The 116,236-nt window shown below is 51.1% G+C and overlaps 7 protein-coding genes, 1 long non-coding RNA gene and 1 pseudogene across 18 annotated transcripts; 6 read left to right on the forward strand and 3 right to left on the reverse strand.

The window, feature by feature from the left end:
- Positions 1-592: 592 nt before the first annotated feature.
- SLC44A2 (solute carrier family 44 member 2) lies at positions 593-27,046 on the reverse strand. Of its 4 annotated transcripts, none has more exons than XM_028134751.2 (23): positions 26,938-27,046; positions 13,264-13,312; positions 10,637-10,710; positions 10,425-10,509; positions 9,751-9,835; positions 9,456-9,566; positions 9,324-9,384; positions 9,111-9,234; positions 8,911-8,994; positions 8,705-8,817; positions 6,957-7,088; positions 6,761-6,860; positions 6,591-6,683; positions 6,330-6,417; positions 5,508-5,770; positions 5,328-5,422; positions 4,748-4,851; positions 4,571-4,644; positions 4,412-4,482; positions 4,168-4,256; positions 2,670-2,754; positions 2,144-2,261; positions 1,773-1,881 (listed from the first exon to the last, which is right to left on the reverse strand). In XM_028134751.2, exons 1-23 carry the CDS (start codon positions 26,966-26,968, stop codon positions 1,860-1,862), a joined length of 2,151 nt encoding a protein of 716 aa, XP_027990552.2. In that variant the 5' UTR covers positions 26,969-27,046; the 3' UTR covers positions 1,773-1,859. The 4 variants fall into 4 exon arrangements, with proteins under 4 accessions (XP_008156276.2, XP_027990552.2, XP_027990551.2 ...); XM_028134750.2 differs by lacking the exon at positions 26,938-27,046 and adding an exon at positions 13,807-13,955; XM_008158054.3 differs by lacking the exons at positions 2,144-2,261; positions 26,938-27,046 and adding an exon at positions 13,807-13,951 and having other exon boundaries at positions 593-1,881.
- Positions 27,047-34,310: 7,264 nt separating this feature from the next.
- LOC114228492 (probable mitochondrial glutathione transporter SLC25A39) lies at positions 34,311-35,453 on the forward strand (annotated as a pseudogene).
- A 764-nt stretch (positions 35,454-36,217) lies between these two features.
- On the forward strand, positions 36,218-47,134 carry AP1M2 (adaptor related protein complex 1 subunit mu 2). Of its 3 annotated transcripts, XM_054716871.1 has the most exons (13): positions 36,269-36,316; positions 36,751-36,859; positions 37,837-37,993; positions 38,221-38,288; positions 39,633-39,763; positions 39,873-40,020; positions 40,119-40,245; positions 41,096-41,244; positions 41,324-41,395; positions 44,495-44,653; positions 45,455-45,580; positions 46,307-46,382; positions 46,749-47,134. In XM_054716871.1, exons 3-13 carry the CDS (start codon positions 37,873-37,875, stop codon positions 46,769-46,771), a joined length of 1,200 nt encoding a protein of 399 aa, XP_054572846.1. In that variant the 5' UTR covers positions 36,269-36,316; positions 36,751-36,859; positions 37,837-37,872; the 3' UTR covers positions 46,772-47,134. The 3 variants fall into 3 exon arrangements, with proteins under 3 accessions (XP_027990476.1, XP_008156278.1, XP_054572846.1); XM_028134675.2 differs by lacking the exon at positions 36,751-36,859 and having other exon boundaries at positions 36,218-36,316; XM_008158056.3 differs by lacking the exon at positions 36,751-36,859 and having other exon boundaries at positions 36,219-36,316; positions 41,102-41,244.
- A 1,306-nt stretch (positions 47,135-48,440) lies between these two features.
- Positions 48,441-51,008, forward strand: CDKN2D (cyclin dependent kinase inhibitor 2D). 2 transcript variants are annotated; one of them, XM_028134777.2, is made up of 3 exons: positions 48,441-48,557; positions 48,815-48,967; positions 50,057-51,008. In XM_028134777.2, exons 2-3 carry the CDS (start codon positions 48,827-48,829, stop codon positions 50,414-50,416), a joined length of 501 nt encoding a protein of 166 aa, XP_027990578.1. In that variant the 5' UTR covers positions 48,441-48,557; positions 48,815-48,826; the 3' UTR covers positions 50,417-51,008. The 2 variants fall into 2 exon arrangements, with proteins under 2 accessions (XP_027990578.1, XP_008156279.1); XM_008158057.3 differs by lacking the exon at positions 48,441-48,557 and having other exon boundaries at positions 48,564-48,967.
- A 466-nt stretch (positions 51,009-51,474) lies between these two features.
- KRI1 (KRI1 homolog) lies at positions 51,475-64,113 on the forward strand. Its single transcript, XM_054717437.1, has 20 exons — positions 51,475-51,568; positions 51,679-51,749; positions 52,378-52,483; positions 52,843-52,948; positions 53,202-53,256; positions 53,353-53,402; positions 53,692-53,788; positions 53,883-53,960; positions 54,256-54,389; positions 54,696-54,822; positions 54,908-55,003; positions 55,093-55,263; positions 56,261-56,336; positions 56,438-56,526; positions 56,609-56,735; positions 56,821-56,951; positions 59,085-59,149; positions 59,259-59,357; positions 59,994-60,347; positions 64,046-64,113. Exons 1-19 carry the CDS (start codon positions 51,475-51,477, stop codon positions 60,331-60,333), a joined length of 2,112 nt encoding a protein of 703 aa, XP_054573412.1. The 3' UTR covers positions 60,334-60,347; positions 64,046-64,113.
- Positions 60,689-67,110, reverse strand: ATG4D (autophagy related 4D cysteine peptidase). 3 transcript variants are annotated; one of them, XM_008158058.3, is made up of 10 exons: positions 66,707-67,110; positions 66,103-66,186; positions 65,850-66,023; positions 65,290-65,566; positions 65,152-65,216; positions 63,052-63,182; positions 62,105-62,183; positions 61,953-62,029; positions 61,749-61,868; positions 60,689-61,253 (listed from the first exon to the last, which is right to left on the reverse strand). In XM_008158058.3, the coding sequence occupies exons 1-10, from the start codon at positions 66,936-66,938 to the stop codon at positions 61,080-61,082; spliced, it is 1,413 nt and encodes a 470-aa protein (XP_008156280.2). In that variant the 5' UTR covers positions 66,939-67,110; the 3' UTR covers positions 60,689-61,079. The 3 variants fall into 3 exon arrangements, with proteins under 3 accessions (XP_008156280.2, XP_054573413.1, XP_054573414.1); XM_054717438.1 differs by lacking the exon at positions 61,749-61,868; XM_054717439.1 differs by lacking the exon at positions 62,105-62,183 and having other exon boundaries at positions 61,164-61,253.
- Positions 67,111-87,663: 20,553 nt separating this feature from the next.
- Positions 87,664-90,557, forward strand: S1PR5 (sphingosine-1-phosphate receptor 5). Its single transcript, XM_054717443.1, has one exon. The coding sequence runs from the start codon at positions 87,775-87,777 to the stop codon at positions 88,948-88,950; it is 1,176 nt and encodes a 391-aa protein (XP_054573418.1). The 5' UTR covers positions 87,664-87,774; the 3' UTR covers positions 88,951-90,557.
- Positions 90,558-92,583: 2,026 nt separating this feature from the next.
- KEAP1 (kelch like ECH associated protein 1) lies at positions 92,584-100,838 on the forward strand. Of its 3 annotated transcripts, none has more exons than XM_054717441.1 (6): positions 92,584-92,777; positions 94,805-95,490; positions 97,344-98,029; positions 99,277-99,482; positions 99,763-99,939; positions 100,096-100,838. In XM_054717441.1, the coding sequence occupies exons 2-6, from the start codon at positions 94,852-94,854 to the stop codon at positions 100,260-100,262; spliced, it is 1,875 nt and encodes a 624-aa protein (XP_054573416.1). In that variant the 5' UTR covers positions 92,584-92,777; positions 94,805-94,851; the 3' UTR covers positions 100,263-100,838. The 3 variants fall into 3 exon arrangements, with proteins under 3 accessions (XP_054573416.1, XP_054573415.1, XP_054573417.1); XM_054717440.1 differs by lacking the exon at positions 92,584-92,777 and adding an exon at positions 93,077-93,156; XM_054717442.1 differs by lacking the exon at positions 92,584-92,777 and adding an exon at positions 93,165-93,442.
- Positions 100,839-101,190: 352 nt separating this feature from the next.
- On the reverse strand, positions 101,191-111,562 carry LOC129149412 (uncharacterized). Its single transcript, XR_008556306.1, has 3 exons — positions 110,244-111,562; positions 102,406-102,513; positions 101,191-101,323 (listed from the first exon to the last, which is right to left on the reverse strand). It is a non-coding gene; the product is annotated as an uncharacterized LOC129149412 (long non-coding RNA).
- Positions 111,563-116,236: the final 4,674 nt, after the last annotated feature.

The raw sequence follows: 116,236 nt of genomic DNA on the forward strand, positions 1-116,236 counted from the left end.
TATTAATGGGAGAGCAATAGAAGCAAGGTGTGGTATGCGGATAGGAAGTACTAAAAAAAAAAAAAATAGGTGGCTATTTAAGAAAAAATTTCAGGCAAGGGCATATGGGAGTAAGAAAGGCAGTTAACATGGTGGGGCACTTGGCTTAGAGGTGGTTGTGACAGCTGGCAGCAGGGGGCAGCAGCGAGCTTCCAGGCAGCCTTGCAGGGTGCAGCTTTCCAGAGCCAAATGAGCTAATCTGTGGCACCTGAGGTGCCTGGGCCAGGGGACAAAGCAGGCCTCAGGACACGTCCAGGCCATGTGACCGAAGCGGGGGAGGCGGGAAGTGGATAGCAGGGCGGGGGCGGGAGGTGAATAGCCGGTGGCCGCCTTGTGGAGTCTAGGCACCCGAACCTAATAAGGGACATTTGTTCAGGAGAAACCTGAGCTGCCTCCTCGGTGGAATTCAGGCGGAGCCGGGGGCCAGCAGCCAGGGCTTCCTGGCTCCCTTTCCCTGGATAGAGTCACCCCAGCTCAGAGAATTCCAGGGCTATAAAAGCTGGGGTTCTTCTTACCAGCCTCCCGCTGCCCCCACAAACACGCCAGGCTTGGGTCTGTTACAATAGGCACTTTATTAGTGGTTGGAATGCAGTTACACGCAGGGGTGTGTGGACAGAACAGGGAGGGAGGACTGGCAACAGGCGCAGGACCTGGAGACCCCAGGCGGGAATCTCTCCCTCTCGGGGACCCTGGGACTGTGCTGATGAACAAAGACATGAAGTCGGGGGCCTTAGGATATGGCGGAGAGAAAACCAGGAGACCAGGTCCTGAGTTCAACCAATTTGGCAAAAGGATCCTCAAGATGAGGTGACTGGGCAGGGAGGTCGGGTGTGCACGCAGCATTTGCCCTGCACCCCTTCCCCTGAAATTGTCCCTCGGGTGGATTCCGTTTCTTTTCTCTCTTACAAAGAGAGCTGTGTCAATCACTGGCAGAGGGAGGGAAGAAACTCAGCCCAGCTTCGCCAGCCAGCCAGCCGGTTTCCATCAGGCAGCTATTAGGGGTCTCCTCCCTCCTGCTCAAAGCAGCCTCCCAGAATAGTCTCACTCCCTCATCTCCCATCAACAACCAGGGTGCCCTGCTGCCCCCATGCCAGGAGACACCCCCCTGGGCACGAGTACCACACCCCACTGCAGCCATATCAGATAACAGAAGGCACTCCTCAGTGGCCCCATTTCAGCTGTTGAGACAGAAAAAAACTAATAGACCCTTTAATGCATAGCCAGGTTAAAAAAAAATAGTAAAGAAACACATGAGGCAGCCTGCGTGCCGATTGTTCAGCTCTGGAGAAGGGGCTCAGTCCTGGCTTCAGCAGATCCGTGTGAACGAGGGCCTTCAGGAGCTGGAGCTAACTGTGGCCGTGGCTCCCGCGGACACACACACCATCCCACCGTAAGAGGGAACAGGAAGCTGGACGCAGCCCACAGAGGTTGGGCCCCATCGCAGGCCAGACGCATCAAGAGCCCTCACGGGACTCCTTCCCATCCCGGCCAGTGAGGGCTGGAGTGACTCGTTGCACAGTCTTGGGGGGGGGGCCGTCATGAAAAGCCCGACTGCCCCTTGGCATAGGGAGGAGATGCCACAAATCTTCCGGGTCCCCGGAAACTGGTGGTAACTGGATGATGGCGGGGTGGCAGTGACAGGACTTCCGGTCAGCCCAAGGGGCTGGGGGTTCTGACCCAGCTGCCTAGCACCCAGCGTGAGACCTTGCAGGGAGGTGGGGGGAAGGTGGGGCCTTTAAGATTCTGCCAGCTTCTTGTTGGTCTTGTTCAAAAGCTTCTTGAGATTGGAAGACATGAAGTAAGGCCTCTCGGCCGAGCCATCATTCCTCTCGAGGTCCTCCACTGCAGAGAGAGACCCCAGAGCAGGTGGCATGAGGGGAGCTCACAGGCAGGGGCCTCTGGGGACAGGGCGGCGGGCAGGGGCCACAGATGCCTCAGAGGGTTAGGAAGCAAGACACACGGGGACCGGAGAGGGGCAGCTACGGTGGGCTCAGGAATGGGACACACACGTTCCCCACGCCCAGGCAAGGAAGCCCCGCATGCACCCCCGGTCTACAGGGCGGAAGCAAGGAGGCTGGCCTCCCTCCTTCTCTACTCCTCCTACTCCTCGACTTCTGCCTGCTTCCCCTCCTCCGCACTCCCCTTCAACAGGATGTCTCTCAGCTCAGGCGACATGAAGTAGGGTCGCTCCTGAGAGCCGTCATTCCTTTCCAGGTCCTCACCTGGGCTCCCCCCAGGAACCGGCAGGGGAAAATGGGGTGGTCAGGAAGGGGAGGGGAAAAGGGAGGCAGGGAAGAACAGGGAAGCCAGCAGGCATGGAAGAGAGGAAGAGAAAAGAGAAAACAAAAACAGACAGATTGAGAGACCAGAGTTAGTGGCAGCCACAGATTCCCCCCAAACAAAGCTGAAAACTCGGAAGCCAAGGGCCCAGGGCAGGGCGTTCCAGCTGCAGCAGCTCTGTGCGCAGGGAGGAAGCTGAGAGGGCATGCCAGGGCCCCAGTGAGGGACAGCCAGTCCCTGGGAAGCTGGGGGCATGTGGCAGGTGAATGTGTAGCCCCACGGGAAGAGGTTCTGCCCAGAGGGAGAAGGGAGTCAGGGCCCAGCAGGAGTCGGGCTGAGGGGTCACTCACAGAAGCAGAGGAACAATGTGTCCACACACATGCCGTAGACGCTGAAGAAGCCGTGGGCGATCAGGTAGGAGCCAATGATCACAGTCTGGGTGAGGGGACAGGAGCTGTTTCCATCCCAACTCCTGCCCAGGGCAACTCCCACCCACCCTGTCCCTTCCAGGCAGGGATCACGTCATTCCTATGCTGTAAGCCCGCCTTAGAATAAAAATAACCTAACCCCACAACCCTGTGGGCAGAGCCCTGTCATCCACAGGACATTATTTGCTCTCTCTGACCCCAGGGCCTTTGCACATGCTATTGCCCTGACTTAGTCTAGTTTATTATGCTTCCGCATTATTCTGCTTTAAGCTCAAACATCAAGTCCTCAGGTAACACCTCCTCCAAGGAGTTGCCTCTGACATCTAGACCTTGTTTTATGCTCTCCTAGTACTGAGTACCCCTCCTCTGAGATCTTCATCTAGCTGCAATTTTATGCATGTTTAGGGCAGTACAGGTTTAATGCCCACATCTCCACTAGACTGTGCCTGACCTGATTACTGCCACATCCCCAGCAATTTGGTGACTCACAAGGCCTTGGTAGGTACCTGATAAACATTTATTGACTGACATGAGTGGACCATAGAGAGATTAAATAACTTGCCCAAAGTTACACATCTTAGAACTAGCAAAGAGGACTAAAATAAAAACCTAGGTCATCGGGCTCCAAGGCCTGCACTTAGATTTTCTGATGACCTAACCCCTCCAGCACCTGTTACCTCCCTGCCCTTATCTCCTTCCACCTCCTCCCCTCTTCACTTCCTCCACACCAGTTACACTGGTTTCCTCACTGCTCTGGTATGGTCCCACCTTAGAGGCTCTGTCCTTGTTCCCTATGCCTGGTTGTTACCTGCGTGTCCTTCAGATTTTATTTACTTATTTATTATTTTAAATATATTTTTATTGACTTCTGAGAGGAAGGGAGAGATAGAAACATCAATGATGAGAATCATTGATTGGCCAACTCCTGCACGCCCCCTACTGGGGACTGAGCTTGCAACCCAGGCATGTGCCCTTGAAGACAATCGAACCTGGGACCCTTCAGTCCGCAAGCCAATGCTCTATCCACTGAGCCAAACCAGCTAGGCCTGTCCTTCAGATTTTAGATCTGACATCACTTCCACAGTGAAACTGCCTGGACTCCCAGACCTGAAAAAAGCTTCCACCACAGGCTCCAAAAGTTCCCTAGAATTCTGCCCTGGGGCATGTACCAGTCTGCAATCTCATATCCACCCATATCATGATTGATTTACTGATTAATGTCTATTTGCCTCTAATCTGCAGTTCTCTAGAGAGACGCCCTTCCTCCCTCTGTGGCTGGTCCAAGGCAGGTGCTTAAAGTTTGTAGGAATAACCAATCCCCTACGTCTGACCCCCACCCTATCTGTCCAGTCAAAGGCGGCCAGGTGAGCCCCAACTCCTCCTTCTCCCCCGACACCCACCCATCCCCAAAGTTCCATACCAGTATGGGGACCCAGTAATAATTGAGGGGCGGTGCTGTGTCTTGTATGATCCTAATACGGTGGGTGAAGAAGAAGAAAGCCAGGATCCCTGGACAGAGGGAGAAAACCAAGATAGTTGAGGGTTTTGGCTAAGGGAAGTAGCCTCCTGCCCAGAGAAGACCCAACCCACCACAGAAGAAGACATGGGGACCCCACAGCTCAAGAGGCTCCCACAGCCAGACAGGCTGGGTGAGCAGCACTCACCCACACTACCCACAATCAGAAGTTTGCCCAACAGGAAGAGGAAGTCAGTAACTTTGTCCAGGACAGCCACTCTGCAAGGGAGAGTGAGGAGCAGGCGTGAATGTGGGCTCAGGGACCTGGGGTGGAGGGAGGTGGTGAGAAGATGGTGTTTTCTCTGACCTGATGATGTTTCTCATCAGCAGGAAGAAGGCGTTCTTGGCTGAGGTGCAGAAGTTGGTACCATAGATGGCGATCTGGAGGGAGGAAGAAGGGAAGGATCAGGGCCCCTGGTGGGAATGAGGGCCCCTCCCTTCCAGGAGAAGCTGGTGGGTTGGTTATGGGTCCCAGGCCACTGACCATGATGTAGGCATTCCTATTGAGGAATCTGATGAACTTCTCCAGGCACCAGAAGCAGCATTTGAGACAGGTCATGAGGAACTTGGCAAACTTGTTGTCGGCAGCTGGGAGAAAATGGAGGGATGTGAAGGTGAGGAAACACCACCACCATCACCCCCCTGCATCCCCCCGCCCCCGACACACACCTCCTCATCACACACCCCTGCACAGTGCAGGACTCCCCGAGCCCACCTTCTCAAAGAGACAAGGAGTCCCCATCCAGGACCCTTGGAGGGCATGCCCCCAATGAGGGACCCAATCTTGAAGCTTTTCAGCCCAGCCTCCAAGACAGGAGCCAATCACAACCCATACCACTGCTCTGGCCCCGCCTCCCACAGACACCAATCCTTGTAGGCTTCCATGGTACCACCCATCCCCTCCATGGCAGGAACCAATCACCCAAGTCTTTCAGCGCTACCTGCCCATAGTCAGAAACCAATCACTATCCCAACAAGCCTTGCCCTCAAGCAAGAACCAATTCGATCTCCCTCAGTTCTGCCTCCTCAGTCTAAGGCCAGAGCCCACAGCATTTGGGCCTCACCTTTCAGGCGCTGATCCAAGTACTCCAGCATCACTCGGATGATCTGCACGATGGCCAGAATGAGGGCACCAAAGGCCAGGGAGCCCGTGTGGTACCTGCAGGCCAAGGGCATGGTCAGCGGCTGGGCCAGGCCTCCTCCGCCCCATCGCACCCCCACCCCCAGCCCATCGGGGGTCCCACCTGAGTGCCCGGCTGAAGGAGGAGAAGAGCGGGAAGGCAGGCAGGTCATCTGGCTTGTGCAGGGCCCAGTAGTAGGAGGCAAAGGCCCCAGCTAGCGTGACCTGGCCCAGAGCCAGCACGAAGTTGGCCAGCCAGAAGAACATGAAGGCATTAAAGATCTGTAGGCCCAGCAGGGCCTGGTGGTAAGCTGACTCACCACCATAGAAGGCGAACTGGCAGTGGGCTCCAGGGCATAGGCGGGACTCGTTGGAGGAGGGGAAGGTCTGTGGGAGAGACACAGAGCCCAGTCACAACATAGGGACCCAGGGTTCAGAGTGGGCTCTGGGCATCAGGTCTGGGTCAGCTATACCATAGGGTGGGGACAGGAGTCATGGGGATCAGAGTTAAGGGGTTGGGGGTTCAGGCCTGGGACTTGTAAAAGGGGTTCTAGAAGCAAGACTAGGGATCATGTAACAAACTCAATGGGTGTCAGTGAGGTAGCAGAGGCTATTTGGGGGCTCAGGGTGGGGTCATGTGTCAGTGGAGTGGCCACATGGACAGGACAGGAGTGGCAGAGGTCAGCATAAGGATCGCTGGGGTCAGGATAGGGGCTTGTGGAAGGCAAGGAAGGAGCTCTAGAAGCAAGAACTGGCCATCCCTGGGTTAAGAGAGGGGTACGGGAGCCGCCAAGTTGGATCTCTTCCCCTCCATACCCCCATATCCAGCACAGGGCAGACGGCAGGCACCAATTGTTTGTTGAATGGTCCCAAAGTTGGGATGAGAGGTTTCAGATCCTCCATGGGCTGCTGGGGAAATAGCCGCCCCCCACCTCTGGATACCCACCTCAGGGTTGCAGGTTTTCCTATTAACTGGGCAGGTGTCGATATCGCTGAAGATTTTATAAATAGCTTCGTTGGAAGTGGACAGGAAGCTGGGAGCTCATTAAGGAACCTAAGGTCTGAGATTAGGAACCCCAGGGGCTTGTGAGAAAGGCTCCCTTCCCCCACCAAGCTTTGGGCCTGCCCCCAAGCTGCAGGTCACTTCCCGGCAGGTTTGGTCTCTAGCCATCCCCGGGATCAGGAATCGGGGTCTGACAGCGGATACACGGCAGTGCTGGCCCAGTAGGCGATGCAAAGGCACAGCAGGAAGAAGGTGACCAGTGGGTACAGCAGGGAGCACATCACATATCCCACAGCCCTGGAGGGGAGCAGAGACATGGGCATGAGGGACCGAGCAGCCCCGGGACCACCCAAGCCTGACACCCTCACACGCACCTGCTGGCTTCCTTGATGAGCGCAATGGCGATGAGAATTCTCTTCCGCAGAAAGATGAGCAGCAAGATGATGATAACCTCAAGTATGCTCAGAATGATCACTGTAGGGGGCAGAGGGCGGCCAAGTCTGCCAGCTGCCTAGGCTCCCACTCCCTCCCGTGCCTAACTGGGGGCTGGAGTGGGGGGTTGGGACTCACTGAAAGCCATCCAGGTCTGCCTCAAGTGCAGGTACACGCGGAGATCTGTCTGAAAGCCGAGATCCACCAGGGAGATGTCGGAGCCGGCTTCACCACGCAGTCGGGCGTACTCCATGTAGCAGTGAAATATACCTGCGCAGAGGAATCGCCATGCTGCAGCACACCGACTGCTCCACCAACGGAGCAAAGCAGGTACCACCACCCCAGTTTGACAGAAGCAACCATGGAGGCGGAGAGGGGCTGCCAGTGCTTGCTCCTGTCTGAGCTCTTGCACTAGCTCTTCCCGCTTCTGATAGCTTCTCTCCCAACAGGTCCTTCATATCCGCCTGTGCTGGAATGTCACCTTCTCATGAGACCTTCCAGAAACCTTTCCCCTTTTTAGAATCTTACCCTCTCACACTCCAACTTCGTATCCCCCTTCTCTGCTTTGATATCCTAGACTCGTCTAGAGGGTTTTCTGTGTGTTTTTCTTCTTGTCCACCTGCTCCATACCTCCGGGAATATAAGCTCCCCAGGAGCAAAGATTTGTCCTGTTTTATTCAATGCTATAATCCCAGCACCTAGAAAACTGCCTAGGCTACGATAGACACTCAGGACATGTTTAATGAATGAATGAATGAATGAATGAGTGAGTGAATAGGTGTCAGGATGCTGTATGCCTGAGGCTTTCCTGATTCCCTTGCAACTCTGTAACAATGATTCATGGGTAGTAAGGGAGGACATGGGTGTTAACGTCCAATGGGGTAGCATTAGGAATTTTCAGCATTCCTCTTAGCTCTTTGTAGAAGAAAATTGTAAAATACAGATAAAGTAAAAAAAATATATATATGTCTAGTTGCCTAAAATTCCAGCATCCAGATAGAAACTACTATTAACATGAATATTTTAATATCTGTGTCCTCAGATTGGGTTGCATACAAGGCCATCTTTCCAAATGGAAAGTTTAAATGAATAATCAGGCCCTGCCCAGTGTGGCTATTTTATAAATAGCTTCGTTGGAAGTGGACAGGAAGCTGGGAGCTCATTAAGGAACCTAAGGTCTGAGATTAGGAACCCCAGGGGCTTGTGAGAAAGGCTCCCTTCCCCCACCAAGCTTTGGGCCTGCCCCCAAGCTGCAGGTCACTTCCCGGCAAGTTTGTCGTCCCATACGCCAAAGAGTTACCAGTTGATTCCTGGTCAGGGCACATATCGTTTGTGGGTTCAGTCCCAGAACGTAAGGGAGGCAACCAATCCATGTTTCTCTCTCTCTCTCTAAAGTCAATAAAAACTTTTTTTTTTAAAGCCTCTATAAAAAAAGAATAATCAGAATATAAAGCACTGTGTTTTGAGCTTGGCCTGCTGGTTCCTTAGGTCTCAGCTCCTTCCATCTCCTCCACATACTACCTTCTTCTCATTAAGCCTCCTAAGTAGTAAATATTAATTATCCCCATTTTATAGAAGAAGAAATTGAGGCACAGGGAGGTTGAGTCACTTGCCCGAGGTCACAGAGTGAGGAGTTGGCAAAACCGGCATTTGAACCCCCAACTTTCTGGTGCCAGAGCATGTATCATTAGCCACTGTCCTAAGTAGTCTACTTGTAGCCTTATGGTGTCATAAGATACAGATCCCGGCCCCAGTTTGGAAGACTATGATTTAGCCCATGGGTGCAGGACAAGGTAGAGGACATCTGATGGCTTAGAAGATGCTTAATGGGCCAGTGCCAGGTCAAAGGGCATGAGCATTTTGCGGACTATGAGGGGGAGACGCACCGTAGCCCAGTACGAGAATCACCATGACGATCATCACCCAGACCATAATGCCAGCCAGGAAGCGGAGCAGCACGATGAACAGGAGGCTCATCACCATGGCGATGACCAGGCCTCTGAGGGATGAAATGGGGGCATGAGTGGTCCCCACCCTCTCATCAGCTTCAGGCTGCCCAGCCCAGGAAAGGCCACCGTTCCTCCCATCTTACATGACAATCCAGTACCAGGAGACAGTGTAATCTTCAAATATCCGCATGGCCAGCTGCCGAGCCTCCAGGACCCCATTGGCCTTCCTGGGGTAAGGCATACGAGGGTGGTGTCAGACCCCTCCCTGATTGGCCCAGCCCCATGGGATGCTCTGTCCCACCCAGGAAAGCGCAACGCCAGTGTGGTGGGCTGCAGTCCTCACTTGGCGCCCTCAATCAGCTCAGTGATGTTTTTCCGAAGGCCGTCCCCATCCTCATAGGTCGTCGCGTTGCCCACCATGAGGACCCCCTTATGGGCGTGGATGGCTGGGAAGCATCGTTGGGCCACTACATGGAGCAGGGGATGGGACAGCAGTCAAGCTGAGCCCCTGACACCTCCCCACACCCCACCAGAGCTCACAGGACCCCGGACTCACACGGTGTGCTAGGAGTGAGGACAGGGGGGCAGTCACCATCCCGAAGCACCTCAGCCACACCCTGTGGAGAGAGGGGACAGTTAATCCCCCAGACCAGCACCCTCCACCTGGCCCTGCCCGGGGTCCCCTTACCTTGTTGTTCTGGAAGCCAGGCACGCAGAACTGCTTGTAGTACTCGAAGTCCGGGGAACTGCGAGCATTCAGATAGGTGAGGTATCGGTTGGGGCACTTCTCCACGCAGATCTTGGGGGAGCAGGAGGCAGGGTTGGGTGGGGTCAGACACCTGATCCCCACTCAGAATAGAAGTTCCACCTCCCATTCACCAGGGAAACAGAAAAAGCTGGGAGAGAAGTCACCACTACAGGAGAAAAAGGACCTGGTGTTGGAAATGGGGGACAGAGAAGGGGATGGGGAGGGGACAAGTTACCTGGGGGGTGGGACACTGGAATTCCAGCAGGACGAGGGGGCTGGCACACTTCACAATGTTGAAATAAAACAGGTAGGGTTTGTTCCTGGGGTTGGGAAAGGGAGATGGAAACTGTCAAGACTTCTCAACCACCCTATATACTGGTAAAATGTCTTAATGAAAGCAACAACAACAACAATAACTGCAGCAGCAGCAACTTCATGTCAAGTACTTTCTAAGCCCTGAACACATATAGGCTCATCTAACCATCACAACGGCCTTATTAGAGTGGGACTGTTAGAATCCCCAGTTTGGAGATGAGGAAAATAAGGTTCAGAGAGGTTGAGACACGTGCCCTAGGTCACACAGCCAGGGAGTGACAGAACGCTCACTTTTACAGGTGAAGCTCTTTTACCTCAGCTGTCATGACCGACCTCAGATCCCATAACGTCTCCTCTCTGTCTCTCCCCTAAAACGTGGGCCTCCAGAGGACAAGACTCTTAATGTCTCATTTAATGCTGTGTCCTCAAGGCCTAGTACAGTGGCTGGGGACGGTGGGAGTTTTATAAATGTTTGTTGACTGGACTAATGGATGGCTGCAAGTAGGAGAAGCCTAGAACCTTCTCCCCAGAGCTCATGAAGCCCTCCTGCCCACTCCTCCCCAGACCCACCAGGCAATAAGGAGCTAGACTTACGCATTTTTTGTGCCCTTTTGCCCGCAGAACTCGCCGCGGCTATCAGTGGGGTAGATCACCTTTCGAGGGTCTCCATGGGTCCAAGCTGCGGAGGAATCCAGAGACACTGAGGAACTGCCTGCCCCTCCTCAGCATCAGTCCCACTCCTGACCCAGAGGCGGTGGCTTCCCTCTCACCCCGGAACCCTGAGTCCCGTTCCCTCCTCCACTCACCTATGATCCCTACAGCCACGTAGCCCACGATGGCCAGGAGGAGGAACACACAGCAAATGATGTCTGTGCAGCCCCTGGGAGCAAGAGGCAGTGTCAGGGTGGGAGCCTCGGTGCCCTGAGGATCATAGACCCACGGTACCCGGTACACACACTCACACCCATGTGTGATTCGGACACATGTTCCTGACCTATGCAGATGCTATACCAAAGGGCACGTACACTTCAAATTTTAATACGTAATGGTACACTGTCCGCAAAGCAGGTTGCAGCAATGTGCAGCTCTCCTTCGATTGAGAGTGTCCATTTTCTCACATCGTTACCAGCATTACATGTTAATGGTTTTTTCTAATTTAAATTATTTTTATAAGGTTAAATATTATAGTAAAAAAATAGATGAGCCCTGGCCAGGTAGTTCAGTTGGTTAGAATGTCGTCCCTATATGCCAAGGGTGTGGGTTCGACCCCTGGTCAGGGCACATACGGAATCAACCAATGAATACATAAATAAGTGGAACAATAAATTGATGTTTTTCTCTCTCTCTCTCTCCAAAATCAATAAATAAAAATTAAAAAAATATATGAACATGGTAAAAATTAAAACCACAAAATAGGGATGTATACAATAAAGAAATAAGTCTCCCCCCGACAAACACACATACCCCTCCCTGCCCATAAGTAACCTGTTAGTCCTTTGGATTATTTATTAAGTATTAATGTTAAAAAATTTTTTTCCTTAAGTGTGATGATACACCTCCTGTTCTGTGTCTTGCTATTTTTGCTTAATATATTGAGGGATCCATATCCTCACTTAGGACTCTTGTACATTTTGTTGTTGTTGTTATGTTAATCCTCACCAAGGATATTTTTTCCATTGATCTTTTTTTTTTTTTTTTTTACTATTCCTCACTTTGACTCACTGGGAAATGCCCACTATATCTTCAAAACCAAGGCCAGTTAGCTTTACCACCTCAGGCATGGATGTCCATCACCCCCCATCCTTCCTGCATACACACCTTATTCATACCTTTATTATTGCATACTCCACAACGTCAATTATTGCGGTTAGTACCTTGCCTGGCAGAATCAATATGAATTCAAATTGAATTTATGAATTAACAAATAAATAAAGCATTATGAAGACCATTACATTATTTAAACCAGGAGACCAGGAGACTGAGGTGGCTGGAATACCTTAACGATTTAGGCAGCAATCCAAAAATCAAAGCCTATGAGTGCCTCACGTTTACAAAATCAAAACGCAAAGGTTGTAAGCCATAGCCCATCCATAATTTTCTTAGTTGGTTTCCACCTTCTCTATAAACCTATCTTCCTGAGCTCCCTCAGTGGAACATGCCTAACCACCTCCGATTTGGTGCAGCCTGATTTGAATTTGTTTTTGCTAAAATAAACTCTTAAAATGTTTAATATGCCTCAGCTCCTCTATTAACAAGACAGTGAACAGAGTCTTCTTGTATCTACTCTTTTGAATAGATTCCTGTTTGCTTGGGGATCACAGGGCGGTTGCTGGAATATAAAAACCTAAGTGGAGACATGGAAAAACAGCGACGATGTCATAATTAGTAGAAGGCACTTTGGTGTCTAAAACACCGTCAGACAAATACTAAAAATCCCAGCTGTTTAGATCATGAGATCAGATCAATGAAGGGAAAAAAATGTTCTTGGTGATTGTTATGCTCAGATTTTCCAAGATAGTTCCGAAGACCTCAGAAAAAGTGATTTTCAGATGGAAACCTAAAGGAATTACCAGATGAGAAGTGGTAGAGACGGTGTGGGTCCCTGCATAGGAGGGTGAATGTGGGTGTCCACTGATCTTTCATAGAGAGTGGAAGGGAGAGAGGGGGAAGATAGAGTCAGAGGGAAAGAGAGAGAGAGAGAGAGAGAGAGAGAGAGAGAGAGAGAGAGAGAGAGAGAGAGAGAGAGAAATGTTGATGTGAAATCAAACCTGTGTTGCAAGGGCCGATGCTCTAACCACGGAGCACACTAAACAAGGCGGGACTCCTTCATTCTAACAGCTGTGTAATATTAACCTAAGGACCCACTGTAACTTAGCTAACTAGTTGCAAAGGATGGACATTCAGATGGTTAGAGTTTGCCATTTTTTAAAAGACAGCTATTTCATACATGTTGGTCCATGTGTGCAAGGTTTATTAAAACTTTTTTTCCCTAGAATTTTAATCTTTGGAACAAAAACATGCACACTTAAAATGTTCCCGTTTCCTTATTCCCTTGAAAAAACTGCAACAATTACTTTCAATGCGGAACATGTGTGTTAATCTACTTAATCTTTGCAAATCTGTGATAGGAAATTCTATTTGGTTATTGTTTTAGATTCCTTTACTTTCCATTGAGTTTGAAACATTTTTCCATAACTTCATCGTCTACAGTATTTCTTGTTCCACTCTTTTGCCTGAGTTTCTTTTTTTAAAAAATTCATTTGTAAGGACTCTTTATATTCAGGAAATTAATCCTTTCATCGTCAAGTTGGAAAACATTTATCACCAGTTTGTTGGAGAACAGATCGGGGAGTGTGAAGAAACAGGGGTGGGACAGTATTAGCAGACGCCCCCTTCCCCTCCACCCCCCACCCCCGGAACCCAGAGCCCTTACCGATTGTAAATGGGTCCTTTGAAGCTGGGGTCATACTTCTGTGGAGTTCCTGAAAATCAGCAAGGTAGAGCTGGGTGGGCCGAGAAGGCGCTGGGAGACCACCCTCCCTCCGACGCTCCCAGGGCATCTTGGGTCCCAGGAATACATCTCAGAGACCCTGCGGATCTCCCGCCTCGCCCCGCCTCCGGGGAGGACATACCCAAGCCCCCGCAGAGCAGCCAGCGCGGGGGGAGGACTGGTTATTGGATTTACCAGCCGGAGGCCACCCCCTGGGGAGGGGGCTGGAATGGGGGCCACCAGGGCGCTAGGTGGAGAGGGGAGGGTCCCCGGGGGAACCCCACAGGAGTACTGGGGAGAGGGCTTCAAGGACGGGCCCTTCGGGTGAGGGGATTTGGAGGGAACTCTGAGAGGCTCTCCGGGGAAGACGGGGGTGAGGGGTGCTGGCAGGTGACTGCGGGGGAGCGGGGGGCGCTCCCGGCAGAGATCGGCATTCCCTCGCCCCCTCCCAGTGGCCAGCCCGGGTGCAGGACGGGGGCTGCCTACCGTGCTTCCCGTAGTAATGCTGCCGGTCGCCCCCCATCCCTGCGGCGCCCGCCCGTCCCCGCGCCCCCTCGGCCCTGGGGTCTGGCCCGTTGGGTGTCCCGAGGGAGGGACGGTCGGACAGACTGGCGGCGGCTCCTCCCAGCAAGGAGCCGGGCGGGGCGGCCCAAACCAGTCTGACCGGCCCCAGCGGAGCGGCTGCCAGGGGACTGACCCGGGGAGGGCGGGGGAGGCGGGGCGGGGCGGCAGCTGCTCCCGCCACTCACCAGCCGCCGGATTTAGCCCTCCCCGCCCCGGCCCCGCCCCCATCCGGAGAACCCCTGGGCCCACCCCCACCCCCACCCCCACCCCACCCCTTCCCCAGGCCACACCGCCTAACACACCTCTCAACCCCAAAAGGGCACCCAATATGCCCCCATTCTCTAGGTATGGAAACTGAGGCACAAGGAGGGCGACCCGCCACAAAACCGGCCGATGGCTGGCCCCAAACACCCAATTGTTAAGTATTTGAGCTGAAAATTCTCAAACCAAGGGGGCGTATTTTATTTTGAGCTGCATTTAAAAAAAATTAAATGGCAACAGTTAAAACGTTGGGAGAGTCCATATAAAAATCCACATGGCCAATTTCTTGAAAACTGGCGAATTGGGGCCCGCAGCCCCCATGCCACATTCCTGCCTGGCACCGCCCCCAGATGGTCCCTGTATGGCTCCCAAAGCTACACACTTGAGCCATCATCCCTGCACACTCTCACAACTGTGAATCCAGGAGCCACTGTTTTGTGGAACAGGGATTTATTGAGCCCCCACGGGAGCAGGCTCTGGGCTGGACACCAGTTTCGGTGTGTCTTGTGGAGCCAACATCCTACTGGGTGGCCCTGGATTAAAATATCCCGCCCCCCCCCCCCCCCACCCACACACACACACAGAGCCAGAGAACACTTAGGCCAGCGCCTTGCCTTCCCTGAGCCTCGGTTTCCTCAACTGTGAAATGGGACTAAAGCAAAAAACCAAAACTAGTCAAAGACCAGGCATGGGATGCCAGGAGGTATACAGTTGGCCTGGGGTTTACAGTTGGAATGGATGTACTGTACTGTCAGGGGAGGGGTGTACGACCAATGTGGGGACGGGGATACTGCAAGGGGCACAGTCAGGGTGGCATTTACCGTCAGTGTGGAATCATACAGCTGACATGGAGGGAGACTGTTGCTACAGGGGTGTTTAATCAGTGTGGGGTATACAGTAAGGGTGGAGGGATACAGCTAGTGGGAGGTATACAATCGGCAGAGGGTGCAAAGTCAGCTGGCTGTCCTCCCCACACCAACCACCCACCCCCATGTAAACCGTATACTCCCTCAATGCCACTGCATCTCCCAACCGTCATTGGGGCCAGTTGCATACGTTACAGCATCGTTAACTATATACAGCTGGCATGGGGGTACAGTCGGCAGGAATACATATTCAGTGTGGGGCATACAGTTAACATGGGGTTATACAGTGTGGTCACATACAGTTGGTGCTCATTAATTACAGCTGCTGCTTCAGAGCCCCACCCCCGCCTGCCCCACTCTGATCACTAACTCAGCCTTCCTAGAGAAAGGCCGCCTCCTCCGAGTGGCCCACAGCTGCGGAGGCCCTACCTGACCCCTGGCCCACAGGCTTCAGCAAACAGGCGAGGCTCACGGCTACAAGCCGTGCCCTTGGATGACCAGGTCTCCTAAAGAAATCCTGTGGTTCCTGACGTCCCTGCCAGCTAGTCCCACCCCCACGCAGTCTGAGTGGTGCCCAGGCCGCAGCGTCTTCTCTTCCCAGATACACCAGGTCTCTTGGGGTCACTCCTGTAAATGCAGGACTTGAACCAACTCCATCCTGATGATTCCCAAATGTCCATCCCTGGGAAGGCCTGGCCCCCAAGCCGCACTCCCCTGAGACACCTATCTCCCAGTGCCCCACATGGGGTTCTCATGGGCACCGCACACTCAGCACCGCCACATCCGATCCCCTCCCGATCGGCCCCCAGCCCACCTGGACTCAGAAATGGCAGCTCTCTTCCAGAGCACCCAGTCCAGAAACCTGGGATGTCTCTCTGCTTAACATCAGCTCGACCTTCAGAATCTACCCAGTATCCAAACATGTCTCACCCACTCCTTGGCCCGAACCCTTGTCACATGGGGGTCATCTTTTGCCTGGACCAGGGTAGGTGTCTCCACCCGGGTCTCCCAGCTCCCACACTTACCCCCCACTGTGTTCCTCCCAACGCAGCCAGCGGAGTCTGTAAACACCTGAGTCAGGGCACATCCTTTCTCTGCCCAGAACCCTCCATGGCTCCCACCTCATTCAGAAGAGAAGCCCAACTATAGCCCACAAGGCCCTGTCCCCCCGCATTGCCCTCACCTCCTCCCTCTCTCCCTTTTGCTCATTCCATTCTCGCCTCATTGGCCTTCTGGTTACACCGAAAACTCGCCAGGCCTGGTCTCAACTCAGGACCTTTGCACTTGTTCCCTCCACCTAGCAAGCTCTTCCCTGAGTCCATGTGGCTCCACCTCCTTCAGCCTCTGCTCAAACAGCACCTCCTCTGAGCTTTCTCTGACCATCCTCTCTAAAACAGCACCCTTTCCCCTCCATTAAAATCACCTTATTTTGTTTTGTTTCTTACCACCACCTGACAGGTCACACATTTATGCATTGGTTGTTTGTTGTCTGCCCCCATGCCCCAAGGGTTTGTATTTGTTTGTCTGTGGTGGTGTCCCCGGTGCCCAGCATAGTGCCTGGCATAGAACAGACACTGAAGAAGTGTTTGCTGAGTGAATAACCGCAATCTGTAATCCGTGTATATACAGTTGACCCCTGAACATTGGGTTTGAACCGTGCAGATCCACTTACATGTGGATATTTTAAAGTAAATATGTACAGTACTGTAAATGTATTTTCTCTTCTTATGATTTTCTTTTTTTTAAAAAAGATTTTTAAATTGATTTTTAGAGAGAAAGGGGGAGAGAGAGAAACATCAATGTGAGAAACATCAATCTGCTGCCTCCTGCACACCCCATACCGGGGATCGAGCCTGCAACCTTTTAGTGCATGGGATGATGCCCAACCCACTGAGCCACACAGGCCCAGGCTCTTTTTTCCTAAAAACGTTTCTTTTCTCTACCTTACTTTATTGTAAGAATACACTATATAATACATATACAAAATATGTGTTAATCAACTGCTTGTTACCGGTAAAGCTTCTGGATCAATAGCAGGCTATTAGTAGTTAAGTTTTGGGGGAGTCAGAAGTTATAGATTTTCCACTGTGTGGGGTGTCAGTACCCCTAACACCCATGTTGTTCAAGGGTCAAATGTATACTTAAGACTGAAAATGAGCCGAAACCGGTTTGTCTCAGTGGATAGAGCGTCAGCCTGCGGACTGAAAGGTCCCAGGTTCGATTCCGATCAAGGGCATGTACCTTGGTTGCGGGCACATCCCCAGTAGGGGGTGTGCAGGAGGCAGCTGATCGATGTTTCTCTCTCATCAATGTTTCTAACTCTCTATCCCTCTCTCTTCCTCTCTGTAATAAAATCAATAAAATATTTTTAAAAAAAAAAGACTGAAAATGTAGCTTAGAGTTTTCCAGGTGTACATATTTAAAAAATTAATTTGAGCCCTAACTGGTTTGACTCAGTGGATAGAGCATCGGCCTTCGGACTCAAGGGTCCCAGGTTTGATTCCGGTGAAGGGCATGTACCTTGGTTGCGAGCACATCCCCAATGGGGTGTGTGCAGGAGGCAGCTGATGGATGTTTCCTTTCATCAATGTTTCTAACTCTCTATCCCTCTCCCTTCCTCTGTATAAAAAAATCAATAAAATATATTAAAAAAAATAATAAAAAAATAATTTAATTTGAGCACTGGCCAGTGTGGCTCAGTTGGTTGGAGCATCATCTCTACACCAAAGGGCGGTGGGTTTGATTCCTAGTTGATCCCTGGTCGGGGTGAGTGTGGGAGACAACTGATCCGATGTTTCTCAGCTCTCTCTCCCTCTCTCTCTTCCCCTCTTCCTTCCTCTCTGGAATCAATTTAAAATGTTTTAAAAATTAATTTGTGAATTTTATACATAAAAGAATTTAATACATGACGAATGTGGAATATCCAGTTGGCAGAGAAGGGATAAATCAGTGACTGGCTTGACTGCCTTTGGAAGAAAATAAAGTTAACTCCACTGCTATACATAGCAAAACAATTCCACATGGATTAGTCATGCAAATACATAAAAACTCAAAATGATTACAAGTATGAAGGGAAAACACCGGAGCATATTTCTACCATCTGAGAGGAGGTGAGACTGGTAAGCACGGTGGAGGAGAGAGAAAGAAGCACCACAAGTTCCTTGTGTCCGTTAAATGGCAGCCGGGCTGGCAGAGTGGGAGCAGCCACTCAACAGCTGGAGCTAACAACGGAGGGCCTTTCAGACACTGGCTCTGCCCTTCACCGTACTGGAGGTCCTATCGCCCACCCGTGTGACAGCAGAGGAAACCAAGGCTCAGGGAGGGGAAGCAGCGAGTGGTGCGCCCCTACACCAGGTGTGATGGGCGAGTGGGAGCCACTGAGGGTGTCTGGGCAGAAGCATAACCAGGCCAGGCCGGGGAAGACACTCAGGGAAGACTCAGACAGCTCTCAGGGCTGCCAGTGACCTTGCTGTGTAAACTTGAGTTATCCCTCTGTAAGATGGAACTGAAGATGCAGAGCGGGGCACCTGGCCGAGGCCTGGCTCAGGGCCTGGCCTGGTGGCCACTCAGGAAATACAAAAGGGAACATGGGTACTGTCACCTCATGGATTCCACTAGCGCTTACTAATATTAGTGGCTGGGGAAGGAAGGAAGGAAAGGCGAGGCAAATACTGATGGCTTCCGATAATGAACCTGATCCAAACCCTACAGGATGGGAACTTGCTGAATCTTTGCAACAATGTTGTAAGGACATAATAAGAAAAGTACGAATGTCCCAGTGCCTCCATTTACTGACCTATTTGCCATGTGCCAGGTACTCTTCTAAAACATTACACAGTTGACCTCAGTTCATCCTGATAGCAACTTTGTGAGGTTGATTCTATCATTATAACCCCCATTTGACAGATGCAAAACTGAGGCCCAGAGAGAAATATTGTTCAGGTGGCCACAAAGATGGTGAGCAACAGAGCCAGGCCAAGCTCCTAAGTTAGTGTCTGTATGAGTTTCCTTTGGCTCCTGTAACAAATCACCACCAACTCTGTGGCTTAAAACAACACAAATTTATTCTAATCCTAGAGGTCAGATGTCCAAAGTGCATCTCACTGGGCTACAATCAGGATGTTGGCAGGACTGCATTCCTTCTGTAGACTCTCTTTCTCTGCCTGTTCCAGCGTCTAGAAGCCACCCCCTTTCCTTGGCTTGTGGCCTCTTCCTCTTATCATTACCTTGCAACATTGTTGCAAAGATTCAGCAAGTTCCCATCTTCAAAGCCAGCACTCCCTCCCATCAAGGACATACCTGTTTCTATTGTCACTGTCTCCTCTGACTCCTCCCAACCTCTTTATAAGAACCATTGTCCCTGGCCTACCTGGATAATTCAGGATACATGTCCTATCTCAAAATCCTTAATTTATTTTATTTAGTTATTTCCATTAATCCTCACCTGAGGATATGTTTCCCATTGCTTTTTAGAGAGAGAAAAAAGGAAGGACAGAGGAGAGAGAGAGAACCATCGATATGAGAAAGACCCATCGATTGGTTGCCTCCTACATGAGTCCAACCAGGGCCCGGGCCCTGGAGAAGCCTGCAACGAGGTATGTGCCCTTGACCAGAATGGAACCGGGGACCCTTCAGTCCGCAGGCCGGCACTCTATCCACTGAGCCACGCCGGCCAGGGCTCAAAATCCTTAATTTAATCCCTCTGCAAGTTCCCTTTTGCCACTGACAGTAATGTAGACACAGGTTCCAGGAATTAGGATGTGGACGTCTTTGGGGGGGACCATTATTCTGCCTGTCACAGGGTCTTTGATAAAATGTCACCAGTGGGACAGACCCACCCACTGCTTGTTTTCATATAAACCAGAGCCGCAGAGGGTCTTCACATTTTTAAATGGCTGAAAAACATCAAGAGAGGAGGACTATTCTGTCATGTGACAATTATGTGAAATTCAAATGTCAGTGGCCATCAATCAAGTTTCCAGGGCACACAGCCACGCTCATTTCCTTCGTCTGGCCGCTTTCACGCTGCACCGGCCGACCGGAGCGGCCGCGGCAGGCTGTGTGCGTGGCCCGGGAAGCTGGAAACTTTTCTTCTCTCAGCTTTTACAGAATGTGCCACTGCCTGGTCTCCAGGCCATGAAGCAACATGCTGAGCCCGGGTCTGTGCCAGCGTGTTTCACGGGCTCTCCTTGTAACAACTGGGAGCGGTGAGGCATGCCAAGTACTCCCCAGCGACACAGGCCAGGAAACCGACACGTTCTTTTCCTCTCCCGGCTGCCGTTTTCCTGTCTGGAGAGTGAGACTAACACCCGCATTGGCTTCACAGGACTTGATACTCAACAAGCACTCAGTCCAGGTCTGGGTACAAAGCTGCAGCAGACACTACCCAGGGACGTGCTCCCATTTGACAGAGGGGGCCAACTGGGGCCCCTGGCTTAGCCCGCACAGCTGGCGAGTGATGGAGCTGTCAACAAACCCAGGCCCCTCTGGCTCCAACCCAGGCCTGCTCTTTGGCAGATACTGGGAGAGACAGGAGCTAAATATGTGACAATGGCAGGGGGGAAGGCGTGGGAAAGCTGAGCCATTAGGCCAGGCTAGGGGAGGGAGTGGGGTGTGGGGACAGCCCTGGAGTCCTGGCTTTGCTGGGCACCATGGTCAGCCCACCCCGAGCAGTGGGCGTGGGAGATAAGAGAACCAACACAGGCTGCCTGGTTACGATGCTGGTGCCAGGACATCAAGTGCCACCCAGCCGCCTCGGCTGCCGTATACTGGCCAAGTCCCCAAGCCCGCAGAGGCCCAAAGCCGCACCCATGCAGCCAGTCTGGCTCACCCCACCTTCCCGGGAGTCTGTGCCTGATGAGAGCCTTTGACAAAAGGTTTGGGGACAGCATGTGGGAGGGAAAGCTGGAAGCGGTTCTATTCGTCATAAAGCTAAGAACAAATACAGAGTGCCTACGGTGTGCCAGGCGTTTACTTCTAGAAACGCAGGTCAGCCTCACAAGACTCTGAGGGCAGATGGTACGATATAGAAACTGAGTCACAGAAATGTTCAATTCCTTGCCCGGAATTACACAGCCGGCAGTAGCTGGGACTTGCACTCAGCTCCTGACACCATATTCTTAAACTCTATGATAAATGAATAACTCTAACTGAGCATTTGCCATGGAGCAACCTCTGGGCTAAATGCTATACTCCCATCAGTTCACGGAACCCTGGAGACAGAGGGAGCTGATAATGCTGTTAACCCCATTTCATGAATAGAGAAACTGAGGCTCAGGTATATGAAAGGTATAGATACAAAAGGTCCATGGATACGAAAGGTAAAGATGGTACAGAACTAGGAAGAATGGAACTGGGACTGGAACAGAGCCAAGGCTTGGCTCCGGGACCTGGCTGAGAGTCAGAACTCTGTGGTTAGCTTTTTCTGTAGATGTGTTTATTTAGCACCTTGGTACTAGGTGATTTAAGTATTCAACTAGTCTTATTGCCTCTGTTCCAGTCTCCTGGTTTCTGCCATTGCAGTCTCTAGGGGCCATGGCATGTCTGTGAACACCTGAGTCAGACCAGGCTCCTCCTTGGCTTAGAACTCTCAATGGCTCCCATCTCCCAGAACAAAATTCCAAACCCTGCTGCGTCCATCCCCTTCCTGCCCTCACCTCCTCCCATTCTACCCCTTGATCCCTGCACTCCAGCCACACAGGCCTCCTCACTGATCCTCAGACACAGCAGACAATCCCACCCCAGGGCCTTTGCACAGGCAGTGAGTGCCCTCTGCCTGAAACATACTACACTGCTCCCTCCCACATTCCTCTGGTCACCTCAGGCTGGCTTTCTCTGATCCTTCCATTTAAAATTTTAAACTTTGCCTCGAGGCCCTATATATCACTCCCACTCCCTCTTTCCTGCTTAATTTTTCTCCAGGGCCCTTCTCTGGCATTCTAAGAATTTTCCTCATTCATCTAATTTCTTGTCTGGTTTCCTTTCTAGAATGTCAGCTCCAGAAGTGCAGCACTTGCTGCGCCTCAAGCATCTAGAACAGAACCTGGCACACGGTACCTGCACGATAAATGTTTGCTGAGGGAAGTTATGAATGAACTTTAGATTATGCAACCTGTATGCTAATCAAGATAAAAACTTATACCAGAACAAGACTTCAGACCAAGAGAAATCACTCTCCCTGTCACCCCAGGCCATGACCCCTCACTTCCTCTCCCTGGGAGCAGTTCTTCTCACTGATTTCCCTTTCTTCCTTCCAGACACTGATTACAGTTCACATACACAAGCAGATTTCTAGTTATTTAGCCCTGTTTTGTCACCCATCCTATATAATAAAAGCCTAATATGCTAAGTGTCCAGTCGTCCATTCAACCAATCAAAGCATAATATGCTAATGATATGCTAAAGCCACTCAACCACTCGCTATGACGTGCACTAACCACCAGGGGGCAGACACTCTGACTGGTAGGTTAGCTTGCTGCTGGGGTCCAGCCGATCCGGGACTGAGCAAGATGGGCCGGACACACCCTGGAGCCTCCCGAGGTCCCTCCCTGGCTGGCCAACCTCCTGTATCCCTCCCCAGCCCCAATCATGCACCGGTGGGGTCCCTCGACCTGGCCTGCACCCTCTCGCAATCCGGGACCCCTCGGGGGATATCGGAGAGCCGCTTTTGGCCGATCCCGCAGGCCAGGCCGAGGGACCTCACTGGTGCACGAATTCATGCACCAGGCCTCTAGTCAATAATAAAAGCATAATATGCTAATTAGACCGGACGTCCTTCCAGACAACCTTCTGGGGCTGTGAGGGAAGCCCGGGTCCGGGTGCCAGAGGGAAGCCAGTGCCAGCAGCCGGGGGAAGGAAGGCCTACTCTTGCACGAATCTCGTGCATCGAGCCTCTAGTACTAACATAATCAGACAATGTTCCCCATCAGAGAAGTTAAACCTACTTCATCTTTTTACAAGGCAACATAGTATCCTACTCTGGGAACAGTACAATTTTTCATTAAACCAGCCTGAGGAACTATAAAAAGATACAAATGCCACAGAGAGGGGGGATTAGTAGACTAAACTCTGGAGACTTCTAGGCTAAGTTACCTCTGGATGAGGACGGCTGGCTGAGCGTTTCTGAAGGGCTCTTTCAGGCGGAAGGCTAAAATCTGCTGTGCGGTTGAGGGCTAAATTTTAATTTCCAGCCCCCACAGAGAATATGTTAATTTTGTTTATTTAAGAGTTTTTACATCTGTTTAAAAATAACCCTCCCTTTGAGGGTTGATGAGGCAAGGACATAAGAGCACTTTCTGGGGTGATGGGAAAGGCTTTACCAGAGGGCTGCAAATTTTTTCTGTGGAGGGCCAGATATTCAAGATTTTAACTTTTGTAGTTCACATATCACTTCTGTTGTACAGTCTTTTTATTTTTCATACACTTAAAACAGTTAAGATAGTAAATTTTGTGTTATGGGTTGTTTTATTTAACCACAAAAAAATAACATATAATAATAATGATAAGCCCTCCTTGGGCATGAGAGGCTTCTGGGGTTCTGGTAATATTTTCCCCGAACTGGGTGCTGGTTACTTGGGTGTGAAAACTCCAGGAGCCTCATCAATATAGGATCTGAACCCTTTTATGTATGAATTTTCTGTTTCAATAAAAAGTTCAGCCCTGTCTGGTGTGGCTCAGTTAGCTGGGTGTCTTCCCGTGTCCTGAAAGGTTGCTGGTTCGATTTCGGGTCAGGGCACATGCCCAAGTTGCAGGCTCGATCCCCAGTAAGGGGTGTGCAGGAGGCAGCCAATCAACGATTCTCTCCCATTGATATTTCTCTCTCTCTCTCTCCCTCTCTCTGAAATCAATAAAAACATATTTTTAAAAAAATGATTGAGGAAGCTTTCCAGGCACTGACGTGAGAGATCATCTCCAACATATATTAAGAAAAAAACAACAACAAAAAGGAAAGAACAAAAAGCAACATGTAAAACAAACAACTTTCATTCAACCAATATTTGTTCAGCATCTACTAAGTGCCAGGCACTGTCCATACCCCTTCAAACCAAACAGACATGCATTCCTGCCTCATACAGCTGGAACTCAGACCATGAAATAAAGAATATGCATATTTTTACATGTTCTAAGGTCTAGACTCCATTTGGAAGACAACATAAGCTGCTGTGACACTAATGCACTCTCAGCCGGTGGTATGGGGATGGGAGAGGAAACGAGGAGACTTCTCATAATAAAGCTATAAAGTCTTTAGTATCATTTGTATTTTGAAGCACGTGACTCTTTTTGTTCTCTTTTGTAAAAAGTTGCCATTAAGTAAAGACCCTCTCCCAACAGTGTTTCGTTTTGTTTCCAGATCGGGTGCTAGGACCCCACTGCTGGTTGCGTTGGACTGGAGGAAATTGGGCCATGGAATCTGTTTGTTCTTGTTCTTTTTTTAACAAGCACCATTCCTTTTTTCCACCCCCACCCCATCAGGTTCTAGAATCTTATTCCATGCTGCTCATGCCAAGGGTGGGCCGGTAAGGATGGCTGTGCCCATTGCCAACATCCGTGGAGGCCCGGGAGTCATTTCCTTCTTGGAGCCACTGCCTTCCTCTAGACATCTGTCTGCTGAGGAGGGAACTACCTGCCCTGTCAGGGCAGCCCAAGTTCATGTCCTGACAGAGTGGGCTGCTTCTCTCTCAGCTCACGGGAAATCCATGTCCCCAGTATCACCAGCCCCAGAGGTATCCTGAGGGCATGGAGCTTGCTGGGAACTGGGCAAAATGGTTTCCACCACGCCCAGCCCTACAGAGGAGGACAGTTTCAGAGAGGTCACCAACTTGCTCAGGGCCACACAGCTTGTGTTAGAGTCCGGATTTGAGCCTTTGTCTGTCTGATGTCACCCTCTAAATTCACAGAAAGCACTGGGGCACAAGGGCAGGATACTAGTGTGTGAGCCACTCTTGTACACTGTTCCCAAAGGAGAGGTCCCCATTGTCTGGCAGGGTCTTCACAGGGCAGCCGGAGGGCCCCACGTTTTTGGTTCTGATGGGAAAAGACTTTTCACAAGCTAAGTGAGACCCTTCCCCACTTGGAGGACTCAAGCCAAGTGGCCCCCCCTGGAGGAGGTGAGACATGCAAGATCCAGCTGACGCCTCCACCGCTGAGCCTCACAGAGAGAAATAATGAAGCAACTGTGCGGCTTGTTTACTGTTCACTCTGCCCGAAACACACTTCTTCCCATTTTTCCCACAGCCACTGGCTCAGGCTCCAGCCCTTGGTCACCGAAAATAAACCCAGATGATGTCCCCTACATACACTGGATCCTGTTCTTCGCTTCACAGCACTTACAACAACCTAGAATTACATCTCCATTCCCTTGTCCACTCCCTGCGGTGAAGGATTCTGCTTTGTTCACTGTTGTTATGTACTCAGTGTCCAGACCCCACCTTATAAGATGCTCAATAAATATTTGTAGATAGAATGGGCTCCCAGTGCCCAGCATAAGGTCTGCTGGGCACAGAGGTCTCTTGTCTCGGTTGTGAGCCTGGCAGGGCTGGGAGGGTTTGCTCAGGCCCGTCCAGGGCTAGCTCCCTTTGGGCAGATTCAAGGCTCGGTGAATAACATCACTGTCCACTCTGTCCCCCATCCCTACTCCAGTCTGGCCTCATGGAGCCCAAAGAGTTCTCAAGTGCTGCCCACAGGCAGGCAGGGCCAGGCCTGGAGCCCAGACTAAAATTTGAAGATCAGAGATAGCTGGCCACACCCCAGGGATGCACAGCACGGGCAGCTGCAGGATCTGGGGCTTGAGCCAAAACCAAGAACAAGGGAGACCCTTAAGAGACTGACAAGTTCAAGCAAGGAGGGGAGGGGCTGGGTGGTAGCCAGACCCCGCTGTCTCCCTCTTGAGTGGGCTGGGCAGGGAGGGTCCCAGCCTCCCCCAAATGTGTCTCTGCAGCCTCCTGAGGCCATAGTCCCTAAGGGGTGGGAGTGAGACTTGGGGGGGGGGGGAAGGCACAGCTCAGTAGATTTGTTTTTCATTTTTGTGTGGTTTCCGGCCCCTTCCCCAAGCCCATTCAGCCTGACAGTTTCCAGGAAGTTCCTGTCACACTAGGAGGGGTGGCAGGGCCTCTCTGCCCCAAGGCAGTGCCTTGTGGGGCGTGTGACCAGATCGGCCCTAGGGACCCAAAATGGAGAAGAGAAAGGAGAAACTGAGGAGCATTGCCCCCAGTCCCCGTCGTGGGAACCAGAGGAAGAGAAGCACAGTAGGGCGTGGATGGGGAGGGGCCTCATCTTGGCTCCATTCCCTGGGCCCTGAGGTGCAGGCCGCCTTCTGAGGTTCCGGGGAGGGGGCACCCCCAGCCCTTTGCACAGGGTAGAGAAAGTTAGCCAATTGTTTCCGGCTTCCTACCTGCCCCCTCACCGGAGGCGCCCTGGTTTCCGCCCTTCCCAGGCGGCGGGCGAGACACGACGGGCTCCCACCCTTGCATTCGGTCTGCCGAGCCTTGCCTCAGTTTCCCCATCGAGCCAAAAGCCCGTGCCGGCGACTTCCAGAGAGATGTGGGCAGGAGTAAGAAGTGGACAAAGGGGACTGGAAGAGGAGGGGGGTTTGGGGAGGTTGGGGCCCTGTGCCTTTTCGAAGCCCGGGTCGCCGCGCCTCCCCTCCCCCGCCAGGCATCTGAGCCACCCAGATAACGGGACCTCCCCGGGCGGAGCATGCGCGTGCGTCCCGGCCCATCGGCCGGAGGGAGAGCAAGGGTTCCCCGGAGGGTACGCAGGGCGACGGGGCGGGAAGAGGGGGAGTGGGCACGGCGCGGAGAGGGATGCAGGCCCTGCGGGCAGGATGAGGCCGCCGCTGCAGCGCGGGTGTTTAAGGTCTCAGACGTCCCCCTCCTCCAAGGGCCTCCCAACTCGGCAAAGGCGGCCACGGGTCAGAGGCGGCTCCTACCGTAGGCTCCGTCCTTCCTCTCGTCCTCCATGGCCACGGCGGGCAGGGAGGGGAGTCCGAGCCAGCGCGACCCCAGCCCGAGCGGGCGGGAGGCTCTGCGGGCTGCAGCGCCCCGCCCCGGCTCGGGCTCCGCCCAGCCCGCCTGGCCGCTCCGCGAGCCTTCTCCAATGGGAGCCCGGCGCGGGCGGAGGCAGGGGCAGGGCCAGGGGCGGGGCCGGCTCGGGAAGGGGTCGTACCTCAACCTTTGTTTCTTTTCTGGACTCCCGTGAGACCTTCTTGGTGTGTTTCCTGCAAAAGGAGCAGTCATTCATCCATCCATCCATCCATCCATCCATCCATCCACCCACCCACCCATTCATTCGTCAAATAGATATTGAGCGCTTGCTGACTGTGTGCCAGTGTTCAGACAAAATGATGCCATTTTTCATTATTCAGATTGGCAAGAATTTGAGTTTGGTAACATCAAGCCGGGTGAACAGATGCTGTAGAAAGGTTAAATCCAAACCGGGTTCACCCCGTGCGATTCCTCTCTGCCATGGCAGGCGTGTGTGCATGGGGAGTCCGTGCCAAACAAAGGGTGTTACGGAAAGGCTCGGAGTGGGCCGGGTTCACGCACCTGTGACAGGAGGCCGTAATGTATCAAAAGAACTTTTATTCCAGGCACCTGGGTGCAGGTGGGCTGAGTCCGAAAAAGGAATCTGCGGTGACTGAAGGGGGAGGCAGACGTTTAGACGATCAGAGAGAGCTGGCCACACCCCAGGGATGCACAGCATGGGCAGCTGCAGGATCTGGGCTCTACTGGCTGCAAACAGTGCTGCTGACGTAAGGGTCGGTCCGTCCTTGGTGCCTCCCATGCCAGATGCCTAGTGGTTATCTAGGCTCTGCCGTGTTCAAGGCTGCAAGCTTTCTACAAGATATCTGCTAAGCACAGTAAGTCTTCTCTGCCCCGTTTTATTATCTTTAACCCTTTCAGTTACCTGCAACTTTGATAGTTAGTGTTAAAAAAAAAAAAACAGGGGAGCCCTGACCGGTTTGGCTCAGTGGATAGAGCGTCGGTCTGCGGACTGAAAGGTCCCAGGTTCAATTCGGGTCAAGGGCATGTACCTTGGTTGCCAGCACATCCCCAGTAGGAGGTGTGCAGGAGGCAGCTGACCGGTGTTTCTCTCTCATCGATGTTTCTAACTCTCTATCCCTCTCCCTTCGTCTCGTAAAAAATCAATAAAATATATTTTAAAAAATAAAAATAAATAAATAACATAGATGGTGCCAGGTGGGTACTGGAAATATTGAGAACACTTTGTAAAGCACATGATTGTCTAACCATATGCTGCATACCTGAAACTAATGCAAAATAATATTGAATGTAAACTGTAATTAAAAATAAAAAATTATTTAAAAATAAAAGATTTACTAAATTAAAAAAAAAGAATTCAGGGAAATTCAAGTTAAAAACAATGAAGTATCATTACACTTTCACCAAAACAGCTAAAACTAAAAAGACTGACAGTAGCAAGTGTTGGTGAGCAAATGGGACTCTCCTCCGCTGCTGGTGGGAATGTAAAATGACACAGCCACTTGGAAAAAAGGTCTGGCAGTTTCTTTCTTTTAAAAAACAAACAAACATATTTCTTTATTGATTTCAGAGAGGAAGGGAGAAGGAGAGAGAGATAGAAACATCAATGATGAGAGAGAATCATTGATTGGCTGCCTCCTGCACACCCCCTTCTGGGGATCAAGCCCACAACCCAGGCATGTGTCCTTGGCTGGAATCGAACCTGGGACCCTTCAGTCCGAAGGCTGATGCTCTATCCACTGAGCCAAGCTGGCTAGGGCTGGCAATTTCTTACCCACCATATGACCCAGCCATTGTACTCCTAGGTATTTACCCAAGAAAAATAAAACTGATTGAAAAAGAAAAAACCCCCACAAAGACATATAGACAAATGTTCATAGCCGCTTTATTCATAATGGCTGAAAACTGAACACAACCTACATGTCTATGAATGGATGAGTGGTCCAACAAACGATGGTCCATCCATATAAGGTGATACTCCTTGGCCATAAAAAGAAATGAACTATTGGTAAGTGCAACAGCATGAATAAATATATTCTTAAAAACATTATGCCAGTGCCGAAACCGGTTTGGCTCAGTGGATAGAGCGTCAGCCTTCGGACTCAAGGGTCCCAGGTTCGATTCCGGTCAAGGGCATGTACCTTGGTTGCGGGCACATCCCCAGTAGGGGGTGTGCAAGAGGCAGCTGATCGATGTTTCTCTCTCATCAATGTTTCTAACTCTCTATCCCTCTCTCTTCCTCTCTGTAAAAAATCAATAAAATATATATTTTTTAAAAAAAACAAAACAAAAAAAAACATTATGCCGGCCCTGGCTGGGTAGCTCAGTAGATTAGAGCATCCTCCCAATATGCCAAGGTTGTGGGCCGGCCAGGGCACATACAAGAATCAACCAATGAATGCATAATAGATGTAAGAACAAATTGATGTTTCTCTTTCTCTCTCTTCCTTCCTCTCTCTAAAAACTAATAATAGTAATTTAAAAAATATATATATTTTTTTATTTCAGAAAGGAAGGGAGAGAGAGAGAGAGAAACATCAACGATGAGAGGGAATCCTTGATCAGCTGCCTACGGCACGTCCGGGAGATTGAGCCTGCAACCTGGGCATGTGCCCTTGACTGGAATCGAACCCAGAACCCTTCAGTCTGCAAGCTGGCTCTATCCACTGAGCCAAACCATCTAGGTCAAGCATGTCAAACTCAAAGGCTAACACGGGCCAAATAGACAAGGTTTAAGTTTCTGCGGGCCGCAAAAAAACCAAAAGCTTCAATTTTCATAGAAACGTAGGTGTTTTTTGATAGAGACATGCTGAATACAAAGGGCTGAAATAAATGAGCAATCATTAACATAAAATAATAGAACATTTTAATAAAAATTAATATTTTTTCTTGAACATTAACTTACCAGACACTGAATAACTGCACAAATTAATAAGTGCAACACAAATAAACCTATTTTTTTTGTTCTCAGAAAGCAAAATATTTCCTATTGCGCACACCAAACAAGTCAGTACAAAACTAATGATGTGGCAATCGGCTGCTAAAATATTCGCTGCTAGTATTAGTGGAGAGAAATGGTGCACCTGCATGTAAGGCGCGTAAGGGAAATGAATGCAACACGATTATAGTGATCAGTCATTAGTGAACGGTGTAGTTCGTTATTATGTATAATAGGATATTGTAAAAATTAAGCTACGAAATTTTTATTAAAACATTTCTTACATACCGCTATATTGGCTGGGCCACAAAAATATTCAGTGGGCCGCAAGTGTGACATGCTTGATCTAGGGCTAATAGTAATTTTTTTAAAAAGCATTATACCAAGTGAAAAATGCCAGACACTTTTGTATGAAGTTCTAGAGCAGGCATAGCTAATCAACCTATGATAAAAGAACTTGGATCAGGGGTTGCCTTTACAGGCGGAAGTGACTGCTGGGGCCATAGTGTGACTTGTGGGGGACTGGAAACAGTACTGTGGTTACACAGGTGGGTTCAGTTTGCAACAGTTACTTGATATACATTACATTTTTTAAAATGGAATTTTAAAATGTAGTTTAAGAAAGAAAGAGGTGGCCCTGCAGGTTGTAACAAGAGTGAGGGTTTATAGGCGCTTACTCAGCATCAGGTGAGGAAATAAGTGCTTTATGTTAAATCTTTATAACCGTTTTCTTGTTGGGGAGAGTGACACAGAGAGGTTAAGTAACTTACTAAGTGCTTTGCATTAAATCCTTGCAACCATTTGTCAGTTGGGGAAAGTGACACAGCCACTTGGAAAAAAGGTCTATTTAGAAGATTAACACAAAGGGGTCAATTAACTCACAGTCAGTTAGTTAGTGAGCCTGGGGCTGTACAAGAATTTGAACTCATAAGCCTGACTTCAAAACCCACACATGTTCCACACGCTTTAGCCACAGCCCTGACAGTGTAGCCCAACTCAGCTTTTAGGTCCTACTGGTGAGTAAAAATAGCAAGTTGTGTTCAGTGTTTAGTCATTTATGGTATGAGGGAGGGAGGGGGAGAGAGACAGAGAGAGAAAGAGACAGAGACAGAGAGACAGAGAGAGAGAGAGAGAGAGAGAGAGAGAGAGAGAGATAACATTACACACAAAGGTATACATACATATGTATGTCAGCATGAAACTAAACAGAAAAAGATCTGAACACTTCCGTGGTTGTTATAGGACCAGGATGGAGTGGAGCTGGCAAAGGGGACGCGTTTTCCTGATCTATGTTCTCTCTCTCTCTCTCTCTCTCTCTCTCTCTCTCTCTCTCTCTCTCTCTCTCAATAGGAGGAAGTATTTATATGTTTCTTAGGTAATTAAAACTCTATTTCAAAAAATAGATTCAAACAAACTAGTCACAAAAGGACAAATACTGTATGATCCCCCTTATAGGAGGTCCCTAGAGGAGTCATATTCATAGAGACAGAAAGAAGAATGGTGGGTGCCAGGGGCTGGGGGAAGGAGAATTGGGGAGTTTAATGGGGACAGAGTTTCAGTTTGGGAAAATGAAGAAGTTTTGGGGACGGATGTTGGTGATGGTTACACAACATTGTAAATGTACTTAATGCCACTGAAGCGTACACTTAAAATAAATAAAATGGTAAATTTTAGGTTATGTATATTTTACCATAATAAAAATTTTAAAAATAGATTAAAAAAAAAATATGGTACAACACAGCGGTGATGGGAAAGCCCATAGGACGCATAGGACCTAGACATGGGTTGGCAGGTCAGAGAGGGCTTCCTGAAGAGGAGACCTGAAAGCTGAATGAGAACGGGGTGGAGAAAGCAAAAAGGCACAGGCATGCACTGAGTAGAGAGGAAAGAGAGAAAGAGAAAGAGAAAGAGAGAGAGAGGAACCGAAACTAGGGAAGTCAGTGTGTCTGGGGCAATGGGTTCAAGAGGTGCATCGTGGGAGAGGTCAGCAGGGATCTGCTGTGCCAGGCAGGGCAGCTCAGGGCAATGGGGAGCCATGGGGGATGTGAGAGTGGGGGAGGGCAGTAGGAGCTGTGAGTTTTAGAGAGATCCCTTTAGTGCTGTGGAGAAGAGGTTGAAGAGGGATCTGCTGTGCCAGGCAGGGTCCCTCAGGGGAAGCTGGGGAGGCTGAGGCCCCTAGGAGGAACTGGGGCAAGGCCACAGGTCGTGGGGACAGGGGAAGTTGCAGCTGAGGCGGGGCAGCTGTTCACACAGAGATGCTCTGTTCTCTGACCCACTGCAGCTTCGGGGCTCATGAATTTTTCAGCCAAACAGGACTTGAGTTTCAGATTCCAGGATGCCTGGCCCAGGCTTTTGGGTTCTATTTACTGCCTGCAAACATCCCTTCTCCTGGGGCCCCTGATGAGGTTCAGTGATGCCTGGGCTGGGGTGAGGAACTGGCAGCTCCCAAGCCCCCCTAAATCACCTTCTGAGCAGAGGGCTGGTAAGATCTTGGAGATTACCCTTATTTGAGAAGGTAGCAGCATAAAACCTTGGGGTTCGCAGGACCAGAATTCCAGCTCGGCCACGGCTAGCAGGTGACTTTTTACATATATATTTTTATTGATTTCAGAGAGGAAGGAAGAGGGAGGGAGAGGGATAGAAATATCAATGATGAGAGAGAATCATTGATCGGCTGCCTCTGGCATGCCCCACACTGGGGATGGCCCACAACTCTGGCATGTGCCTCTTGGTTCATAGGTCGAGGCTCAACCACTGAGCCATACCAGCCAGACTGGCAGGTGACTTTGTAGAGTCACTAACTCTCTGAGCTTCAGTTTTTTCTACCTGTCAAATGGAGATAATAGACTTCCTTAATTCAAAACATTGTTTCCTGGAGGGTTCCTGCATGGGAGACGGTTAGGGCAGCACCTGAGTAGAGGGAGCAGCCTATAGGCAGGAGCTATTGTTAGTAATAGTAATACTTGTATCCCACAATGCAGCAGAGCAGTTGGGTGAAAGCCGGGACTAGGCTTGTTGAGACTCAGATTCCAATTTTGACTCAACTGTCTCCAGGCTGTGTGACCTTGAACCAGTGGCTTCTCCCTTGACCTCTGCTTCTTCCAATGTAAGAAGACAAGAAGGTCTTCCCCTCAGGTCCTGAATTATCAGAAAAAACATCGTTGGGAAGACTGGAATCAAACAGAGCAAGAAGAAGAAGAAGAAGAAGAAGAAAGAAGAAGAAGAAGAAGAAGAAGAGCAGGAGGAAGAGGAGGAGGAGGAGGAAGAGTTGGGTGTTAGCCCATTTGGCTCAATGGATAGTGTCGGACTACAGACTGAAGCGGCCCAGGTTCGATTCCAGTCAAGGACACATACCTTGGTTGCAGGCTTGATCCCCAACCTTGGTTGGGGTGCGGGCAGAAGGCAACCAATCAATGTTTCTCTCTCCCATCAATGTTTTTCTCTCTCTATCTCTCCCTCTCCCTTCCACTCTCTCTAAAAATCAATGGAAAAATATCCTCAGGCATGTGCCCCTGACCGGAATCGAACCTGGGATCCTTCAGTCCACAGGCCTTATGCTCTATCCACTGAGCCAAACCGGCTAGGGCTTAAAAAAAAAAATATATATATTTATTAAAAATATATTTTTTATTGATTTTTTACAGAGAGGAAGGGAGAGGGAAAGAGTTAGAAACATCGATCAGCTGCCTCTTGCACACCCCCTACTGGGGATATGCCCGCAACCAAGGTACGTGCCCTTGACTGGAATCGAACCTGGGACCCTTCAGTCCGCAGGTCGAGGCTCTATCCACTGAGCCAAACCGGTTAGGACTTTAAAAATATTTTTATTGATTTCAGAGAGGAAGGGAGAGGGAGAGAGAGAGAGAAACATCAATAAGAATCATTGATTAGCTGCCTCTTGCACGCCGCCCCATACTGGGGATCGAGCCTGCAACTTGAGCATGTGCCCTTGACCAGAATAGAACCAGGGACCCTTCAATCGTCAGGCCAACACTCTATTCACTGAGCCAAACCAGCTAGGACTATAAATATTTTCTGAATGGATCAAGCTGTGTGCTCAATGGTTGAGCTTCGGCCTCTGAAAGGCAGTCGATCTATGGTTCTCTCTCATCATTGATGTTTCTATCTCTCTCTCCCTCTCCCTTCCTCTCTGAAATTAATAAAAAATATTAAACATATTTTTGAATGAATAAGAGTAACATTAGGAATAATAATAAAAGCAGCTACATTTGACTTACTCAGAGTGCAACCCACAGTTCCTGTTACTGAGTGAAAAAATTTACTAGTGAGTAAATATTTGAGTGAAAGAATAATTCATAGGTGAGGCGAACGCACGCGGACCCCATCCTAAAGCCAGCATTGATGGCTGATCAGGACACTGGGGGCACCAGTCCCCTCCAACAAATGGTGGCCACAGGTGCCGGGGCCGTGGTCACCTCCATTTTCATGACTCCCCTGGATGTGGTGAAGGTCCGCCTGCAGTCTCAACGCCCCTCAGTGACCAGTGAGCTGATGCCTCCCTCCAGACTCTGGAGCCTCTTACGCCAAATTGCCCTCCTCCCTCCAACCCACAGGGAAGTGCCTCCTGTACGGCAGTGGTGTCCTGGAACCCCTGTACCTGTGCCCAAACGGTGCCCGCTGTGCCACCTGGTTTCAGGACCCCACTCGCTTCACCTGGTGATGACTGTGCCAGCAACTGCCGTCTACTTCACGGCCTATGACCAAGTCAAGGCCTTCCCGTGTGGTCGAGCCCTGACCTCTGACTTCTATGCACCCACGGTGGCTGGTGCACTGGCCCGCTTGGGCACCCTGAATGTGATAAGCCCCCTAGAGCTGGTACGGACTAAGCTGCAGGCTCAGCCTGAGGCATACCGGGAGTTGGGTGCCTGTGTCCGAACCTCCACAGCTCAGGGCGCTGGCGCTCACTGTGGCTGGGCTGGGGCCCCACTGCTCTTCGGGATGTGCCCTCTTCAGCCCTGTACTGGTTCACTATGAGCTGGTAAAGAGCTGGCTGAGTGGGCGCAGGCCAAAGGACCAGACTTCGGTGGGCATCCGCTTTGTGGCTGGCAGCATCTCAGGGACGGTGGCTGCCACCCTGACTCTACCCTTTGATGTGGTGAAGGCTCAACGCCAGGTTGTGCTGAGAGCAGTGGAGGCTGTGAGAGTGTCACCCGTGCACGTGCACGCTGACTCCACGTGGCTGCTGCTACGGAGGGGGAGGAGGGGAAGGGGGAGGAGGAGGAGGAGGAGGAGGAGGAGGAGGAGGGAGGAGGAGGAGGGGGAGGAGGAGAAGGAGGAGGAGGAGGAGGGGGAGGAGGAGGAGGATGAAGAGGAGGAGGGGAGGAGGAGGAGGGGGAGGAGGAGGATCCAGGCTGAGTTGGCACCAGGGGCCTCTTTGCAGGCTGATCACTGAGGCCGCCCCCTCCTGTGCCATCATGATCAGCACAGGAGTTGGGCAAAAGCTTCTTTCAGAGGCTCAACCTGAAACAGCCTCTGAGCCAGTGAGAGGAGCGAGGGGATGAGGGCCCCATCCCTTCCATGGATGGTGTGGGGCAGGAGGAGACGGAGCCAAGTGCCTTGTCCTCAGGGGAGGGGCCTCATTTTTCTTCCCTCTCAGCTCGGCCCCAAGGGTGCCAGCCCATCCGTTGGGCCTGCCCAGGCCCCCACGAGACAGCTTTCTTTCTGCTGGTCCTCATCCAAAGCCCCAAGGATCATCACTTTTCCACCCAACCCAAGTTCAAGACCAAGTCTGTTACCTCTCTCCTTCCCCTGCCTCTGCCCATTTTCCTGTGTTTGTTGTAGCTAGGCCTGCCCCCAAGGCCTACAGAACCCTGGACCTGGACAGTCTGAACCCACTGCTGTTAATTCATTGAGTGTAAAGATGAAAAAAAAATTCATAAATATTTATTGTATAAACGAGGAAAAGAACTAATGATTTGGACAAATATTACTGAGCACCCCGTGCTGGGCCCTGGAAATACAAACATGAACAGGACCAAGTCCCTGCTGTATTGGGTCTGACAGCGTGTGGGAGAGACCGGATGGACGGACGGACGTACGGATGGTTGTCCTGGGTCTCCACCCGTCCGCACTCCTGGGTGCGATGGGAAAGTGAGGCGGGGGTAGCAGTCCCGTCCGGAGTCCTGCCCCTTTCGTTCCCCGCAGTGACTTCCTGTCCGCTGACAGCTCCGCTCACCTGGCGGCCTCCCCTTTAAGACGCGCTCACCTGAGCGCTCACCTGCGCCGGCGCTTCCGCAGGAAGAAGGAAGCGGCGCCGCCGTCGTCTCCCGCCCTCCCTCCCGGCTCCCGGTCCGCCGGCCGCCACCATGTCCGCCTCGGCTGTCTTCATCCTCGACGTCAAGGGCAAGGTGAGCTGGGCGTGGGGTGGGGACGGACAGGTGAGGTGGCGCCCCCTTCTCGCTAGCAGCGAGGGCCCAGGTATCCCTGAGGACGTGGGGGCACCCCCCCCCCCCCCCCCCCGAGTCCGAGTCCGGGGTCCGGTCCCACTGCCTACCAGCCGCGTGCCTGGAGCTGGGGCTTCGCCTCTCCGAGCCTTGGTCTCACTGCCCCTAAACATGGGAATAACAGGGGTCTCCACCCCAAAACAAGGAATACAACCCGAAGCCGGAGGTAAACCACTTAGCACAGCAGCCCCACTGCAAACATGAGGTCATCGATCAATTGAATTGTTATTTCTGTCACCACCCACATCCACAGTATGAATATTTGGGGACCCCAATCCCCCTTTGGGGCTGCGTTGTCCCTTTCTGGAGCCCCCGCTTATTGTCTTGTCATTCAACAGCAATAATAAGAGTGATGGGGGAAATAATACTTCTGATAATAATAGTGGGAGCTAAGGCGTCTGAGGACCTGCTCCCAGTTCTAAACACTGGACGAAACAACCTTGCCGAGTAGGTACTGTTATTATTGATTGCTTACTACCTGCCAGTCAGAGCTAAGAGAGATATCTGGGCATAATCATTTTTATTTTTCTCTTTTAGATATAATCTTTCCTTTTTTCTTTTACTTCTGGGCATGATCTTTCTTTTCTTCCTTCCTTCTCTCCTTCTATAATCTTCCTTTTCTCTTCTTTCTATAATCCATCCTTCCTTCCATCTTTCCCTCCTTACCTTTCGTCATCCCTACCTTGCCGATTTGGTGCATAGGAAGCCCTGGGCAAGAGCAGGATTTCTGGAACCACGGTACTTGGTCCAATTCCTGATTTCCCACTTATTATGAGCACGGTTCCTACCTCAGTTTCCCCATCTGTAAAATGGAGGTGACAGTGACCCTACCTCACAGGGTTGTGGTGAGAACTAAATCAAGCAAACATCCACTCTTTTTTTTTTTTTTTTTTTCTGAGAGTGTATCTGTTAAAGCTGGGGACAATGAAATAAGGAAGGATTTAGGATAGAAGAAGCAACAGGAGAGAGAGCCTGCTTTGGCACTTCATAGGAAAGAAATGAGCCTGGGCAGGGCTGCCGTTGGCTCACTGAAAAGTCAGAGGAAAGAGGGCCTTGGTGACAGGTCCTGGGAGGAACTGCAGCTGCCGCCCATGGCTCCCCCGGTTTCGAGTCTCGTGGGGGCCCTTAGCGTTTGGGAGATGCACACTTACGAGTGAAGAAAGGGGTGGGTGTGCTCCTGGGAGGGAGCGGGCCACACATCCAGTCTTTAGTAGAGCTATGACCTGGACCTTAGTGAGGGGTCTGGACATGTTAGCTGTTATTATCACGTGCCCATTTTACAAAGGAGGAAACTGAGGTGCAGGGAGGTGCTCAGGCCCCTGGGCCAGGAAGTAGGGCCCAAACCAGGCACTCTGGGTAGAGTGCCCGTGGGTGGAGGGTCCCTGGATCCCAGTGATAACTGGGCCTTCTCTGCCCGCCCTTAGCCCCTGATCAGTCGAAACTACAAGGGCGACGTGGCCATGAGCGAGATAGAGCACTTCATGCCTCTGCTCATGCAGCGGGAGGAAGAGGGCGCTCTGGCCCCGCTGCTGAGCCACGGCCGGGTCCACTTCCTGTGGATCAAACACAGCAACCTCTACTGTATCCAGCCACAGGTGGGGTCCCTGGGGGCTGGGGTGGTGGCAGCTCAGGCCCAGAGAGGGTAGGCTGAGGATAGGAGTTGCACAGCGCATCAGTGGGGCTTGGGCTGGGGTTGTGTGGGTGGGCAGAAATGGGGTGCTAGTGGGGAACAGGGTGGGGGTTCAGGGTCTGTGCTCCATTTGAGCCCTTCCAAAATGGCACCTTTTCCTTAACCTTGCTGCCCGCAGTGGTGGCCACCACGCTGAAGAACGCCAATGCCTCGCTCGTGTACTCCTTCCTCTACAAGACAGTGGAGGTAGGTTGTGGCCTCCCATTGGCCAACTGGTCTGTTTGTCCACCTGTCTTGCCCATCTCTTTCATGATCCATTTTTCTAAGAAGCTCTGCCTGACCTCCCTTAACAAAGTCCCATCACTTTGTGTTCTCACTGGCTGCTCTGGGATCACCTCTCCCTATGGGCAAGGGACCCAGGGGTCTTCGAGAGAGTGTAACTGCTCAAATCTGAGCCAGAGTGAACTGGTTTCCAACCCTAGCTTTCCCTGCTTCCTGGCTGTATGACCTTGAGCAAGTCTCTTCTCTCTGTGCCTCTAAACGGGGTTACAGCAAGTCCTACCTCGGGGTTGTACAAATTAATAAAATTCATACCTCTAAAGTGCCTAAGACAGTGCTCAGTATACACTAAGTGCTCAATAAAGGCTTGGTATTATTGTTAGCATTATCACAAATGTTATAAAATCAGGTAATTTCTTGAGCTCTTACTATTTGCCATTCTCAATGACTGAGAAAGTGCTCAGTCATTACTATTCAACAAACAAGAAATATTCATGGATTTGTCTCCTCTCTGCCAGGCAAAGGGAAAACACCTATGCATTAGACAGGTCTCTGTCTTGAGGAGTTAAAGGGCTTAAAGGAGATGAAATCTGGTTGAGATGCTAATCTCACCATAGCATCATGATACTCATGGGAGTGGCTTCATTGAGGAGGTGACATTTGGGCTGAGGTCTGAATGACAAGCAGCCCTCTGTGAGATGAGCTGAAGGAAGAGTGTTTCAAGCAGAGGGAATAGCATATGCAAAGGCCCTGGGGTAGGAATAGAAAGGCCAGTGAGGTTGGAGCAGAATGAGGAGTGGAGAATAGTTCAAATGTTGATGACTAACAGGTTCTCTTCTGTGGTTATGCCTACTAATTCCCAGGGGCTTTTAACTTGGGGACTCCAGACTTCCAAGGCCTATGAACAGAATACAGAAAGTCCCATGTATTTTATGTATTTACAAACATTCTGAAATGGGCCCATGAACATCAGATATGCAGGGATCCATGGTCTAAGAAAAAACAAACAAACAGAACCAGTTCTAATTCTTCCTGGACTTTCTCACCTCTGGGTTCCTACTTTCCTTGAGTTTTCCACATTATTGTACCCAACATGTTGGATTATATTGGTTCTGTTACCAGTCCATTTCCCCAACTGGACTTTTCCCTGAGGGCAGGGGCCCTGTGGGCTTTGTCCATCATTAATGTCCCAGCACTGGTATAAAGTAGGCACTCAATAATTGCTTGTTGGATGGCTGGCTGGATCAATGGGGACCCAGCCTATGGCTCCACCAGCTCCACCTCTGTGGGTGTCTGTTCCTGCACCCCCAGGTATTCTCCGAATACTTCAAGGAGCTGGAGGAGGAGAGCATCAGGGACAACTTTGTCATTGTCTACGAGCTGCTGGACGAGCTCATGGACTTTGGCTTCCCCCAGACCACTGACAGCAAGATTCTGCAGGAGTGAGTGTGCTGTGGGAGCAGCCACAGGGCAGGTCATGGTGGAACGAGGTTGAGGAGGGCCAGGAAGTGTTCATGCTCCCCCTGTTCATGCTCCCTGCCGTCCTGCCAGGTACATCACACAGCAGGGCAACAAGCTGGAGACAGGCAAGTCACGGGTGCCACCCACTGTCACCAATGCTGTGTCCTGGCGCTCCGAGGGCATCAAGTACAAGAAGAATGAGGTCTTCATCGACGTCATTGAGTCTGTCAACCTGCTGGTGAGCCCCCGCGACTCCACCCCTCCCCTGCCACGGTCTGGGGACAGGAGAGGGGACCCTCCGCCTGCTGACCCTCATGCCCATGTGTGCATCCCCAGGTCAATGCCAATGGCAGTGTCCTGCTGAGCGAGATCGTGGGCACCATCAAGCTCAAGGTGTTTCTGTCGGGAATGCCAGAGCTGCGACTCGGCCTCAACGATCGCGTGCTCTTTGAGCTCACTGGCCGTAGGTGTCTGGAGTAGGGGGTTCATGGAAGAGATGGAGACCCCTCTGCATCTGGGGCCCCAGAGAATTGCAGTTTTGAAATAAACACTCGAGCACCCTCTGCTGGTCATGGCCAACACTACAGTTGCTGGTTCTTGGAGCAAACGCTGCTTTATTAAGTGCTAGGTGCAAGGACAGGGCAGTGAAGAAAAAGACAAATCGTGGCCCTCACAGAGCTGACATTCTAGACCAGGGGTCCTCAAACTTTTTAAACAGGGGGCCAGTTCACTGTCCCTCAGACCGTTGGAGGGCCGGACTATAGTTTAAAAAAAAACAAACTATGAACAAATTCCTATGCACACTGCACATATCTTATTTTGAAGTAAAAAAACAAAACGGCAAAAACACCCGCATGTGGCCCACGGGCTGTAGTTTGAGGACGCCTGTTCTAGAGTATACGAGGAGACAGACTAGCATTGTATTTAAAAGCCTGACAGTGAGAATCAGATTACCTGGATTCAGATCCTAGCTCTGCCCCTGGGCAGCTGGGTGACTGGGCAAGTTACTCATCCACTCTGGGCCTCAGTTTCCTCATCTGTAAAATGGGGGTGATGATAGCAATGGGCTATTAAGTTAAGGGTAGGAGACAGACTAGCATTGTATTTAAAAGCCTGACAGTGAGAATCAGATTCCCTGGATTCAGATCCTAGCTCTGCCCCTGGGCAGCTGGGTGACTGGGCAAGTTACTCATCCACTCTGGGCCTCAGTTTCCTCATCTGTAAAATGGGGGTGATGATAGCAGTGGGCTATTAAGTTAAGGGTAGGGACCCTGCCCCAGCCCCCAGGGTCATCTTGCATGCTTGGCTCTGAGTTTCAGGAAACAAGAACAAGTCTGTGGAACTGGAGGATGTGAAATTTCACCAGTGTGTGCGACTCTCCCGTTTTGACAATGACCGCACCATTTCCTTTATCCCACCTGATGGTGACTTCGAGCTCATGTCCTACCGCCTCAGCACCCAGGTGAGGCAGGGTCAAGCCCCATGGCAGGGGAGGAGAGTGACCCCAGAACCTCCCAGAGCTCCCCTTCCTTTGTCTGCAGGTCAAGCCGCTGATCTGGATTGAGTCTGTCATTGAGAAGTTCTCCCACAGCCGGGTCGAGATCATGGTCAAGGTGGGTTGGAGGAACAGTACTCACAGTGCTTGATCTGCCCCTCCCACCTCCTCACCAATCTAACTTCCTTCCCCACCTCCCTGCTGGTTCATTTCCTTCCAGCCACACTGGGCCCCTGGCTGGTTCCCAAACCTTCCAGGCTCAGGTCCCCCAACCCCTGCAGGGCCTTTGCACTGGCTGTTCCCTTTCCCTGGATCACTCCCCCCCCCCACCCTGCCCCGCTCACCCAGTTATACCCATGACTCCTTATCTCATCTCCTTAATCTCTTAAATTGGAGATAGTCTAGATCAGGGGTCCTCAAACTTTTTAAACAGGGAACCAGTTCACTGTCCCTCAGACTGTTGGAGGGCCGGACTATAGTTTAAAAAAAACTATGAACAAATTCCTATGCACACTGCACATATCTTATTTTGAAGTAAAAAAACAAAACGGCAAAAACACCCGCATGTGGCCCGCGGGCCGTGGTTTGAGGACGCCTAGTCTAGATGCTTAAATGTCATCTCAAACAGGCCTTCCCTGATGTACCTATTGAGAATTATACCCGCCCCCAGCATTTCCCACCTCCCTTCTTTGCTCTATTTTTTTTCTTCTATTACCTATCACCATCTATGATCTGTCTTACTTACATATTTACTTTTTTAATATATATGTATACATAGATAGATAGATAGATAGATAGTATATTTATGTGATTTAAAGAATAATGAACTACCCAGCTTATTTAAATGTAATTGACCTTGCTGGCATGGTTGAGTGGTTGAGTTTCGACCTATGAACCAGGAGGTCATGGTTTGACTCCCGGTTGGGGCTCGATACCCGGTGTGGGGTGTGTGGGAAGCAGCCTAATGGTGCTCTCTCATCGTTGATGTTTCTCTCTCTCTCTCTCTCCCTTCTCCTCTGAAATCAATAAGAATATATTTCAACAACAAAAAAAAGGTATTTGACCAGAGCCTCTGAATCCTCACATTTCCGTCCCCCAATTCCTGCTCTCCCTTTGCCCAGAGGTAATGACAATCTTTGAATTTTATGTAAATGATTTATTTGCTTTTCTTCATAATTTTGCCCCCCACATGTGTAGCCACAAATATTTCATTCCTGCCAGCTTCTGACCCTCATATTAGTGGACTAGGGCTGTATGATTTTATGTATAACTTACTTTGTTCATGTAACATCGATTTAAAATATATATATATTTCTATTGATTTCAGAGAGAGAGAGAAACATCAATGATGAGAGAGAATCATTGATCGGCTGCCTCCCACACACCCCCCTACTGGGGACTGAGCCCACAACCTGGGCATGTGCCCTTGACCGGAATTGAACCTGGGACCCTTCAGTCCGCAGGCTGACGCTCCATCCACTGAGCCAAACCGGCTAGGGCTGTAACATCTATTTTAAAATGAATTCCGGGTGTCATAGTTTGTGCATCCATTTCTATAGCTGTAGAATATTCCACCGTGGGAATCTATATGTCTCCATTCTCTCACATGGGTTGTTTTCAGCTCTTGGCTATTCCAGTTCCCATTGCCGTAAGCAGCTTTGTGCATGTGTCCCAGTGCCACAAGCAGGAACTTCTTCAGAGCTTATAGTAGAGCCCTCTTTCACCGATGGGGAAACTGAGGTCCCATCTAGGATGGGAGCTCCCCTCACGTTGAACTTGGGTCCACCTGACTCAGGAGTCTGTGTTCTTAGATTTGCCTTTGATCCCTGGCCTTGGAGTCTCAGGGGAGCTGGGTTGCACAGTGGATGGTCATCAGGGATGGTCTTGATGCTCTTCAATGTCCCCATCTCTGCAGGAAAGGGAAAGGGGCTGTTAAAGCTAGTGCCTTTCAGAAAAAAATCCCCCCTCACCATTTACCTCCAAGCCCTCTGCCCCAGATCCCACTTCTCAAATATTCTTCCCCAAATGAATAAATAATAGTAGTAATCATAACGCTAGCTACCACACATGGGACACTTAGAAACCTTATGTTGAAAGCTTGTCCTGAGGCCGCCGGGAGAGGGTGATGGCTCGGGCTGGCCTCGGCTCGGAGCGTCCTGATAGGAGAGCTGAGGCTCCGGGGGCTTGGCTGGCGGTTCCTGAGGGAGGTCGTTCCTTGTTTTGTTGGTTCTGGGGTCGGTTTGCCCCCGGGAGGAGGGGTGTGTGCGGAGCACCGTATCCTGAATATAGTGTATTTTTTCTACATTGGAATTCTCTGGTGTATATTTATGTAAAAACACATTCACTTTTTGGAAATAAAGATTTTCATGTCTTGTAAAAAAAAAAAAGAAAGAAAGAAAGCTTGTCCTGTGTCACACAGCTCTAGATATACATATAGTGTTGTAACTTCATTCATTTTGAATCCCCACTATGCCTATGTGACTTGGGCAAAATGCTCTTTCTCTCTGTACCTCAGTCTCTCTTTTTTTTTTTAATATATATTTTTATTGATTTCAGAGAGGGAGAGAGAGAGAGAAAGAAACATCAATGATGAGAAGAATCATTGATCAGCTGCCTCCTGCTCGCCCTCTACTAGGGATCAAGCCCGCAACCCGGGCATATGCCTTTGACCAGAATCGAACCCAGGGCCCTTCAGTCCGCAGGCCAACGCTCTATCCACTCAGCCAAACCACAGTGGCCCTTAAGCAGTTAGAGTGGGTCCTCAAGCAGGACCTCAGTCTCTTACAAATGGACTTTAGGAATGGATCCTACTTTACAGAATCAGTGAGGGGATTAAGTGCTTGGCACAGGGCCCGGCACATGGCAGGGGCTCAGTAAATGCCACCTTCAAATGAAAACCTCTCTCTGATGGGCTCATGGCAGTCATTTTGGACCTGGCAAAGGCGTGTGACATTTTCCATATGGAAGGCACTAAGGGTAGGGCCTGTGGAGTCTCTCATCATGGGTGTGGACCCTGGCTCTGCCACTTGTTAGCTGTGTGTCTCCAGGCAAATGCCTCTGTGCCTCAGTTTTCCTCATCTGCAAATTGGGCAGGACAGTGGTTTTCACTTCAGGGTTGTGGAGGCTCTCGATGAGATGGCACATGGAAGGGCTTGGTGAATAGTTGCAGAATCCATGAGCAAATTCTTCCTGCTGCACTCTCTCTCCTCCCCAACAGGCCAAGGGACAGTTTAAGAAGCAGTCGGTGGCCAACGGTGTGGAGATATCTGTGCCGGTACCTAGTGATGCCGACTCCCCGCGCTTCAAGACCAGCGTGGGCAGTGCCAAGTATGTGCCTGAGAAGAACATCGTGATTTGGAGTATTAAGTCTTTCCCGGTGAGCACTGGAGAAGGGGGGGGGGGGGCTCTGCAAGGACCCACTCCAACTGCTTGAGGGCCAGGTGGATAACCAGTCAGAGGCCCACATCTGCCTGCACATGGTTGTCATTGCGGGGGTGGAGGGGGATGGGGATGGGGTAATAAAGCTGGACATCAGGCTGGCATGGTGGTAAAGCTTCCCTACCAGGTCTGGAGGCAACCAGCCTTGGGTTCAGATTCCCACTCCACTCTTTTTTTTATTTTTTATTAATATATGTTTTTATTGATTTCAGAGAGGAAAGGTGAGGGAGAGAGAGAAATAGAAACACCAGTGATGAGAGAATCATTGATTGGCTGCTTCCTGCATGCCCCCTCCTGGGAATTGAGCCTAAAACCCAGACATGTGCCTTGACCGGAATCAAACCGTGACCTCCTGATTCATAGGTCGACGCTCAACCACTGAGCCACACAGATGGGGCTCCCATCCCGCTCTTGCCTCTCGGAGCTGCATGGCCTTGGGAAGCCCCGTTCCCCACATGGAGCCTCAGTTTGCCCATCTGGAATAGGCAGGATGTTGTTACCCACATCCTTGGGCCCATGGAGGATTTGGTCTGTCCCTGGAATCGGGGGGGTTCATCAGGGCCTGAAAAGTGGGAGATGGCCCCCACCCCTCTTCCAGCCAGGCTGTGCAATCAGAAGCTTAGGCTGTGAGTCTCAGTCAGGAGCCTTTCCTGTCTGAGAAATGGGCCAAGAGCTGACTGCTCCAGGTGCTGTTGTGAGGGTGGTCTGTGGTGTATCTGATGCCCCCGTGTGCCTTTAGGGGGGCAAGGAGTACCTGATGCGTGCCCACTTTGGCCTCCCCAGTGTGGAGAAGGAGGAGGAGGAGGGCCGGCCCCCCATTGGGGTCAAGTTTGAGATCCCCTATTTCACCGTCTCCGGGATTCAGGTAAGGGAAGTGGGCAGGGTGGCTCTTCTCTTTGACCTCATTAGGTTTCCCTACTGAGTCACCTCTCCTCTGTAGTCAACCATGTCTTTCCCCCAGATCCGTGGCCGGCAAACTGCGGCTCGCGAGCCACATGCGGCTCTTTGGCCCCTTGAGTGTGGCTCTTCCACAAAATACCACGGCCTAGGCGAGTCTATTTTGAAGAAGTGGCGTTAGAAGAAGTTTAAGTTTAAAAAGTTTGGCTCTCAAAAGAAATTTCAATCGTTGTACTGTTGATATTTGGCTCTGTTGACTAATGAGTTTGCCGACCACTGCCCCAGATCATTGTTGCCTCTTCTGCCCTCAGCCTGGGTCTCCTCTCCCTCTCCCTCTCCCTCTCCCACTCCCTCTCACTTTGTTCTGTGCCACCTTACTCCCCACTGACTTGTAACTTCCATCCCTCTCGTACTCACAAGCTGTTCACCATCCCCTTGGCCTGTGGCACCTCATCTCCCCCAAACTGTGTTGTGTCTATTTCCTTACACTGTGTCATCTCTTTCTGGACCTCTCTCCTGGACCACCTTCCTTTCCCCCAGTCCCACTGTCCATGCCACATCGTTGCCCCAAGCCATGTCACTTAATTACTCCCAGCCCGTGCCCTTATTTCCCCAGGTTGTGTCACAGATATTCCCCTGGTCCCAGCAAGCTCTCTCCCCTCAATCTGGGCCACCTCCTCTCTTTTCCTTTCAGGTCCGATACATGAAGATCATCGAGAAAAGTGGTTACCAGGCTCTGCCCTGGGTCCGCTACATCACCCAGAGTGGTGGTAAGGCAGCCAGGCTCCCTGGGACAGTGGGGTCAAAGAGATGATGGGGACGGTCTTGGAGTTTTGATACATTCTCACTCTCACTCTGGGGGCTCCAGAACTCAACAGGCCTACCCTGTCTTTGTCACCATGCCAACTTGGGCCTTGGTTTACCCATCTTTAAAATGGGGTCAGTTGTCAGTTCCATCTGCTGCCAGGAAACAGGCTAGTTACTGTGGGTTCATTCCCTGTGTTTGGTTCATCCTCAGCCTTGTAACTTCCTGGCAGGGTTGATCATGAACACTGGGGCCGGGGAAGGATTGGGGAGACTGTCCCTCTATGCCATTTGCCCGTTCTGAGATGTCCCTGCTCATTGTTTTCTTACAGATTATCAACTTCGTACCAGCTAGAAAGGAGACGAGGTAGGGCCTGGAACATGGGCCTCCCTCTCCCTCGGTTCTGATTCCGGACTTTAGAGGGAGGGAAGGAAGGTGGGGAAGGTGTGAGCAGGCCTCTGTTGGCTTAGCAGTTTCTTGCTTCCTGCTCCCAGCACCTGGCCCCCTCCCAGTCTTGTCCTCTACCCATAGATTGGGAGGGATGGCCTCCCAGCTTCCCTCTTCCACTTCCACTTCCACTTTTACATGAAGAAAGAGCGGAGGAGCTTGAAAGCCCATTCTGGAGTGCCTTCATGCAGTGACCTGCCTTAGGGGGTGTGGGTGCCCCTCCTTCTTCACAGCTGCTCATTTGAGGGTGGCATTAAAAAGATCAACTTAGCTGCTGTGTATGTGCTTCTTGGCTGCGGACTGGGGATGCCAGGGACGTCCTTGAATTGCTGGGATGGGAGTGGTAGCACATATCCATTCTGCAGCCCTGGTCACAGCTCCTCTGGGTCAGTCCAGCTGCCTCTACCTCCATCCCCTGACTGGGGACTTTCCTCCCCGCCCCCCCCCACAGTCAGTTCCCCTCACAGCCGCCAGAGGGCGCTGTTAACTTCTAAGTCAGATCCTGGCTCCTCTGCTCAGAACCCTCGCATGCTTCCCTTCTCGATCTGTGCTACCCAACCCGCCACCTCCATTCTCTCACCTCCTCCCCCTCTATACCTGGCTCTTCCTGGACGCACCAGGCGCACTCCCACCTCAGGGCCTTTGCATTTGTAGTGCCCTTGACCTGGCATGCTTTTCCTTGATATCCACACACGGCTCCTTACCATAACTTCAGGTCTCAAGTCAATGTCACTACTTCAGGGTGACCTCTCTGTTTCAACAGCCTTCCTTTCCCAATAGACTATTACTTATCCCGTTTTATCAACTCCCTTAGCGTTTACCACTCAGAAAATATTTAATTATTGTTCCCTCCTGCCCTGAACTGTAGCTCGCTCTCCAGTTGGGCGCCTACTACACAGTAGGTGTTCAGTAAAAATTCCCTCCCCCCCCCCCCCCGTAAATGTTTGAATCAAGGTCTCTGCCAGGTTCAACCACGTGGCAGCTGCGGCGTGAACGTTCCTTCTCGTCCCTTGCACTTGCTGTGCTCGGGGTGGCTCAATCTGAGCCAGAACGAGATTTCCTCCTCCTTCATCCTCATTTCCCCGTTTTATTTTCTTCACGGTGCTTAACTCTTATCTTAAATTATTTAGGTGCTTGAATATGCAATGGGAAAGGTTCCTGCACAAGGTGGGTGGATGAATGAAACAAAACGCTCCGTTCCCTGTTAAGGACGAATAAATGCTTATCGCCTAGCATTTATGGTGGAACCCTGGACTAGGCGGCCCCGACGGAGGCGCCGAGTTCCTGGAGCAGCCCGCGTTACCCTACCCCTGAACTTTCTCCCCCTGGTCAGTTAAACCGGCTCCGGCTCCCGCGCGCCAGGCGCATTTGAAAAACCGAAAACCCCGCCATTGCCGGCGGTCCGCCAATCGCCGCGGCTCGGCCAATCAGGAGCTGCACCGCCCACGCCAGCGCTCAAACCCTCCCCGGCAACGCGTAGTTATTGGCTGCACTGGGCGTGTGGGCGGGGCGTCGCAGGGTCGGGCGCCGGGCGGCGCGGCTGGGCTACTGTGTAGCGAGTTCATAAGAAAACAAATCGGCCGCGTTCGGGGGCGGAGCTGGGGCGCGCCGACTCGGTGCCGGACGGACAGCTCCGCAGCCGCGTCGGCGGCGTCTGCTCAGAAGAGACTCCGCCCGTAGAGGAGGAGGGAGGGTGAGTGGGGCGGAGACCGGGCCCCCTATGGGCCGTGGAGGGTTGGGCCTGCTTCCCAGCCCCTCGCGACCTGTCGGCTGACAGAGGGGAGGAGCCGGCCGGGGGTGGGGGCGGTGGGGGTCGCGTCGGAGCCCCCGACTGGCGAGCCAGGCCGGGAGCCTTGCGCAGGCTGGGAGCTCCGCGGGAGGGCTGTTCGGGCCGGCGCCGGTGGTTTCCCCCGCCCTGACCGTGCCGGGGTGGGGCGGGGGGCTTCTCAGGCCAGTGTCGACATGCTGCTGGAGGAGGTCCGCGCCGGCGACCGGCTGAGCGGGGCCGCGGCCCGAGGCGACGTGCAGGAGGTGCGCCGCCTTCTGCACCGCGAGCTGGTGCACCCCGACGCCCTGAACCGCTTCGGCAAGACGGCGCTGCAGGTGAGGCCGGTCTGTCTGGCGGCAAGGCCGGGGCCGCAGAGCCGGGAGAGAACTGGGACCCAGACCCTCTCCTAAAGCCTCCTGGCCCCGGTGGTGGCCGACTGGGATCCGGTCCTCCATTGGTGGGCTGACGTTACCCCCTGATGTCCCCTTTCGTAGGTGGGCGGTGGATGGGGCTAGGATGGGGGAAGGGAAGGAAGGCTTTCCATCTCTGGAGGATTCCTTGTTCTTTGGGGGCTGGGGACTCAGTTTTCCTGGGGAGGTTATTTTTCCGTGAGTGAGGATTCAGCTTCTTTGGATACCGCTTTCACGGGATCGGCCCTTGTTTCTGTGGGATTCTATGGGGAGATCCGATCACTGGAAGGAGGGATTCAGGTCTCCACCGCGTTCTTATTGTCTATGGGGTTCTCAGAGATATCCAGTTCCTTGTGTGTGGGGGTGATCTCCGTTCTTTTTTTTTTTTTTCCCTCTTAGGTTCTTGGTATATCATGGGGAGTCCTACGGGGGGGGGGGACAGTTACAGATTGCTTAGTAGTCCCTATTCCCTGGGAGTCATTTTAGAGAGGAACGTCATTTCTTGAGTGATTCAGGTGTTCTAGGGGAGCATTCTGATTATATGGGAGGGGCTATTCATTGGAGGATGGGTTTCAGATTCCCTGGGCATCTCCTTTCGCTTGAGGGGGCTGTCAAGTTTTGGGGGGGGGGGCGGCAGTTTTCATTTTATGAGACCAATTTCCTGGAGGGAGGTTTATATTTCCTGGTGATTTCCACGTCTGAGGGGTGGTCCTCTGGTTCCTTGTGGAGGGTCTTATGTTCTTTGAAAGTTTGCACGAGAGCTATTCCTGGGGTGGGTGTTTTTCCTTAGTTTCTTGCGGGGGGGGGGGGTCCCTGTTCCTAGGAGACCTTGTTCTCTGAGGTCTCAAACAGTTAGCTGCCTGGGGGTTTGCGTTCCCTGGGCCTTTTCCATCCTCCAGAGGACTTCTTCTCTGGTGTCCCCTATTTCTGAATGACCCCTCTCTCCAAGTGATGCCTTTTCCTGGAACCCCTCTTTTGAGACCCCCCCCCCTCCTGAACTCTGCCCCTGCACAGGTCATGATGTTTGGCAGCCCCGCCATCGCCCTGGAGCTGTTGAAACAAGGCGCCAGCCCCAATGTCCAGGACGCCTCTGGCACCACTCCGGCCCACGATGCAGCCCGCACTGGATTCCTCGACACGCTGAAGGTTTTGGTAGAGCACGGTGCTGATGTCAACGCACCCGATAACACAGGGGCGCTCCCCATCCACCTGGCTGTGCGAGAGGGCCACACCGCTGTGGTCCGTTTCCTAGCTGCCGAGTCTGATCTCCATCACAGGGATACCAGGGGGCTCACTCCTCTGGAGCTGGCGCAAGGGAGAGGGGCTCAGGATCTCATGGACATACTGCAGGGTCACATGCTGGCACCACTGTGACCCAGGACCACCCGCTGCAGCCACAGGACCCAGCTGGGTTCTCTCTCAGAAAAGGAGGAAAGAAACACTTTCTCTTTCTGCTCCTCCAGTCCCACTGCCAAAGGCGGGGGAGCACCAGTTTGTGGCTTGTTGGTATGATTTCTGGAGTGTGTGTGCTTAAGGGACATTTCTCATTTGTTTTTCCCTTTTGTGTGTTTGGTGAGGAGGGCTCCTGTAGGCAACAGCCACCTAAACGGTTCAGTTCCCTCCACTCCCCAGCCTGCTGGGGCTACAGAGAGTCCCAAGGGCAGAGCGTTTAAAGCCTCAGCCCCAGAGTGAGGTCACGGCTTCCAGGGCTCCTGGAACCTGGCGACTTTGGCTGACTGTACCCAGAGAGAGATCTCAAGTGTGCACTCTGCTTTTGAGCATGGGGGGAGGGGGGAGTTCCAAGTGAATACAAGGGTGAGATGAGTTCATTCATATTTTGTTGGAAACTTGTTTTCCTGTCTCTTGTACAGCTTTAAAAAAAGATTCTATTTATTAAGCTTTATGGACAAAAGTTGTGTGATAATTTAATGTTTTTACCCATTAAATTAATTCTTGTGCACGATCACAGTGGTGGTAGCTTCTGATTTTTTAATCTGCGATGGATAGTCACGCGTCCAGGATGTTCGTGGGGGTGGGCACGGGGGTCGCGGGTCCTGGATGCTCCGGGGGAGTGGAGAGAGTGGCAATTCCCAGGGCGCCAGGGGTGAGAGAGCTGGGTGGGGCGGCGGTTTGCGCTGTCGGAACGGAAGCGAGGCAGGAAACCGCGAGTGGAGAAAGGGCCCCCAGATGTCAGCTGGGTGCGGGTAGCCCCCGGGGTGGGGTGGGCGGTGGCTGCAGCCTTCCCCGCAGAGGCGTGGCCGTGGGTGGGGACTGAGGTCACGCGGCGTAAGAGATTCCGGAAAAGCCGGAGGCGGGGTGAGGGCGCGGCCCTCGAAGCCCCGCCTCCTGTAAAGTTCGCGTCGGGCGGGGCCGACAGCAGCCCCGCCTCCCGGGCGCCGGCGTGCGCGTGCGCAGTGGGACGCGCAGCCGCCATGCCGGAGCCGCGCGGGTCGTCTCCTCTGCGGGTGAACGCGGCGTTCGCTGCGCGGTACAGCCGCTACCGGGAACGTGAGGAGCTGCAGCGGCGTGAGTGCTGGGCGCATGCTCGCGGGGCGCGGGCGCTGCGGGGCCACCGGGAAGTGGTGGTTGAGCGGGTCCCCCCGGGCTGATCGGGGGGGCTCCCGTCTGTCCCGCAGTGAAAGATCGCTACCGGGACCGAGACGGCGAGGACTCCAGCTCCGACTCTGACTCGAGCGACGAGCGCGTGGTGAGCTTCCTCACCCGGCCCGGGAGTGCGGGCGGCATTCAAGCCCCCACCACATCCTGGTCCCGAAACTCCATAGCGCCGTACCGGGTCCAACCCCCACCCCGATTCCACGAGGGACAGACAGCGTCCGCCCCATCCCCAGGGCGGGGCCCAATCCCCTCCATTCCCCTCCCTGCTATGGGTCCACCTGCCCATCCTGATGTGTTTGGTGTGACCACTCTGCCACATGGGGCACCAGCTTCTCCCCACATCAGCCACATCTCACCTCACTGTGCAGCCAGTCCCCACTGCTGGGCCATGAGTCCTCTCTGCTTCCTGCCCCAGGTCAATCCCGTGTCCCCAGGAAGCACGGTTCCTTTGCCTGATACCCTCCTCTGCTCAGATCCTGTACTTATGTGTGGACCTCCCTCCCTTCTCTCCCTGTTTGACACCCCCCCACACACCACACCTGCCTTTCCTCAGCGGGATCCCCTTTCCTTACGTGTAATGTATGCCCATTCCACCTAATGGATGCTCATCCCTCCACCCTATTTCCCACACCCTCGCAGCCCACCTGCCCTCTTACTACCCTCCATTGCTCTCACCACCTTCCTTCTGAAATCTGTCCCCAATCCTTTTCCTGCCCTAGGAATTTGACCCCCAGCAGGAGCGAGACTTTTACAGGACACTCTCCTTGTTGAAGAAGAAGGATCCCCGGATTTATCAGGAAGATGCCACCTTCTACCAGAGAACAGGTCTGGGGCTGCTCTTCTCCAAGGTTCCTCTTGGCCTTATCGTCTGTTGTGACTATTTAATGAATCATTTTATGTCAGAAGTGCTTAGCAGAGTATCTTAGATTATTACCTGTTGACGTTAATAACAACCGAGTGCTTTGTACTCTTCAGAGCGGGAGTTACTCACTGAGTGATCACCGGCAGATACTGCCAGGTGGTAGCCAGTATGATAACTGTTGTACAGCTGGGAACTGGTGGCTTGGGGATTTGAGGCCTTTATCTGACCCTGACCTTGGCCCAGCCCAGTGGCATTCTCTGTCTGGGGAAGGAAGGGAGTTGTGGTTGTGGAAAATGGCAGGTGTCTTCCGATGACTCCGCAGCAACATCCTCGGAAAGCGAGGAGGAGCTGGCAGCTGAGAAGCAGAAGAAGATGCGGCCCATGTACCTGAAGGACTATGAGAGGAAGGTTATCTTGGAGAAAGAAGGGTGAGGACAAGGCTGGACACATACCATCCTCTGCCCTGCCTTCCAGAGCAGGTGGATGCATGGGGGTCTCAGGGGCAGGGGTGGGAAGAAGCCAGTGACTCACCAGAATTGAAGGAATGCCAGAGAGCCTGCTCCTCTGTGATGGCCTGCACCCCTGTCAGCTCCCCAACCTGCTTCTCATAACTGCCCCCCACCACTGGGACAGGCAGACCATGGGGAGTCTATTTTGAAGCCCCAATCCTTTCTTGCACAGCAAATATGTTGACGAGGAGAATTCAGACGGGGAGACCTCCAATCAGAGACTCCAGGTGGGTGGGGTGGAGACCGGGTTGGGGCTGAAGGGTCCGGGGCTGGGCCTGAGGGGTCCGGGGCTGGGCCTGAGGCCCACCACTCCCTCCCTTTAGCAGGTCTCGTCGAAAAGTTACGTGGAAGAACAGGAACAGCTCAAGGAAAGGTGAGCTGGGTCAGCAAGTGGCCAAATGGATAGGAGTTGAGGCTCTGGGTGTAGATAGATCTGGGCTCCAATCCAGCTCTGTCACTAATGGCTGTGTGCCCTTAGGCACATACTTGCTCTCTCCATGCCTCAGTTTCCTGAAGTTAAATGGGGTTGATAATGCTCTCTATGTCTCAGCACCACGCTGAGCTTGTTAGGAAGAACTCGGGGCTTAGTGAACAGGGTTCATCTTGGGGCAGGGTTCGGGGCTAGCCTGGCTGTTCTGAGACTTGCTCTCTCGGGTGGGCAGCTTCCGAGCATTCGTGGAGGACAGTGAAGATGAGGATAGCGCCGGGGAAGGTGGCTCCGGGTTGCTGCAGAAACGAGCTAAAACCAAGGAGGAGAAGGTGGGTGCTGGGGCCCGCGCTGGACCAAGGCTGGTGGCAGGGAGGAGGTGCTGGGTGGGGCTCCAGCAGACCCTCAGTGCCAGCCTTCCCCCAGGCCCAGGAAGATGCTGACTACATTGAATGGCTGAAGGGGCAGAGGGAGATTCAGAACCCTGAGGCCCTGAGGGAACTGGTGAGTTTCCACGCAGTCACTGAAGGACTACACTGCTTGTCCCGCCGTCATCCAACCTTTTTCTAGAAAGTTACCCTCGAAGGGGTAGCTAAGAGCATATACTCTGAAAATGGGTGTGCCCCTCTCTGGGCCTCAGTTTCTATATCTATGAAATGGGAATAATACCCGCCCCCCAAACCTATTTCATAGGCTGGCTGTGAAGTTTCAGTTACTTGAATCCATTTGATGCCCATATGTGCCCTCCTTCCCTGCCTCTGAGTGTCTAACCTGGGTCCTGTCACCCCTTCACTCCTAGACTCACCTCAAGGAATATTGGAATAACCCAGAGCTGGACGAAGGGGAGCAGTTCCTACGGGATTATATCCTCAACAAACGTTATGAGGAAGAGGGAGATGAGGAGGAAGAGGAGGAGGAGGAAGAGGAGGAAGGGTGAGCAGCCATGTTCTCACCAGGGGCCTAGAGCCAATGCTGGCTGAAAAGCAAAGGGCACTGGTGTTCACTTTTGCACACATATCGTAGCAGTTAGTCATCCGAGGAAGAGCCATGGAGTGTGGGCTCTGGAGCCAGGTGCTCAAATCCTGACCCTGCTAGACTTCTGTGCCTTGGTTTCCCCATCTGTACAGTTGGGGTAACAGTGGCACCTTACTGTAGGGTTCTTGGGACAATTGAATGTGTTAATAGGGCTGGTACACAGGGGCTTGGCTGACCCCAGCCTCCCTCTATCTTGTCCCTCAGGGTCCCAGGCCCCCCGGTCCAGCTCTCCATAGATGACTCCTCTGATGAGGGGGAGCTATTTCTAAAGAAGCAGGAGGACTTCGAGCACAAGTACAATTTCCGCTTTGAGGAGCCCGACTCAGCCGTGGTGGGTAGCTGGAGCTAGGGCTTGGGAGGAGCTGGCTCTCACTGGGCTCAGGCCTGGAGAGCCCAGAATTATCCCTGGCCCACAGGTCAAGACCTACCCTCGGAGCATTGCGTCCTCTGTGCGCCGCAAGGACGAGCGAAGGAAGGAGAAAAGGGAGGAGATTAGGGAGCGAAAGAGGAGGGTGAGTGTGAGGGGGCGGTGGGTTCAGGAGAGCCCTTAGCTGTGGGGAGAGCCCACACTCTCCCTCTCCCTCTTGCCTGCCGCCCACAGGAGAAAGCGAAAAAGCAGGAAGAACTCAAGCAGCTGAAGAACCTGAAGAGGAAGGAGATTCTGGCCAAGCTGGAGAAGCTACGGCAGGTCACGGGCAATGAGACGGTGGGCTTTGAGGAACAGGACCTGGAGGATGACTTTGACCCCACCCGGCATGACCAGCTCATGCAGGTATGGCCCCCACCCAGGCCCGGCCATGCAGCCAGTGCTCAGGAGCATGGCTCTGGAATCAGTTGTTTCGTGGTTGTGTGGCCTCAGAGAAGTGATTTGAGCTCACTGAGCCTTTGTCCTCGTCTGTAAAGTGGGTCTTACCATAGCATCTACCTCAGAGCTGTTGAAGGATAGCTTGAGAGGAATACACATAAACGTTTAGTTGGTAAGTGCTCAAGGAACAGTGGGTTGCTGTGTTTCTTTTAAACTCATTTGTTGTGCCATTACTGTTTATTGTTGTATTTGTGGGAATATAACATCAGGCATAGAAACAGGTGATGAAGGCTGTGTGAGGAGCAGTGGGGACCACAGGAGCCTCAGAGAAGCCCCTGACCAAGCCTGGGGAGTGAGGGAAGGGGACTGAGGGTATGTAGGTAGGCCGGGTGAAAACCAGAATGGGGTGAGGGGGTGCGATATAGTTGGAGTTTAACCTTCCCTTCCTGGAAGCTTCTCAGTCCTGAGCTTCAGTTTCTCCATAGAATGGGGATACTGTCTGTCTCCTGGTGTTTGTGCAAATGTGAGGTGTAGCCAATATTGGGGATATAATAGACACTCAATAAATGACATGTTTAACAATATCTGCCTTTGCCAGGCCCTGAATTGGGCACTGGGGTTTCAGCCCTCTTGGAGCCCAGGGTCAGCCTTCTTAGAGCTGATGGAGTGGTGAGAACCAGTCTAACATTCGCTGTATGCCAAGCACTAGGCAGCGTAGAGGTCCTGCCCTCTCAGCGCCCTCAGTCTAATGGCAGGCATTTAACTGTATGGTTACAACCTGTAGGGTCTGAGTGGTGATGGGGACCTGCAGGGGCAGCTGGGGTCTGAGAGTCCTTTGACCAGCTTTCTCAGGCCCACTCAGGAGCTGGGTCCCAAAGGGTGCGAGGAGCCATGTAAGGTGCAGGGGTAAAGCTGTCTGGGAAGGATGGGGCCCTGCTGATCCTCCCGGCCCCTGGCTCTGCAGAAATGCTTCGGGGACGAGTACTACGGCACAATGGAGGAGGAGAAGCCACAATTTGAGGAAGAGGAAGGGTTCGAAGGTGAGGTCACTGGGTGGGGGTGGGAGTGCAGAGCCTAAAGCCTGAGGTCCCAGTCCTGAGCCCTCTGGGCTCATCCCTGTCTGTCTGTCCTCTGGAGCCAGATCACTGGAACTGGGACACATGGACTGGGCTGGAGCAGGGTGGAGATTGGAGCCAGCAGGAGCTGCACTGCGAGGACCCAGACTTCAATGTAGGTGCCATGGGGAGGGGGTGGGCTGCCTTGGAAAGTCCCGAGGGCTGCGAGGGCTGGCCTGACCTGCACGTCTTGGCAGATGGATGCGGACTACGACCCCAGCCAGCCGCAGAAGAAGCAGCGTGAGGCCCCCTTAACCGGCAAGAAAAAGCGCAAGTCACACTTTGCTGCAGCTGTGGGGCAGGAAAAACCTGTGTTCAACCCCAGTGAGGCTCCGGTGGGCATTCCGTGGGCGAGCAGGGGCTCCGCAGGGCCAGCACACCACAGCAGCCCAGATCTCTACCCACACAGGGGACAAGACGTTTGAGGAGTACCTGGACGAGTATTACCGGTTGGACTATGAGGACATCATCGATGACCTACCCTGTCGCTTCAAGTACCGCACTGTGGTGCCCTGTGACTTCGGGCTCAGCACAGAAGAGGTAGGGCCCCAGGCGGGTGCGGGACACTGGGAGGCACCCGGGAGGCAAGAGGGAGCACGGAGCCAGTGGTTGCTGCCACAGGACCTGTTTCCTCCTGTCAAAAATGATAGGACTACCCTGGCCAGGTAGCTCAGTTGGTTAGAGCAGTGGTCGGCAAACCGCGGCTCGAGAGCCACATGCCTCAATCAGATTGAGGACGTTTTTAGCAAAGGCCAGCTTAGGAGTACCCTAATTAAGTTACTAACAATGTACCTACCTATATAGTTTAAGTTTAAAAAATTTGGCTCTCAAAAGAAATTTCAGTCTTTGTACTGTTGATATTTGGCTCTGTTGACTAATGAGTTTGCCGACCACTGGGTTAGAGCATTGTCGATACACCAAGGTTGTGGGTTCAATCCCTGGTCAGGGCACATACAAGAATCAACCAATGACTGCATGAATAAATGGAACAACAAGTAGATGTAGATGTTTCTCTCTCTCTCTCAATTCCATAAGTTAAAAAAAGACAGGAATAATAGTGCTAATGACAGGACTGAAATTTCCTACCTCAAAGGGTTCCCATGAGATGGGGAAGGGCTTCAAACAGCCCCTTATAAACATTACAGTTGACCCTTAAACAACTGCTGGCCCCTGTGCAGTCAAAAATATGCATATAATTTTTGATTCCCCCAAAACTCCACTATAGTTGGCTCTTCATAGCTGCGGGTTTCACAGCTATGGATTCAGCCTTTGCAGATGCAGGCTGACTATATTAAGAGCCTGTTGTTGACTGGGAGCCTTACTGATTCCATGAATAGTTGATTAACTTATATTTGTATATTATACACATTATGTACTGTATTCTTACAATAAAGTAAACTGGGGGGGAAATGTAAAAAAAATTATAAAATATTTATTGACAAAAAACCTGCATATAAATGGACCCATCCAGTTCAAACCCGTGTTGTTCAGGGGTCAACTGTACCTTTGATTCTGTTACTATTATATGTGCATCAGGGTGGCCTTTAAGACTAGATGGGCTCTGGAACCAGATGCCCTGGATTCAAATCCTGCCTTTGCCACTCATCAGCTGTGTGACCTTGGACTTGGGCTCTGTACTTCAGTTTCCCATCTATAAAACAGGCCTAATGACAGCCCCTACCTTGTTTTTTTAAATATTTATTTCAGTGAGGAAGGGAGAGCGAGACAGAAACATTACTTATGAGAGAATCATTGATCGGCTGCTTCCTGCATGCCCCCTACTGGGGATGGAGCCTGCAACTCAGGGTTGTGCCCTGAATGGAATTGAACCTTGACCTCCTGGTTTATAGGTCGATGCTCAACTGCTGAGCCACACTGGCCATGTGTGGCTCTTTAGATGGCACTTGTCCCTTAGCTATCCATAATGGCTGTCAGTGCTTGACTATTCATCGTTAGTAAAAATAGCTGATGTTGCCCAGCTGGGATGGCTCAGTGATTGAGCATGGACCTATGAACCAGGAGGTCATGGTTCAATTCCAGGTCAGGGCACAGGCCCTGGTTTCAGGCTGGATCCCCAGTAGGGGGCATGCAGGAGGCAGCCAATCAATAATTATGTCTCATCATTGATGTTTCTCTCTCCCCCTCACCCTTCCTCTTTGAAATCAATTTAAAAAAATACATTTTTAAAAAGCTGATGTTTATTGAGCTTATACCATCTGCATTTACTCAATCTTCTCAACAACATTCTAATAGGTTCTGAGGGGATGCCTACCTCATAAATGAGGACTCTGAAGCCTGGAGGCAGGAGCCTCGAGGTTGAGAACCTGGGCCTTATTTATAATTAGCAAATCTAGTGATTGGCATAGAGACCCCTGCCCTGAGACTGCTGGGACCATGGTGCATGGGTGAGGGCTACAGGGCCCTGGCATCTGAAATCAGCCACTTCCCTGGCTGTATGACTTGGCAAGGAACCCCTTTCTGAACCGGTTTCCCTATCTGTTGTCCTCTGCAAAAAACATGATTAGCCTCCACAGACATGTTCTGTCTCACCATCATGACATCCTTGCTGGGTGGTACTAGCATTATCCCGATTTGACTGATGAGGTGACTGAGGCTTAGAGTCAGAGCCCGCCCAGGGCTCACGCAGCAGGACCCCTCTCCTTTCCTGTGCAGATCCTCGCTGCTGACGACAAGGAGCTGAATCGGTGGTGCTCCCTGAAGAAGACCTGCATGTATAGGTGACGGGTGGGGCTGGGCCAGGTGTTTGGGAGGAGGGGCAGACAGGCAGGCAGGCATGGACATCTCCCTGAGCACCCAATGACAGGCGTGTCTGCTGGGCACCCAAAGGTCGGAGCAGGAGGAGCTGCAGGACAAGAAGGCGTACAGCCAGAAGGCCCAGAACTCATGGAAAAAGAGGCAGATCTTCAAGTCGCTCTGCCCAGAGGAGTGAGTGTTGCTTGCCTGGGGAGGGTGGGGTGCCAGGCCAGGGTTTGAGTCTCGCTCTGTCAGCCATTTGTTGCATGATTTTGGGACTGGGCCCTCTCCCTCTCTGAGACCTGGGTTCAAATCCTGGCTGGGCTACAGCTATATGACCTTGGTTAAGTCATTTTCCCTCTCAGAGCCTATTTTCCTCATTTATAAAATGGGGATAAAGATGGTTCATTTCTTATTTTCTTTTTGAGGATTAAGTGAATTCATGTGAAGTGCTTAAAACATAAGTAGTGCCGATAAGTTTTAGCTATTGTTATCATCATGTTATTTCTTGTTCTATAAAGCAGGGAGCAGGGGTGACAGGAATTCCGAGAGTTGATTTAAAGATGAAATGAGTTAATTTATGTGAATAGCTTAGTGTAAGCCCAGGCTCAAATACAAGAATTATTAGCAACACAGTCCAGCTTCAGGAGTCAGTAGAAAAACCCAGTTTTGGTGTCAGACCCCAGTGTGAATTCCAGGCAGGCGCTTGAATTGCTGTGTTGCCATCTATCTGAGCCTCTCCTTTCCTCATCTGTAAAATGGGGGATGTGCACTGGGAAGGGGTCTAATTGTGCTGGCCTGGGCTGAGCCCTGACTTTCTTCCCCCAGGAAAGAGACACCCACGGAAGCCACAGGGAAGCCACAGAGAGACAAAGCCGGCCCACAGGGGCAGCTGCTGGCATCTGATGGGGCCTGCAGGAAGCAGCCCCAGCCTGAGAGCCCCCTAGCACAGAAAGAGGCCCCCCCTGTGTCACCCACTGAGAAGCCAGCCCTCCAGAGGCGGAGGAGGGGCAAGAAGGCTCGACTCCTGGGCCCCACAGTGACACTTGGAGGACAGGAGTTCAGCCGCCAGAGACTGCAGGCCTTCGGCCTCAATCCAAAAAGGCTGCACTTCCGCCTGCTGGCCCGGAAAAGGAGGAAGCAGCAGGGGCTCAAGAGCTGCCCCTGAGCTCGATGGAGAAGGCAAGGGCCCTCAGATTCTCTCCCTTCAATCAGGCCCCTGAATGCATCCCCTCTTGTGACTATATAGACCCACATGTCTCCCTGTGGGCAAAAGGTGCTTCCTGAACTCAACTCCCATCCCTCCAGGCAGTGACCCAGGACAGTGAGGGACTCAGTGATTAACATGTGCCCCAATGCAGACAATGGAAGGCAGCCCTGGGATTTCACTATATGCTGGGAGAGAAGTCCCATCTTATATATGTGGAAGCTGAGTCTACTTAACAAACTCCCCAGGAGACGTGGACACATCTTGATATACACCCTGGTCCCATCTCTCAAATGTTCTGGCCATGAACTTGAGGTCAAGTCAGATGGCTTTATTGGCCCCCAGCAGCCAGTTCCCACACCGCCACCAGCCCTTAGGATAGACGCTTTGAGGCCAGTGAGGGCACAAGCAGTCCAGTGCAAACTACAGTACTTGAGTCAGGCCCTGAGTGAGTGCCTGGGAGCCCACCTGCCATCCCTCCCTCCTTGCCTTGTGAGGAGGGCCCAAATGGCAGGAGGCAGGCCTTTGGGCTCTGTCCCTGGCTTAACGGCCCCAGCCTGGAGGTTTCCTGGGCTGGTCTCAGCTGCGCTTAAGGGGGTGAGAAGTGGGAAGTACCATCACCACCAGAGGTCAAGCTCCCACATCCAGTGTGACATAAATAAAAAAATAAATAGTGTTTGTCCTATCTTCTCCCCCATCCCATCCCTTTATAAAAACACAAAGTCCTCAGAGCTGGGGCGCTTAGCCTTGAGGAGCCGCCCAGTGCGAGGGAGCTGCAGAGTTGGCTGGGAGCAGAGGTTGTCTAGACTGTGGTCCTGAGCATGGCCCTCGGCCAAGGTGAACATGGGGTACCGCTGTGTGGCCGAAGAGGAGCTGAGGACCTGGTGGGAGGAGGGAGAAAGCAGCTCAGTACCAAAAGCAGTAGCCAGTTACCCCACAGGCATAGTTATTCTAACAGGTATATTTAAAAGGTGCTTCCTGAACTCAACTCCCATCCCTCCAGGCAGTGACCCAGGCCAGTCAATCAGCACCTTCTACTCCCCAGGACAGTGAGGGACTCAGTGATTAGCATGTGCCCCAATGCAGACAATGGAAGGCAGCCCTGGGATTTCACTATATGCTGGGAGAGTAGGGTTCCCTTTCCACGAACTGGAAGGTAGGTGCCCAGAGTCCTCCAAGGCAGCAAAGCCCCTAACTTCATATTATGCCCCCTTTTGGGTCTATTCAAAGCTGTGCTTTTGTAACGTGTGGGCAGGATGATAATCTTGACAACACAGCCTGGAAGCATCCTCCCCAGGTCTGCTGGCCTCAAGGCCTCTGTCCCTTCTCCCCTCCAGCCCTGACTTCCCAAACCCTCCACCACCACTCTTGCTCACCCTGGTCAGCTCTGAGCATAGTGTCTCAAACTCCTTCCTGTTTCCAGCATAGAACCCCACAGTACAGCTGGGGTCCATCTTGGTGAAGGCCATCTTGCGGGGTGAGGTGCAATGGAAGGACTGAGGCAGACAAGGGGAGCTCAGGGGGGGAGGGCCCAACTTCCTCCACATACCCACAACCCCACCCTGGGGGTACCAGCTCACCTCCAGGGGGAAGTCAGCCTGGCTGACATCCACGGTGGGCTGGCAGTAGTGGGGGTCCAGGTAGAGCAGGGAGTCATCTGCAGGGGAGGAGGAGTAAGTGGGGGTGGGAAGGGGAAGGTGAGGTAGGACGGAATGTGATGGAGCAGGCCTACCCTGGTAGCCGATGAAATATAGCGAGTGCCGCGGCTTGCCCCCCATAATGCCCAGGCACAGCTCTGAACGCAGGAGCTCCTACAGGGAGAAGAGGGGGCGAAGGTGAGAACTCGGGGCAGATGCTGTCAGACAGTCCCTCAACAAATACTTAGCAAACACCCAATGTGTGCAAACCTAGGCGTGTGCTGGGCCCTGGGGAGCAGCAGTGACTAAGGTACTATCTACGGAGCTGACATATGTTAGACAAATAAGGAACAAGATGAGTGAGTTATGTGTTGGAAAGTGATTACACTGGGAAAAGAATAAAGGAGGTAAGGGAGCCTTGAAATTATAAATAGAGGCGTCAAGAAAGGCCTCACTGGGAGGTGATGTTTCAGCATCTTGGGAAACAGCAAGTGCAAAGGCCCTGAGGCAGGTGTGTTCTGAGAACAGTAAGGAGGAACATGTGGGTGCTGCGGAGTGAGTGAGGACAGTGGGAGCAGATGAGGTGAAGGAAGGGACAGGGTCCCGTGGGCTGTGGGGAGATCTCTGGCCTTTACTCTGAGTGTAAACACACCAGGGTCTTTCCAGCCTTGCTGTTCCCTTTGCCTGGGACTCTCCTCCTCTGGCTCCTCATGTGCCCTGGCAAGAGAGGGGCTTTCCTCGGTTGTGCAGCCACCCCATCTGCCCTTCACTAGTTTTCCTTCCTTTACAGTCCGAGTTGTAATTGCCAGGCTGTCTGTCTACTTGGTTCCAGATTCACTGCCTGTCATTAGAATGTTCACCCCCAAAAGGCACAAATTTTTGCCTGTTTACTTCTGAATCCTCAGCAGCTGGGAGAGTGCTTGGTACATAACAGGTGCCCTGTGACTTGGGTAAACAGATGAAGGAAGCACGTATACCTAACCCAGACTGGAAGAACCCAGAGGGCTTCTGGGGGAGACGTGGTGAATCTGGCCGAACCCACCTTCACGCAGGGCACATACACGGGGTTGAGAGTCTCGCCACCCAGCCGCACAGGCACCAGGATGACCACAGACTTCCACTCAGCTGTGCAGTCCGGCCTGGCCACCAGGCGGGCCACATCTGCTTTGTACACTGGAAGGACAGGGCAGCAGGTCATCTTGCTAACCTGCAAGCTTCAGAGTGTGACCCTCCAACCCCAGGGGTCCAATCTCATCCAAGCAACCCCTTGGGGGGTGACACTCCCATTGTCAGTGGAGAAGGAAGTATTTCCAGAACCCCCAAACTCCCTTAGACAATTCCAGGGCCCCCATTTTACAGAGAGCAACCAGGACCCTAAGAGTTGGATGAAGAACGAACTGCCAGGAGGAGGTGGAGCCTTCCCCAAAGCCTGGAGCCTATCCCCAATCCCAGGCCCGACTGGTCCTCACTGACTCGGTTTCTGGGTTTGCCAATACGGAAATGGGAGCACAGAGCAGTCCTCAACCAATGTCCCTGTGGTCCCTCCTCCTCAAGTCTCATCTGCAGCTGTCCATTCTCCCCCTCCTTCCTTGCTGGTACCCAGAGAAGTGGATTCAACCCTTTCTGGAGACACAGTTGCTATGACCTGAATGCTTGAGTCCCCCCAAAATTTGTATGTAGAAATCCTAATCCCAAGGTGATAGCATAAGGGGATAGAGCCTTTGAGAGGTGATTAGGTCATTGAGGCTGGACCCCTCAAGAATGGGATAAGTGCTCTTATAAAAGAGGTACCCCCCCAATTTTCAAAAACAATGTATATGGACAGATGTTAACTAGCTTTAGTGTGGTAATCATTTCACAATGTTCAGGGTAGGACAAAAGTAGGTATACAGTAATGAGTATATGAAACAGAGTTTACTCTTATACTATTATTAATTGTATTATTTTTCATACGAACAACTGTAAACTTTTGCTCCACCCTGTATACAAATATCAAATCATGATATTATATACCTGAAACTAATATATTGTTATAGGTCAGTTATACGTGAATGGAAAAACGCAACAAAAATGAGACCCCAGAGAGCTTGCTTGCCCAATCTGACATGTGAGGACACAGCAAAGCAAGCCAGGGAATGGGCTCCCACCAGACACCAAATCTTCCTGCATCTTGATCTTGGACTTTCCAGCCTGAGAATTATGAAAAATAAATTCCTGTCGTTTATAAGCCACCTACCTGGTCTGTGCTATTCTTGTTTTAGCAACCTAAACAGATTAAGACAATAGCTCTCTGTAAAAATCGAACCTTGTCCCAAACCCCTACAATTTTGCATAAAAACTTAGTTTTTGTAGATTCCCTGATACCCACCCTTTTATTTTTTAATATATTTTTATTGATATCAGAGAGGAAGAGAGGGGGGGAGAGAGATAGAAACATCAATGATGAAAGGGAATCATTGATCGGCTGCCTCATGCACGCCCCCTATTGGGGATTGAACCCACAACCCGGACCTGTGCCCTTGACCAGAATCAGACCCGGGATCTTTCAGTCTGTAGGCTGACGCTCTATCCACTGAGCCAAACCGGCCAGGGCTCACTTAATTCTTTTTTTTTTTTTTAAATACACTTTATTGATTTTTTACAGAGAGGAATAGAGAGTTAGAAACATGGATCAGCTGCCTCCTGCACAACCCCCACTGGGGATGTGCCCACAACCAAGGCACATGCCCTTGACGGGAATCGAACCTGGGACCCCTCAGTCTGCAGGCCGACGCTCTATCCACTAAGCCAAACCGGCCAGGGCTCACTTAATTCTTCTAACAACACTACAAGGCAGAGAAGACCAGACTTTTGTACATGTTAGAGCTGTTTACAGAGTAAGAGTTAACTGGATCTCAGAGAAGTAAGTCCTTATGTCCTTTATTCTATCCTTGGGGAGAAGCCCCTGAAGCTTGCTCTCCTGGATCTAGAGGCAGTAGAAGGACCCTGAGCATCTCTCCCTGAGTAGGCCTTGAATCCTTTCCAAGGGTCCCTCTGACCCAGAACTTGTTTCAGCCTCTGAGAAAGGTGGGTCCTAAGAGGCAGCTGAAGTAGTGACTGGCTCAGGATGAGAACCCCATGACCTTGGTTAGCAGCCCCTTACCTGTGCAATCCTGAGACACGTACACCACCAGGCGGGTGACCTCTGAGCAGCTCTCCACAGCTTTCCTGGGGGCCAGAAGAAAGGCTTGAGTTCCTTGGGATACCCAGTGGCTCCCATGTCCCCTGCCGTGGTCCTCACCTGAGTATATGTGCCACAAGGGATGGCCCATACCAGTCACCTGCCTTCTTGCCCCAGCTCTGTCCGAGCTCCACCAGCCGGTGTAGGCCAAAGGGGGCCTGGGGGTGGTCGGCGAACCAGGACACAATCTGCCGATGCCGGCGTTCCTGCTCCAGCTCAGGGGCGCCCTGGGCCCAGCGTGGGGGCTTCCAGTGGGCAAGCCCATGGTGCCGGTTGGGAGAGGCCAACCCTGAGGGCTCAGGGGGGCTCAGGCCTGCACCCTCCGCCCATGTCCAGTCTGGTGGGATGGAGTCATTAGTCAACCAATGCCAGTGTGTGGGGGTCACAGTTCCCACTCATGCTTCACACCCGGTTCTACCCCTCCTGAGACCTGAGACCCCACCTTTAGCAATTCTCACAATCCTGAAACATAAACAACTCTAACTCCCCCGGGCAAAACTTACTTTCTACATCAGGTAATTCTGACGTGACTTTAAACTTTATTTACAAACAATTCTAACACTGCTGACTTATGTGGTTGGCTCATACTCCTGGTGTGCCCTTCCCCCTCTGCCTCTCACCTCTGGGCAGGAAATGCAGCAGGAGGCCCTGTGCCAGCATCATCTGCCCACTTCGCAACATGCAGCCCCAGCCACAGTCCGAAGTCAGACAGCCCCCAGCAAAGGGCGGGAAGTCCCGGCGGTAGGTGAGCCACAGGCGGGACCCGAAGTCCCGTTGGAAACGCTGGATGTCACCTATAAGAGCAGGTTTGTCAGCGGCAACACAGACATCTCCGGGGGCTCCCCCAACTCTGGCCTGGGGCCCCCAGCTCACCCTCACTCTCAAAGCAGTAGCGGCGGCCACAGAGGTGGACGCTGGAGATCTTGCTGAAGCTGGTCCGGCTTTTGACTGTCCAACCTGTGGAGACGTGGAGCAGCGAGATGACGGATGCTAACACAGCAGTTATGGCAGCACCGGCGCTCCCATCTGAAATGCGGACCATCCTCCTGCCCATCTCAGGGGGGGGCCTGGGGAAGCCGCGCCCTACTCCCCCCAGATGGAAGTGGGGCCGCGCGGAACAGCCACACCAGAGTTTGCCATCCATTCAGGGTGAATGAGGGCAGTTCTGATGATCGTACCCACTTTACAGAAGGGAAAGGCGGACACAAGGAAGTAAAACAGCTTGCTCCAGGTCACACGGGGAAGGACAGGATTTGAAATCGCTTTCCCCGTAGGACCTGCCGCAGGTCCGCCCGGGGCGGGGCAGGGCGGGGCCCACAGGTGCCTCACGGGAGAGCGAATGGCGGAAACTCGGATGCAGGGCCAGGTCTGGTGCCTGGAGGCCCCACTGCCCCCCGCCCCCCGCCTTCCACGCCCCCCACCTGGCCAAACCCGCGGCCCTCGCCCCCGGGCCCCCGCCCGGGCCCGCCCTCCTCACCGTACTTGACGTTGTTCCAGGCGGTCAGGAACTTCGCCTTAAACTTGTCCACTTCGCCCGGCTCCCCGGGGGCGGCTCCGGACGGGCCCAGCGCGGGGCCGCCGGCTCCGGGGGGCGCCAGGCCGTTGGGGTCCGGGCCTCGGGGCGCCCGCGCCCGGCGGGCCTCGGGGCGGCGCGCGTCCTCCGGGCTCCCGCGGCGGTACTGCGCGGCGGCCGGCGACACGGGGTGCATGGGCGCGCCGGGGTCGGCCGCCCGCCGGGCGGGGCCGCGCCAGGGCCAGGGCCCGGGTCCGGGCCGCGGCTGGGACGCGAGCGCCCGGAAGGCTCTAGTCCGCCCCCGACGCGGCGGCCCGGTCCCCGGGCCCGGAGCGGGGCGCTGTCCCCGCCGCCGCCGCCATCTTAGCGGCGCTGCCCGAGGACGAGGCGGCGGGCGTGCCCTTCCGACGCCCCGCCCCCGCCCCGCCCCCCGCCTCGCTCCGGTTCCGTCCCGGTGGCCCCCGCGGCCCCCGCCCCTCGCCTTATCGCAGCGCCCAGGCGCGCCGAGCCCTGCGGGCCCTTATCGGAGGCCCCGGAGAGGGAAGCGCCACCCCGCCCGCCCCGCCTCCGTGGCGCAGGGGACCCTCCGCCCGCCGGGGGCCCGGGCGCGGGTCCCACCTGCCCGAGACTCCCGGGGACCCGGGCGCCCCTCCGGGCCTGGGCCGGGGGCAGACCTGTGTGTGACGTCCCTCCCCTCCCCACCCCACCTCACCCCACCGCTCACTGGCCCCTAGCCACGCCTCTGTGTGCCTCAGTTTCCCCATAAGCAAAAGGGGGCTCAAAGACACGTCACAACAGAAACGAATATTCATAATAATTTTGCTGAGGGAAAGAAGCCAGACAAAAAAGAAGAGAATATTCTCTGGTCCCTTTTATATCAAACTCTAGAAAGTGCAACCTCCTAATACCATTAGTGGTTGCCTGGGGGTGGGTGGGGAGAGGCGAGAGGGAGGAATCTATAAAGGGCGAGAGGATACTTTTTAGGGTCCGGGAAGTGTTGACTCTCTGGATTGTGGTGCCGGTTTCCAGGATGTGAAAACTCATCCGAGTGTGCACTTTAAACTGTGGTTTGCTGTATGCCAATTATACTTTAATAAAGCTGTAAAAAGTTTTCAATGCATCTAACTCAGAGGAATGTTAGAAAGAGGGGCTGAGTTCATCCGTGTTAAGCTCTTAATGTGGCATCGAAGGTGCAGTTAGGGCTCAGCGCAGGCCAGCCTCAACCTGAAGGGCGAGATGACAGTGTGATGACCTGTGACCCTCAGAGGGTGGCCAGCCCAGAGGCACTGTCCTCAGCCGCTTAAGAAAGGCAGAGAGGATTAGGGTGAGGGTGTGGGATGCAAAGGAGAAGACACAAAAGGAAAGTCACGTCCCTGACTTTCCCTCTGCTCTCCCTTCAGGCACACCTGCCTCCTTCTCAAACTCACCACAGGACCTTTGCACCTGCTGTTTTCTCTCTTCCCTGAGGTATCTGCATGACTCCTCCTGAACCTCCTTTAGGACTTCATCCCACTGTCATCCCTGAAGGGTGACCGCCCTCAGAACTCCTCCCCATGCCCACCCCTGGGCTCCATTGTCCCTTCCCTGCTATATTTGTTCACAGAGCAGTTACAACCTTGATTAAGTCAGCTCAGGCTGCTGTCACAAATACCACAGACTGGGTGGCTTGAAAAACAGACATTTATTTCTCACAATTCTGGAAGGTAGAAGTTCAAGATCAGGGTGCCGGTAGAGCTGGGATGTTGGTGAGGGCCTCTTCCTGGTTATGTCCTCACAGGGCCTCTCCTTGGAGAGAGAGCGAGACTGAGACAGGGAGTTTCTTCCTGTTTTTATAAGGGCATTATTCCCACCATGGGGACTCCACCCTCATGACCTCACCTAACCCTAACCACCTCCAAATACTATCGCATTGGGGTTTAGGGCTTCAACATATGAATTTGGGGGCACAAACATTCACACCATAGCACTGATTTTATTTATTTATTTATTTATTTATTTATTTATTTAATAGTTTATTGATTTTTAGAGAGAGAGGATGTGAGAACACATTATTGATCGGCTGCCCCCCGTACCTCCCCACACCAAGGATGGGCCTGAAATCTGGGCATGTGCCCTGACTGGGGAATTGAACCGACAACACTTTCATGCACAGGAAGATGCCCAAGCAACTGAGCCACACTTGCCAGGGCCATAGCACCGATTTTATATATACAAAGTGGAGCAAAAGTAGGTTTACAGCTGTTCAGTTCATATGGAAAATAATACAATAATGAATAAGTAATAATACAAGAAGAAACTGTTTCTCATACTCACAACTGTAAACTTACTTTTCCCCACTGTGTATATATGTTTTACATATATAATTTCTATGTTTATTACTTCTGTTTCCAACACAGCTTGAGGGTGGGGGTGTCTGTCCATCCTGGTCACTGCTGGGTCCTCAACACATAGCCGGTGGCCTGGCCCACAATAGGTGCTCGGCAAACAACACGGTAGGTGCCACAAGAAAGCTGTGAAATGGAAAGAGAACTTGTTGCCTCACAGGGGATAGATGGGTGGTGGGGGCCACAAACCCTCTTCTGTTTGATCTGGTGTCTGACCTCCACCATGGCCACAGCTGGTTCCCCTGGAGAAGGGGGTGTTCTACTGTGGGGCCCTGGATTCCTCGACCTTCCCCCCTCCTCCATGAGCACAGCCACAACATCAGCTCTCCACCTGGGTCTCCGTCCCCAGCCCGAGGTCCAGCCACCACCTGTGTTGCCCCTGGAATGTCCTCTAGGTCCTGAATTGATCCTGTATTTCCCCACCACTGGCTTTTCCTCCCCAGCCCTTGCCCGCCCCCAGCCTCCACTGCCTTTCTTAGCAGGGTCTGTCTTACCACCTCCTATCCTGTGTCCCAGTTGTCCTCGTATCCCCAAAAGCAACATAATAGTCCTGGCCATCTGCAGAGATGCTGCAGCCAGCTATCTCAGACAAGTGACCTCCCGTCTCTATGCTTCGATTTCCTCATCTGCCAAATGGGGTATGAGGACAACTAGTGCCTAATTCCTAGGGTTTGGGGGCGGGGGGATGAATATGCAAAACACTTAGAACACTGCTTGGCTCACAACCATCGCTACATTCATTGCTATTGTCTGTCTATCTATCTATCTATCTATCTATCTATCTATCTATCTATTGATTTCAGAGAGGAAGAGAGATGGAAACATCAATGATGAGAAAGAATCATTGATCGCTGCCTCCTGCATGTGCCTACTGGGGATCAAGCCCACAACCTGGTAGACCAGGAATCGAACCCTGACCTCCTGGTTCATAGGTCAACGCTCAACCATGAGCCACCCCAGCTGGGCTGCTATTGTTTTCATTCTTATTCCCACCACTGCCCTCCCAGGTCAAGCCCCCATCACCGGTGTTCCCTGGTTCCTGGCCTCCTGGCTGCCACCTCTGACCCCTCAAATCCATACAGCAGCAGGAAGAACACATCTATTTATAAAATTATTGTTTTCTTTTTGAAATGATACTAAACTTCATTTTATTTACTTTAGGCCAGCGGGGAGCAGGCCTAAGCCGTCAGTCAGACATATCCCGAGGGCTCCTGGACTGTGAGAGGGTGCAGGCTGGGCTGAGGGACCCCCCGAGTGCATGTATTTTGTGCACCGGGCCTCTAGTTGATATATAAGGTTAGTTTTATGTGTACAACATAATAACTCGGTATTTGTATATATTGCAAAGTGACCATCACAATAAGTCTGGTTGACATCTGTTAACGAAAGACAAAATATTTGTTCTAAATATAAAATTATTTTAAAAAAACAGAAATTAAAAAATTATATATAAAATTATTTTTATGAACAATTTTCACCACACACACACACACACACACACACACACACACAAAAATCTAGAGCAGCTCTGTCCACTAGAAACATAGCATGATATATAATTTTCAATATTCTAGTATCTATGTTAAAAAAGTACAAACAATCCAAATAAAAAACGGGCAGAAGATCTGAACAGTCATTTCTCCAAAGAAGACAAAGAAGATGGCCAATAGGTACATGAAAAGGTGCTCAACATCACTGATCATCAGGAAAATACAAATCACAACCACAGCGAGATAGCAACTCACACCTGTCAGAATGGCTATCATCAAAAAGACAAGAAGTAACAAGTGTTATCACTTAGCATAAAGCCCTCAAGTTCCATCTATGTTGTCACAAATGGCAAGATTTCCTTCTTTTTTATGGCTGAATAATATTGCATTATGTATAATGGAATATATATATATATATTTCTCACCTGAGGATATGTTTTTTTTATTGATTTTAGGGAGATAGGAAGGGGAGGAGGGAGAGAGAGAAACATCAACGGTTGCCTCTAGTATGTGCCCCAAGCCGGTATTGAACTCTCAATCTTTTGGTGTCGGGATGACACTCCAACTAATTGAACCACCAGCCAGAGCTGGAATTTATATTTCTTTCTTTTCTTTTCTTTTTTTTTTTAATTTATATTTCTTTACCAATTCATCCACCGATGAACACTTAGGTTGTTTCCGTATCTTGGCTATTGTAAATAATGCTGCTGTGATTATGGTGGTGCAGATATCTTTTTGAGATAGTGTTTTTATTTTCTTTAAATATATTCCCAGAAGTGGAACTGCTGGATCATACGGTAGTTCTATTTTTATTTTTTTGAGGAAGCTCCATAATGTTTTCCATAGTGGCTGTACCAATTTACATTCCCACCAACAGTGCACAAGGGTTCCCTTTTGTCTCCATCCTCACCAACCCTCATTGTTTCCTGCTCTTTTGACAATAGCCATTCTGACAGGTGTGAGTTGATATCTATCTCATTGTGGTTTTGATTTGCATTTCCCTGATAATTAGTGATGTTCAGCTCTTTTTTAATGTACTTGTTGGCCTTCTGTACATCTTGTTTGGAAAAATGTCTATTCAGATCCTCCAAAAAGACATATTGAAGTCCTAACCTCAGGTACCTGTGGCTGTGACCTTATTTGGAAACTAGAGGCCTGGTGCACGACATTCGTGCACTGCGGGGGGAGGTGTCCCTCAGCCAAGCCTGCGCGCTTTCACAGTCTGGGCGTCCTTGAGGGATGTCCCACTGATGGCTTAGGCCTGCTCCCAGCTGCTGCTCCCCACATCCTTAGTGCTGCTGCGGAGGTGGGAGAGGCTCCCGCCACTGCTGCTGCACTCACCAGCCGTCAGCCTGGCTTCTGGCTGAGCAGCGTTCCCCCTGTGGGAGTGCACTGACCCCCAGGGGGCAGCTCCTGCATTGAGTGTCTGCCTCCTGGTGGTCACTGCTCGTCATAGCGACTGGTTGTTCCACTGTTCAGTTGATTTGCATATTACCCTTTTACTATATAGGATAGGGTCTTTGTCAATGTAATTAGTTAGGATGAGGTCATGTTGGGTTAGGGTGGGCCCTGAATCCAAGATGACTGGGTGCCCTTATAAGAAGGGAAGACAGCCCTAGTTGGTTTGGCTCAGTGGATAGAGTGTCAGCCTGCAGATTGAAGGGTCCTGGGTTTGATTCCACTCAAGGGCACATGCCTGGGTTTTCGAGCTCGATCCCCAGTGGGGGGCATGCGGGAGGCAGCCGATCAGTGATTCTCTCTCATTGATGTTTCTAACTCTCTCATTGATGTTTCTAACTCTCTCTCCCTTCCTCTCTCTGAAGTCAACAACAACAACAACAGATAAGAAGGGAAGACAGAGAGATATGCTCACAGGAGAAGGTCCTGTGGCCCTGGAGGCAGAGACTGGGGTTATGTAGCTGCGGGTAAACCAGAGATGCCAGTAGCCACCAGAAGCTAGGAAGAGGCAGGGAGGGGTTCTCCCCTCTCCTCTGGAGCCTTCCGAAAGAGCATGGCCCCAATGACACCCTGACTTTGGAATCCAGCTTCCAAACTGTGCTTCCACTTCTGTTTTAAGCCACTCGGTTGGTGGTGATTTACTACAGCAGCCCCAGGAAAGCCATGCCGCCTGTTGAGCCCGCCTCTCGTCCCCCATCACCTGCTCGAGGCGCCCATCCTGACCTCCAGCTTGGGCCAGGCCGCCTTTATGTGCTCTCAGGCTTCCCTTGACCATAAGTGTAATAACGCCCAACCATTGCTTGTCAACCCCTGTGTCCCCTGTGAGAGTGAAAGCCGCACAAAGATGAATGACAACTGTCCTATGGCCATTATTCTTTCAAGAACATCCATCATCCCTTGCAGCGTGCCCACGGCAAGGTTCAGCAATGCCAATGAGAGAAAACAAGCTGCACCTGCTCTCCAGTGCCTCTTGTGTGGAAACACGCAAGACGCTGCAATAACTGCTTGTTGAATGACTAAATGAATGATTACAGAACAGCTGTCCTCAGAGCCTCCTCCCAGCTGTTTCTGAGTCTCACAGCTGACTCTCTAGGGCTCCAGACTAACTTCCTTGAGGCTTGCCTTACTGGCTTTATCTGTCTTAAGTCATTTAACCCTCAGCCCAACCCTATAGGGTAGGTACAAACAAGATCTCATTTTACAGATGAGAAAATAGAAGCTCAGATATAGAGCTCATGCAGTAGGGGAGCTACTATTTTTCCCTTGTGGTAATCTTCATCGTCACCATGCATTTACAACTCAGAAAGCAACTCAATAAAAACACGGGCCAAAGATTTGAACAGGCTTTTCACAAAAGAAGATAACTGGATGCCAAGGAGCACATGAAAAGATTCTCAACATCATTAGCCATAAGGGAAATTCAAAATAGCATGGTAATCTCCAGGCCCATCGGAACAGCTAGAATGAAGACTGACCTTCCCAAGGATACAGAGGAACTAGAACATTTGAAGTCCATGCAGTTTGTCGTATGTTGTGATAAAATGTGGCGAGCCGGCACGGCCATGGCACACTCAGCCCCAGGGCGCCGTATGTGCCGCGCCAGCTCAGCCAGGTTCGGTGACCCTTAGAGCGGGCGGTGACGGATTGAGAACAGACAGACAAGAGAATGAAAGCTGGGTCTGGGTGGGACGCTGCTCCGGATGGAGAGACAGCGCCACGGACTACAAGCCGTGTCTTTATTTTATAGCCAGATGCCACGAGGCAAAGTAAGGGCGTGGTCAAGATGTTTACAACATTCTCGTGGGTTTCAAACCTACTCAATTACATGCACCTGAACTCTATCAAGCCCACATCACTCAGACATGTGGGACCACGTGTTCGGACCATAGATTCAAGCTTACAATATAGCTGTTGGCTATAATTGTGCTGGGAGGGCTCTGCCCTCCAAGCTGGGACTTGCACGTGGCCACGAGAGGACTGTGCCCTCTCATTAGTCCGAGGCTTGAACCTGTCCAAACACTGTAGCCGCTCTCCACAATAAAATTGAAAAACAACAGCAACAAATCAGTGTAGTGGGCACCAATGAAAAATGGTACTGAAGTGAAACTCAATAAGGTGGGATTGTCTTCCGGTGATTGTATTTTGGCACCATTGCCTGAATTTTATCATGGGTCTCTCAGAAATCCTAAGAATGTTTCCATGCCTCTCTACCCAGTTCCCATGCCCCTTAGTGAAATAAATCAAGCCCTAGAAATTCCTTCCAGACTAAGCAGTTGCTAGAATAAATTACATCCTCTTGAAGAAAACATAAATATGTGGATAGATGCTTTCTCACGATAAATGAGACTTTCCTTGCTCAACTTCCTTGCTTGCTTGGAGCCACGTGTCCTCTGCCTCTCATGCCTCTATTGTACTGCGAGTTGTGTGAGAGACTGCTCTAGAAATGAGCTGCGCTCATTGCTGCTTTTTTGGCTGAAAGTTTGCAAAGCTAATTTTTTAATTCAACAAATGTATCTTGAGCATCTACTATGTGCCAGATTCTGTGCTAGATTTGGGGCTGCAGCAATGGATAGCATAAATACTGTTGTCTCTTGGGATCTTGGAGATAGAATGTGGGAGATAGATGAAGAACTTATTACATAAATAATTACGTAGTTACCGGTTTAATAAGGGTCATGTAGGAAAACACAAGCTTACAATAGGGGGAAGTAATCTAGTTTGGGGACTTTTTTCTAGGAGGACTTCTCAGCCTCACCTGGATCCAGGGGTGCGTGGCCTCACCCGGCAATGTAGTTTTTCATTTAATAGGTATTGTTCTACCCTACAAATGTCTATCATGGGACCTAAAGGATGAGTAGAATTAGCCAGAAAAAAGAGAGGAGGGAAGTGCATTCCTGGCAGAATGAACATTCAAAAACAGTGGAAGCAAAGAGACAATGGGTCTTTGGACTCAAAATTTAGACAATAGAGAACTTCCAATCCATGCCACTATTTCCAGCCAAAAACACTGATCAAATGTAAGGAGCAAATAAAGACATTTTAAAACATGGAAGGTTTCAAAAATATTACGTCCCATGCTCTCATATTTTCAGAAAGTTACTACGGGGTGCACCCCACCAAAACAAGGTGGTATAGCAAGAAGTAAAGACAAAAGCACGACGTTGAGGAAATGGGTCCCAATGTAAGCTATAAAGAGAATTCCCGGGAGGGTGAGAGGAGGAATCCCCCGCAGAAAGAAGCCAGGAGAAAAACAGAATTCTACCTATAGATTATCTGGCAGATTTGACCTTTTAGAAAGTTGAATTGAGATACACTGTCAGCACTTCTAAGAAAGACAAGTAAAGAGAAAAAAAAGGCAATTAACTCCAGCTGGAGAAATGATACATCATAATAATTACACTTCTCCATTGTGTCTTTCAAAGAAAAAAGAAATTGCATTTCCATAAAAACAATGAAAAGAATGTGAGCCACCAAGACATCAGGTGCATGCATGTCTCATATCCAGTTGATGACTCAGTGGCACCACGTGATGCTGAGCTGCATCTGAAACCCAACATGAACTTCCCAAACTGAGCTGACCTTTCTGCAGCTCTGGGGCCTTCCAGTTTCAGCTGCTTGAAACACAACCTGTCATGGTCGGGGGACTCTCTATGGCCCCATGAAGGTGCTCTGATAACCCCCCCCTCTCCAACCTGCCAGTCATGCAGTCCATCCCCTAGGGCAGGTGATTGGTTTAGTTATGACACGTGATCTGAGCTGGATCACTGAAATTCAGTGCTGGGACTTCCGGTTGAAACACTGGAGTCGCTGGATGTCTTTCTCCAGGTGGCTGCTGGGTGGTGATAAAGCATCCACAGTGCAAAGCAGAATCTTGATGAGATGAAAGCCCAGTCAAGTTAAGAGACAGAGAGTTAGCCATAGCTGGTTTGGCTCAGTGTTTGATTCCGGCCAAGGGCACATGCCCGGGTTTCAGGCTCAATCCCCAGTAGGGGGCATGCAGGAGGCAGCCGATCAATGATTCTCATCATTGATGTTTCTCTCTCTCCCTCTCCCTCTCCCTCGCCCTTTCTCTCTGAAATCAACAACAACAAAAATTTATATAAAAAAAGAGAGACAGAGAGTTAGATTCCTGGTGACATTGGAATTTCTTGGTCCAGCTATGCCTGAACTCAACCCAGCTTCTAGACACCTAGATTTTCAGTTACATTGAGCCAATTCATTCATTTTTTTCCTCCTTTCATACCAGTTTGAGTTGTTTTGTTAATCCTCACCCAAGGATATTTTCCCCCCATTGATTTTTAGAGAGAATGGAAGGGAGGGGGAGAGACAGAAAGAGAGAAACATGGATGTGAGAGAGACACAAGAATTAGTTGCCTCCCACACGCACCCCGGGGCCAAGGATCAAGCCTGCAACCAAGGTATATGCCCTTGACTAGAATCGAACCCTTGACCCTTCAGTCCAAGGGCCCACACTCTAACCATTGAGCCAAACCGGCTACGGCCAGTTGTTTTTTAGTTGAACTTAGTTTTTTTTTTTTTTTTTTTTCTGGAACTTCCAACTAAACAAATCCTGATAAATACAGCCCCTACTCAAGGCCAGGCATTGCACTAAAGACTTGACATAACTGTCTCATTGAGCCCTATGAGAGAGGGAATAATTATGATTCCTATTTAGCTGACGAGGAAACTGGAGCTCACAGAGGTAAATCCATCTGCCCAAGATCATCAGAGCCAGGATTCCAACCCACATCTTTCTGACCCCATAACCTGCCCCTTTTGACGGTGAGTAGTAATTGTCAGATTTGGAGATTCAGAAGCAGGAGGTATGGTATGGGGAGCGGGTTAGGGGTGGGGGAACAGGAGCCAGATGCCAATGGCACAGCTCCTCGAACTTTCTCCAAAGGGCACCAAGGAGTGACGGAGCGTTATAAGCAGGGGAAAGACAAGAGGAAGGGCGTCCTGCAGTGTGGACGATGGGATCAATAAAAATAGTAACAGAAAGTAGTAACTCTCCAAACCACAATGAGAAGCTACTTCACACTCACTCAGGCTGGCTGTAATAGAAAATAATGCAAACAACAAGTGATGTGAGGAAATCCAAGCCGCTGTCCATTGCTGGAGAAAATGTAAAATAGTGCAATCCTTTGGAAAACAGCCCGGCAACTCCTCACAAGATTAAACATAAGGTGCCCATGTGACCCAGCAGTTTCACTCCTAGGTATCTGCCCAATAGATATAAAAACGTATGCCCACACAGAAAAACCTGTACCATCTTTAAAGATGTTTTTATTGATTTCAGAGAGAGGGAGAGATAGAAACAACAATGATGAGCCCTAGTTGGTTGGCTCAGCGGATAGAGCATCGACCTGCGGACTGAAAGGTCCTGGGTTCGACTCTGGTCAAGGGCACATGCCCGGGTTGTGGGCTCGATCACCAGTAGGGGGCATGCAGGAGGCAGCCGATCAATGATTCTCTCTCATCATTGATGTTTCTATCTCTCTCTCCATCTCCCTTCCTCTCAGAAATAAAAAATATATATATTAAAAAAAAAAAGAAACATCTTTTTTTTTTTTTTAATATATAAGAGTGTATCTTCTGCAGGTGCAGGCTGTTTGCTTCAAGTTATGGAAAACAACTTATAACAATGTATTTCAGAAAACACGTCCAAACAGGAGAGGCCAGGGGGAGTACTTCCTAACAGTGCCCTGACCGGGAATCGAACCGGTGACCTCCTGGTTCATGGGTGGATGCTCAACCATGGAACCACACCGGCCAGGCAGAACTGTGTACTTTAATTGGATGAATTGTATCGTGTGTGAATTACACCCCAATAACAGTGTTAGCAAATAATACCTGACTTTTAGTGATTGGTTAGCGCTGGGCCAGGCAATGATTGCATTAACACTGTCAAGATCACTGTGAAATACAAAAAGACTTTCATGACAGAGGTCAGAGAGGTTAAGCAAGTCACACAGTGAGCCCGTGGTCTGACATTTAAGGACCCACCAGACCTAACCCATGCCCCACCCCCAGTTTCACCCTCTCGACACTTTCCTTCCCCTCAGCCGAGTTCCTGCCCAATTGACCTGATTTCTGTTTCTTTTAAACACACACTCTTTCATCCTCCAGGCTTTTGCACGTGCTGATCCAATACCTGTGCCCAGCTGTTCTTTTCCCTCCCAACGTAATCTGTGAAATGAATGTCTAAGTGGGGGGGTGGGGGGGCAAGAGAGAAGATGCTGCCTCCACATTTCCAAGCCTAAAGGAAGGAGTACAGGGAGCAGGGCACTTAGAGGGCTGGGTGGGAGGAAAGATCAGGGCCTCACTCCAGAGGATTTGGCCCCTGACCCATGCGTTTGGAGCCCTAGGCCTGGGTTTAACCCAAGGTGTAACTGGGGACCCTGGAGGGAGGATAAGGTCAGATTTCCCCCCGGGGGTTTGCCAGGCCTGGGTGATTAGGTGAGGGGAGAGGTGTGGTTCTGCCAAATTGTTGCCCAGAACCTCAGGACAAAGTGATACCCCCCCCCCCCCCCACCACCACCAAGCTGCCCCCTCCTCCCTTCCCCCTCCCAATTCATAACGTCTTCGTAAAACCTTTCAGGATCTTTAATAAGAAGTCCTCAAATAAAATGGAATGCCGCTCAGCTATATAAAGACATAACGTCCTGATGCCTGCTACAATGTGGAAGGACTTCAAACACATTATGCTCAATGAAAGAAGTCAGATGCAAAAGGCCACAAACTGTACGATTCCATTTACACAGCTTAAGTGCCCAGAACAGGTAAATCCTTAGAGACAAAATGCGGATTGGAAGTTGCCAGGGGCTAGGAAGGGGGTTGGGGAATGACTGCTTAATCGGTGTGGAGTGTCCTTTTGGGAAAATGAAAATGTTTTGAAATTAGATAGAGGTGGTGGTTGCATACCATTGTGAATGTACTCAATGCCACTGAATTGTTCCTTTAAAATGATTCATTTTGGCCCTGGTCAGTTAGCTCAGATGTTTAGAGGTTTCCCAATGCACCAGGGTTTTGGGTTCAATTCCTGATCAGGGCACATACAAGAATCAACCAAATGAATGCATGAATAGGTGGAACAGTAACTCTCTCTCTCTCTCTCTCTCTCTCTCTCTCTCTCTCTCTCTCTCCCTCGTCAATAAATAAAATTTTAAAAGCAAAATAATTAACTTTGTTATGTGAATATCACCTCAATTTAAAAAACTAAGATAGCCCTGGCCGGTTTGGCTCCGTGGATAGAGCACCTGCCTGCAGACTGAAGGGTCCCGAGTTCAATTACAGCCGGGGACACAGGCCCGGGTTTGGGGCTTGGTCCCTGGTGGGGAGCGTACAGGAGACAGCAAATCCAGGATTCTCTTTCATCATTGATCTTTCTGTCTCTCTCTCCCTCTCCCTTCCTCTCTGAAATCAATAAAAAATATATTTAAAAAGAAAACTAAGCACTAACCGGTTTGGCTCAGTGGATAGAGCGTCTTCCTTCGGACTGAAAGGTCCCAGGTTCGATTCGGGTCAAGGGCATGTACCTTGGTTGCGGGCACATCCCCAGTAGGAGGTGTGCAGGAGGCAGCTGATCGATGTTTCTCTCTCATCAATGTTTCTAACTCTCTATCTCTTTCCCTTCCTCTCTGTCAAAAATCAATAAAATATATTTTTTTTAAAAAAAGAAAACTAAGATAAAAGGAAGTACACTAGGCCTTTGTTCATGCTGATTCCTTTGCCAGGAACATCCTTCTTATAGCTTTCTTGTTATTCTGATCTCAGCTCACTTCATCTCTTCAAAGAGGCCTTCCCTCCTTTCTGAATCTAAAATAATCCCCAGTCACTGGCATATCACATTATGATATTTTATTTGTTTATAGCATATATCACTATGCAGAATTATCTTCTTCTTTTATTTATTGAATTTTAGTGAGAGAAAAGGAGAAAAAGTTAGGGAGTCAGAGAGAGAGACATCAATTTGTTGTTCCACTTATTTATGCATTCATTGGTTGGTTCTTTTTTTAAAAAAGACTTTTAGTTGATTTTTTAGAGAGAAGAAGGGAGAGGGAGGGAAAGAGAAACATAAATGTGAGAGGAAAACATCAATTGGCTGCCTCCTCACGCCCCCTACCAGGGATGGAGGCATCAACCACAACCCAGGCATGTGCCCTGACTGGGAATCTAAGTGCCACCTTTTGGTGCATGGGACAATGACCAACCAACTGAGCCACACCAGCCAGGGCCATTGGTTGATTCTTGTATGTTCCCTGACTGGAGACTGAACCCTCATCCTTGGTGTATCTGGACGATGCTCTAACCAACTGGACTATCCGACCAGGGCCAGGGACTTATCTCCTTGTGTAGGGATTTCTTTTATATCCCACTAAGATGTGAGCCTCTTACTGGCAGGGGACAGCTGTGTTCCCATTTTCAGATGAGGAACCTGGGCGCAGGGCAGTTTAGAAAACTGACTTTCCTGCCACCTGCCTGCTCTGGAACCCACGCTCCTGGCATCTCCCCCAGGGGTCTGAAACTCAAGCAATCTTCAGGGGCCAGGCTGGCGATGCAAATGTCCAAAGCCGCCCCGTGGCATGGCCTGGGAGTATCTGCCCCCTGGAGGACCGCTCAAGCAGACATTTTTTACCATTAAAAAAAAAAAAAAAAGAATAAACTTTATTTTTAGAGCAGTTTTAGGCTCACAGTAAAATCGAGCGGAAGGTACAGAGGTTTCCCATATACCTGTGCCCCCCAATCTTACCCACTATGGACACCCCACATCACAGTGGTGCACTTGGTACAACTGATGAGCCTACATTGGCACATCATCATCACCCAGAGTCCACAGTCCACATGAGGGTTCACTCTTGGTGTTTGCACATTCTGTGGGTTTGGATAAATGTGCAACGACATGTAGCCACCATTACAGTATCACACAGAGTAGCTTCACAGCCCTAAAATCCCATGTGCTCTGCCTGTTCATCCCTCCCCACTCCTGACCCCACCAACCCCTGATCTTTTTACCGTCTCTATAGCTTTGCCATCTCCAGAATGTCACAGACTTGGAATCATAGGGTGTGTAGTCTTTTCAGATTGGCTTCTTTCACTTAGCAACATGCATGTAAGGTCCCTCCATGTCTTTCCTTTTTCTTTTTTTAAAAAATATATTTTTATTGATTTCAGAGAGGAAGGGAGAGAGAGATAGAAATATCATTGATGAGAATCATTGATTGGCTGCCTCCTGCACGCCCCCTACTGGGGATCCAGCCCGAAACCCCAGGCATACACCCTTGACTGGAATCGAACCTGGGACCCTTTGGTCCGCAGGCCAACGCTCTATCCACTGAGCCAAACCAGCTAAGGCCTCCATGTCTTTTCATGGCTTGAAAGCTCATTTCTTTCTTTTTAAAGGTTTGTACCACAATTTAGTCACCCACTCACCTGCTGAAGGACATCTTGGCTTCTTTTAAGTTTTGGCAATTATGGATGAAGCGGCTCGCACACCGTGCGCAGGTTTTTGTGTGGAAGGCACCACGTCCAGCCCCTCTCCAGGAGAGGGGAGCTTAGCTCCGCCACTTAAAGGGAGGCGTCTCAAGAATTTGTGGACAAAGATTAAGGCTACCAAGGTGACTAATAATATTCTGGGGGAGAAACTTCGATGCTATGCAAATGTCCTGCTTCTCTTTAAAGTTCGGCCCATTACCTTTTCCATTAATCAGTAGAGTGTATGTGCAGTGATTATTATAGTGGTGCTCTAATGTTAATTTTCTTTAGAAAAATAAGTTTTTAATGATTTTAGAGAGAGGGTAAGGGAGAAGATAGAAACATCCATGAGGGAGAATCATCAATCGGCTGCCTCCTGCACGCCCCCTACTGGGGATTGAGCCCAAAACTCAGGTATGGAACCGGAAATTGAACCAGTGACCTCTTGGTTTATGGGTCAAGGCTCAATCATTGAGTCACCCCAGAAGGGCCTAATGTGAATTTTCTATTTTCATAATTCATTTTACATTTATTAATTATAATTCTTCTCTCAGGATAATTTATCCCTTCTTCCTCATTTTTTTTTTTTAAATACATTTTATTGATTTTTTACAGAGAGGAAGGGAGAGGGATAGAGAGTTAGAAACATCGATGAGAGAGAAACATCGATCAGCTGCCTCCTGCACACTCCCTACTAGGGATGTGCCCGCAACCAAGGCACATGCCCTTGACCGGAATCGAACCTGGGACCCTTCAGTCCGCAGGCCAACGCTCTATCCACTGAGCCAAACCAGTTAGGGCTTCTTCCTCATTTTTAAATTGATTCAATAATGTCTTTAAATCAGTATAAACTGTGCTCATTTATTTTATTATTTGGGTTATAATTCAAGACCGTTGGTATTTATTTTGTTGTTCAGATTGTCCCAGCTGTGGCCAGTGGGAGTTCTTTTAGGCTGGATCTTATGTCCTTTGGCTTTTTTTTTTTTTTTAAATATATTTTATTGATTTTTTTACAGAGAGGAAGAGAGAGGGATAGAGAGTTAGAAACATCAATGAGAGAGAAACATCTATCAGCTGCCTCCTGCACACCCCCCACTGGGGATGTGCCCGCAACCAATGTACATGCCCTTGACCAGAATCGAACCTGGGACCCTTGAGTCCGCAGGCCGACTCTCTATCCACTGAGCCAAACCGGTTTCGGCTTTTTTTTTTTTTTTTTAAGTACTTTCTGGCTTTGGAAGATGCTCCAAGATCATTTTGCATTTTTCTCTGACCCAACCCTAGAATCAGCCATTTCTCTAAGGAGCCCTGGCTCCAGAAGCCCAGATCTGGGTGCTGAGTTTACTCATGGCTACTAGGGTGTCACTGCTTTCGGGGGCAGACGGAGCTAGGAAGCATGCGTGTGTGTCCCAGCCCATGCATGCACACATATCTATATTTATGTTTGTGTCTGTTAGAAATAAACATGTCATGCTGATAACCCCAGGCTAGTACCACATCGCTTATTTGTAATTTGATTACCCAATAGCAATGAAATCTGGCTATCAGCGTCTACAGCATGTGTACTATTTGTTCAAGGCTAGCATATAAGTAGATCCAGAACGATTAACCCCTGAGAAACAAGTATACTGACTGCAGTACTGTACAGTGTTTCTGTACAATTCAGAGGAACCTCTGAGCGGAGCAAACAAACCTGTGGTTGTGAGCTGGAGTTGGCCCTCTGGCCTCCACTCTGGTCACTGGCCATGCCAACTTGTGGGTTCACACCTGGGTGCAGCCGTATGCACCGGCCTCAGGACTGGTTGGTGGAGGGTGGAGAAGGGGGTGGGGACCTCTGTGCGGTCCCCGGATCCTCCTGACGGGTGGGGTTGGAGGGGACCCTGTGAGGCACCTGGCCCTTTCAGAGGTGCAGACACGGCTCAGGGAGAGTGGGTGAAGACTGGGTGAGGTGGCCTCTCCAGGCAGGAGCCCTGGCAGCAGAACCTGCCAGGCGAGTGTGCCAGCCCAGGCATGCATTAGGCGAATGGGTTGTGGCAGGATTTCAGAGGCCAGGGCTGCCTTTCCCTGAGAAGGGGCCTGGCTTGGCTGGGGTGGGTGTGGTTTGGGTAGCTGGTGTTGCCGGGGCCCTTGATGGGGCCTGAGTCCCCTCCTGGTGCTTCTGTGAGGATGCAGTGGTGGGCAATGGCACCGAAGCTCACGGTGGGCTCTCACTGCTCATCCCGGTTCTGTTCCCGTCGTTGCTTTCGTCCTCAACAACACGCCGCAGAGCGGGCGCTGTTTTCTCCATTTTACAGATGAGGCCACCAAGGCTCAGGGGGGCATCAATTCAGCTGAGTCGGCTCCAGATTCCCAGCCCTTAATATCTACACGGGAACTGGGCAGAGGGACACACAGGGTCCCTGCCTCCCTGGAGCTGGGGGCCTAGGGCACAGACATACTGGAGGCCAGAAGAATAAACAAATAACCGATGGAGCCCTGGCCCGTTTGGCTCAGTGGATAGAGCGTCGGCCTGCGGACTGAAGGGTCCCGGGTTTGATTCCGGTCAAGGGCACATGCCCGGGTTGCGGGCTTCATAGTAGAAGGTGTGCAGGAGGCAGCCGATCAATGATTCTCTCTCACCATTGATGCTTGTAGCTCTTTCTCCCTCTCCCTTCCTCTCTGAAATCAATAAAAAATATATTAAAAAAATAACCAATGTAATTTCAGATGGTGCTGTCATGTGAGATTGGGGAGGAGGGGGCCGGTCGAAGAAGGCCTTTGTGAAGGAGGTGGCCAGCCTGGAAGGGCTGGGAGACGGGTGCTTCGGGCAGACTTCCTTCCAAGTGCCAAGGTCTGGGAGTATGTGAGGCACAGGGGGAGGCCAGGGGGCTGGGAGGAAGGCAGAGCGGGGAGGAGGAAGGAGGAGAGACTGTGCAGGGACTTGTGCGCCCTGATGGGGGCTTGGGTGTGTACTCAGAGCGACATGGGGAGCTGGGGAGCCTTTGGAGCAGGGAGGGGGTGTGACGTGAATGCACTGTTGGCTGCGGGTATGGAACGGGGTGGAGGGATGGAAGCAGAGTCCTCCTGGAGGTTCCTGACATCTGGCCCAGTCTTCAGAGCCCGATTCCCTAGGGTCCCAGGAAAAGAGGCGCCTGGAGGAGGCGGGAGTGGGAGGTGCTGGGCCCCCACAGACAGACCTACCGCAGCAGGAAGAGCCTCCCTCCACTGCCGGCTCGCCATTGGAGGTGAGACTGCTGCCGGGAGGTGTGAAGCAGCCACCCTCCCGCCCAGGGCGCGGCTTCCCCTTGCAGAGAGGGTCGTTGACGGAGCGCCTGCTGCGTGCGGGGCTGGTTCTGCTGCGTCTGGGTGTTCTCCCCGGCCCCTTCCAGCGGGCTTGGTGGTCGGGCTGTAGGCACTCGCTGTGCACAGCTTACCCCCACCCCCTATGGGCAGTACCCGCTGGGCTGCCCGCGCGCATTGGTCAGAGCGGGCAGGAGCGATCCGCGGGGACAGGAGCCGCGGGATCCTGCCAGTGGCTACCTGGGGTGGCGACCTGGCCTGGGTGTCTCTCTCCCTCCCTTACCCGGGACGTCTAAGATCCACCCCATTCTTAGCCTCCCGTTCATCGCCCCCGAGGCCGGCAGAGGCTGCAGCAGCCGAGGCAAAGGGCGCCGTCCTGGGGCCGCCAGGCCCAGCCCCCCTTCCGGGCTATGGCCTCTGGTCGGCGGGTGAGGGAGCTGGGCCCGGCCGGGGAGCTCCTGGGAACTGGGGGTTGGGGGGTGCGGGGCCAGCTGGGACTGGCCCGCTGGAGGAGCGGAAGCCTGGAAGAGGCGTGGGAAAGCGACACACACACACACACACACACACACACACACACACACACACACGGTTGGAAACTGGGAGAGAAACAGCGAGAAAGACACACAGAGAAAGTGTGCAAGATACTCATTCATTCATTTTCTCACTCACTGGGGGGGGGGGGGGGCGGTCCTTATTGGACACCGGCTTCGTCCCCGCAGTGCCCACGACAGACTCAAACCCCTGCCCCCGAGGGGCTGGCAGTTCAGTGGGGACTCAGCCCCGATGAACCATAGATAAGTAAGTCCCATACTTAGGAAAAAGAGGGTGAGGGAATGGAATAACCAGGGGGGCGCGCGATCCACATCCTCCTTATAGGGGTGAGGGGCCGGATGTTCCCACAAGAATCCCTCCCGCTGACAGCTGCCCTCCCGCTGTCGCCCAAGCCCGAGGTGGGGGCGAGGATACTGGGAGCTGCCGGGACGGGGGTTCAGGCTACTGCCGCCCCGCAGGAGACCCTTCCTAAGCCACGTTGCCCGAGTCCCTCCCCGACCCGGCGTTCTTGGGGTGCAGTCCTAGAGGCTCAGTTGGAAGGTAAGCGGAAAATGGGGAGGGACCAGTGCCCAGGAACCCAACCACAGATGGGATCCCTCTGCTGTGGTGACTGGGGACGAGGGGGGGTGAGAAGAGGCTCAGGCTGCAGCCGCCCCGCTGGGAACCCTCCCCGCTCCAGGGTCTCCAGGTCCTCCCACCGCGACGGAGCGTCCCTGAGCGTCCCAGGTCCGGAAGGGGCAGCCGAGGGCTCGCCGGTGCCAGTCGCCGCCGGGGCGCGCTCTGATGCTGCAGCGGATGGCACAGGCTGGCAGCCCAAGGGGCGGGGCAATTGCTGGCGACCGCCTCAGCTCGGCGTTGAGGGCCAGTCTCCCCCCCACCCCCTTTCCGCCAGCCATCTTCAGTCCCGCCCCCACGAGCGGCACCCGAACTCTGGGCTCCAGGCTGCGCGACTGCGGGGGGCGCACGGACAAGGCGCAGGGTGAGTGTACAGCGCCGGGTCCTGGGGACGCGCATGGCTTGGTCTGGCCCGGAAAGGTTGCCCTGGCCACCACCCGGGTCCCCTTACTTGGAGTTCCCGGGCCTCTCCTGGAGGCGGAGAGAGCCAGCGACTCTGCCGGTGGAGTTGTGTGGATGCTGGCGCGGGCTGGGGGTGGGGGCGCCCGGAACCCTCAGGCCTTGTCCTCTCTGGCCACCCCACGGCAAGTTTCCCTCCCCGAGGACTGCTGCCCGGCCCGCCGAGGCCAGGCGGGAGGTGCGGAGGCTGTGAGCCTGTGTGCAGAGGCCCCATCAGAGAAAGGGCGACCCGTGTCTGCGTGTATTGGATGCCCCTGCCCCACACTCTCTGTGGGTCTGTGTTTGTGCCTGCTTCCCGGTGTCCAACTGAAGCCGTCTGACAGGCATTCCATCCAGCCAGGTCCAAATAAGTCGGTTCCCCGCCCCAGGCCTTAGTTTTCTCGTCTGTTAAATGGGAGCTGCGCGATGGTGTAGCTGTTTCTGCGTGGCTGTGTGTGTGGGGACATGAGCACCAGTGTGTCTGTTTGTCTGCGAGGTGCTTCTTTCAGCCTCCGTGTCTTCGTCTGTAAATGGGGCTACGGCGAGAGTTGTCCAGGGGACGCAAGGGCACGGTCGCAAGGGGATCATCATGCTTTAATGACAGTGTGCCTGTCAGCTAGAGCCCATCCGTGCAGTGTGGAGCCTGGCGGTTGCCCTCGGGCTCTGTCTCTGTGCAATGGGCCGATAGGTTCAGCGTTCTCACGGGTGTTTGCGGTGGGTGAAAGGGCAGGAAAAAGCCCTGTGTGCAGCACGACGTGTAGACTGCGGAGCTCAGGGCTCCAGGCTGAGCATGGGTGGAGGTTGTGAAATTGTGGCCTGTGTGACTGGGCGTGAGACCCTGTCTGCACGTGGCTGTTGGTACTGCTGTGTGCCTCTGCCTTGTGTTGCTTTGTCTATGGATGAATGTGTGTTTGTGTTTTCCTGGTGGGGTCTGACCCTTTTTGCCCTAGTTTGTGCCTGTGCATAGATTCTTGTCGGCGTGTCACTGTATTCGTGTGTCCCTTCCTATGCGTGGCTGTATTTGTGTGCATTCTGTCTCTTTATGACTGAACATGCCTCTGGTTATCCCGATGATGTGTGAGTTATGAGTGTATCCCTCAGGAACGGTGGGGCTGTGTCACCCTGTTCCCTATTATTATTTCTGTGCTGGCCTGTCACCATGGCCATCCCCCTTCCACCCGGAACTCCCCCTGCTCCCCAGTGTACCTGGGAGGTGGAGGGGAGGGGGTTAGGGCCCCTTTCCCAGTCCTGCGAGGCCCATGCCCGCCTCCACAGGCAGCGAGGATGGTTCGCGCCCAGCCTGACACTGCACCGCCTCTCCGCAGCCTCGGGGCGGTGGCCCATGGAGTCGGGGCTGCTGCGGCCTGCGCCGGTGAGCGAGGTCATCGTCCTGCACTACAACTACACCGGCAAGCTCCGCGGCGCCCGCTACCAGCCCGGCGCGGGGCTGCGCGCCGACGCCGCCGTGTGCCTGGCCGTGTGCGCGCTCATCGTGCTGGAGAACTTGGCTGTGCTGTTCGTGCTCGGACGCCACCCGCGCTTTCATGCGCCCATGTTCCTGCTTCTGGGCAGCCTCACATTGTCTGACCTACTGGCGGGCGCTGCCTACGCCGCCAACATCCTGCTGTCCGGGCCGCTCACGCTGCGCCTGTCGCCCACGCTCTGGTTCGCAAGAGAGGGCGGCGTCTTTGTGGCGCTCGCCGCCTCGGTGCTGAGCCTCCTGGCCATCGCGCTGGAGCGCAGCCTCACCATGGCGCGCCGGGGACCCGCGCCCGCAGCCCGAAGGGGGCGCACGCTGGCCCTGGCGGCCGCCGCCTGGGGCCTGTCGCTGATCCTCGGGCTACTGCCAGCGATGGGCTGGAATTGCCTGGGCCGCCTGGACGCCTGCTCCACCGTCCTGCCGCTCTACGCCAAGGCCTACGTGCTCTTCTGCGTGCTCGCCTTCCTTGGCATCCTGGCTGCCATCTGTGCGCTCTACGCGCGCATCTACTGCCAGGTGCGCGCCAACGCGCGGCGCCTTCGAGCGGCTAGGGGCTCCTCGAGCCGGGCACGCCGCGCGCCGCGCTCTCTGGCTCTGTTGCGCACTCTCAGCATAGTGCTCCTGGCCTTTGTGGCGTGTTGGGGCCCCCTCTTCCTGCTGCTCTTGCTCGACGTGGCGTGCCCGGCGCGCGCCTGCCCCGTGCTCCTGCAGGCCGACCCCTTCCTGGGCCTGGCCATGGCCAACTCTCTTCTGAACCCCATCATCTACACGCTCACCAACCGCGACCTGCGCCACGCGCTCCTGCGCCTCGTCTGCTGCGGCCGGCGCCCCCGTGGCCGAGGCTTGGGAGCCTCCCAGCGATCCGTGAGCGCCGCTGGGGCTTCGGACGGCCTGCACCACTGGCTGCCCCCCAGCCTAGATGGCAGCTCCAGCCGCTCAGAGCGCTCGTTGCCCCAGCGGGACGGGCTGGACATAAGCCTCTCCACCGGCGCACCCACAGCCCCAGGGACCCTGGTACCTGCACCAGCTGCAGAATGACCCCCTCTGACCGGCCATTGCCCTTCCTAAGAGCTGTTTTTGCAGACTTTTTCTTTTTTAATAATGGACTTTATAGGAAAACCAGCCGAAGATGGTGGAGAAAGAAGACGCAGGGAGAGGTATTTTATTGGCTGGTGCTAAACCCCACAACAGTGAACAAAACTGACAAAAATCACTGTCTTTGTGGAATTGACGTTCTGGTGGGGCACAGGAGATAACGGAGCGAAGAAATAATGGAGATAGTTCCAGTGACAATACAGTGATGTGATGGTGCCAGAGGAGGCCTCTCTGCAGAGGTGGTGACATGTGATGTGAACTGAGACATGACTGTCCTGGAACACACGAAGCAGAGCGTTTCCTGTGAGGGAACAGCAGGTGCCAGGGCCCCGAGGCCACAGTGTGTCTGGGTTCCATGACAAGCAGGGGTTCAGGTGTTGCTGGAGCAGCGGTGGGAGTGAGAGGGAGAAGACAAAGGCAGGGAGATGACTGGCCAGATCACTCAAGGTCTGTGGGCTCAGGGGAGGACGGTACTTCTGCTCTAAGTGAGGTGGGAGCCATGGAGAGTTCTAGATAAGGGAAGGACTTGTCTTGGTTCCGGAGTCCACGGATCTCTGTGTGAGGCAAAGGTGGTAGCTGCAAGAACAAGGTGGTGGCTGCACGGGCCAAGGAGAGTGATGACGGAGACTCAGACCGTGTGGATTCTGGATAGATTTTGGAAACAGCGGACAGAATTACTGAGGAATTGAGTGTGGGAGTGAGAAAGGAGTCAAGGACAGCTCTCCAGCTTAGAGGCGAGAACACCAAAGACAGGGCACCCTACAATCTGACGCTGGGAGACTCAGCCAATTTTTAACTGAAACAGGATTTGAGCGTGTGTCAGACCCTTCATAAAAATGTAATAAAGTAAGACCAATTGCAGCTTATTGTGCCTGGCTGGTCATCCCACAGTGGTAGGCCCAGGACACACCCTTTCACCCTTACTGCAACCTTGCAAGGTGAGTTTCCCCACCCCCTTTTATAGGTGAGGAAACTCTAAGCAGTGAGTACCTTGCACTCGCCCAAGCTGTCAGGCTCCTAGGCCTGCAAAGGTGCAGGCTGAGTCTCTGGCTCCTCCGGAATGGGGGGCAATTCCAAAGCCCCGTTTGTGCCCATAAAAGGCTCCAGACGGCTGGCCAAGGTCCCTGGCTGTCCCCAGGCGCATTCCTGACTCCGGTGAGGTGGGGGCCGAGCGGGGAACTTGGGGCTCAGACTGCCACACGCCTCCTGTCGGGAGACAGCGGAACTGCAGGCAGCTGCAAAGTGTGTTTTGGGGGCACTGACCCAGCCTAGGGGGCCTGAGTCTCTGCCAGCCACGCTCAGGCCCTCCCAACAGGCCACGCACACAGGAAACGAACCTATTTCTTGGAACACAAGCACACTCAAGCCTGGGGTCACGGTCTCAGGACTGGACCCAATTCCCAACCCAGCCTAACACTCCTCACCCCGGGCTCCTTCAATTTTCCAGGGGAGCCTGGCGCTCACCCCTTTGTTCAGTTGTTTAACGATGTGATGGCAGATTTATTTGCTTGTTCACATTTTACAAAATTCAAAAAGTACTAGTTACCTCGTTGGCCATGATCACTGTGGGGGTTCCTGGGAAACTTCCAGAGCTATCTGTGAATAAATGAGCTGAAATGTAAATACATCTTCTCTCTTTTTACACAATTTTAGCACTGCTCTGTGTCTTGTTTTGTTCTCTTACTAGTAGATCTTGGAAACTGTTGCCCATCTACAGATTTTGTTGTCTGGCTGCCTTAGTCCACTCAGGCTGCCATAACAGACACCATAGCCAGGGTGGCTTGAGACAATAGACATTTATTTCTCACAGTTGGAGGCTGGGGGTCCAAGAGGAGGGTGCAGTGTGGTTGGGTGCTGGTGAGGACTCTCTTCCGGGCCAGCAGAGAGTTGCCTTCTGGCTGTGTGCTCTCAAGGAGCTTTCTGGTGTCTCTTCTTATAAGGGCACTAATCCCCTCATGGGAGCCTCCTCCCCATGACCTAATTTAAGCCTAATCAATCCCATTCATAGCACTTGTTCTTTTTAAAAAATATATATTTTATTGATTTTTCACAGAGAGGAAGGGAGAGGGATAGAGAGTTAGAAACATCGATGAGAGAGAAACATTGATCAGCTGCCTCCTGCACACCTCCTACTGGATATGTGCCCGCAACCAAGGTACCCGCAACCAAAGTACATGCTCTTGACGGGAATCGAACCTGGGACCCTTGAGTCTGCAGGCCAATGCTCTATCCACTGAGCCAAACCGGTCAGGGCAGCACTTGTTCTTAAACACACACACCATTTTGAAATATTGAGGTAAATATTCATACAGCAAATGTCTTACTCCTTTTCGCTGACAACAGTATTTTCCAGCATGGATGTGCCACTACTTACTGCACTAGGACCCTAGGGATCCTAGGAGATTCATGTAACTGGGAGGTTGTGGGAGGGGGGGGGCACCCCACCCCATCCTCCTAGTGGGTTTAATCACAGACCCCAAACAAGGACGTCAAATCCTCCAAATTCACTCTGGAGGCTGGAGGAATCCTTTCTTAGACTAATGTATGTTCAGCCTAGTGTTCTCATTATTCACTTAGTTTTTTTAAAATATATTTTTATTTTTATTGATTTTAGAAAGAAAGGTAGAGGGAGAGAGACAGAAATAGTGATGAGAAAGAATCATTGATCAGCTGCCTCCTGCATGACCCCTAATGGGACCAAGCCCACAACCTAGGCATGTGCCCTGACCAGGAATGGAACCTGGGACCCTTCAGTCCACAGGCGGATGCTCTATCCACTGAGCCAGACAGCCAGGGCTATTCACTTAGTTTCATGTTTCAAAAAACTTAAATCGCTCAGCTGGCGTGGCTCAGTAGTTGATCATCGACCAATGAACCAGGAGGTCACCCATTAGATTCCCGGTCAGAGCACATGCCCAGTAGGGGGTGTGCAAGAGGCAGCCAATCAATGATTCTCATCATTGATATTGCTATCTCTTTCCCTCTCCCGTCCTCTCTGAACTCAATAAAAATATAAAAAAGTAAATAAAAATAAAAAACCTTAAATCCACTTACTTAAAATTTAACTTTATATAAACAGCATGAAAAAAATAACAATAGTTAACATCTGCTGGGCGCTAGTATTCGCATATCATTTCACAGGGAGGAAGCTGAAGCCTGGAGAGTCAAGCTACAGTCCCACCGCACAGAGCCAGGGGGCGGCAGAGCTGGGGTTTGAACCCCCGCTGGCGCTGACCACGCGCCTCCAGATTGGAGGTAACTGAAATGTAAAGACAAGGAAACCCAGCCAGATAGATATTTCTAGCTGGATCCTGCAGCCGCTGGGCCGTGAGGCCTAGTTAAAGGGAGAAGGGCTGGTGCTGTAAGCAGCTCCGCGCTGAGACGACCAAACAGGGCGAGGAAGGAACAGTTGAAGGGGTAACGGGGACAGGCCCTCCTGGCCCCGCGCCATCGCCGGTGCCTGATCCTGTCCCAGCGCTCCGGGCACCTGAGGGGAGGGAAGGGCGGGGAATCTCGGCTCCTTCCCTGCCGCGCCCTCTCCCCGCCTCCCTCCCGGGCGTCCTCAGTCTTGCCCCAACCCGACGGCCGCGACCCCGCAGACCCGGAGCCGAGGTCCCCCGACAGCGGAGGGGCTCCTGGGTCCCCGACGGTGAAGGTTGGGTGGGAGCCGCCCCCGGCCCGGCCGCCACCCCTCGGCGCCCGGAGCCGCCGCCACGTGCTGGGCATCCCCGCCCCGCAGCAAGCGTTCGCGAGGCCTCGCGGGGGCCGAGGTGAGCGCGCCCGCAGCGGCGACAGGGGGGGTGTCCAGGTGCCGGCAGGGCTCGCCCGGCCTCGAGCCGGGAACTCTCATCCCCGCGGCGCTGACCACGCGGCGGGGTGCGCCGAGGGCCGCGGCCCCTCACCCGCCGCTGGCCGCGGGGATGGACGCCGTGACGGCCGCGCTGGGGACGTGCCGCCTGGCGACGGCGGCGGCGGGGCAGGGGAGGGGGAGGCGGCCCTGGGCCGGCCCAGCCGCGGGGACTTTTATTCTGACACCGCCGCCGCCCGCTCTGCTTAGTCACGGTGACCGCGCGCCGCCTCCCCCCGCGCTGCGATGGAGGCGCCCGGGCCTGGGCGACGGAGGCGGAGCCCGAGCGCGGCCATGGCGGGGTGAGTGAGCGGCCTGCGCCCGGGCTGCGGGCGCGGCGGGCCGGGAGCGCCTCTGCGGCCGTGCGGGGGGGCCGGGAGACGCGGCCCCGCTGGCCCGGTCGCTCGGGGTCCCCGCGGCCCGGCGGAGGGCCAGGAGGGCGCGGCTCGAGTCCTATCCTTTTGTTGGACGGCGCGACTCGCGGGGTTGCCCGGGAGAGACGCGAGCCGGACGAGAGGCCCTGGGAGCGCCGCTCCGACAGAGGCGCGGGGACCCCGGGGCGTTGGGGGGCTTGATCTGCGCCCTGGGGTAGGCAGTCGCGAGGCCGCGGTGGGGTCACTTCCTCCCTTCTCTGGGCTTCGGTGGCGGCTCCTGCGGGGCATGCGCAGTCCCGTCCCGGCCTCCCCCCCCCCCCCCCCCCCCTAGCGTTTGTGAGGGCCCAGGGCCCAGGGGGCACCGTGGACCGATTGGCCACAGACCAAGAGACAGGCCAGGGGCCTTGGCCGGGGAGAGGTGCCCGGCGGCGCCCTGGGCCCAGTGGAAACTGAAGCGTGGAGGAGGTGCCCCGTAGGCACAGTGGAGTGGGCAGCCAGCCAGCCACAGCTTGCTGACCCCTGCGCCTTGTCACGTTCCAGGCTGGACGTGGGGGGGAGGCACAGGAGAAGGTGGTGTAACCCTGACCTACACAGGGCTCCCTGCCTTCTGAAGCGCTGGGGCTGAGGGTCAGAGGGATGGGCCGCCCCTCCACAAGCAAGCCAAGAAGCTCATTTCAGTTCTTGACAAGGGCGGCAATGGAAATAAAAACAGGAGGTGAATCTGAGCTGAGCCCCAGAAAGATAAGATGGAGAACCCGGGGAGCCTCTTGGAGGTCTCCCAAGCAGGACCTTTCAGAACACAACTCATGCCCTGGCTTTCCAGACTCCAGAAAATCCTCCTTTCTGTAGTCATTACACTCTTCCCTGATTCTCCAGGTTGTCTCTCTCATTCTGCCTTTGAGCCTTTGCATTGCTGTTCCCTCACCTGGAAAACTAACTCTCCCCCCTCTCCCACCAGCTTTCATATATTCATTCTTTTTGTCTCAGCTCTAACAGAGGCCTGGACCACCCAATTTAAAGTAACTGCCCCCAAGTCACACTGTCAATGCTGTTATCATTTTCTACATGACGCCAGTTTCTACTCAAGTCTTGTTTATTTTATTTATGGCCATTTCCTCCCCAGGTGTCAACTCCAGCACAGTTTATGTCTGTCTTTGTCACTGCTATGTCCTCGGTGCCTAGAACAGTGCCTGACACACAGTAGCTGCTCAATAAATGTTGGTGAAATGAATGAAACAGTGAGCTGGACATGATCTAGGAAGGGAAGGGCCAGTAAACCGCTGGAACAGAGTGAGCAAAGGGAAGAGGACAGGGGCTGACTGTGGAGGGCTTTGCAGGCCATTTGGTTTTACTCATGCTATAGGGAGTTGGGGGATTCTGAGCAGGGGAGGGACATCATCTGACATGTTTTAAGATGGACCTGTGGGCTGGTGAGGCTATGGGACATTTAGCAAGAACAAATGGATGCTGCTTCACCTGGGCTTGTCAAGGAAAACTGGTCTAGGAGTCGCTTTATTTTTAAAAAGGAGGCCTGTCCCCAGGCCCTGTCCCCAGCCCTGTGCTCTCCCTCCTCCAGGCCCCTGAGTGTCAGTGGTGGTGTTGTCCCTTGTCACCTGGAACCCCATGCAGCCGGAACCCAGGCCTAGCGGGGCTGGGGTCCACGCCCGATTTCTGCCCCTGAGGTCGCAGCGCCCTGAGGGTTCAGGGGACACAGTGATGTACGCCTCCACCGAGTGCAAGGCTGAGGTGACACCCTCCCAGCATGGCAACCGCACTTTCAGCTACACGCTGGAGGACCACACCAAGCAGGCCTTCGGAATCATGAATGAACTGCGGCTCAGCCAGCAGCTGTGCGATGTCACACTTCAGGTCAAGTACCAGGATGCACCGGCTGCACAGTTCATGGCCCACAAGGTGGTTCTGGCCTCATCCAGCCCTGTCTTCAAGGCCATGTTCACCAACGGGCTGCGGGAGCAGGGTATGGAGGTGGTATCCATCGAGGGCATCCATCCCAAGGTCATGGAGCGTCTCATCGAGTTTGCCTATACAGCCTCTATCTCCATGGGTGAGAAGTGTGTGCTCCATGTCATGAACGGTGCCGTCATGTACCAGATCGACAGCGTCGTCCGTGCCTGCAGTGACTTTCTGGTGCAGCAGCTGGACCCCAGCAATGCCATCGGCATCGCCAACTTCGCTGAGCAGATTGGCTGTGCTGAGCTTCACCAGCGTGCCCGGGAGTATATCTACATGCACTTCGGGGAGGTGAGTGAGGGGACGGGACATGGAGCAAGGCTTGGGGTGGTATCAGAAGGACCAGGGACCAGGGGTGGTCCGTCACTCTCTTCCTTGAGATATGAGGGGTGAAGGCAAGCAGCTGGAGAAGAGCCGAGCTCTGAGCTTCTAGTCTGCACATCTAGGGCCACTCTGGGGAACAGCTGAGGCAAGTGAGACCTTCATGGGTATCTGGGCTCCCTGGTTTCTCGGGTCCAGCGTGGGGATAGATTGCAGCAAACATGACAGCAGCTCAACCCTGGTGTGTGCAGAGCAGGGCCTGACATTTCAGGCAGTCAGCAAATATTTACTGAAGACCCATGACATGCTGCTGACTGCAAATGTGACCCTTAGACGTGTTTTCTTTGGTCCACGCAGTGTCATCCTAAGTTCTTGGTTTCGTTTTCATTTTTAAGTGGAGGAAGTTTTGAAAGCAGAAATAGTAAGTGCTTGTGTCTTTGCTGTGGGCCAGCCTCTGTTCTAAGTGATTTCCATCCTTTAAATCACTGAATCTTCTTAACTATCCCAAGAGGAAGTATGCTTTGGAGGGCTTTTCTAAAAGTATTCAAAATCCTCCTTCAGTGGCTGGGACCAGCTGGGGTAGAGACTACTCTGGTCACCATTTCTCTTCTTCCCTCTACACCACATGTGGGGTTGACCAGTTGTCCCGAGGATCTGACATTAGTCCTAGGACTCACAGCTTCCAGAAGGGCAGTCTGCAAACAGGCTTTCCCCTGCCCTGCACGGTGTTTGTTGAAGGGATTGCCTGGGCTTGGAGCACCTGAACAGTGGTAACCTGCTGATGTGGGGTCTATTTTTATAGACCAGTGCCTGACAGGAAGGATTTGCCCCAGGGCCCTGTATGTCCTAGGAGCAGCCCCATTATGAGCTACTGATATAATCCCCTTTATAGAGGAGGATAACGAAGGCATGGAACGTTTCAGATATTTGCCCAAAGTCATCCAGTTAGAAAGTAGGGAGCCAAAATTACAACTCAGGTTGCTTTCTTCAGAGCCTTTTTTTTCTAGAATATTCTATTGCTATTATTTTTTCCTTTAAAAAATATTTTTATTGATTTCAGAGAGAAAGGGAGAGGAGGGAGAGCTAGAAACATCAATGATGAGAGAATCTTTGATCGGCTGCCTCCTGCATGCCCCCTACTGGGGATTGAGCCCCAAACCCGGGCATGTGCCCTTGACCGGAATTGAACCTGGGACCCTTCAGTCTGCAGGCCGACGCTCTATCCACTAAGTCAAACCGGCTAGGGCTATTTTTTCCTTTTTAGTAAATATGCCCTTTTGAAAAAGTAATATCATTAAAAAAAAAAAAAAAGGTAGCCCTGGCCAGGTAGCTCAGTTGGTTAGAGCTTTGTCCCCATATGCCAAGGTTGTGGGTTTGATCCCCTGTCAGGGCACATACAAGAACCAACCAGTGAATGAATGCATAAATAAGCTGAGCAACAAATCAATGTCTCCCTCTCTCTCGCTCTCTCTCTCTCTCTCTCCTCTCTCTCTAAAAAGCAATCAATAAAAAATTTTTTAAAGGTAATGTTCTTATAGTTCAAACAAAAAAATGATACAAAAAGATACACGGTACATTATGTCTTTGCCCGTTTACCTGAGTACTTATGTACTACATGCCTGGCACATGGTATTAACTCATTTAGTCCTCGCAATCAATGAGTTCATACTATTCAAATTCCCATTTTACAGATGAGGAAACTGAGATTGTCAGAGGCAGGTTGAGTGACTTGTCCGTGGTGGTGTTGTCCCTTGTGGTCATACTCCAGTTGAGGCATTGGGGGGAGACACAGGAGTCAGCCTGTCACACTAACACCCTTGCAGGTGGCCAAGCAAGAGGAGTTCTTCAACCTGTCCCACTGCCAGCTGGTGACCCTCATCAGCCGGGATGATCTGAATGTGCGCTGCGAGTCTGAGGTCTTCCACGCCTGTATCAACTGGGTCAAGTACGACTGTGAGCACCGACGCTTCTATGTACAGGCGCTGCTGCGGGCCGTGCGCTGCCACTCGCTGACGCCCCACTTCCTGCAGATGCAGCTGCAGAAGTGTGAGATCTTGCAATCAGACTCCCGCTGCAAGGACTACCTGGTCAAGATCTTCCAGGAGCTCACCCTGCACAAGCCCACACAGGTGATGCCCTGCCGGGCGCCCAAGGTGGGCCGGCTCATCTACACGGCTGGTGGCTATTTCCGCCAGTCACTCAGCTACCTGGAGGCCTACAACCCCACCGATGGCACATGGCTCCGGTTGGCAGACCTGCAGGTGCCTCGGAGTGGCCTGGCAGGCTGCGTGGTGGGTGGGCTGCTGTATGCCGTGGGCGGCCGGAACAACTCGCCTGATGGCAACACCGACTCCAGCGCCCTGGACTGCTACAACCCCATGACCAACCAGTGGTCACCTTGTGCCCCCATGAGTGTCCCACGCAACCGAATTGGGGTAGGGGTCATCGATGGGCACATCTATGCCGTTGGTGGCTCCCATGGATGCATCCACCACAACAGTGTGGAGAGGTGAGTAGCAGGGCCCGAAGGGGTGGGCTCAGAGGGTCCCCCAGCTAACAGGCTCCAAGCCATTGGCATTTGGGGATTCCTCCTATTGCTGAGTGCTTATCTCTACAGCCTGCTCTCAGGTAGTAGAAACCTCAAGTGAAAGCTAAACTCCGTGGGAGATTGACAGTGGAGACCTTGGATGATGTGTCTGGGCCATCACAAAACCATACAGCTCCTTTGTGCAGATGTGGAAAAGTTCCATCAGTTTGAAATTGATGTAATATGCTAATTTTGTTAAAAAGTAACCCCTCACTGTCGTCAGCCCAAAAACTGTTGTAATAGATGTCTGCGGTCTGGTATGTGGGAAGTGCCCTCTTAGATGTGGTGCCCTTGTGCAGTGCACAGCCTGCGCTGCTGTGCATAGTGACCCTACGTTTAGAGGCCAAACATACTGGACTTTTGATTTTTGCATAGTTTAGTCCTCCACCTTCTCCCAGAAGTGTGATCCAGGATATAGTTCTCACCTGGAGAACTTGTTGAACTTCCCAGCCTGCTACTGGAGCTGCGGAGGTCTGGCATTGGTGGGTGGGTTTGGAGCAAGGCTGGGGAGTGAATGGAATTGTAAACAAATACCCCAGAGGCTTCTAATGCCTGTGGTGTGCAACTAGGATGATGGGTGGATGCATCACCCTTAATAGGCTATTTTTTTGGAGGAAAAAAAAAATAAAAAGGACACTATTAATTATTCCAGGAGCACAGGCATGAACTGGAGTTGCCCAGGCCCCTCTCTGAGATCACACTTTAAGAAAAAACATCCTGGGAGGTAGCCTAGTTGTTAGAATTGGGGTTCAGGTGTCTGAGGGGGCTGGGTCAGACCCCAGCTCCACTGCTTTTTTGATGTCCCTGATGTACCACTTAACCCCTTTGTGCCTCCATCTTATCATCTTTGAAGAGAGGTGACAATAATGAGGACCCCTTGCCCACCAGGCTGGGGCATTGGTGAGATAGCACACATAAGACTCAGCACAGGGCTTGGAAGTGGTATGATGAAGCCACCAGGGTCCAGCAGGTGTGTGTGTAAAAGCTTGAGCACATGACAGCTGTGAACCTCAGTTTCCTTATCTGGAAAATGGAGCTACTGATAACTTGCCCCTTGGAGAACAATCGCGAGGATTAAAGAGCTAGACCTAGTAGAACATTGGGCTTTAGGAAGTGTTCCTTGGAGGACAGCTATGACTGCTGCTGTCATTGTTATTGTGCCCTTGCAGGTATGAGCCGGAGCGTGATGAGTGGCACTTGGTGGCCCCAATGCTGACTCGAAGAATCGGGGTGGGAGTGGCTGTTCTCAACCGGCTGCTCTATGCTGTTGGGGGCTTTGACGGGACGAACCGACTCAACTCAGCCGAATGTTACTATCCAGAGAGAGATGAGTGGCGAATGATCACACCCATGAACACCATCCGAAGTGGGGCAGGTGGGTGAGAGCTGAGGGGAGGGGACCATGGAGGATCACCCTCGCAGCCCTGGGAGTGAAACTTGGCCAGGCCTGAGTGAAGCCCGTTGTTTCCATCTTGAATAACCCTGTGGCACACACAGGAGAGCTAGATTCTGATAGAATTCAAGTTCCTCTTTCCTGGCTTAGTTTTGGAAGGGTCCTTTGGGAGAGGGAGGAGGGAAGGGCCCCCTAAGAAGGTTGTGGCTGGGGCCCCCCAGGCCAGGCCCTGGAGTCACCCTCTCTTCATGTTGTGGTTTAGGAGTCTGTGTCCTGCACAACTGTATTTATGCTGCTGGAGGCTACGATGGTCAGGACCAGCTGAACAGTGTGGAGTGCTACAACGTGGAGACAGAAACGTGGACTTTCGTAGCTCCCATGAAGCATCGGCGAAGTGCCCTGGGGATTACTGTGCACCAGGGGAGAATCTATGTTCTCGGTGAGGCCCTGGGGGTGGGGACCTGGGTAGAGAAGACGAATTAATTAGCCTTGTCTTTGGGGGGCTGGCTCAAGTCACATAGGAAGGCTTCTTGTGGTTTCTTCTTTCTTTCTTTTGCCCTTGGAAGCAATAACCATCTCCTCTGCTATTCCTCAGGGGGCTACGACGGCCACACATTCCTGGACAGCGTGGAGTGTTATGACCCAGACACGGACACCTGGAGCGAGGTTACCTGCATGACATCTGGCCGGAGCGGTGTGGGCGTCGCTGTCACCATGGAGCCCTGCCGGAAGCAGATCGACCAGCAGAACTGTACCTGTTGAACCACTTTGGTTTTCTTGGGCAAAAAATGGTCCCATCAAGAATATTGTCATTTTTGTACAAAAACAGGAACAAAAGAAAAGCGACAGAGCAAATGCTTGTCCACCAGGATGCGAGGCTGAGATGCCCTAGTGTGAGAATGACTACTTGAGAGGAAAAAGACCAGAGTGGGAACCCGTGAGCCTGTCCGAATAGTCCCAGGAATGTCCAAGAGAGTGCCTGGGGCAGGTGGTGGGGAGGGGGGTCCAGAAGGGTGGGTTCCTGGGAAAGAAAACCTCCCGTCCACTATCCCGAGACGAGCCCTGGGTCCCACACCAGCAGACGCCACCTCCCTTTGGGGTGAAAGCAAGTCCCGAGGTCAGGCTGGGTTTTGTCCCCTGTGTCTCTGTGATTGGTTCCTAGAGGACTGGGAAGGAGCCAACTGAGGCCTTGGGGGTGAGGCCCTTCAGGAGGTGGGGACCCCGGGATGCGCCTGTACATAGAAACCACTGGATATTTTTGTCCTGGACAGTCATTTTGTTGATAAATAATCCTGTAACTTTCCAATGAAAATAAAGAACAAACTAACTAGTGTCTTCTACCTGGACTCTCAGCTCAAGATCTTGAACCTGAGGACAGAAAAGACTCTTCTCCTGAAATGCACTCGAGTCTTTGATTTGAAACCAGTTTGTTATCTCTGCCATTGCCTCTTGATATGTAGGACATCTTTCTCCCGTAGGCAAGACACACAGGGCTCACTTTATCTATCACTTGGGCCGCTTTGAAGACGACCTAATTCCTGACACATCTCCCAGGGCCCTCAGAGGTTAATTTCACATGTGCACACAGTTTCTGTTTTAAGGCAAACCATCCCCAACATGCTTTCCAAATTCGGTGAGAATCTATCTGGTCATTTTAATGCACTTAAGTAACACAGACTGAACGTTTTATTGAAGTGCCTGTAATAAAAAAGACGGGTTTGGGGGAATTTTCTTAGACAAAGGGCTCAATAGCCTGGTCTCTTGAACAATATGTGTGAAGGCAGTATGTGTTCTGGATCTTCTGCCAATCAACTCTATTCATTCTGTGGGGGTGGAGAAAATAAAGTGAAGTAAGGTCTCCACTACAGGCATGCCTGAGATATCGTGGCTTTGGTTCCAGACCACCACATAAAGGGAGTCACTGCTGTTTTGCTGGTGGAGCATCTTGCCTTCAATTTGTAAAAAAAAAAAAATGCAATGCCAGGTAAGCACACTGAAGGAAGCACAGTAAAACAAGGTCTGCCTATATTGGGGAATTCACAGGTTCTTCCAAGTAGCTTAGAGAGGAAATATTGATTCCTTCCCTTCCAAGGAAAACCTCATACCTCCCATCTGTGGCTTCACTCACTCAATTCACCTGAAGGCTACCTTAGTTGTGCTCAATTCTCTAGTCCTGGTCCACGGTTTTTATGGAACAAGGAAATACATCTATGTTGGCTGCATTGAATGAATAGGGGAGGACTAGGAATTGTAAACTTAATACCTGGATAGCCTTTTAGTATTTATAAAGTGTTTTGACTCATTTGTCAAATAGTGCTTTAAGCCCTAACCGGTTTGGCTCAGTGGATAGAGCGTCGGCCTGCGGATTGAAGGGTCCCAGGTTTGATTCCGGTCAAGGGCATGTACCTTGGTTGCAGGCACATCCCCAGTGGGGGGGGGGGGGGGGGCGGTGCAGGAGGCAGCTGATGGATGTTTCTAACTGTCTATCCCTCTCCCTCTCTGTAAAAAAAAAAAAAAATAAATAAAAACAAATATATATATATATATATATATATAGAGAGAGAGAGAGAGAGAGAGAGAGAGAGAGAGAGAGAGAGAATGAATCAGGCCTTAAAAAAAAAATAGTGCTTTGAACTAGGAAGCATAAGCCTGTATACTTTATAGATGAGAAACAGATTCAGAGAAGTGACATGCCCAAGGTCACATGCCCACTAAGTGGTAGAGTTCAGATTCAACCTGTGGGTACACCAAAGCAGCCACTCTCAGCCACAACACACCCTACCACTGTGCTTGTGAGAATAGATACTCCCGTGGGGTCAATGTGCATAGCAGTGAAAGTTCCAAAAACAGTAATCTAATCTAGAGATTTACGTGCAATGCAGTTGCTAGAAGCCATGCCACTTACCCCAGAGTTGAGTTTCCTTTCAGAGAAATTAGATCCCGGGTCTTGAGGTCAGGTTTAGCTGATTTCGTAAAGCAGTTTAGGTATCAGCAGTTAGGTGAAGTTTCTTATCTGCAAAAATGGTACTTTGACACCTACTGTGTACTAATCTATGAGAACAACTGGACCAACAAAGGTATTTACATTCACTTCCCAAAGCCACAAAACAACTTTAAAATAAAAATCCTTACTCTCCTAGACAGTGAACAAGCCCCAAATGATCCCTGCCCTCATGGTAATAACAGCTTAGCAGGGGAGTAGGGTAACCAATTCATCTCCGCTTGCCTGGATTTTCCCAGTTTGGACACTGAAAGTCTGGCATCCTAGAGATCTCTCTGTCTCAGGTAAACGGGGATCATTGGTCACTCTCAAGGAAAGCCAGATGCTGAAGCAATATTACAAACATGCTGAATGACAAACAGATGAGGGTCACAGTTACATTCACGTTTTAAAAGTTGATGGCTCTGGGAGCTCGGTGGAAAGGTTAGGCTGGGGATGAGAGTGGATGGGAGACACTCTGCAAATGGCTGTGGGCGTGGAGAGAAGTAGAACCTACAGGTGAAGAGACTGGATCTGAAAGGTGAAGAATCGGGAATCATCCTGGATGGTTTCAAGCTTAAACAGCTAGGAGTAGGGAACCTGGGAGGAGGCTACAGTTGTAGAAGGGAGTGACAATGGCTTGGGGTGTGTGAAGTTTGAGGTCTCATGATGCAATTGTTTTAGGAAAGTGCACAGATTTCTCTAGCCCTCAGTCTTTAATGCTCCCAACAAAAAGTTCTTGAATGGTTGTTCTGTGCCAGACATGAAGTGGGGTGTTCAGACACAATGGGGAGCAAGCAGGACACTGTTTCTCATAGAGCTGGAGTTAGTAACATAATCACATAGTTTACATAATCATGTTCGAAGGTAGCTCTCCAAAGGACAGGAGCATGACCCCTAGGTCAGAGGTCCCAAGAAAACATTCTTTTAAAAAATAAAATATTTTTATTGATTTTTAGATAGAGTGGAAGGGAGGGGGAGAGAAACATCCATCAGCTGCCTCCTGCATGCCCCCTACTGGGGCTGTGTCTTGACCAGGAATCGACCTGGCAACCTTTTGGTACCCAGGACGATGCCCAACCAATTGAGCCACACCAACAGGGCCCAAGAAAACATTCTTGAGGAAGTGGTTTTCTCACTGAAATCCAAAGGATTGATGAGTGTAAACTAGATCAGAGAAAGGGGCAAAATTCTGGACTGAGAAAGCATCAAGTGCAATGGTCTTGTGGCATTGAGAATCAAATCTAGATAAAACTCTGAGAAGAGGAACATGGTGCCAGGGGAGGCTAAACAAAGGTTGTCAGGGGGGCAGACCATACAAGCCCTGTGTCCACTCTCATTTCTCTTTAATTGTCAAATACCTAATATCTTTTTTTTTTTTTAATGAATCTTTATTGTTCAGTTTACAATTGTTTCTCCTTTTTCCCCACATATCTCCCCACCACCCAGTTCCTACCCCCCCTCTCTCCCTCTTCCCTTACCTCCCCCCCCCCCGCTGTCCTTATCCATAGGTGTATGATTTTTGTCCAGTCTCTTCCCATACTCCCCACACAGACACCCCTTTCCCCCTGAGAATTATCAATCCACTCCCATTCTATGCCTCTGATTCTATTATGTTCACCAGTTTATTCTGTTCCTCAGATTTTTAATTCACTTGACTTTTAGATTCACTTGTTGATAGATATGTATTTGTTGTTCATAATTTTTATCTTTCTTCTTCTTTTTCCTCTTTTTAAAGAATACCTTTCAGCATTTCATATAATGCTGGTTTGGTGGTGATGAACTCCTTTAGCTTTTTCTTATCTGTGAAGCTCTTTATCTGCCCTTCAATTCTGAATGATAACTTTGCTGGGTAGAGTAGTCTTGGTTGTAGGTTCCTGCTATTCATCACTTTGAATATTTCTTGCCACTCCCGTCTGGCCTGCATGGTTTCTGTTGAGAAATTAGCTGATAATCGTATGGGAGCTCCCTTGTAGGTAACTAACTGTTTTTCTCTTGCTGCTTGTAAGATTCTCTCTTTGTCTTTTGCTCTTGGCATTTTAATTATGATGTGTCTTGGTGTGGTCCTCTTTGGATTCCTTTTGTTTGGGGTTCTGTGTGCTTCCTGGACTTGTAAGTCTATTTCTTTCATCAGGTGGGGGAAGTTTTCGTTCATTATTTCTTCAAATAGGTTTTCAGCATCTTGCTCTCTCTCTTCTTCTGGTACCCCCATAATTCTGATGTTGGTTCGCTTGAAGTTGTCCCAGAGGCTTCTTACACTATCTTCAACTTTCTGAATTCTCTTCTCTTCATGCTTCTCTGGAGGCATGTCCTTGGCCTCTTTGTATTCCAAATCTTTGAGTTGATGCTTGCAATCCTCTAGTCTGCTGTTAGGTCTCTGTATAATATTTTTTATCTCAGTCAGTGTATGTTTAATTTCTAGTTGGACCTCATTGAATTTATCGGCCTTTTCCATGAAATTCTTGAAAAACCTTATAACCGTGGTTTTGAACTCTATGTCCAGTCGCTTGTTCTCCTCCATTTCTTTGGTTTGTGATCTGTTTCCTTGCCTTCTCATATTCTCTGCTTCCCTAAGTTGGTAGGGTAGTTTTGTGTACTAGGTGTCCTATTGGTTCAACGGGTCAGCCTCCCAGTTACTTGAGGTGGACACTCTTGGTGTACCCTTGTGTACTGTGTGTCCCCCAGCAGGAGCTACAGCAAGGGCTAGTTTTCTCCTCCTTTGCTTGGGCGGTTTTGGAGAAGTCTGACTGGAGCTGCAGTTGGTTAAGCTGCTCCAGAACAGGCCATTTATATGCAAAAGCCGCTGTGTGGAGCCGGGGCGGGTTTGTAGAATGTGCGGGGCGGGGCCTCAGGGCAGGGCCTCAGGGCTGGGTGGGGTCTCAGGGCGTCACTAGGCTGGGGCGTGGCCAACGGCGATGGCTGCCGTCAGCCGTCTCTGCCTTTCCACATTTCCAAGTCCCTGCGCCCCGCGCTCCAGCGCAATAAACAATGATTGCTGGGCGCACCACTGCAAAAGTCACTCTCACTTTCCGACCCGATGGCCGAGAGTCCAGCTTCTCCCCGTAGGTGCCTGGGTCCCCCGAGTGTCCCCAGAAACTGGATTTCAGAGTGATCGGGAGCTTGTCTCCCTGCGGGTTGAAGAAAAGCCGCGCACCCAGCCGCCCGCCGCCGGCCCGATTCGCGTGCCTCCGTACCTCAGCTTTTCAGCGATTGTGCTTCTTTCTCTTCTTAGTTGTAAATCTTCCACTCAGCCAGCTTTCCCGTGGTTCTGGGTGGTAGACGTTTTTGTCTTTTAGTTGTATTTTTGAAATTGTTGTGTGCGGCAGCAGATTAGTTGTTTAACTATGCCGCCATCTTGGTTCCTCCTCTCAAGATGCCTAATATCTTTTTTTTTTAATTAGAACATTACAGACATAGCTGAAATCTTACTATTTATCCATTTCAGCCTCCTCTAAATCTTAAAAAAAATTTTTTTGCTGTAACATTCTGTTTCCTCCCATAAATAACATAATGCTGCTTGTATTATTCTGCATCTTGCTTCCCTTCCTTCCCACTCAGTAGGACTTCTCAGTCTATCTATAATGTCATATTCCTTTTATCAGCTACCTGATATTTTGTTTTTCTCTCTTCCATGATTGACAGACTTTTAGGTTGTTCCAGTTTCTCAGAATTACAGAAAAGACTGCAATGCCCACTCTTAATCACGTCTCCTTGGGCACAAGTGTGTATATTTCTCCAAGTGGATACTAAGAGGTGGAACTTACTAGATCATAAGGTAGGCACAGCTTTACTAGATGCTGCTAGATTGCCCTCCAAAGTGGCTGTAACAAATCATATTCCTGATGCATTCTAGAAGTTCCTTACACATTTATACACAAATTTATGACTTTTCTTTGATAGGTCTTCCATTTTAAGAAAGACTTGTGGTTCTTGACATTTCCATTTATTAAGTTACTGTCTCCTGCCCATAAATTAATTGTTCTGCCTAACTTAATCAGGATTGGTTTTTATTGGTTCTGTTAGAATCAAGAATCCTGACTAATAGAGACATAAGGAAAATTTTTTAAATATTTTTTTCTTAAATATGTTTGTTTTGTTTTTGCATTATTTTAAACCCCATCTGGAATTTATTGATATGTATGATAAGAAGTAGGAAGATAGCCTGGCTGGCGTGGCTCAGTGGTTGAGTGGCAACCTATGAATCAGGAGGTCACTGTTTGATTCCTGGTCAAGGCACGTGCCCGGGTTGTGGGCTCCATCCCCAGTGTGGGGCATGCAGGAGGCAGCCAATCAATGATTCTTTCTCATCATTGATGTTTCTATCTCTCTATCCTTCCCCCTTCTTCTCTGAAATCAATAAAAAAAATATATATTTTTTAATATATTTTGTTGATTTTTTATAGAGTGGAAGGGAGAGGGATAGAGAGCTAGAAACAAAGATGAGAGAGAAACATCGACCAGCCACCTCCTGCACACCCCCTACTGGGGATGTGCCCGCAACCAATGTACATGCCCCTGACCGGAAATGAACCTGGGACCCTTCAGTCTGCAGACCGAGGCTCTATCCACTGAGCCAAACCTGTTTCGGCTCAATAAAAATATATTTAAAAAAGAAGTAGGGATATAATTTTATAAGGATAGCTGATTGCTGCCAAACCATATATTTTCAAACCCTTTCTTGACTAATTCATTTTCTACCTATAGTTTTCAGATGTTATTCCTTTTTTATACTAAATTCCCATATATGCATGGGACTCTTTATTCTGTTTCTTTGACTTTTTATTCTGTTTTGTTGACCTAAATACCCATTTTTGACACCAATTTAATTGTTTTCGTTATTAGTTTTATAACCTGTCTTAATATCAGATAGAACAAGTATCCCCCTTCCATTTTTCTTTCTTAAAAAAAAAATAACAGTGTGGGCTATTATTGCACATTTATTCCTCTCTATGAAGTATGAAGTTCCAGGGAAAATTAAAGTTTGTATTGGATTGCATTAAAGTGATTGAGTTAGGGAGAAAGAATATTTTTAGAATATTAGATCTCTTCATTCATGAATTGAGTATACTTGTCTGTTTAGTGAAGTCTTCTTTGCTCTTCTCAGGAAACTTTTATAAGATCTCCACAACGAGCTTGCAATGTGTGTGCTCATGGAAATTTTATAAAGTTTTGCTGCTATTATCAATGGGCTCTTTATTCCTGGATCCTAAAATTGGTATTTCTCATATATATGAAAGTTATTGATATAGATATGTTGCTCTTCTACAGACCTCTTTGCTGAATTCCCTTATTAATTCTAGTTTGGATTATTTTCAGTAGATAATAAAATCACAAGCAAATAATGATACTGTAATGTCATTTTCCAATAGTTACCCACTTATTGCTTTTTCTGGTCTTACTAGTAGCTAAAACCCACTATAATGTTGATTAATGGTGGAAATAGTGGGTATAGTTGTCTTATTTCTTTTAAAAATATTTTTATTGATTTTAGAGAGGAAAGGAGAGAGAGAGAGGGATAGAAACATCAATGATGAGAGAGAATCATTGATCGGCTGCCTCCTGAATGCACCCTACTGGGGATCGAACTGGCAACACTGACCAGAAATTGAACTGTGACCTCCAGGTTCATAGATCAACACTCAACCACGGAGCCACACCAGCCAGGCTATAGTTGTTTTATTCCTAACTATAAGGCAACTGATTCTAATGTCCCAACATTAAAACTGATGTTTGCCAAAAGATTTTCTGTAATCTATGCCTTAAGTTTTGCTGAAAACTTTGTCAAGTTCAGGAAGCTCCTAATTTTAAAAAATATTAAATGGGTGTTGAATTTTTCAGAGGTCTATATTCAGTAGGTGAGTGCCAAAGAACTGAACAGAATTCTAACAAGTTTCCAGTTGATGCTGATGCCACTTGTTCAGGGAACACACTTCGAGACATATGAGTGTAGAACAAGAACAATAGGTTAAAGGGAAATTCTGAGAAACATTTAAGGAGTAGATGGGAGTAAGAAAAACCCCAATAGAAACATAACAGCAGCAGAAAATTATGAGGAGAACTAAAAAAAAAGTAGTGTCACAGAAGCCTAGTAGAGAAAATGTTGAGCACAAAATGTTTTAAGGAACAACATTATTAAGTGAAAAAAGGTTCAGAAAAATAGACATCTTCAAATGCCCAGTGGATTTGGTGATTGGGAAGTAACCTTACTGAGAATCATTTTGGAAAAATAGTGAAGGTAAAGCAATAGATTCCTTCGATAAATATTTATTGAGTGCCTCCTTAAAAAAAGGCAGTGTTGCCAAGGAGACAACACTGAGTCAGTGAAAGAAGCTGAGGAAGGGAACATGTCATTTGAGACATTTGTGTGAGGCAGAGAAAGATCAGATGATAGCTGGAGAGGAACAAAGGGGTCATGGGGGGTTTGGAGTTCTGCCGTTAAGATTCAGAAGACACCATATTTATAAGCTGAGGGGAAGTTCCAGTACACAAAGAGATAAGAAAGGTGAAGATGAAAGACAGGATGGACTCATGGTTACGCTGGTCAAGTAACTCCCTGCACTCAATGAACTGGATGTAATTGAGGTAACTTTTTAAAAAAAATATATATTTTACTGGTCTTTCACAGAGAGGAAGGAAGAGGGATACAGAGTTAGAAACATCGACCAGCTGCCTCCTGCACACCCCCCACCGGGGATGTGCCCGCAACCAATGTACATGCCCTTGACCGGAATCGAACCCGGGACCCCCCAGTCTGCAGGCCGACGCTCTATCCACTGAGCCAAACTGGTTTCGGCTAAGGTAACTTTCAACTCTGTGAAAGGCACTGTAGTTCTGGATGTACAGTCTCTTGCTTATAAGATACACTAGAGGCCTAGTGCACGAATTCATGCACAGGTGGGGTCCGCTGACCCAGCCCAATTGGGGCGGATCAAGGCTGGGCCTGTCGGGAGGAGGAGATGGCTGGAGGTTGGCTGGCTGGGTGGAGGGGCTGCGGGCGATTTTCTGGTGGGCCCCACCTGATTGGGATTGGGGGGCCGATTTGGGGTGTGGCCAGCCATGGGGAGGGGCTGTGGGCAATGGGCCGGCTGGACCCACCCCCAAATGAGGTGGGGGGTGCCAATTGGGGGCCAGAAGCCTGGGGGAGAGGCCATGGGTGGTTGGCCGGCCAGCACGCTCTTGATCAGGGTGGGAGAGTCCCGTAGTGGGCAGTACTTATTAAAGGATACTTTTGAGAAGAATAACTGAGAGCTCTTGGATCAATGGGGAAAAAAAGGAGACATATGTACTGATCAGGCTGGTTCGCTGGCCACAGAGGGCATCATAGCGACCAGTCACTATGGTCATTATGGTTGTTATGGCATTGCAGTCGCTGGCTTTTTATATATATAGACTGTACCTTTGCATCAGTGAATATCTTCTCCCTTTAGAGTGTATGCTGGTTTTAAATTATAAATGTTAGTGGGCATATATATTACAGAAGATAGAATTTAAGAAAATAAAAAATAATAATCCAGTAGAATCTACCGACTAGGGTTGAGATCCATATCTAGCACTTAGTGCAAATCTCTGTGCCTCACTTTCCTCATCTGTAAAATGGTGATAATAGTACCTAGTATCTGGCAAATACAGTAAAAACACAATAAACGTAGTGTTATTGACTAGGAATGAGGTAAGTACTGAGAACATGAGATTAATCTGATTTATCAAGATTGTTGAAGTGAGAATGATAAATGATAACATTTAATGTCCTCAGAGTCCTTTACCTGGGTTACTTTAGATTACTCATTGGCTGTCATCACCGGTGTGAAATCAGCACTTTCTGTCTTATTTTTATGATGGTTTTGTAGCTCCCTGTGGCCTTCGGGCTGATACAAGAAGGTAGGTCTAAAAGGAGTGTAGCACCCTCTTGTGGGCCTCTGTATGAAAAGAGGAACTATTTCCAGAGAAGTTAGAAAAGGAACAAGATTGAATGGGTCCCCAGGGTGTAGAATGCCCTTGACCTTGACTTGTTATTTTTTTAAATTATCATTCTTCAAAACTTCTGGGAAAACTATATTTTTTATAAATCAAATACAACTGCTGCAAATGCATCCCAGAAGCTCCCCATTGAAAGGACTTCTTCCTCCTGAGAGAGCTTCAGCACCACATATCCACACCTCTGCGTTGTAACTTTGATTTTATTGTGCCACAGTTTAAGCATGGCATCCAGGAATACTTCTCAGACTACATATCCCAGACCCCTCTGGGATTTAATCAGCTGATCTAAACAACTTTGGTGATAAATTGGAAACACAGCAGCCTGATGCTGACTTAGGCTGCCTCTTTGCCTTCACTTGCTTTCAGCTTCAGGGTCAAGAAAGATTAAATGCATTAGCCAAGGAGTTGGTAAATCCATTGTGAGTCTCAGTTCTTGCACGTGGGGTCCCTGTCAACTCTGAGCTGTGCTTTCCTCTTACTTATCATATTTCACCCTCCCTGGCCATGTCCCAGCTCCTCTAGGGATTCACCAAGTGAAGCGTTAGGGCGGGAACAACAGATACTTCAGTGCCTACCATGTTCTAGGCACAGTGTAGACAATTGGGAGCAAAGACATGGCTTCTGCCCTCCTGCAGCCTACAGCCAACGAGGGAGAGAGACAGATATTTGCTTGATTGTTCATTAACATACCAGAAAGCTCTAGAAAAATGTAGCTTCTGTTTCTCGGCCTTGTTCACCATTTTATTTACAGGCACACGATAAGAGCTTCACATGTATTTGAATGTTAATGAAAAGAGGAACTATTTCCAGGTGAATTCTTGGTCACAATGGATTTACAAGAAACACTTTCGTGACTGAATGGAATTGGCCACATCTTCTAGATGTTTCTCCGAGGGTGTGGATTCCCCCAGTTCTGTGCAGGAGTAAGACACTCAGCCATTTGGATTTCAGTTCAATACAAGAAAGCCCCTTTGACCTCCTTCTAACAGTTAGAATCTAACTGTTACCATCTCTTGAAACCATGAAACAAAGTAATCCCTGTTCCAGGTGACAGTTCCGCACATTTTCAATCGTCGAATAAGTACCTGATGTCAAAAACGGTGAGAAGTGCTTGATACATAGTTTAAGGCAGCTTTAGACCCTTCCTGCAGCTTCCATTTTTAGGAGAAACAGCCCCAGTTCCTTAAATGATTTCTCCTGTGACACAGTGAGTTCCTTTATAAGCTGGTTTCACTCCCTGCCCCAGGCCCCAGGCCCCAGCCGGCCCGAGGGTGGTCTGAGTCTTGCCTTCCCTTCTCCCCAACTGGGGAAGGGGAGCGCAGGAGGCGGCTTCTCATATGTGTGGGAACCACTGGAGCCTTTTTGCACGGGGGCACCTCAAATTGGAAGGGAGGAAGGGGACACCTCAGAGCAAAGGGGGATAATGGTCCGTTCAGGGAGTGAGGATGGCAATGACAGGAAACCATCAGGAAAGGGGGAGGGGGACAGAGTCAGGCCACTTCCCAGGAAGCAGGAACCATACTGGGGACCTTTGAGGAAGCGGGTGTGACCTGGGGTCCCCGTAGGAAGAGAGAAAGTCACGGGAGGGGACCCCTCAGGAAGAGGGCGTGACGCCAGTCTCCCTCAGGAAGGATTCTGGGGCCCCATCAGGAAGGGGACTGAGACCAGGGTCCTGTCCACACCGAAGGAAGCGGGGACGGCTCTGACGTCACTCTCAGGAGGAAGAACCGATGTTAGGGTTCACCTCAGGACGGAGAAAGGACGCCGGGGTCCTTCCTGGGAAAGGTGGGCGCCTCAGGGATCACTCTCAGGAGAAAGGGGCGGCGTCCGGTGTTACCCTCAAGAAGTGTGTGTGTGTGTTGGGGGGGGGGGGGATGACGCCAGGGTACTCTCAGGACAGGGCGGGTGACGCTGGGGTTCCTCTAAGAAAGTGGAACCGACGTTGTGGTCCCTCTCCGGAAGGGAGTGACACCTGACAGCAGGTCCCCTCGCCCGCCTCAGGGGTTCGTCTCACCTGCTTCAGTCCGCGTCCCTCCGCTCGCCGAGCCCTCGGGCTCTGAAGGCGAACGGCCCGCCCCTCGCGGGCCAGCCAATCGCGTCGCGGGAAAATCTCCCGCCTGCCCTCCCTCGCCACGCCTCCTTCCCGGTCTGCGCGTGCGCGACTTTCTGCCCGGCTGTAGTTCCTTAGCGCTATTCTAGGGGCGCTCGGGGACTCGAGCTCCCACAGATTGGGTGCCCTGTCTATGACCCATTTTATAACAATATTATCTACTTTATAGGCTCTTGTGAGAATTAAGTGCAATGCGTAAAACAAACAGTGCCCGGCACATAGTAATCGCCTAGAAAACCTGGGCTGTTATTATTTGCATTTTACAACGAGGGAAACTGAGGTACAGAGCCGGTAAGTCACCTGCTCAGACTAACCCAATCATTAACTGGCAGAGTCGGAACTAGAACCCCGCAAGTTGAATCCAGAGCCTGCGTGCTTATCTACCATGCCTTTGTGGTTCCCAGATAACAACTACCAGCTTTTATTTCTTCTGATTATGGAATAACTTTCCCCTTGATTATAAAAGTACTTAAAACATGCTCACTGCTAAGATTACAGAACAGAAAACACAGATCTCTTTTAATCCTCCCATTGGCGAACTGTTAATATTTTGATGGACAAGCTGCACATATTTTTTAGTAGGATCATATATAATGCAGAATGTTTTGAAACCTGCCCTTCTCACGTTAAACATCTTGTCATTTCAATGTAGACTCACCTTATTGTTTAATCCTCACCTGAGGCTGTTTTTCCATTGCTTTTTAGAGGGAGTGGAAGGGAGGGAGGGGGGAGAGAAAGAGAGAGAAAGAGAGAGAGAGAGAAGGAAACATTGATGTGAGAGACATATCAATTGGTTGTCTTCTGCACAAGCTCCGACTGGGGATCGAACCTGCAACCCAGGTATGTGCCCTTGACTGAGAATATAACCCTGACCCTTCCAGGACAGGCTGACGACACACTAACTACTGAGAAACACAGGCCAGCACTCACCTTATTGTTCTTAATGACTGCATATTATTCCATTGTGCCAGCAAAGCATAATTTAATGACTCCCTAGGTTGGACACCTGGGTCTTTAATAATTCTTTAATATTCTGACCAACACCAGTGTGGGCCTTTTGTACCTGCATCTTATGGTTTTCATCCAACTGTTTCTTTAGGATAAGTACTTTTAAAACTGCAATGGCTGGGTCAAAATGCACGCACAGTTGTTATGTTTTTGATAAATATTGACAGATCACTCCTGGGAAGTTCTGTGTGTCAACTTCCACGAGCACTAACGAGCTATAAAAGTGCTTTGCCCAGCCCAGAATGGTTTATATATTCATTATTTGCCAATAGATAAAAAAGGAAAACAGTGCTTTTCATTTGTACTTCCCTGTAGTTTTATGCTGTGAAAGAGGGAAAAATATTACCCACATCTCAAGATTTTGTGTGTGTGAAATAAAATAGCGGTAATAATATAAAAGTATCAGGCAGCTATCATTGTGGAACAGGCACCAGGTAAAGTGAGATCCTGGCCTTATTTCCCGGAATTTCCCCAACATTGTGAAATCCTTTTTTGGCCTCAGTTTCCTCTCCTGCAAAACAGAGCCTATGATAGTACATACCTCGAGGATCGCTGGAGAGTGAATAAAATAATCCTCCTAATGAGATCAGAGCCCTGGAAAGGCTGGGAGAGGCGGAGCTGTTTGCTTAAGACTCTGTAGCCTGCAAGGGGCTGATGTCAACTTCAGAGAATAAACTGACTCCACCCCTTCTCCAGTTTACCCAGCCCTATTCAGATTACAAGGCCTCCCTGCCCTTGGTCATCTTCTCCTGAGGAAAGCTGAACTCCCCATCAGGAGGATTTTAAAGAGCCAGTGATGGTCACATGCCACCTCTGCCCTTTGACCAACATTCTCAGCCTGTCAACTTTGTCCCAACACCAAAGACATTTGGGACATCACGCCTGCCCTTTTACACTGGGGGAAACTGAGGCCTGGAGTAAAAAGGCTAACCCGGGCCCACCTGGCCATCCCCTGCAATCTGGGGTGAGTATTGTTGCCTCCTGACCCCCATCCTGATACCCTTTCCCCGACTCTGCCTCCCTTTGAAACACCCTTGGGGAAAGAGCTGGTTCTCCTCTCTGCTTCTTGCACAAAGTTCAGATTCTCTGGAAACTTCTAGCTAGTTTTCCAGCGTTGCTTCTCCTCTCTGGGCCCAGGCTGCCTCCACTCCTCTGGGCCAGGATATCTACTGTGAATCTTTAAACCACAGTCAAGCATACACAAACCTAGATGCACTAAATCCTCTCCATCCCTCTCAGACTTAGGTCCCAGAACTGTGCAGTCTGATACAGTAGCCATCGGCTACGTGTGGCTACTTAATGTAAAGGAAAATTAAAACTCCAGTTTCTCAGTTGCACTAGCGATATTTCAAGTGCTTCATAGCCACATGGGGCTAGTGGCTACTATGTTGATAGCACAGACATAGGACATTCCCATCATAGAAGGTTTCAACTGGACAGCGCTGCTCAAGACTGACTCCATAAGTCTGAGATTTTTATCCCGTTTTACAGAGGAGACAACTGAGGTCAGAGAGATCACACCCTAGGGCACACAGCTAGAGCTGGGATCCAAACTGGTTCTGGTGCTAGTGATGGATGGCAGAGTAGGTGTGTCAAACTTTTCCTTAGAGTCAAGGAAGCTCTCTTCATTTTGTTTCAAAACACACAAGCTGTAATATATACATCCACTGATCCCACGGTGCTTAACCACTCAAGTACTGTGTGTGTGCGTGTGTGCGTGTGTGTGTATGTGTGTGTGTATGTGTGTGTGTGTGCGCGTGTGTGTGTGTGTGTATTTGCTTATTACATCCCAGAGGCAGCCAGTATTCTAGTCCAAAAGCCCACATCACAAACACTTCCCCTATCCATATCTCTATCTACCTGGGGAGTTTTGCTCGTTAGCATAATGAATGTCAGCACCGTTTGTGTTTTTGTTGTTTAAGATTTTTTAGAGAGAGAGGAAGGGAGAGGGAGAGAAAGAGAAATATGGATGTGAGAGTGAAACATCCATCAACCTGGGCATATGCCCTGACTGGGAATTGAACCAGCAACCTTTAGGTACATGAGACAATGCCCAACCAACTGAGGCCAGGGCAGCACCATTGAATAGGTGAAATTGGGGGCTCATTAATTAGCCTGGTAAAGGTTGGAAAAGGGGGCTCCCACGGGTGGAATTAATAGTATTAAAATAATGTGGATTGGTTAAAATATGAGACTCACTCACTCTCTAACTTTGTATGAACAAATTAGAAAACAGTTTATAACCCAAGCCTGTTCTTTGTCCAGTCGTTATTAATTTGGAGGGTTCAGCTTGCCTGATACCCATGAGACTACCAGGCCCGAAGCAACACAGAATCCTGCCTTTAAATTATTCAGGTTTGTGCCTTGGTTTTGTTTTCATGCAACATGAAGGTTGCAACACCAACATGGACAGAATGCTGGGAATTCATGGGATTTACAGGTGTAGATTCTCTTGTGCCTGGTAATCAAGTTTAACGTCTACACGGCAGAATTTGCCCAAAACCTTTTATCATGACCTGGCAGCCAGAAGTGTCATTTATGGTGAAGGTGTCAACAGGCCACCTGGAGGTTTCCAGGGGTGGTTTTGAGATTCCAGAAGAACCCGAGTTGTGTCAGATATGTTCTGTGTGGGAGAAGCGAGGTTACCTGGGTCTGCTGGCC

The sequence above is a fragment of the Eptesicus fuscus genome, chromosome 6 (assembly GCF_027574615.1).
Source record: "Eptesicus fuscus isolate TK198812 chromosome 6, DD_ASM_mEF_20220401, whole genome shotgun sequence".
Lineage (NCBI taxonomy): Eukaryota > Metazoa > Chordata > Mammalia > Chiroptera > Vespertilionidae > Eptesicus > Eptesicus fuscus.

Bases quoted from the DNA above. Each gene is read 5' to 3' on its own strand.
- KRI1 (XM_054717437.1), top strand. From the start codon at position 51,475: ATGCCGGAGCCGCGCGGGTCGTCTCCTCTGCGGGTGAACGCGGCGTTC. The intron at 53,789-53,882 runs GTGGGTGCTGGG...GCCTTCCCCCAG, and splicing joins CTAAAACCAAGGAGGAGAAG to GCCCAGGAAGATGCTGACTA. The intron at 56,337-56,437 runs GTGAGGTCACTG...CTCTGGAGCCAG, and splicing joins GGAAGAGGAAGGGTTCGAAG to ATCACTGGAACTGGGACACA.
- CDKN2D (XM_028134777.2), top strand. From the start codon at position 48,827: ATGCTGCTGGAGGAGGTCCGCGCCGGCGACCGGCTGAGCGGGGCCGCG. The intron at 48,968-50,056 runs GTGAGGCCGGTC...GCCCCTGCACAG, and splicing joins TCGGCAAGACGGCGCTGCAG to GTCATGATGTTTGGCAGCCC.
- KEAP1 (XM_054717441.1), top strand. From the start codon at position 94,852: ATGCAGCCGGAACCCAGGCCTAGCGGGGCTGGGGTCCACGCCCGATTT. The intron at 95,491-97,343 runs GTGAGTGAGGGG...ACACCCTTGCAG, and splicing joins TCTACATGCACTTCGGGGAG to GTGGCCAAGCAAGAGGAGTT. The intron at 98,030-99,276 runs GTGAGTAGCAGG...GTGCCCTTGCAG, and splicing joins CACCACAACAGTGTGGAGAG to GTATGAGCCGGAGCGTGATG.
- SLC44A2 (XM_028134750.2), bottom strand. From the start codon at position 13,843: ATGGGGGGCGACCGGCAGCATTACTACGGGAAGCACG. The intron at 8,995-9,110 runs GTGAGGACTGCA...GCCTTACCCCAG, and splicing joins GAGCTGATTGAGGGCGCCAA to GAAGGCCAATGGGGTCCTGG. The intron at 5,771-6,329 runs GTGGGTATCCAG...TCTCTCCCACAG, and splicing joins GGAAAACCTGCAACCCTGAG to ACCTTCCCCTCCTCCAACGA.
- AP1M2 (XM_028134675.2), top strand. From the start codon at position 36,275: ATGTCCGCCTCGGCTGTCTTCATCCTCGACGTCAAGGGCAAG. The intron at 41,396-44,494 runs GTGGGTTGGAGG...CCTCCCCAACAG, and splicing joins GGGTCGAGATCATGGTCAAG to GCCAAGGGACAGTTTAAGAA. The intron at 45,581-46,306 runs GTAAGGGAAGTG...TTTTCCTTTCAG, and splicing joins TCACCGTCTCCGGGATTCAG to GTCCGATACATGAAGATCAT.
- ATG4D (XM_008158058.3), bottom strand. From the start codon at position 66,938: ATGCACCCCGTGTCGCCGGCCGCCGCGCAGTACCGCCGCGGGAGCCCG. The intron at 66,024-66,102 runs GTGAGCTGGGGG...CTGCTCTTATAG, and splicing joins CTACTGCTTTGAGAGTGAGG to GTGACATCCAGCGTTTCCAA. The intron at 65,217-65,289 runs GTGAGGACCACG...TCTGGCCCCCAG, and splicing joins CTTGTGGCACATATACTCAG to GAAAGCTGTGGAGAGCTGCT.
- S1PR5 (XM_054717443.1), top strand. From the start codon at position 87,775: ATGGAGTCGGGGCTGCTGCGGCCTGCGCCGGTGAGCGAGGTCATCGTC.